This window comes from Lithobates pipiens, unplaced genomic scaffold (genome assembly GCF_037356315.1).
Source record: "Lithobates pipiens isolate NorthernLeopardFrog02 unplaced genomic scaffold, aLitPip1_a1.2 Scaffold_13, whole genome shotgun sequence".
Taxonomy (NCBI): domain Eukaryota; kingdom Metazoa; phylum Chordata; class Amphibia; order Anura; family Ranidae; genus Lithobates; species Lithobates pipiens.
Genome location: NW_027507718.1, coordinates 24,101,090 through 24,245,268, shown reverse-complemented (window position 1 = coordinate 24,245,268; position 144,179 = coordinate 24,101,090). Strand labels below are relative to the sequence as shown.

General features: G+C 44.4%; 3 protein-coding genes across 10 annotated transcripts in view; 1 reads left to right on the top strand and 2 right to left on the bottom strand.

Moving 5' to 3' along the window:
• The window catches only part of CARNMT1 (carnosine N-methyltransferase 1), a gene marked incomplete in the record, with an annotated part of 36,583 nt that extends 25,220 nt beyond the window's left edge, over positions 1–11,363 (bottom strand). Inside the window, 2 exon segments of the mRNA XM_077474925.1 lie at positions 941–1,136; positions 11,022–11,363. Coding sequence (XP_077331051.1) covers positions 941–1,136; positions 11,022–11,242 — 417 coding nt within the window.
• Positions 11,364–30,896: 19,533 nt separating this feature from the next.
• NMRK1 (nicotinamide riboside kinase 1) lies at positions 30,897–65,558 on the bottom strand. 8 transcript variants are annotated; one of them, XM_077474919.1, is made up of 11 exons: positions 65,436–65,558; positions 58,367–58,464; positions 53,213–53,307; positions 47,993–48,046; positions 43,471–43,561; positions 41,859–41,907; positions 39,384–39,549; positions 38,071–38,142; positions 34,809–34,915; positions 33,858–33,926; positions 30,897–32,003 (listed from the first exon to the last, which is right to left on the bottom strand). In XM_077474919.1, exons 4-11 carry the CDS (start codon positions 48,019–48,021, stop codon positions 31,984–31,986), a joined length of 603 nt encoding a protein of 200 aa, XP_077331045.1. In that variant the 5' UTR covers positions 48,022–48,046; positions 53,213–53,307; positions 58,367–58,464; positions 65,436–65,558; the 3' UTR covers positions 30,897–31,983. The 8 variants fall into 8 exon arrangements, with proteins under 8 accessions (XP_077331045.1, XP_077331043.1, XP_077331046.1 ...); XM_077474917.1 differs by having other exon boundaries at positions 58,387–58,464; XM_077474920.1 differs by having other exon boundaries at positions 53,213–53,280; positions 58,387–58,464.
• An 11-nt stretch (positions 65,559–65,569) lies between these two features.
• Positions 65,570–139,307, top strand: OSTF1 (osteoclast stimulating factor 1). The gene is made up of 10 exons (XM_077474915.1): positions 65,570–65,700; positions 83,564–83,610; positions 88,279–88,329; positions 105,806–105,869; positions 107,957–108,010; positions 109,667–109,774; positions 117,295–117,344; positions 133,886–133,964; positions 136,323–136,421; positions 138,781–139,307. Exons 1-10 carry the CDS (start codon positions 65,667–65,669, stop codon positions 138,837–138,839), a joined length of 645 nt encoding a protein of 214 aa, XP_077331041.1. The 5' UTR covers positions 65,570–65,666; the 3' UTR covers positions 138,840–139,307.
• The last annotated feature ends 4,872 nt before the right edge of the window (positions 139,308–144,179 follow it).

The following is a 144,179-nucleotide window of genomic DNA, read 5'->3' as shown; positions in this document are numbered from 1 at the left end:
TATACCGTTGTTTTAGCAGCGCTATGAGGCCGCTAGTGGGGCAGTTTTAACCCCCTCTAGCGGCTAGGGTTAAAACCGGCGGTGCTTTGCAGGCGAGTTTGCAGCGCTGCCCCATTATTTTCAATGGGAAGGGGCGCTTTAGGAGCGGTGAATACACCGCTCCTACATCGCTCCAAAGATGCGGTTTGCGGGACTTTTTTTGACCGCCCTGCAAAAGCCCTTGGGGCATTCACACTGGAGACACAGCAGAGGCTGTTTCAGGGCACTTTAGCGCCTGCAAAGCGCCTCGGTGTGAAAGCAGTCTTAAAATAAGCTTGTTACCACAGTGTCACTTTTACAAAAACTCCCACCTGTAAAAAGGGTTTGTATTCTTCGCTTTCTAGCAGCCTGTGAAGGGAAAAGCTGTAGCTTCTCCGCTCCCCAAGTACTGTAACACCTGCTTAGTTGCTTTGTTAAAGCAGTGTTCCAGCCGCGATTTTTTTTTTTAAACGTCAGCAGCTACAAACACGGATCGAGTGCCGGGGGCCGCCATCTTAAAGGGAAACAGGCAGTGGAGCCTTGCGACTTCACTGCCCGTTTCCTACTGCGCATGCACGAGTCGCGCAGTGCTTTGTGAATGGCCCTATTGATTTCTGGGACAGACACACACATCCCAGAAGACAACGGGGCAGCTCACCGAAGAGTGAAGGAACAGCACTGAGGAATAGGAAAAGGCAGATTATGAAGACTGCCTAGCAACAGGGGTTTCTGGTAAGTAAAACATTTTTTTTCAAATGTTTTTAATTTATCTTTTTGAGAATATTAATGTCATTTTCTTATTTTAGGGTAGACCTCTGCTTTAAAAAAGCAACTGAACTGTGGAAGCTGAGTGCAAAAAAAAAGGTAGAGAACAATTATCACATGCTCAGTCCATTTGTATGACTGCCTATGAAATACTCACATTACTATCATACTCCTTGTTCTCAAACATGCGCGTGCAGTCATTCACAATCATCTGCAGGATCTCCTGATTCTGATCTGCACATCTGCGCAGTCTATCCATGTTAGCGAGGAAATGTGGTATCAATTTTTGTTGATATTTAGGAAGAGACTTGAATTGATTCTCTGCTCGGGTCACACGTTCATAGATGTGCGTTCTGCAGTTAAAACACAAAAGGAACAATAACAAAATGTTATACCTCCAGATAAGCCAATGACAGTCCATGGCACTCGGTGCTGTGTAGAATTTAGGAGATGAATGGGAAGGCAAACCAGACCTACAATCGTTTCATACTGTATGACTGCACTTGATTGATGAGGTGATCTAACTTTGCTTTGACTTTATTTGCTGCACATTTCTGAGTCAGTGACACAAAGTACTAAAGCTAAGGTCAAGTAACTAAAATTTTCAGACGTCTCATGAGAGTAATGCCGCATACACACGATAGGAATTCCAGCCAGAAAAAGACTGATGAGAGCTTTTCATCGGAAGATGCAATCGTGTGTATGCTCCATCGGAATTTAGCTGTCCGAATTTCCGCCAGCCAAAAATTGATAGCATGTTCTCAACTTCCCCGACGGAAAAACTTTCTATCGGTAATTCCGATCGTGTGTATGCAATTCCGACACACCAAAAATCACGCATGCTCAGATTCAACTACGAGACAGAAGCTATTGGCTACTGAACTTCCTTTCTCTAGTCCCGTCGTACGTCACCATGTTATAAACGATCGAAATTTGATGTGACCATGTGTAGGCAAGACAGCTTTTTCCGACAAGAATTCCGTTCGTGTAGAGAGGTAGAGAGATGCATGATGTCATAAGCCTAGGCTTTTTAGCAGACAAGAAGTGGGCTGTATAAGGTCTTTACTGCCAGAACAAAAACATTTTTTACTATCCAAAGTTAAAACAACAAGGGCAGAGGATTTAATAGATGGAAAGATGAAAAAATTACTGAAGTTCCATTTTAAACTGATTTTGTATATAGACCGAAGCTCATTCCTTTGATCTAAAAGAACTGAGAGATGCATTGTTTCTCTTTATCGCTGTTGATAAACAATTGTCGGCTTTTTTCTTCTTTTGACAGCTCTGCACTTTTTAACATGAGGGAAATGTTGTATTAGATCGTGAGGGGGGTTGAATCAAGATCACAATTTAACGATTAATCGTGCAGCTCTACTGTTTGTGTGTCCCTTTAAGGTAGGCGTGGCCACATCTCCCAGTGGAAGAGAGACAGAAAGAAGGGGCAGATTGCTGAAGATGTAACCATTCCTTCTAAACCTCCAAACAGCAAATGGACCATTACTGGGACCTACATGACAGATGAAGTGCCCTGGTTGGAAAAACAAAAAGGAGGGAGGAAAGAAAACCCCTGTGAGACTTACCAGTAACGTTATTTCCATGAATCTTCCAGAACAGCTACTTGAGAGATGATTGGCTCCGCCCTCTACAGGAAACACAAATCAGACATAATTTAAAAGGCCCCTCCCTTTCCTCTGACCCTCAGTTGTTAGAAGATCAAGAAAACCTCCAAAAGGTGCACTTGGCAGAGGAAAAACAGAAACTCACATAAAAACACTACCACCAGGTAAATAAAGGCGTCTAGCGAATATAGAGTAGGGTGGGAATATAGACGCTGTCCTGGAAGATTCATGGAAATACCATTACCGGTAAGTCTAAAGAGGGTTTCCCCCCCCCCTCATCTTCCAGGACAGCTACTTGAGAGGATAAGCAAGAGTCTATACCTTAGGAAGGGACGACACCCTGAAGCACTTTCCTACCAAAGGAGAGGTCCTGGCTGGAGATCATCTGAACTCTATGTTTGACAAACGCATGCGAGGAGGACCAGGCAGCAGCTTTAGAAATTTCTTCCCATGATGCTCCCGCTCTTTCTGCCCATGATGTGGCCATGGATCTCGTTGAACGAGCGCTAATTCTGGAAGGAGGGGTGCGACCTGATGCTTTGTATGCTTCACAAATAGCTTCCCTAATCAATCTCGCAATGGAACTCCTAGACGCTTTGGTCTCCTTCTTGGGGCCACTGAACGGCACTAAGTTGGGAGGATCTCCTAAACCCACTAGACCTTTCAAAATAAAGCAGAAGACATCTTTTCACGTCCAAAAAAACTAAATCTTTCCTCTTCCGCATTCTTGGGAGAGGTACAAAAACTAGGAAGAACTACCTCAGGGGACCTGTAAAAGCTGGAAGAAACTTTGGGTAAATACAAAGGATCGGGCCTAATCGCTACCCTGTCCTCTAAAATCCTCAGAAAGGGGTCTTTACAGGAAAGACTCTAGATCAGAAATCCTCCTCCCTGACATAATAGCCAAAAGGAAGGAAATCTTTAAAGGAACTCAATTTCAGAGAAGCCTCGTGCAAAGGCTCAAATGGAGCCCTAGTCAGAGCATTTAACACCAATGACTGGGATCAGTGAGGAATCTGTAACAGCTCTGGGTGTACGTCTAGATCGGGTTGAAAGGAACCTCCTGATCAAAGGGTTCTCAGCTAGTCTTTTTTATGTAAATAAAAGATAGGGCAGCAACCTGAACCCTAAGGGTGCTGACAGAAAGTCCTTTTTCCACTCCCCTCTGTAAAAAATCCAATATATGGGGAGTAGAAAAATAATCTATTCCTGCCTTCTTTTGCCAGGAAACAAAAAGTTTTTCAAACTTTCTCATGACTGACTTACGGCTGTCCAGGACGGTCTGAATAACCCTCTCTGAGCACCTTTTTAACTGTAGAATGCGCCGCTCAGCCTTCAGTTGTCAAATGAAAGGTTTGAGGATTTGGATGAAACACCAGCCCCTGACAGAGAAGATCCCTCCATTCCGGCAGGGGTGGGTGGTCTATTGAGAGGGCTCTCAGTAAGGAGAACCAACTCCTCCTGGGCCACCAAGGGGTAATCAAAATAACTTCTACTTGGTCCTGAATAATAATAACTCCTAGCGGTAAGAGGGGTAATGGAGGGAAGGCGTAGACCAGAGTGAAATTCCACAGGAAGGAGAGTGCATCTGTCCCTAAGGACTTCGTCTCTCTTTCCAGTGAGAAGAAAGCCGGACGTTTTTTGTCGAGACTGGAAGCAAAAAGATCCACTGTGGGAAGACCCCACTTCAGCATGATCTCCTGGAACGTGCCTTGGTGTAGTTCTCAACTGCTGGTACTGACATTCACCCTGCTCAGATAGTCCACCAGGACATTCTCTGTCCCACTGATGTGCACCGCCCTGATTGAAGCAACATTGTCCTCCGCCCAGGACAGAATCTGCTGGGATAACACTAGAGTATCTGAGCGAGGCCCCCCCGCCTTTTTTTGGGGGTATGCTGCGGTCGTGGCATTGTCCGAGAAAATCAACAGATCTTTTGAATAAATCCTCTCCTCCAGAGCCATTATAGCCTTCCTCAAATTTCAGATAACTGTTAGCTGTGGGAAGCAGCATGCCGCCTCCAGCAACCAGGCTCTCTGAGTGAGCACCAGAGCCTGGCATCTGTGGTAATTTTTATCGGGGCATGTTGCGCCCAGTCCTTCCCTCACTGTAGAATTTCCTACTGCTCCTACCAGGAGAGATTGAGAAAATCCTCTCTTGGAAGCTAAACGAGTTGATCCAAAGAGCTTGTTCTGTGATCCCAATGGCACAGAAGAAAAGCCTGAAGGGGCCTGGAGTGCAATTGGGCCAAAGGCACCCCTGGGAAGTCATCAAACCCAATAACTGCATGATCTGCCGAAGGGAGGCCTGCAGGGGCAGCTTGAAATTCCGCACTTAGGCCGGGTTCACACTATAGCGATGCGGGAACGCCGCGAATCCACGGCGTTTACCTGCATCGCACACCTCCCGTCGGCAGTTCACACTGCCCTATGCGGACTGCTGGGAGTGTCAATGTTATGTTAATGACACCCCCAGATCCGTCGGCATATCGCAGTGCGATCTGCCGACTCGCACAGGAATCGGATCGCATGGTGTGAACCCCCATGCGATCCGATTCTGTTGCGGACCCAAAAAAGGGAATTTCTGAACTTGTGGAGCGGGAGAAAAAACTCCCTCCGTTTCACACATAGTAATCAGATTCACCATGGCTTGCCATCTCTCTTGGTCTCTCAACAGATGGGTAAGAAAAAAATCTCTGGGGAGGGTGGGCTTTTGAATTCCAACCTGTAACCCCTTTATAACATTTGTAGGATAAATGGATTGTTGGAAATCTAATGTCCATTCCTTGATGAAATGGGACAATTTTCCCCCTACCCCCACTCTGGTGTCACTGGGGATTTTTTGGAAGGGAAGCAAAGAGTGACCCCCTTTTTGCTTGTCTTTGTTAAAAGACTACTTCTTCGCCTGTTGCCTATTGGATTTAAAATTTACCGTGTTTTGGAAGCCACGAAAGGGCCTCTTATTCTGGGGTTTATTCCTTTGAGAAGATGGAAACTGCTTACTCTTCTCGGAGGAACGAGCTAGGACTTCCTCTAAGGAAGCACAAAATAAGAACTTGCCCTCAAAAGGGAATATGCCACAAAGTTTATTCTTTGAGGCAAGATCTCCCTCCTAAGATTTTAGCCAGATGGTCCATCTAGTTGAATTAATGAGGGCTGATGTCCTGGCCACAGACCTCACTGAATCTGCAAAAATGCGACAGATTTGTCAATAAGGGGGAGAGATTCCCTGACCTCCTCTATGGGGGTGTCGGAGGAGAGATGGTTATCCAGACATTGAGCCCACCATCCAGATTCCTAGCAACACAAGAGGATGCTATAGCTGACCCTAAAGAAAAGGCAGAGGCATCCCAGGCCTTCCTATCCATCTGATCCTTAAGGACTCCAGAATCCTCAAATGAGAGATACAACTTTTTAGATACTTGTGACATAGGAGCGTCTAACCTAGGACATTTGAAAAACACCTCCTCAAAATGGAACTGAACGGGGAACCTTCTCTTATGCCCTCTAGACTGGAACAACCTACTTTCAGGCTTTTTCGATTCAGAAAGGATCCCGAGTGAGTGATGTACTGGAAAAGACCTAGGTTTACATCCCTGTAGGTCTCTGTAAATCTTATCCTGAACACACTGGGCTTGCTGAGGCATCTCGATCTGTTCAGAAGTATATATTGCCTTTAATAGTTCGCCAATACCTTCAACTGGAAAAAGATGCCTAGTAGAGCTACCAGTATCTTCAACCTTTGACGCAGATTCCTCGTCAGATGCAGATAATGCATTCTCACCCTCTTCCAGGTCAGAAACATCTTGTGAACTAATGGTCTCTGATACTAAGAGATGAAGAGATCTAGCAGAGACTGAAGGTTCCTGAACCACAGTAGCAGATTTTGAAGTGGAAGGACCTAACCCTACTAATCTGTCTGTTAAAAGGACTGAAAAGAAGCAACTACTTTTCATAGAAGCCATCACTCCCTTAACTGAGGAAACAGAACCTGACCCTGAAGGAATACAATTCTCAAAAAAATGTTTTTTATAACCCTCAGGAAGCCTAGCTCTACAGTTCTCACATTTTTTTCTTTACAGGTTTATCAACCTTGGGGTCAGGATTGGACATGGATGCAGCCACAGGTTTAGCTTGAGCGGGTGCTCCATCCACAGGTATATACTCCTCTGACTCCATAGAGAGGATACTAAACCGGCTAGTGAGAGACTGCTAACCGCCTTTGTGCTGCCTATCTAGTCTGCCATGCATCTGGCAGACTGTTTCCCAAAGCAGCAAATCCCCTGCATTGCAACCACGCTGAGCCGATTTAAGACATCAGCATCCGGAAATGCAACACGTAACTTCTGGTTCCGGCGGAGTGCGTCACCGGAAGTGCGACAGACGCCATCTTGGTACACTCAATGCAGGGAAAACCATGAGGATGCTTACATCTCCAAAGATCCAGGCAAACGCCAGATATGTGCAATGGAAATTTCCGCTGCTAAGACCACACAAGGCAAGTAATGCATTCCAAACACAGAGTGCCCTTTTTATTCTACTAAAGTAGAGAAATATCACCGACATGGTCACAACCCATCTGGGTATTACAAAAAAAGGGGGAAATCAGCCAACCAGTTACCAGACCTGAACAAAATAACAAAAGTTACAGTGTGTACTCCTGGAGGGTCTGGAAACACAAAAAAAAAAAAAAAAAAAAAAAAAAAAAAAACTGGGAGGGTCAGAGGAAAGGCAAGGGCCTTTTAAATTATGTCTGATTTGTGTTACCTGTAGAGGGCAGAGCCAATCATCTCTCAAGTAGCTGTCCTGGAAGATGAGGGGGGAAAAAAACAGCCAATTCATGATTATAGTAATATTTGTTAATTATCCTAACGTACATATACATTGTGGCTTATACCGGGATGATGGCTGCAGTTACAGGCCATTCTACCGGCTAATTGGCCGCTGGATTGCTTTAGCAGTCCGCCCCCCCCCCCCATGCCTCTTCAGGTTGTACTTTCCATCAGTGGCGGTGCGTCTATAAAGGGCGCTCTCTAATCACCATAATGTCACTCTCTAATCACCATAGATAGATTCTTGCATTGCATGAATCTATCTATGGTTGCTGCCGACACCCCCTATTCAGGTGCCCGCCCCTTTTCGGTCACCGGGCACCTGAATTACAGCGGTGGGGGTGTTTTTCGGAATCACCTGATTAGAGCTGTAAGCTCTAAGGCTGCATTCACACCTGAGCGTAGCGTTTTCAAGCAGAAAATCGCACGAATTTACCGCAATTTTGCGGCGTTTTTTACTGCAATTCGCTGCGTTTTTTACTGCGATTTTGTGCAGGGCAAAAGGTCACCAATGTTAAAAGAAGAAAAGCGCCCAAATCTGCTCAATTCGAGCGACAAAAAAGGGTCCGGAACTTGTTTGAGCTTCAGGCGTTCGGCTTCAGGCGACATGGAGTGGATATGTGAACCATCTCCATTGAGAATAATAGATTTTTTCCCCTCTTGTAGCTTGAAGCCTGAAGCTACAAAACGCTAAACGCTCAGGTGTGAATGGGGTCTAATAGGCACCCAAAAAAGTGAGAAGCGGGTGCAACGCTGTGCGTTCCTTGTCACTCAGCTCAATGTTAGCAAAGCCGAGGGAATTCGCTTTGCTAACATTGACCCGCCTCTCAGCCAAACAGATGGCCGGGTCTGTTACTGGTCGACTGATTGGCTGAAATGTCAGGCGCTGTGATTGGATGCCTATCAGGCATCCAATCATAGGAGAGGACTGAAGGAGAGGAGGACGAGAGAAGACACATGGAGGGGAGAAGACTCATTGGAAGACAACGCTCGCCGTCACCCGCTGCCCCGCCGAGACAGGGTAAGTGCCCAGCAGATGGCGAGCAGGCAGGGGCGAAGGGGGGATCAAATTTGCAGCATTGGATGGCACAGTGGCAGCATTGGATGTCACAGTGGGAGCATTGGATGTCACAGTGGGAGCATTGGGAGCATTTGATGGCACAGTGACAGCATTTGATGGTTACAGTGGCTGCAACTGAGCAGCACAGTGGCTGCAATTGATTATTTTATATATTTTTTTGAATTTTTTATTTTGCTTGCGCCCCCCCCCCCACCCCAAAAAAATTTTTTGAGCACCAGCCGCCACTGCGTTTCATCGGAGAACCTTGAACTGAAGCCAACGCTTCCGCCAAATTACCATAGAACTTTTTGAGCTTTGGAAGGTCCTCTGGGGTATAGGAAACTGGAAGCAACAGGCATTTTTGTCACTTCCTGTTTCCCTGGATGTAAACCGTGTCATTTTTAAAATGGGAAAGCAGCTGATCACACCCATCTTGCTGTGATCAAATGCTTTTAAAAGGGATATTAAAGTCTTGTTTTTTAGTTTAAAAATAAACATGTAATACTTACCTGCTCAGTGCAGTGGCTCTCCTGGCCCCTCCATCCTGCCAAGTGCCCCACAGCAAGCAGCTTGCTATGGGGGACACCCAAACCCAAGCTAAGGTGCTGCTCTGTGTGTCCCCTCTCTCAACCTTTGACAGCAGCGGGCACCAACAGCACCCGCTGCTGTGTCTCAGCCATTCAGTAGGGAGAGTACTGGACAGCGAGGCTCTCGTGCAACATCACTGGATCTAGATGGGTCTCAGGTAAGTATTAGGGGGGCTGCTGCACACAGAAGGCTTTTTATCTTAAAGTGGATGTAAACTCAATTCATGAAATTTGACCTGGGCACATATATCTGTAGTGTTTCCCTCTCCAAAGCCCTGAGTTCCATGCCTTTCTGCCCTCTGTTATCAGCATGATAACTTCTGACAAATTCTCCGACACAGGAGATAAAAGCAGCTGAAAACTTGTGTTTACATCCACTTTAATGCATAAAATGCATCATTACAAAAAAAAATAAAAAATAAAACACACTACTGCCTTTAGAGCCAGTTTTAAAGAGGAAGAAAACCCTGATGGGTTTACTTCCTCTTTCATTCCCTGCAAAGGTAAAGCATAATGGACTACTATGCATCGCATAATAGTCCATTATGTGTCACTTACCTGACACAGGATCCAGTGAAGTCACCGCTGTCCCCTGTAGTCCAGCGCAGCCATCTTCTTGGTGGGTCTCGCTGCTCCGCTGCTGTCATTTGGCGAAGCCGGGATGACGTCACTCCCGCGCATGCGCACGGGAGCCGACATGCGCGGCATCTTCGTCGCTGACGGTGCCGCGCTCAGTGCGTCTGCGCGTCGCTGTCTACGGCGCATGCGCCTTAGACAGCGGTGCCTGTCTTTCGGCAAATATCTCCTAAACCGTGTAGGTTTAGGAGATATTTCTTGGACCTACAGGTAAGCCTTAATCTAGGCTTACCTGTAGGTCAAAGTGTGTTGTAAGGGTTTACAACCACTTGCTTGCTGGGCACTTAAACCCCCCTCCTAGCTTTTAGCGCTGTCACTCTTTGAATGGCAATTGCGCGGTCATACAACACTACCCAAATTAAATCGGTATCTTTTTTCCCCCCAAATAGAGCTTTCTTTTGGTGGTATTTAATTACCTGTGCGATTTTTATAAATTTTTTTATGAAGAAGACCGAATTAAAAAAAAATTTAATTATTTTGTTTTAAAATTTTATAACGGGTAATTTGTCTGTCATTGATGTATGCTGATGAGGTGGCAGTGATGGGCACTGATGGGTGGCAGTGATGGGAACTGACCATTTACACTGATAAGCAGCACTTCTAGGTGGCCCTGATTGGCACCACTGGTGGGCATTGATAGGTGGCACAATTGAGTGAGGCATAATTGTCTCTTCCTTTTTGGGACCGATGTCCCTTTAAGATAAGCCGTGATCGCTGTCAGCGTGAGGAGAAAAAAAAAGATCACCGAGCTTTTGTTTACATCATGTGATCAGCTGCCATTGGCCCCTTACTCGCCCCAGACCCCTTACTCGGATCGGTGATCACCTGAGTCTCAGTGACTCAGCGAGGGAACGTGCACAGGGGAGGCCTTCATATGAATTCACATCTGCTCTGTGGCCGTCATTCGGCCATAGCACGGATGTCAGGTGGTTAAGGGTAGAGGAGACATCTGGGGTCTATTAGACCCCAAGTCTCTCCTTAAAGAGTACCTGTCACAAGGGATGTTTACATAAATGTTTACACAAAAAAAAAAAAAAAACGTAAACCGGCCCATGGTCCCAAACGCTATGACACCAACAGACAATGCTGGAAAAAAAAAAAGCAGGGTTTTAATTTGGCTTCATTACTTACCTTTCTCGTGCATTGTCTGCAGAATTGCCACCCTCATGAAGAGCCTTGCTTGCTGCGGTTACCTGACATATGTAGTTTCCCCTGCAGGATGCTGTGGTTTCTCCCGCTAACCCCTGTGTCCCATAGCAGTGTGGGGGTAGGTGGGAGAAACCACATCACTCAGCAGGGGATGTGTCATCACAATGGGAAGTGTCAGATAACAATGACCAGAACTCAAATGAGGCCAGTTCATCAGATCAGCCACAGGAAGAGTGGGCAGTGAGGTGATTGCTGCCTGTGTATTATATCACACAGTATATAAATATATGTATGATGTCATAGATTGCCATGAATGGTATATAGAGAGAGCTGGGTGCAGTCTATGGACTCATCACCTATACCAGGAGAAGGCGTTGATGATCTTCCAGAAGTGCTCCTTCTCCAGCCTCTCCTCCTCCTCCGGACTCTGCCTCCTCTTAGTGTACACACTGATCTCCAGCTCCTCGTCCTCCTGCACATCCCCCGGCCGTCTCTCTGCACGGAGCTCCGTGCTCTCCTCACTCCCCTCCCGCTCTTCGTCTCTTCTCCTCCGCCGGCCCCGGCTGCATGCTATCATAGCTCCCCCACCCTCGGTGAATAGCGAACCGCGGGCTGGACCAACTTCAACTCATTCACCGGACAATACATACAACATTGCAGCACGTTGTATGGTATCCGTTCTACAGGGCTCCGGATGTGACGTCAATTCTGAGCAACCCTCCAAAACCCATGAGGTGACATCTTGAGTCCTGGCAATGCCCTTCTCTGGATTCTTACAATGGGCTTAGTTCCTAGCTGCCCATTTGTTCCTCAGTTCTGTACATAGATGCCTGGACAGGAAGTGACAGAAAATCCCTCTCTCTAAGTTTACACATACAATTAGGGGACATGAAAAACAGGCAGTTATACCACAATTTTACTGTCCGCCCTTAGGGCCCATTCACACTACAGCAGTGCGTGTCATTTTTCTGCACCACTAGGGGACATAGAAAACTATTGTTAATACTTCAATGCTGTCTGAAGTGCAGTGCAGTGTGCCGCAATAAAATGCATAATACATAGTTGCCAACAGTCCCGATTTTCCCATGACAATCCCAAATTTGGGACCCTCATCCCGATTTAAGCTTGTCCCGATAATTTTCCTGGGGTTTCCCTTTTGTCCCAGGAATATCGGGAATGTTTTTTGTCTAAAAAAATGCAGCGGCATAGTTGCCAACAGTCCCGATTTTCCCGGGACAATCCCGAATTTGGGACCCTCATCCCGATTTAAGCTTGTCCCGATAATTTTCCAGGGATTTCGCTTTTGTCCCAGGAAAATCGGGAATGTTTTTTGTCTAAAAAAATGCAGCGGCATAGTTGCCAACATTCCCGATTTTCCCAGGACCACAAAAATGGTCGCCGCCACGAGTGTTGTTTCCCCTTGTGTTCACTACAGAGGAGAAGGGCAGCCAATCGGCTTCTCTTTTCTGTCTACAAATAGAAACTTCTATTGTACACTGAAGCCTATTGGCTGTAGGGATCTGCGACCCCTCCCTGCTCTCCACTGAACACAAGGATCTGATCATCTGCCACCACCACCTCCGTCCCTCGTGTCCGACTAAATGTTTTCTTTTTAATGTACATTGCAGAGCCCGCGTGTTGGGGGATGTGTGCCTGTCCCTGTGTAACTGTCAAATTCGGTTGTGACAGGTGATATGCTGGTACATCCACTGTCTGCTCTGACTATACACACTGTGCTGTAATCAATTATTGCTGCATATTGGTTACTGTTTATGCACTTTTTCATTTATTACTGTATCACTGATTTATATCAGTATTGTGCACATGCAATTTATTGCAGGTTGTTGATAGCACAGTTGTATGGTTTATATATATTGCTTTCAAAGTGGTAAAAAATTATATTATTGAATTACTGTTATCTAATCCATTATAGGTTCTGTGATTATTGCACATTTGCACTTTACTTTATCGCGCCCCCTTATCACCATACACCCCCCCCCCCCCCCCACATTACAAAGTTTGTTATTTATAACACTTTAGGGGAGCAGCTTTATTATTATATTTTTCTCTGATCATAGAGCGGTGTCCTTTTTATATTTTACCATCTTCTGGACAGGGCTCTGCTGGGTATTGCTGTGTAGTGTAGTAATCAGTGTCTTGTAGTAGTGTAGTGGTAATCAGTGTAGTGTGTGTTGTAGTAATTAGTGTAGTGGTAATCAGTGTAGTGGGTGGTGTAGTGAATAGTGTAGTGCATGTTGCACCTGATGCAAGGACGGACTCTGCTGGGGAGGCACCTGCTGCAAAGACGGAGTGCTGGGGAGGCACCTGCTGCAAGGACGGACTCTGCTGGCATCTGTTGGCAGGTCACATGCTCAGGGCTTCCACTGATTCTGCATTATGGTGAGTTGAATGATTTCATTTTATATTACAATATAATAATAGAGATAATATGCTTCAATCACACTGACACCATAACAACCATGGTGCCGGGATGATTGAAGTGCTAACATCAGGTGTTTGGAGTATCTTTATCTGCCGATTTGTTAAAAGTTCTGGAATTTTCTTTCTTTTTTTCTTTCTTTCTTTCTTTCTTTTCTCCACGCCTACAAATTAATTCCTACCCCCTAATTATAACAAGGCTCCTCCTACATGCAAAAAAAGTGTCCCAATTTCTTTTTTTGCAATGTTGGCAACTATGATAATATCCCACCTCGCTGCATGGCACCACAAAATAACTAGTGTTGCCACCTCATCCTCTTAAACCCGAACACACATAAATTACCAGTGGTGGCCGGTAGGCCTGTTGTGTTTCAACAGAGAATATTCATTTGCTGTTGTAACACACCTGGGTGGAATCGGAGTGCATTCTCTGCGACCCGAGCACACCTGCTTTTGAAGCCTATTACATCCTCTGGCTCTAATCAGGTGCTTCAAAAAAAAAAAAAACCTGGCCGCTGTAATTCATGAGCCCGGTGTCCTGAAATGGGCCGGACACATGAATAGAGATGCATATAGGGGGTGGCATGGAGAGAGGGGGCTGCACTCGGGCGCCCCTAATGGATGGGCCTCCACTGTAAATTACCCAGGTTCTAAGGCTAAATTAATGCAGATAAGGCACCAAGTGAGTCTGCTCACATAATTTGTAGTAAAAACATCTTTGCCATTCTGAAGCTTCCCTCCAACCACTTGGCATATTATTTTATATTTACTGTGATTCTGTACTTGCCAAATATGCTGCACAAATCTTCCTCCACTAAGTCTGGCTGCATCCATTTTAACTGTGGGCACCTGAAGCTGTTGCCTGTTCACTTTCTGGATTTACACAGACACACAGAGGCACACCTCCAGCTCTGCAGGCCTCATTGGCCCTCTTATGGCTCATCCCCCCTCCCTTCCTGGCAAACTCTCACGAGAGTTAGAGAGAGAGCTGTGCATGATGTCATAAGCCTAGGCTTTTTAACAGACAAGAAGCAGGAAGTGGGCTGTATAAGGTATTTACTGACAGAAAAAAAAATGTTTTATTATCCAAAGTTAAAACAACAAGGGCAGAAGATGTAATAGATGGAAAGTCGAAAAAATGACTGAATCTCCGCTTTAATCAGCCACAGAACCTGTGTAATTCATATGTGTTCGATTTTAAAAGGGATGAGGTGGCAGCCCTACACATAATGCACCACTGTGCTGTGTTGTAACATGAATGAAGTGTCACTTTGTACACTGCAAATAAAGTTCCTAAAAAAATTAAAAAAGGGCACTGTGTGATGCGGTATAACACGCATCACACCGCCCCCTGCTGCACAACACTGCAGCCCAAAACAGACTGTTGCCCGTACACTGAACAGCATTGGTTTAGTGTACAGGCAAGTATGAATGGGCCATTAAAGGGTTTACGTAAAAAAAAAATACAAAAAAAAAATACACATGTTTTTGCAGGTAAAAAAAGGGCATTTATTATGCACATTACAGGAAACTGTAAAGCGTTGCACCAGTGATCAGTAGATGTTAGGTACCTGATAGTAGAGCCCGACTTGTAGGAGAAGACCCCTCTTACAATACTGGTTCAGGAGCCACTGCAATGGGGGCAGTGGTCTCGTGAGCACAGTGGGTAGAAGTGCCTGATGGTAGTTGCAGCGGTCGGCACAGGAACGGTATGGAGATCCTCCAGGGATGGCTGGACTGCAGATGAAAGCAGGCAAGAGCAATCAGCGAGCTGAGTGGCCGGAGATGCAGGAGCAGTGGCTGCTGGAGCTGGATGAGAAGGCCAGGACACAACAACCTAAGGAAGTAGGCAAAAGGCACGGTCAGACAGTCCGGGTCAGCAGGCAATAGGGAGGAGAAACACAGCAGGCAATGGCAGGGTCAGACGGTCCAGGGTGGCAGGAGATCAGGTGGATGAGAGCAGCAGACAACAGCAGAGTCAGTAAGGCAGGCAGGAGTTGGCAACGGTTCACAGCAGAGATAGGCAGAGTCAGGCAGGCCGGGTCGGATTGGAGAAGGTAGAGAAGTCAGACGGAGCCAGTTTGGTAATCAGCAAGACTGGTTCAGGTAACACAGGTACAGAGCTGCAGACAAAACTGCGGCGCATAAGTGTTACTGAGGTACTTTTGAAAGTACCTTGGCTGCAAACAGCGTTGGCGCCCACTTGCACACTAACGCGTACGGATGTGCTAACACACACACGCCCGTTGCGCGGGCACTCCCATTGCGCACGCCCATTGCGCATACTGGTGGGAGAACACTGCTGCACAACTCGGGAAGGGGCACACGTGTGTCCCTGATCAGCACTGGTATGTTCCTGACAGTAGATCACTAGTGCCACGCAGGTCTCCTGCAGATCTGTCAGTATCAGCTTGCTCCTACCTAGTGTGAGGAAGCTGATACATTCTGACAGGAAAAATGAATGACCTCCCACAGCGCGGTGGTAGTTCATTGAAAACTACAAGTTGAAAGTCGCAAAGGCTGACAGACCTTGTCGTTTTCTATTTACAGAATGCTGAAAATGAGTGACGCGGCTAGGTGGGCGTAGTTTAATTGTGGCAGCAAACAAGGGGAGAAGATTCCCAGTCTGCTGTCGCAGTAGGAATCACGGGGACATGGGGGCCGGTGCATTCATAACATGTTACACCGCAAATATGGGTTGTAACATGTTATGAAAGTTGAATTGGCTTGTTTGAGGATTTGCATCATTTAATTTACAGAACATGCCCCAAACTTGAAGATTTTTTTTTAATTGTTGTAGCACTGACCCCCGAAGGAGCTGTTGGTTTTATTGGGCTTACCGTTACCTTCTTTACTGTTTCTCCGTCTAGGGTTTCCTGTGGTAGATGGCCCAAAGAAATGTGGAAACTGACAATGAATCTTCTTTTTGAGTTATTTATTTGAAGTATAAACAGTGTCTCTCAGTTTAGGGTAGAGGGTTAGGATTAAGTTCAGGTACTTTGGACTGCAAAAAATGTCTTTTACAGAAATCCAGAGAATAACCGTTTCACAGTTAGAATTCACAACCCCCGGATAGACCTCTCACTAGGCCTAGCAGCCGGCGGGGTGCTAAGTAAAGTCTCTGCCACAGACTTGAATGTAGAATACTTAAGGAGTAAAGTCTCTGCCACAGACTTGAATGTAACTGAGGGACGTAGACAAATTTAAAGAGCTAGCATACGGTACCAGTATCTCTCAGCCGGTCCGGCGATATCGTATGAGTGTAGATCCATGAAGTGTCCTTCAACTAAGCCTCCAGGCTCCTTCAGAGAAGCCAGCCTTGCACAAGGCCTTCTCCTGAAGAGTGCTTCCCTGGGTGCTTCTCCAGTTGCTGGGCCTCTCCCTTAGACGAGACGGCACCGGACCACCTTTGAATCAATAGGACCCGACTACAATCCTAGAAGGCAGAATCCCATTCTCATCAATAAATGAGATTCTCTCTTCATTGCTGGAAACCTACACGTTTTGTGTGCTACAGTCCAAGTAATTTGTGCAAACCCACACCACCTAGTGGTAAGAGTAATGAAGTGCAGGTCCTTTTAAAACAAGTGCTGTGGCCCGTGGATAACCTTGACACGGAGCTTCCTTTAGCAAAAAACGAACTATCTAACTAGCCCCACAGATCTTGTATTTCAAAAACTCTTTTAAGCAGAGAGAAGAAAAAAACACAGTCTCCACAGTTGTCCTAACAATAGAATCTTGGATCAGGCAAAGTTAGTGTCTTCCCTTTAGCATCCGCTGTAGTGATAAAATAGACAACATTGTCCTTTCCCGGCCGGCAAATAACATCCCTGTCTGAGTAAATGTGTCTCCCAAAGCTCCAATGCTGAAGACACACGATAAGACGCTCGTACATAGCAGGGGAACATCCTTGCTTCCTGAAGAGTTTAGGAAATCTCAAATAGTCCCACATATCACTTGCATACCAATGCTCCCGATTTTCCTCAATTTCTTTCATAATTTCCTTAAGAACGTAGGGGAACTCCAGACCATATTCTGTTGCCACCCGCTTGTTCAACAGATGCTGGGACCGTGCAAGCCTGGTGATTTGCGCACCATAGTAAAGGACATCTTCTTGGGTTCAGGGAAATTTACAATACTTTTGAAAGGCACTGTATAAAGTACAGCTCACATTCGGTGTATTATTTCATGTCAACTAAAGCAATACATTAACATTTTTTTCCAACTTTGGTTCAATGTAGTGTCACTCTTAAGTCTTTATAGCATCTTCTGTTCATTGGAGTATTCCCCCATAGGAAGCCCCATTTTATCTGTGGGTCCCCTTTTCCTAACAGCTTACTGAATCTGTAGCACCACCATTTATTTGAAGTCTCATTCACATTTTAGTGTTGTGTCAGTATTCTGCTTATGTTATATGAAATGTACAATACGTCATATAACAGGGTCCATTTTTGAATAGAATACAGATTACTCTTTTCAGTGAAAGAACTACCATAGCATACCTCTGGGCAGGGGCATTGCTAGGGGGTGGCTATTGGGGCTATAGCCCAGAATCTGGGGCCCATAGCCCCGAGTCTCTTGCTTCAGGGTCTCTGCTTAACCAGTGGCTGTGGCTGCGGCGAGTGGGCAGGCTGTATGAGAGAGGCAGATGGGAGGAGAGAAGTGAGCGGGCGGAGCTGGGCCTCTTCAATGTGGGAGCAAGGTGCTGTAGGGAGCAAAGAGATGACATCATCGCTCACTGCCCACCACACATGAGTGCTCGTCCACCCTCAGCGCGGGCCTCATCAATGTCAGAGGTGCAGCGGGGAGCAGCGAGATGACATCATCTTTTACGTCCCGCCACACATCACAGCTCTTCTGCCTTCTCACTAAATGGACTAGTGCTGCCAGCCTGTCACCAATGCAGCAACAATGCACATTTGGTGCCACTGGCTGGCATAGCAAGTGACAATCCACATCAGTTAGCAAGTGACAACCCACATCTGGTGCCAGGCAATATGGCAAGTGACAATCCACATCAGGTGGCAGGTGACGTGGTAAGTGACAATCTGCAAATTGTGGAAGGTGACGTGGTAAGTGACAATCTGAAAAAGGTGGCAGGTGATGTGGGAAGTGACAATCTGCAAATGGTGGCAAGTGACGTGGCAATCTGCAAATGGTGGCAGGTGAGGTGGCAAGTGACAGTACGCTTCAGGTGGCAGGTGATGTGGCAAGTGACAATCTGCAAATGGTGGCAGATGACGTGGCAATCTGCAAATGGTGGCAGGTAACGTGGCAAGTGACAATCCACATCTAGTGCCAGGTAAAAATCAACATCTAGTGGCAGGTGATGGTGGCAAGTAACAAGCTGCATCTGGTGACAGGCGATGGCGGCAAGTGACACGCTGTATCTGGTGGCAGGAGATGGGGCAAGTGACACACCCAGGGCTCCTACTGATAATACATTATGGTGAGTTGAACTATTTCATTCTATATTACAATGTAATATAGAAACAATGCACTTCAATCACCCTGGAAAAATTGCTTACCACCCCCACCCCCCAGGGCCTGCAAAAAGGTTGGTGGCCGCTGCTGTGGGCTCTAGAGCTAGTGCATTTGCATAGTTTACAATAGTGCAACTAGAAAACGGATGACGGTCTCAAACTGGAGTTTGTTGCATAAATTCTTTATCGCTCTTAAAGGGGGAACGTACAGAAAGCTGCAAAACCCCCTGCACATTTTACTCATAGGGCTTGTACTAGAGCACCTAAAGCGGTAGTAAACCCGCTATTTTTTTATTTTTATTTTTTTACACCTGCAAAGCAAAAGGCATAATGAGCTAGTATGCACCGCATACTAGCTCATTATGAAATACTTACCTTAGAACGAAGCCCCGACATCTGGCCTGATCCACGCCGAGGGAGCCGACATGCTCCCTCGGCGTTTCTTCCGGGTATCGCGGCTCCGGCCCTGTGAGTGGCCGGAGCCGCGATATCGTCACTCCCACACATGCGCACGGGAGATTTCATTCCGGCCGGCCGGACACTGACGGATTTTCAGGCCGAGAATCCCCTTGTGCGCATGTGCCGCTGCAGTCAGCGGCGCATACCGAGGGGAATATCTCCTAAACCGTACAGGTTTAGGAGATATTTTTTTTACCTACAGGTAAGCCTTATTATAGGCTTTCCTGTAGGTAAAAGTACCAAAAATGAGTATACAACCACTTTAAATAATGAATTAAGAGTCTGCTTTCACTACTTTCCTATATGAAGTAGATTATAGTTCTGTGCATTCTTCAAGAAGACATATCATCATAAGGCAGCACTCAGCACTACTGGTTCTGTGTGAACAGTGCAGCTGAGGGGATTCTGTGCCCCTTATTTTGTTTAAAGCGGTATTAAACCCAAAAACAAAAATATATTAAATTGCAGCTCACCAATTTTTAGATATGGTGCCTCTATTGGTTTTCCTTTTTTAGGCTTTTTACTTTATTTTTACTTTGTGATCCAGCCAGTAAGCCTCTTATTTTTCAATTTACTTTACAGACCAAGCTGTCCAGACAAAGTGGCAGTAACAGGTTATGTTTAAGATAACCATTTACCATTGACAGTGCTTACAATGGTCAGCTTTTATTCATTTTTGTAAAAGCTTTATCCAAAAACAAACTGCTTACTGTAACTGCTTATAAACTGTTAGCTGGAGTTTGGCTTCGATTTGTTAGGCAGGCTACAGACAAAATGGTGCGCAGACCCTTCAGCCACAGCACGGATCTAGGGAGAGGTTGCATGACCCTGTGAGTAAAACTTCTGCTAAGCACCAGGGAATACCTGTTGTAATAGGTTTTATGTTTTTGGTTTTGTTCTGATATTTTTTGTTGATGCGTTTCACTTTTGAATTGGCTGATGCTGGCCTTGAGTCAGGACCATCCTTCTTACTCACCGTACTACTGCTGGTATATTGCATTCAGTCCACACAGCGCAGTTGTGCTATTCAGTTTGTGTTGACGTTTCTCAGGAATTTATGTCCACATATGTTCTATTTCTACTGTCCTTTTATGTGACTCCACAACCCACCCATGCTCCAATTGGCTATGTATCTTTTACACGGGCTACTCAGCCTATGGCACCTACAGGAGATACACTGGTTGGTAGACAGCCCAGTGGATGTATGCTGGTTCTCCCCTTCCATGTATTACATAATGCTACTTAAATGTTGGTACCCATAATATCATGGAATGTCAGGGGTGTGAATAGCCCTCTAAAGCACACTAGTGATCGCCACAGGTCTTCAGAAGTTCCACCCAGCTATAGTAAACTTGCAAGAAATCCACCTGATTCTGGAGACGATACTATGCCTATACTAATACTGGACATGCAAGGTGTATCACTTCACTCGCACCTCATACTCTCGGGGTGTCAGTGTTCTGATTCACAAATCTCTAGTGTTCCAGGAATTGGCCTCCCAGGTGGACTGTAGTGCTAGCTTTTGTATATATCCCGCCCTCATCTTCGAGAGATGTTTTGCAAATTCAAATGTCCTACATAGATGACAAACCTGATCTCCTGTTACTGATACTGGGCAATTTTAACTGTTACCTTGATCCTATCCTGGATCGACCCCCCCCCCCCCATTAACTCATCTGGGAGAAACTGGGGGTATGGTTCTGGGTAGATTCTGTTGGAGGTCAGTCTGCTGTGGCGCTTTAAATTTTCTACTACTAAACTCTTCTCATGCTTTTCCAAAACGCATTTATCATTATCCTGCATAGATTTGTGTGGACAATGCTCATGCTTATCCGTATGTCCAAAATTGAATACCTCTCTCGGGGTGTACCCGACCACTCTCCTACTGGCTTCAGGTATTTATATCACATGACTGTATTCACCAGATTAGATTACCAATTTCTTTCATGATCATGCCTCATATGAGGACCCTCTTCAAAAGTGTGAGGCATTCAAAACAGTACTTAGGGGGATATTCATTGCTAAATCCAGGCTATAAAAAATAGATCTTTTGAGTTACTCTCCTGCCTGGAGGATCAGGTTGGACATTTTGAACTCATGTAGCGGCCATAACCCATTGCAGGGCAGCCTTGACTTAATGGGCTTACCGTTTACCTTCTCCTGGCCTGCTCTTCCACGTCTAGGGGTTCCCAGGGTTGATACCCAATGACTTGTACACCGACACAAATAAAGTCCTTTCAAAAGGTTTTATTTTGCAGTAGAACTCTCACAAACACAATCTCTTTGGGAACAGAGGGCACGGGTGAAGAACTCAGGTACCTTGAACTGCAGGTTTAACAAAGTCTCCACCCAGAGAGTAGCCACTCGCAGCTGGGTACTTCAAGGCTGAACAGACCTCTAGCCAGAGATCATGGCAGTCAGCACGTTGACTCAAACATGAACAATCAACCGAAGATAACCAGGAACCTTTTTCCAACTGTACCTGGAACGTTTCCCGCTTCCTTTGAGGTACTGGAAAAGTGTGGACTCGTTAATGTCCGTCCCAACTCACTAACCAGGCACTTCTCAGGATGCCACTTGTCCGCCCTCCTCCGAAGAGTCCCCCCCCTGGTCACTTGCACGAGCTGTGGTGCCTCTCCAAGCTGAGAGCACACCCGGACACTCTGAATCCTCCCTCAGGTACAGTGCCTCGGACCGGCGGGTTCCAAGACTCGGGAACAGAAGGATCCCTACCCCAGACCAGTTGGGTCTAACAGGGGCCACTGACAGGAACATGCTGCGGGATGTCAAACACCCCCTGACCGGGAGCCCTCACGGGGCTACCCCGGTCCTGGAACCAGAACAGACCACATGGGTATCTCGAACAACTCCGGAACCCCAAACACGTGACCCACACCTACTTAAGTACCCCCTCCCAGACTCCTCAGCGGGTCCGGCACTCCCGCTGATTGGCTCCGAGAGGGCCATACCAAAACATCCAAACAAGCCTGTCATGTGCACCTCACCGTTCACATGACCAGGCAGAACATCAATCATGGCCTGGCCAGACTGGTGTTAAGTCTTACCTACACAATTAACCCTCGGTACTGTAAGGTCCTGAGGCAAAAACTAAATTTACAAAGCGTGTGACATTTGATCCCAAATGTCATGCGCTACACACGCATTAACAGTATCTCACAAAAGTGAGTACACCCCTCAGATTTTTGTAAATATTCTGTTATATCTTTTAATGTAACAACACTGAAGAAATTACACTTTTCTACAATGTAAAGTAGTGAGTGTACAGCTTGTATAACCGTGTAAATTTGCTGTCCTCTCAAAATAACTCCATGCACAGCCATTAATGTCTAAACTGCTGGCAACAAAAGTGAGTACACCCCTAAGTGAAAATGTCCAAATTAGGCCCAATTAGCCATTTTCCCTCCCTGATGTCATGTGGCTCCTTAGTGTTACAAGGTCTCAGGTGTGAATGGGGAGTAGGTGTGTTAAATTTGGGGTTATCGCTCTCACTCTCTCATACTGGTCCCTGGAAGTTCAACATGGGACTTCATGGCCAAGAACTCCCTGAGGATCTGAAAAAAAGAATTGTTGCTCTACATAAATATGGCCTAGGCTATAAGAAGATTGCCAAGACCCTGAAACTGAGCTTCAACATGGTGGCCAAGACCATAAAGCGGTTCAACAGGACAGGTTCCACTCAGAACAGGCCTCGTCAGGGTCGACCAAAGAAGTTGAGTTGCACATGCTGAGTGTCACATCCAGAGGTTGTCTTTGGGAAATAGACATATGAGTGCTGCCAGCATTGCTGCAGAGGTTGAAGTGGTGGGGGGGTCAACCTGTCAGTGCTCAGACCATACGCTGCACACTGCATCAAATTGCTCTGCATGGCTGTCATCCCAGAAGGAAGCCTCTTCTAAAGATGATGCAGAAGAAAGCCCGCAAACAGTTTTCTGAAGATAAGCAAACTAAGGACATGGATTACTGGAACCATGTTCTGTGGTCTGATGAGACCAAGATAAACTTATTTGGTTCAGATGGTGTCTAGAATGTTATTTCCTACGTGTGCAAAAGTGTGATTTATAGTAATATGTTGTGAGGTTAAAACCTATTCAGTGGAAATTAGTGATGAACCATGCACCCTGTAAATAAATATACAATAAAGTGCAAAATGTAATCTCAAAAGACAACCACTAGATGTCCCTAGTGGATGAATTATACAAATGTGTTATACAAATTCATAAGGTGCAAATAAATAAATGTGCATTGAGATTGCCACCTAATGTTTCCAGTGAGTGGCAGACAGTCAAGTGCAGTGTCCAAAAAACTCATTCAAATGTATAATAATAATAATAATAATAATAATAATATGCCCAAGAACTTTCATCAAGTGATTGCCAAAGATGCAATGATCTCATGGGTCTAACAATCAAGTGACTGAATTTCTTCTTTAACCAACAACAATCACTCAGCCTACTCACCAGATTTACATGACCCTCATTACAGGAGTCATATACAGCAAGTGGATACTAAATGTTCCTGTTGTCCGTCTCAGTGACTCAGCAATGAAGCCTCCAGGACCACATAGGAAAGACACCCACCGGATCTCCGCAAATCAATGGAGGGATACAGAAAAGTCTCACATGGTGTACGTAGGTCTTTTATTAAAAATAATCGCTAAAAATTCACTTTACAAGTGTACAAATGTTAAAAAAAGAAATGTGCACACGAAACGCGTTAGTTTGGTCAAGCGTAACACGTCACTTCCACCCATAGTGGAACGCAGAACTTCCTTTCTTTTATTTTACATTTGTACACTTGTAAAGTGGATTTTTAGCTATTATTTTTGATAAAAGACCTAAGCACTTCACCATGGGAGACTGTTTCTTTTCTGCATCCCTCCATTGATGTCCAGAGATCCGGTGGGTGTCTTTCCTATGTGGTCCTGGAGTCACTGAGAAGGACAACGGGAACATCTAGTATCCACTTGTTGTATATGACTCCTGTAATGGGGGTCATATAAATCTATTGAGTAGGCTGAGCGATCGGTGTTGGTGGAGGAAGAATTCTCAGAGAACTTTAGGGTCAAAGAAAGCCCAGTTTCTCCCCCCATAAAAAAATATATGTATACATTTTTTACTCATAAGTAATTACAAAGTTATAGACTCGTGAACAGACACATAGCAGAAATGTGAAAATATGGTCTGGTCTTAAACAGATGTGAGAGCCAAAGTGGTTAAAGGTGCTAAACGCTCCCCTGAAGGCGTGGCTCCTTCTGGCCTCCATGTCCAGAGCCTTGGTAGTTCTCCTATTGAAACCGGGTAAGGACCCCTTCGATCCAGGCTCGTACAGGCCGATTTCACTGCTCCAGAGTGATGTAAAACTTTTGGCAAAAGTCCTAGCCCTTAGGCTGAAAGAGGTTATATCGTCGGTCCACTAAGATCAGGCAGGCTTTATGCCTCAAAACCCCACAGCAGTTAATTTGTGAAGACCTTTTGTTAACATGCAGACCCCCGCAAATAACATGAGCAACAGGGCTTGCTATCTCTTGATGGCAATGGCATTTGATAGCGTTAACTGGGAGTATTTATGGTTAGTGCTGACTAAATTACTTTTGGAACTAAATTCATATCATGGGTTTGTCTCCTTTACAGTGCACCCAGTGCCTCTATTAGAGTAATGGATAAGATCTCTTCCCCCATTCACCCTTGGCAGAAGAACAAGGCAGGGCTGCTCCCTGCCCGCTCTACTTTTTGCTCTAGCCATCGAGCCACCAGCAGTCCTTATAAGAGCCAATCCTCTTACAGTATCATTGGTTTTAAATATGGTGACATCCACTAAAAAAACAAGTTATATGCAGATGACATGTTACTGTTACCTGGGAATATGACTGTGTTTTTAAAAGCAGTCCTGTCCACTGTTCTAGAATTCAGCCAATACTCTGGCTTGACTATTAACTGGGCGAAATCTGCACTGCTCCTACTAGATGGTAATGCCTCACAACCAGTTACTCCTACATGTCCCATACCCATTACGGCTAAATTCAAGTAGTTAGGGATATGTTACCTTCTCTGCTCTAGTTTATGGTTAATTGAATATTTCCCCACTGTTAAATAGATTCCGGGAAAAAATAAAAATTTTAAATAAATTGTCACTATCAGTTTCAGGAAAAATTAACCTTATTAAAATTATTCTAATGCCACAGCTCCTTTACCGTTCACACAATTCCCCCCACTGTTGTCCCTCTGAAAACCTTCAGGGTGGTGAACTTTGTTTTTAGAACTCTGTTGTGTGGTTATCACCCGCTGGGAATCAAATTATAACAATTGCAATGGCCTAAGGATGGGGGGGGGGGGGGCATTGCCCATCCCAAACCCTGGCTCTATTATGTATCGGCACAGTTACAGCACTTAATCGGCCCCTCTGCCACTCAACCTGCAAGGGATCATATTTCTTCTAGGACCCAGATTATGCTTGCACACAGAGTTTGTTTCTGAGGGTCTTGAGGTCCTTCCTTTTGCCAATCAAAAAGTCCTACCGTCCTACGGCTTTATTTTAAAAAATATGGAACAAAGTTAAATACCTACAACATTTCACTGGGTACACAAAGTACAACCCAATATGGCGTAATGATAAGTACTCAGAGACAGGCAAGTTAGTACATGGAGCTAGGTGGAAGATATATGGAATACATATGTCAAAGATTCTTAAGGCTGGGTTCTGCTATCATTTGCCTCTCTGCAAGCCCTATGCTCGCTACCTGCACATGTGTATTTCTACTATATACTGCTACGGCGCAGGGTAATATACAGTGGTGTGAAAAAGTGTTTGCCCCCTTCCTCATTTCCTGTTCCTTTGCATGTTTGTCACACTTAAGTGTTTTGGAACATCAAACCAATTTAAACAATAGTCAAGGACAACACAAGTAAACACAAAATGCAATTTGTAAATTAAGGTGTTTATTATTAAAGGTGAAAAAAAATCCAAACCATCATGGCCCTGTGTGAAAAAGTGATTGGCCCCCTTGTTAAAACATACTATAACTGTGGTTGTCCACACCTGAGTTCAATTTCTCTAGCCACACCCAGGCCTGATTATTGCCACACCTGTTCACAATCAAGGCATCACTTAAATAGGAGCTGCTTGACACAGTAAGGTCCACCAGAAGATCCTTAAAAGCTACACATCATGCCGAGACCCAAAGAAATTCAGGAACAATTGAGTAAGAAAGTAATTGAGATCTATCAGTCTGGAAAGGGTTATAAAGCCATTTCCAAAGCTTTGGGAATCCAGCGAACCACAGTGAGAGCCATTATCCACAAATGGCGAAGACATGGAACAGTGGTGAACCTTCCCAGGAGTGGCTGGCCGCCCAAAATTACCCCAAGAGCGTAGCGATGACTCATCCAAGAGGTCACAAAAGACCCCACAACAACGTCCAAGGAACTGCAGGCCTCACTTGCCTCAGTTAAGGTCAGCGTTCATGCCTCCACCATCAGGAAAAGACTGGGCAAAAATGGCCTGCATGGCAGAGTTCCAAGGAGAAAACCACTGCTGAGCAAAAAGAACATCAAAGCTCATCTCAATTTCTCCACAACACATCTTGATGATCCCCAAGACTTTTGGGACAACATTCTGTGGACCGATGAGACAAAAGTGGAACTCTTTGGAAGGTGTGTGTCCAAGTATATCTGGCGTAGAAGGAACACTGCATTTCATAAAAAGAACATTATACCAACAGTAAAATATGGTGGTGGTAGTGTGATGGTCTGGGGCTGTTTTGCTGCTTCAGGACCTGGAAGACTTGCCGTGATAAAAGGAACTATGAATTCTGCTGTCTACCAAGAGATCCTGAAGGAGAATGTCCGACCATCTGTTCGTGTACTCAAGCTGAAATGAACTTGGGTTCTGCACCAGGACAATGATCCTAAACACACCAGCAAGTCCACCACCGAATGGCTGAAGAAAAACAAAATGAAGACTTTGGAGTGGCCTAGCCAAAGTCCTGACCTGAATCCTATTGAGATGTTGTGGTATGACCTTAAAAAGGCCGTTCATGCTCGAAAACCCTCTAATGTAACTGAATTAGGACAATTCTGCAAAGATGAGTGGGCCAAAATTCCTCCAGGATGCTGTAAAAGCCTCATTGCACGTTATCGCAAACGCTTGGTTGCAGTTGTTGCTGCTAAGGGTGGCCCAACCAGTTATTAGGTTTAGGGGGCAATCACTTTTTCACACAGGGCCATGATGGTTTGGATTTTTTTTCACCTTTAATAATAAACACCTTCATTTACAAATTGCATTTTGTGTTTACTTGTGTTGTCCTTGACTATTGTTTAAATTGGTTTGATGTTCCGAAACACTTAAGTGTGACAAACATGCAAAGGAACAGGAAATGAGGAAGGGGGCAAACACTTTTTCACACCACTGTACATGAATGGAGTTCACCTCCCACACCTATCTTTAATCGAATTGAAATGGCTGGTAGCGCTAAAGGCTTAATTTCTCAGTGCTATAATATACTATTGTCAGAATTCCATAAAGGGCACCCCAGTAAGGCGACATCACTCTGGGAGAGGGATTTGGGACCACTGACAAGTGACCAATGGGAGGAGGTGTATCAGGCTGTGGCGACCTGCTCCCTTAATGTGGCCCAGAAGTTGTCTCAACTTTACATTGTGTTGCACTCTCATTATACTCCCCTGCGGCTATATAGGATCGGATATTATCACTGTCACAGAAAAAGACCATGGGGACTTAATCCACCTACTATGGCGATGACCCAAAATTGCATCTCTATTGGAAGCAGGTAGTAGACACGCTAAATACGGTATTTAAAGTGGATGTAAACCCAAACATTTTTTTTTTATGTCATAATGTTCCTTCATTTGAGCCCAGTCTTGCCACAAAGAGTTAATCCATCTCTGAGCAATCATCTTTTATTGTTCAGTGAGATAAATCTTGACAAACAGAGAAAAACTTTGTCAAATCCTCCCCCTTGCTGTGAGTGACAGGTGATTTACATATCTCGTGCACTAGCCTAAGAGACATGCATTATTTTTTTAATTCCCTCCCACTCCTTTCTTCTGCTGCTGTGCCAGAATTGGATGTTCCCCACCTCAGCTTGATATGGCATGCTAAAGTCATGTGGTTACTTTCCTGTCTTTTCTCTGGATGTTAGAGATCATAGCAGAAGTTCAGTGTAAGAAATACATAGGAGAATATGCATATTGGCAAGGGGAGTGTAGAGGTGGGTGGGGAGTCCACTGACATCACGACTCCACCCACCGAGCTCCAGACAACAGACCCACCCACAGAATCTGCAGTTTTTCGGGTCTCATAACAGACAGGTAAAGATACATGCAGGAGGCAAGTATATCCTTATAGATAACCCCTATGGCAGTAGTTTAGAAAGGATGACATTGGGTTTACATCCACTTTAAGGTGACAATTCTGCTGGATACTAAATGTTGTATATACTAAATATATTGGAGGGGGTTGTTGAGGAGGAACATCCTAGGATAGCCTTGAGCAGGGCACTCTTTCATGCACTCAGGCTAATTTTACTAATGTGGAAGTCCGCCGACCCTCCCACGCAAAAGTCTTGGGTATCCTCCAAAGGCAGCGCTTTACTTTTGGAAAGCTACATCTATACACGTATGCAGAGCTCGAGTCCTGCGGGAACGGCGTCCCTGCACTTTTTTCACAGCAGGAACGCTGTTCCCTTTGCAGGACTAGAGCCGCCCAAGCCAGTGGCGTATCTAAGGTATAGCAGCCATGGCAAGTGCTATGAGCGCAAGGGGTGGCAAAAAGCCTCCCTCCACACGAAAAACAAACACCCGTCCTCCCGGACTAATATAGCCCCTGGCACTGGCCAGCCTGCTGGGTCGCGGCGCCAGTGTTCTAACAGATAGCTGGCTATTGGGCTTGGCTTAGGCTGAGGGAGGCTCTGTCAGCAGGGAGTTCCACTGACGCTGACCCTGCCCTGCCCCACCCCAAGTAGTTTGTATGTGCCTCGGAGCACTGAGATCTCCTCTCCTGGACTACAAATATTCCCACCCCTACCGATGTAAGCCCCGTGCCTACCGTGGAAAGCTCCGCCTCCGGACCTCTGAGAGCGGGAGGCGAGCCCGGCTGGCCAGGTAGGTATTTCTGCCTATAGACTCACTGTTACTAAACCCTCCCTGACACTGTTGTTAACCCCCCTATATAGCTGTGCATTGCTGAAAGTTAAAATTTTAAAACCGGCTACTTAGTCATCTCTTGTAGTCGCATTCGCAGTCTAGTCATCTCCTGTAATATGTCGCATTCACAGTCTGGTCATCTCTTGTAGTCGCATTCATAGTCTGGTCATCTCCTGTAGACCTGTAGGAGTGGGCTTGGCATTGAACGCCTGTCTTCTCTTTTGTTTATTAGTCTCATTGGCTCCCCTGTGCATTTATGGGATCCTTTACCATATGTTACAAAATGGCTGATCACACATTGCAGCGCAGATGATACTAAATCTCGTAAAGTTGATAATCTTGCACGACAAGGGCAACGTTATTCCAGTTTGAGGGATATTTTCTAATGGGCTGTGTAACAAAATTTGCATAATAATTTGGAACAGGGTGTATTTGTGTTAGAAATTCCCTGTGAGGGAAAGATCATCACCCATTGTGGTGATTATTCTGTTAGTTTGTCAAGTTAACTTATTTTGTTTTTGTAAACTGGCACTTTACAATAAATGTTGCACTGTATTTTCTGTGAAATATATATGCATATGAGCGTATCATTTTTTTTTTTTGGTGGGGGAGTGGATCTTGGGTGGGAGTTCCCACACTTTTTTCCCACGACTTGACCCCTGCACGCATGGGCTGCCCTGGCATTGCTGGCAAATTCAAAAAAGGGTGGGGAATGTGACTGCATGTGGCTGGATATCCCTGGACTCCAGGCCCCAGGGAACTTATTTATCAGAGAGTATTTAATTGTCCGAATAGACCCTAAAGGATTGTTTTGTGCATAAGACAGCTGTTCTTGGGTGATTGGGCCTCAGTCTACATGGAATGGCTACACTGTCATACCGTCAGCTTAGCACTGGAGTGGAATCTGTTAATATTTGCATATCAATATGTTAATGTTCATGTGAACAATGACACTACCTTTGTTGGTAAAATCAGTCTCTATTGACTTGCAATATCATGGACTGTAAAACTTTGTGTATTTCAATGAACACTTCACTGATTAAAAAATAGCATACAAAGCCATGCAAACAGTGGAAATCAGCATAAGGACCCCACAGTACTTGACTTCATAGCTCTGGAATATAGGCCCCTTTCACACGGACGATCCGTTCAGGTATGCTAGAGGTCTATGGAGCGTCGGATGTCAGCGGTGACAAGTCCGCTGACATCCGACACGCTCCGATCAGGAAAAAGCAATTTTTCCAATCCGTCATCGGATCGGATGACGATGGACACTGCGGTCTGTCGTCACCTGATCTCCCATAGGGGAGAGCAGCACTGCGACAGGTCCGTCCCTGCACAGTGTGCAGAGACGGACCTGTCATCTTCCTGCTCAGCGGACATCGCTCCGGCGATCCCCGCTGAGCAAGCGGATATCCATGGGGCGGATCAGCACTGATCTGCCCCGTGTGAAAGGACCCTAACACATTTGAACAATAGGAGCTGCAAGATCAGACGCTGAAGGCCTCCTGGAATTGCAGTTATACACGATTATACTGGCAATTGTGGCAGCATTGTGACCTGTGCTCCAAATACATGTTGTATTTGCAATACCTGGTAATGCATGTATTGTATGCTATGAGATAATGAAATATATTTGGTTTAAGACACTTTAATAAAGAAAATTGGCTAGTATTTTAATAAAGTGGATTTAATAAATTAAAAATATGACATATTATAATTATCATAAATGTCTTCCATGTTAGTGTTTTAGGCCTCATGCATACTGGACATTTTTTGCAGCTGCTTCTAGGGGCACCAGGCATTTTTTTTCCCCCTGCCTCTAAACTCCCCTGTATGTTAGCCTATGTGTTCATGCACACATAGGCTTTTATCAGCTTTTGGTGGCAGGGGCTTTTAGAGGCAGGTAAAAAAACAAAAAAAACAAAGCTAGTGCGTTCAGGAGTAACAGAGTTTTTGCAAAAAAATAAATAAAACGCATCTAAACACGTCTAGCTTAGTACTTGACCATTCATTCATTTCAATGACCAGAATAAATTATTATTCTGGCCAACTAAATGGATAAACAACTAAGCTCTTGATGTTTGTAAATGTGCCTAAAAGCTAGTAAAAGCTTGAGAATCCACTCATAACATGGCGTTACTTTTGTGAGTGGAAACGGCGCAAATCGCGGGACGCCCTTGCGAGCCCCGCTATTTTGAATGGCACCAAATCACTGCGCGATTTTGCCTCAATTATCGCCCAATGAATCGTGGTAAAAACATGGTACAAATGCACAAACAGAATCGCAGGATGCCTGACGCCCAAAAGAAGAACCTCTTTTGGGCATACCGTGATTCTGTTTGCGTGTTTTTACCACGATTAGTCGGGCGACAATCGCACCTCAATTTGGTCCATTCAAAATAGCGTGGATCACAAGGGTATCCCGCTATTTGCAGCGTTTCTAAATCTTGGACAGAATTGCGGCGATTCTGCCCACAAAACGGAACGTTATGATGTGAATGGAGCCTGAGCACTTTTATCATTTTTATTTTTTGCAAAAACACTGCTGCCAGGAGGAAAGGCTTCTAGGTGAATTTGCAAAATGTCCTGTGTGCACTAGGCCTTAATGTCATACAAAAATATCACACTGGTAAATAACTAGTACTAGTTTATATTTTATATTATTGTTTCTCACTTATGTAACCTAGTCTCACTTGCAAGTTTAAGATAGAATGTGTGCCGTTGTTCAAATTTTCATCTTCCATCTCTTTTTATTAAGCTGCAAGTTGCTGAGCTGCAACAAAAATACAATAAATATGAAATAAATTATTTAACAAAAGTAACAATGACATGTCTGTGAATATACAGTATTTCAATTGAAGCTGGGTGTCAGACCGACTTCTGTGATGTCAGAAGAAGACTGACCTCAGCCCGCTCTCTGCTGAAAATGGGAGAAGTACAGCCAGACGTGCTTTGGCTATACTTCTCCTTTAACATTATCAGGTGAAAGTAAAAGAAAATCCCACATCTTTTGGTTGTCCCCAGAAGAGTAAAAGAGGAGAAATCACCCAATACGGACACTAGTTCTGGTGAGCTCAGGGGCCCAATGGATGCCCTTAAAGCATGAATAACAGTACAGTGCCTGTGCGGAGTAATTTGCCCCCCTGTAACACCTGAAATACCTGGCTGTTCCTGCCTGGCTATACCCTCCCCCCGTTAACTGACCATGGTATATCATGGCTGCTGAGCCCTGACACTGTGGTCAGTTTACGCGCCTCCGTGATCCACAGCCCTGCTCTCTGCTCTCCTGTGTCTATGTCCTCCTCCCCCCTCCCTGCCAGCTCCATCCACTACGATCATACCATCCCCTCTGCTATATAATGCTATATGTCCATGTGCCTGTGTTATATAAAAAAAAATGCAGATTATACTGTATATCAGAGCGGCTCCTGGCTCTCACATGACTTAGGGGCTCTCTCTGGCTGACCTCAGTGGCAGTGCTCGGCCCCGCCCACTAAAGCTGTCAGGTGGGCAGAAGAGAGAGCAGAGGGGTCATAGATGGCAAACAAAATTCACCTTACGCTATACAAAATTAAAAAAAAAAGTTTCATCTATAGTTCTACCGCAATAACAAAATGTTCTGTGATACAAGAAGGTCAATGTAAAATTCACACTTCATTTCCAGTGGTCCACTTGGTAATAAAATAGAAACATTTGGATTGTACCCTAGTAAATCCAGACCTATTAAAAACAGTAGCAGAAATAACGAGCATGCTGCTGAACTAGCAAAACTGGGGACCAATGGAAGTAGCTAAAGAAAATGAGTCAGTGAGGAAAAGCAGATAAAACAAGGAAGGAAACAGCATGTTGAAATGTGCTGTTTTTACCAGTGAAGCTCTGATACAGTGGGGTTTGTTCAATAGACCAGAGACTTGACTAATGTGAAAGTATAACTAAAGGCAAAACTTTTTTTTTTATTTTAGTTTTGGACAGAGTGGAGAGGGATGAGATCACCTGTCAGTTTGTATTGCTGCATGTGCCCCTGTTAAGGAGATTCACCCTCTCTATCTGTCCCGTTTACCATTATAATTGAAAATAAAAGAAAATCCCAAATTTTGGGTTGTCCCCAGAAAAGTAATAGAGGGGAAATCTAGTTCTAGTGACCTGGGGTCCCCAAGTGATCCTCTTAATTTGCAGGGATTTCCCCTTACTTCCAGCTTGGCTATGGGACAGAAAGTGATTGGAAATGAGACACCAGATGGTGAAAAAAATCTGACAGGGGTTATAACCCTCCCTTGCTCTATTCATAATGAAAAAAAAAAAAGATTTGCCTATAGTTCTACTTGAATATACAAAGCACAGTGACCAGTAATAATCAGATTTCAGTTTGCTGTGGTCAGATCCGAACCAGTAAAAATATAAGCAAGTATGTTAGCAGAAGTTGCAGGCGTCCAGGGATATTCTGTGTATATTTTATATATATATATATATATATATATATATATATATATATATATATATATATATATATATATATATATATATATATATATATATATATATATATGAAGTGACTGAATCATCCCAAAATAACCACCAAAACACAAAAAAGTTAAAAAAGAGGAACGTGTTTACAATATTGACTCACCAGCTCGTTTTATATCATTATAAACGAAACATAGAATCTCTTCTTGAGGCTTGGTACCATCTATAAAAACTAATACAAAAACATACAATAAAAGAGTAGAATAAATGATGCTACTAAATCTAAGACTCAAAACGTGAAACGTGAGAAAATGACACTCAGATTCAGTAGTATGTTACGGCTTATTATCAATGTTGGTTCTGTTTTTTGGGGGTTTTTTTGCTGCAGAGTTATTAAAATGTGTATTTACGTAGCTTTTAATGCCTCTCTGAATAGATAGAGCTATTGCTCTCAAAATAAAGTAAACCGATTCTGGAAGCGAACTACACAGTCCAGCCAGTGGTCTGCAAAGGGAGGAAGTATTCTAGCACAAAGGAAACAAAAGATTTAAACTGTATATAAAGCCAAAACTTTTTTTTATTTAGCTGTAGATTAGAGAGTGGTTAAAACCGGTTTCAGGTTTTTATTTCCCTACACTTCCTGTCTCATATACTATATACATCAGGAAGTGAGAAGAAATCTCCCCAAAAGACTGGAATATCCCATCTGGCTTTCTATCTATTCTATTGTTTTTGATTTTACCTCACTTGGTTCTAGTAGCAGCCCAGGTCCTGGTTACTATGATAAATAGAGAAGGTGCATCTCCCTAGGACAGTGATGGCGAACCTTGGCACCCCAGATGTTTTGGAAATACATTTCTCATGATGCTCAGCTACACTGCAGAGTGCATAAGCATCATGGGAAATGTAGCTCCAAAACATCTAGGGTGCCAGGGTTCACCATCACTGCTCTAGGACATAGACAGACATAAAAGCCTGAATGGAGATTTAGCACACACTATCCACAACACACCTAAAAAAAATAATTTGGCATTGCATGTACTTTAAAAAAAACATTTTTATACATGGGGGATTGATATTGTACAAACGTTCTCTTAAAACAGCTACTATGTACCTATATCCCTTTGAACTTTGTCCATTTCTTTCTTGTGCTTTAAGTACATAGGCCACACATAACCATCAAAATATCCTGGAGGATCTGGAGGCTGATAAACCCGTGAACTGTGTAAGGAACAGTTTGTGTGTTATTTTTACAAAAGAGGAAAGCGATGGCAAAAATGTAATAAATTGGTGAGAAAAACAAACTTTTGCCAGTTAGAACATAAACAAAGACATCCAACACTTGGCCATTTTTACCAACCGCCTTTAAAAAGACATTGCCATCATGGTCATATAGGGTAAAGTAGTGGCAAAGGCCCTCCAAGAGTTATGACCTGCTACTCAGTGAGAGTGCTCAGCCCTAGCAACCAATCTCCAGACCCGAGCACTGTGAAATGACTAAGGAAGTGACATTGCTGCTACTCCAAGTCGAGGTCATTATAAAGGGGTTGGAGGGGTCCCTTTGCAGGGACACTGTCACTTTGCCCTGCATGAGCAAGGAGAAAGTGGGGGAGATTTACTAAAACGGGTGCACTCAGAATCTGGTGCAGCTGTGCATGTTAGCCAATCAGCTTCTAACTTCAACTTGTCCAATTAAGCTTTGGAAATAAAACCTTGAAGTTGATTGGCCTCTATGCAGAGTTGCACCAGATTTTGCACTGTCCAGCTTTAGTAAATAACTCCCTCTCTTTAAGATTCTGTCACTGCAGGGATACACAGGAAAAAATAGTTTCCTATGTGTCCCATTCAAACTGCTTAGCGCTTACTGTTAAGGAGTGTGCTGCTTTAAAATGCAGACATGCTGCATTTCATCACAACACACCAGCCCAAATTGCACTGAAATGTCAGGCAGCGCATCGCACCACCCAACACTGCAGTGTATGAAGTGTAAATTTTGTTTAAAAAAAAAAAAAAAGGAAGAGGTGTAGTGCACTGTCACCTACTGGCTTCTTATATCTTGCAGTGATTCCAGCAGTTATATTACAATCTTGACAGGTGGAACCTTTATATATTTTCCCTCCACTAGATGTCACCCTGATGCGCTATTAAAGTGGTTGTATACCCAAATTTTTAACTTTTACCTACAGGAAAGCCTATAATAAGGCTTACCTGTAGGTAAAAAAAATATCTCCTAAACCTGTACGGTTTAGGAGATATTCCCCTCGGTATGTGCCGCTGACTGCAGCGGCGCATGCGCACAAGGGGATTCTCGGCCTGAAAATCCGTCAGTGGCCGGCCGGGAAGAAATCTCCCGCACGCATGCGCGGGAGTGACGATATTGCGGCTCCGGCCACTCACAGCGCCGGAGCCGCGATACCCGGAAGAAACGCAGAGGGAGCATGTCAGCTCCCTTGGCGTGGATCGGGCCAGATGTCGGGGCCTCGTTCTAAGGTAAGTATTTCATAATGAGCTAGTATGCGGTGCATACTAGCTCATTATGCATTTTGCTTTGCAGGTTTAAAAAAAAAAAAAAAAATTGCGGGTTTACTACCGCTTTAAGTGATCAGGTTTTAATACATCTTCTGGAGAAGTGTTTTTGGAAAATATTTTTGAAGTTTTAGGTCCATTTTATAATTGGCCTATTGAAGTGTAAACTGGGTTCTGAGTCTTGGGCTGCCTGTTCCAAATCATCAATATTGGGTAAATAGCATATACTGTAGATATTCTGCAGAGGACCTATGCGCCAATAATATTTGAAATAGTTTTTTTAATATGCTAGTCACATATGATTGATACTTTTGCAGCCTCTGTAACAGCGTTTGCTGTTTAGAATGATCGCATAAGATTATGGCACTTGATTGTGTGCAGGCAACTTGGCTGGTCGAGACTCAGAACAAGGCTCGGTTAATTCCATAATGTATTTAAGATGGTTACGCAGTGCGCCGCCCGTGCCCCAGGACAATGTAATTTGTGATGAAACGCGTAGGGTGGAGCGACGTGCTGATGTCACCATCTCCTGGACGAGTTTGTTTGGTTGTATGCCGGCCGACACACCAAACTTAAGGTGTTTCTTTTACTCATTGCTGTGAGTGTTACTTTTTACATTTAATAAAACCACCAAGGATTTTATACTACGTGGAGCTTTTGATCTCTTTTTGGTGCCTATTATCCAACTTACTGAGTGATACCAGAAGTGTGGAGAAGCCCGGAGAGGAGGAGAAAGGCCCCGGCTGGGTTTTAAGCCATAGGCATACATCGACCCCCTATAAGTGGTCTACAGGAGCTGGTAAGCAGTTTCTACAGCTGGTTGTGGATACACTGCGGTTTTTGGTGATGGACACTGCTATTTTAGAGACTGATTCATTATCACATTGCTTGCGGATAATGCCACACAGATGAATATAATCCATATAGATTCATTTATGGACTTTACATTTATTATATAGCTTGATTCTCATTTTTTTCTTTTTCTATATTACGATGAAGAGAAGAAGCCTGTGGGAGTGGAGAACCAGGTGAGTAAAACTGCTTTACACCCAGTCCCCTAGAAGTAAACCCCACTGCAAAGGAAGATTTGTTCTTTCTTTAAATCGCTTCCTACTCAGGGCCCATTCACACCAGCCACTGTGTTTTAATGGTGCAGTCCAGCAGAATTCACTGCACTGTTCCATTTTTTCTTTAAAGTGGGGTACCCCCTAAAAAAAAAAAATTAAAAGTCAGCAGCTACAAATACTGCAGCTGCTGGCTTTTAATAATCGGACACTTACCTGTCCCGGGTTCCAGCGATGCGGGGGAACGAAGCCCCCCCCTCGCTCCCCGCTCCGCTCGCGGCGCCGTCATGCATACTGTGGGCACCCGGCTGTGGCTTCACAGCCGGGCACCCACTGCGCATGCGCGAGCGGCGCAGGGCGCCGTGATACGCCGTACAGTCACCTGGGACACGTGACAGGTCCCAGGTGAATGTGCGGCGCGAGGGGAAGTGATGTCACCAGCCCGGGCAATGAAGAAGGCAGACTACGAGGGACCCCCTAGCAACCGGTATTTAGAGGTGAGTAAAAAATTTTTTTTTTGCCAATTATTTTTTTTGGATTTTTTTTAAGATTTTTAAGTGGTTTTATTTTTTGGGGGGCAACTCCACTTTAACAAACCTTTACCTTGTTAAATGGTGGGACAGTGCTGGATTAACCACCCATTGCGGTCCCACCACATCTGCTGTGAATCGGCCCTTAAACTATAGCCAGGTATTTAGCATAGAGCAGCGTTCTTCTTTGTGCAACTACTTTAATGTAAACTTTGGCAGAAACATAATTATATGTAACTACTTATGTTCCACATACCTCCTTCGCCTTTTACATTCTTCAAAGGGAACAGTTAGAAAATATCTTCTATCAAATACATTGTCCAAAGGCCTGTAAGATACACTCCATTATTGTATATACATAATCAACAAAGAAATGATGTACCTATTTCTAAATGCAACATCTATCCTATAGCAATGCTTAAAAAATGTAGTCAAATAAAGTTAAAATGTATTTAAACTTTAACACTAATTGTATCTTTTGCCCCCTTTTGGTGTATTAAATATACCAGAAATGGTGTGAGCTGATAACAGCCCAGAGGTAGAAAGCACAGGAAGGTATCAGTTAGCTCTGTTCCCTACTATCTTTGTGAACCACAAGACACCTCCCTCTGTTATGGAGATGAGGGGGAGGTGGTGTTGTAGTCCCAAAACACCCCCTTTCTTAGGCTAGCAATGCTGCTTTGGGAGTCACCCGGGGACAGGAAATGACAAGTTTATCAAGTTAATATAAAAAAAGAACAGTCTGAATAAAGAAAATTAATGTAGCCACATCTAAAGACAGGTAAGCTGCAATACTATACTTTGCTCTTGGGTTTAGATACTCTTTAAGTATTAAGAAAAAATCTAAAAGGCATAAAAAAATCATATTTACTTTTTTTTTGTATAGATCTTTGTATCTTAATATCAGTTGTACACAATAAGCCTTATTCAATAAAACATCATTTTTTTATGTGCTAATTATTAAAGAACAAAAAAAAAATATTGCAGATGGTGCCTGCGTTAGTTTTCTTTAGTTGGTTTGGTGATCTTTCCAGTAAAAACGTTCCTCCCCTAAGGTGGCAGCGCCCACTCACTGTACTGCATTTATAGAGGAACAATGATGTCACCCAGGACAGGACTACAGAACACCCACTTTCCTCAGCTCCATACCATGCACTTTTTTTCATCCCTGTGACACTGCAAAAAGAATCTCAGAAAGGTTCCATCCTACATCTGCATTTACTAAAAATAAGATTTGCTACTGCCTTTGTTACCATTGGAGACATTTCTTATCATGCCCCCTGTCACCAAAACCAGAGGTGAAGGGAAACCTCAGTGGAGATATAAAAGAAAACAAAAATAGAAGTTCTAGCCTTTTCACAATGTCCAAATCTAACAAAAAAAAAAAAAGTTTTGTCTAAAGTTGGCTTGTTAACTGGTATAACATTCTTCTTTTAACTAAAAAATACGCAGTGCTTGTTTACGCGCCTGTGTGTACAGGCACATTGTAAACAATGGCTGCATTTTAGATCAATAAATGTATTGGGCTTTTTCAAGCTGCAGTGTGCAGGAGGCCTATTTCATACTTACTCATAGTGATACAGGAGGAAACCTTCAACTACTAAAAAGTGCACAGTGTTTTCGCATCTTTCTTGCACTATATTTAATTTATCTTCTGAGGAGGCACATTTGTTATGCTGAGATATCCATGACTGAACAGCTGACATCATTTTTTCCATTTCCAAGGCCTCAAGTTCTAGAAGACATATATATATATATACACATTAACGAGCCAATGATTGTATACAAAGACATACAATAAATCTATACTTGAATAAAAGATCAAACATTTATCAATAATACGTTCTTGGAACAGAGTGTTAAAACTGCCACTGAAAACAACCCATTAAATATTAAATGCATACCCATACGGCACTGCTCCAAATCTCTACCCCCCTATATTGATGGACCATTCGGGTGCTGGCTCCTTGCTGCTCATCTGTTTAAAAAAGCAATATTGAAAGATAAGAGATCCACTTCACTGTGAATTCATCTTGGTGCTTTATTTCATAGTCCATAAGAAGGCTGCATGCATATTGTCTCCACCCGAAAAAACACATTCCCATTATGCGTTTCACCCCCCCCAACAGGCTTGCTTACAAGGACAGAGTAGGACTATGAAGTATAAACCAAGAAGAATTTACAGCGGAGTGCGACTCTTATTATTCAATAACCCACTAAACATCTCTTAGTCACTTTTTATGGGATCTATCCTTTGAATTGGGACTACTTGGGTATATGATACTGCTATTTTTTAAAGGCAATTTATTACAGCTGCACACAGGTAATTAAAGTTCACAATATAGTTTCTCTGAAATGTCTATATTGAGATGACAATTTGAGCAAAATATGTATAGTAGAAATAATGGCAACACCTTATCATAGAATGAGACATTTAAGGAATGCGATGACCTGAAAGATGCATTCACATTAAAGTAAGTGAAATAAATCCTCCTACGTAAGTTGTATTTGTTTATCTGCAGTCTTCTCTTATCTACATCTGTTCAAAGTGCTGAATATTTAAAGCTTGTCAGAGAGTTCAGAATAAAGGGGGTGGAGAGCTGAAGTTACACTCTGCAGAGCACAGTGATGAGAGCTCTGGCAGCTGATTGGAGGAAAGGGACACGCCCCCCCTCCACACAGCACAAAGGAATAAAGCTGAGGCTGTCAATCGGCTATAGATTCCTCCAGTCACCTAATTTATCTCTGTGTCAGGAAAACTTATCAGAAATTATTCATGCCAATATCAGAGGAATGAGGCAGCAGACAGAAATGACACTTAGTGCTTGCTCTTAATTAAAGTGTTTTTAAAGTCACTATGTGACTTTACATGTATCCCCTCTGAAGTATGCTGCCATTAACGATAGTGTATGTGTTCTTTTAAATGAAAAGGCTAAATACCCTCACACCGCAGCTGTGTAGTCACCTGATCCCCCTCCGCTCATCTTCCTTGATTTACGGAGAGAACCGGGAAGGGTTGAGATTCCCCTTTGCCGGTCAGCACAGGGGAATCACGTGACTGCACAGCGTCAGTATGGGAAAAGGTATTTAGCCTTTTCATTTAAAAAAGAAAAATACATACACTGTTAATGGCAGCGTACTCTGGAGGGGATACAAGTATATTTGCTGCATATTGCAGCTGAATAACGGCAGGAATTTGGGCTGCTCGCCTGCTGCCAGGGAGTGAGGGGGAGAGACTCTCACAGCAAAGCAGCGGGCTGACAGAGGCATGAAAACTGACCACAGTAATTATGGCTTAGCAGCCATGATTACCGTGGTCAGCACACACAGGGGGACACAGGAACAGGCAGGATAAACCAGGTATATTAAATGACAGGAAGGGAAAAATTACACAGTACAAGCACTGTGCTATGGATCATGCCTTAAAGGAACATTTTTTTTCTTAGGGTTACAACCACTTTAGGACACCAAACTATAGAGGGATACGCTTTATTCATATTTCATGTCTGAGGTTTACAGCCATTTTAAGCTTTGACATTTCTCTCCATTCTGTATTAATACACTATTAGACACTTTTTCACGTAACTATATACCTTAGGGACTGACTTAGGCTAGGGTTACATGGGTAATTTGTGGTAACCACCTCATCTGCAACGCACGGATATCAATGTGCTGCTATTGAGAAGCATATCAATGTAATCCCATGCTTACTGTGGGAAGCTTAACATTTATAACTTTTTTTCCTTCTAATTTCACCTTACAGCAAACTAAAGGAAGAAATCACTAAAATTTCATCCCTTCCCATCATCCCAAACCAATCCTTAGATTGGGCCACAACTTCTTGACTACTGCTTTATTCATGTGCAAAATGAAGAGAGGACAGCACTGTATCCTTTCTACAGTCATCCTTGACTGTAAAAAATCCTCTTGATGGAGAGAAATACAAACACTTTGGCAGGTAAAACAGCTCCCTTATAATGTTTTGATTTGTGCATTGCCTCTAAGTAGCTCTGCCCTAATAATAAGGTGCTATTAAGTGCTTACCATCATATCGCTTGAATCCTCTTTCATTTGTTGCAACTTCTGCATCAGGCTGCATAAAAAGAATATCCCAATAATTGGCATTTCATTGTTTCTTGAAACAAAGGCAGAAACCATATCATATTTGTGTAACAAATACAGGTACAGGTACACACACGGGCCACAAGTCAGGATACAACAGCCAGTTTAAGGGCGAAAAAAATGACCGACATTCTGCCTGTGTGTCGATCTGTCCAACAAAAGCCGGCTTCTGTCAGATGTGCATGCTGGAAAACTAGCAGCCGTTTGACTTACGATCAGCGCTCTCAGCCAATGGTGTCCTCCTGTCAGAACACAACAGTTTAGCGGGGGGAGATTGCTAAACTAACCTCGACCGGAGCTGACAGTTTTATTTTTTCATTCAACCCGTGGGATTGAACAAAAACTAATAGTGTGTACCTGGCTTTAGGCTATACATTATTTTTAAAAAACTGTTTCTGAATGTTGTTTCGATGCTCAAGAACTTCATATCAGTTGCACCAATCAGATCCTGGCAGCCTAATAACCAGGCATTTGTAGTTTTTAAAATCTAGTGGTGGCTCATTCCTAGTCCAGTTATAGCTATGCTAAGTCTAAAATGACCAGTCTCTTATGATGCCTAAATACTAGCCTGCTGCATATTGAAATGTTGTTCTATGGTCAAAATGCAAAATCCAGTATTAATTTCCACATTGTATTTCAATTATTTCTAGCCTTCTCCTATAATGCCCTGTACACACGGTCGGACTTGTGTTGCATTGTCTTGCGTTGTGTTGCACACACACACACTCACACAAAGTTGTCGGAAAATCTGATCGTTCAGAATGAGGTGACGTAAAACACGTACGATGGGACTATAAAGAGGGTAGTAGCCAATAGGTTTCGTCTTATAAATTATTCTGAGCATGTGTGCCACTTTGTGCGTCGGAATTGTCTACACACGATCGGAATTTAAGCGATTGGATTTTGTTGTCGGAAAATTTTAGATCCAGATCTCAAACTTTGTGTGTCGGAAATTCTGACAGAAAAAGTCAGATGAAGCCCACACACAAATCAGAATTTCCGACAACATAATTTGATCGCACATTTTTCCGTCGGAAAGTCCGACCGTGTGTACAGGCCATTATTCTGAATGATCTTGACGTTTTTAAACTTTGTGATTATCCTAATACATTTACTTGAATTCTATGACAGGTATTCACTATGTCCTTTGAGTAGTCACTGCTGTGTCACATATTTCACAGTGTGCCTTCTGAATTACAGAGGTGCTGAGAGGAGTTTCAGGGGGTGGAGTCAGTACAGGAATCACTGCTTGCAGGTAGCAAGGTACCATGGGATATGTAGTCCATCTAAATTGAACGTGAACAGCAGAGGAGAAGCTAAAAAGCATACAGGGAATGCAGGAAGTTGTGGAAAGAGATGGTCAGCAGACAGGCAGAACTCACAACTTGAAAGTATATTGGATTGCGCAATATAACTATTGTTTGTATTATTATCATACAACTGATTTTATAAAATGAAAGTTTATTTGTTGAACATAATACCCCTTTATTATTTCAAAAACACATTCAGTATATCACATCAATCACAGGAATACCTTGAAGTAGTCATCCTGGCTGATTTTGCTGCAGTTAGAAAGGTCTTTCAGAAGTTCATTGGCAAGTGTTGTTTTTCCGCCATTTGTCACTCTGTATAAAAAATTCAACGGCATTTGTTGGCCAGTAATAACAATATATCATACTGTATACTATAAGTGCTCAATGCCAGACAAATGTCAGCAAATAGAATGGAACTGGTTCTATCTATATTACTTACAAACAAATGCACTGCTACAGAACGTTCCATAATTTACTAGTAGCATCTTTTTATTGTAAAAAGAGCTAAATAAATAAAACATAGTGGATTCAAATGGCTTTTCAAAAAAAAATAAAAAATAACCCAGTAAGTATAATGTAGCAAAGAACTGGAGAACAATATTCCTTTGTGTGTATCATAAAGGTTTATATACCTTTCATTTATACTGTACATAATTTGAAATACATTGTTGAAAAGTATTTCAAAAGTACCCATAGTCAAATGATACCTATCATATGATAATGGAAATTTTGACAGGATGAGGTGAAGACAGGTTTGCCTACAAGGTCAAATCTGATCCAGGTAAACTAAACTGTGTACAGTAGCACAATGCACTGTATTGAGGATGGTCTAATAAATGGGTATCGCCATGTCCAGTGGCAATTCCTGTGTGCAGTAGTAATGTTAAGAGATGACATCACAAAGGCCTTTAAATAGATCACAGGGGTGTTGATTTACTAAAACAGGGGAGTTCACAATCTGGGTCAGCTCTGCATTTTTTTTTTAATTGACCAAGCTAAAGTAAGAAGCTGATTGGCTACCATGCAGAGCTGCACCAGATTTTGAATGCTCCAGTTTTAATAAATCAACCCAGTGTGTCGTTAGGGCCACATTAAACTGGGACCAGAACCAGAATCCCCAACTGGTGGTCAGTTGGGGATCAAGTCTCTTGTCATGACCTCTTCTCCCTTCAGATCACTAACAGAATCAGGCCCCTTTCAGACCTATGGATCCGTTTTTACTCCTCCGCTTGCTCAGCGGGAGATCGCTCCGTTGATCCCCGCTGAGTCGGCGGATGACAAGTCCACCTCTGCACTCTGTGCAGGGACGGACCTGTCAGAGCTCCGCTCTCCCCTACGGGGGGATTGGATGATTACGGACCGCCTGTCTGCTTTCATCCGATCTGATAGACAGATGAAAAATAGAGTTTACATCCGTCTGGATTTTGCGGAGCGGATCGGAAGTCATCGGTGACATAAAGATCTTTAGTCGATATTTTTTCATTGTGAAAATTCTTTAAGGTAGGCTTTTTTATAGTTGAGATTTTTTGTTTTTTGATCTTATTGATTTTATATACATATACCTTCTGACCTAGATGGATTATTAGATCTTCCCAAACATCCTATCCCTTTCTATGATGCTGTTTAATGGTCCTGCCTTGCTTTTCCACAGTTTTTAATGATCATTGATCTTTTTAAGGTTGGTACCAGATCAGAGAATGCATTCTGTTTGTTAGCACACAGTCCTATATTAAACTATGTATTCAATTTATTTGTGTTTTTTACATGTATTTACTTTGTATAATTGTTTTGATATACATATTTTTTATTGTAGTGATCAGTCCACACCCACAGTGTTCATTGCAAAAGAATCTCCTGAGGAAGCCTTAACAGGCGAAACATGTAGAGATAACAATTTACACATATAGTGGTATCTGTTACTGATCAATTTATCCTTGTTTATGGATTTTTTTAATTGAATAAAATTTATATTTTTCTATATACATTTCTCCTTTTGTATATGTATACGGTTAAAAAGTCCCAACAAAAATGGATTTTCTGTGTTTTTCTACTTTAAGAGGGATGTGGCGCTTTCAAATTGAGTTTTTCCTTTAGACTTGGTCTATAACTACACTTCTCCTTTGTGATACCTCTGCAAGTAGTGCTAGTATCAGGATGACATACTGTATGTGCCTGATGCTGTGCTTCCAGGAGTTGTGCAATGGGATTCAATAGAACTGGATAGATCAAAAAGGAGGGGAATATAAATTAACGTATAAAAGCATAATCATGAATGAGTGTATATTCAATACAATTCAAATAACTGGTACGATTCATAAAAATGTATATCCATAATTACAACTGGATCGATGTCTATGTTGTGCTGTCCTAACAGGTTTAGAAATCAGTACCTTATTTACATTATAGCAACAAATGTGTGACTAATTACATTATTTCAGTTTCTATTTCTAATCTACACTTGAAACATGAAAATTAATATATGCTAAACTGCTGTTCCACAATACAAATAATGGATAGATCATAGTAGGTGACCTAAATTTGTAATTGACACCAGAGGCATATGAATAGCACAGGGCCTAAGTAGTTGACTGAATTAAACTGATCATCTTTTGTGTTGGGCTTTCAAAGTGATTAGGTGGCAATGCTACAGTGGTCAATGCAATGTCAATATATTTTAATTTTTTTCTATTTTCCAGGCAGAGGCCATCTTTATGGCTTCCAACTTCCTCATGCAACATTTAGGCACAAATCGGCCTATTTCAAGTGGAACTTCACTCTCTCAATCAACATTGACTATTTTTAATCCTTATAAATGCTGCAATTAGTAAATAGATAGGAAGATAGATTATGAATATACAGTATGGATGATGGCCACGAGTGCCACTTGATTAATAGAAGGTAGATTATATTTACTTGTTTTAAACTTTTTATTTTGATTTCCTCAGTTACTTCCTGGTTTCTGGCCTGGGCAATTGATGTCATACATCCCAGGAGTCTTCAGGAGGGGAGGAAAGGAGGAGGGGGTTTTCTCAGTGAAGCACACCCTCCTCCTGCATGCATGCATGCTAAGGGCAGATGGATTACAGGAAGTAAATGTTACATGAATTATCTGCCCTTACGCAAGATGGCCCCAACCAGAAATGCTAGGAGCGTGTGTTTCAAAGTGATTTCTCAGCAAAATAAAGCATGGAGACATGGAGGGATGGGGGAGTTTGCTTTGAATATTAAAAAAAGAATTAAATAGCATTTTCAGTTTGTCGTTCTCAAATGCAGTGCAGTTCCACTTTAAGCGTTTACCTAAACTGTGCTCACAATACATTTTCTATTTGCTGGATAACCATTGTGAGAACTGGTCAGTCTTTCCCTACTTTTCACCAAGAAGAGGTAAGAAAGTAGTAACCACGCATGTGTTGCTTTTTCCCTCTTTGGGCAAATAGTGATCAGTGGCAAGTCATGACAGAACTGAGAATGGGTAGATATTGCCCTATCTGTAGTGTTAAAGGAAGAGGAAGATATCAGTGATATTAAACATTTTATTTGACGTTTAAAGGAATTGCAGATGTTCTTGCCCTTATCTTATACTTCCCAACTGATTTAAGAACCAGCTTGCAAATTAATTGTAGCTTTAACTGTAACACTTTTGGACAGAGGAAATTGCCCCTACTGGGCCCATGGACAGACGTAAAGGCCTACCCACTCTAAACAAAGTCAAAAAGCAAAAAAACACAGCCAACTCATCAACATTCTTATAACAACTGTAACAATATCCTCCAGTATCAGCACCATAATAATTTGCCCTGCCAGCCACACCATAATGTGCCCCAGTATCAAAACCATAATATTATACCACACCATTCACACTATAATAACGTGTCCAATCACTATAATAATATCTTCTGCCAGCAGCAACATAGTACCATATTCCTGCATTATAATAAATTCCCTACCATGAGCACTATAATAATGTCCCCCCGACACCAACATGATCATAAATATTATTTACCGTCTACACTGAAATGATGCCATTGCTCCTCATTGTCAGCACCAAAATAAAATCTCTCACCACTTGCACCATAATTATTTACCCTGAATCCTAATACTTCCCACAATCCATACCAGAAAAATGTTTTCCACCACTAGAACCATAATAAATCTCTTCGACCATTGTAGTAATATCTTTCAGCATCAGCCCTATAATAGCTCACCAGTACCATTACAATAATATCCCCCTGCATCAGTGCAATAAATACAACCCACAACTTCATAATATACCTAGATAGTATAACAATAGTTGCACCATTAGCCTTATAATAACTCAACGCAAAAGCAACTTGAAGCAGCTAAAACCAGCCTAAATTAACTATTTTCGTAACTGAAAGGCAAAGCTAAAAAAAAACTCAAAAGCACCTGAACATATACTGCACTTAACTCACTTTAGGGTCTAATACCTGTGTACAGAAGCTATAATAATCATTCACCCCAACAGCACAGTAATATCCTCCACTACCAGATTCATAATTGCTATTTCCACTTCTTCAGCTTTGGCACCCTAATTAAATCGGCATCTTAATACTATCCCTTGCTACCAGCAGTTCAGTATTTCTCTCCACCATAATAATATACTCCAGAGTAAGGCTGTGCCCAAACTAAAGAAATAAATCATATGCAAAAAAAAAAAACTTTAGCACACGCCATTCAACATAACAAAAGCTTTTCATTCTATGAATAGGAAAACAAACTTACCCACCAATTCCAACAATGAAAGCTTTCATGGCTTGCAGTTCCTTTATCTTCTTTCTGTGATAGAAAGCATAATATGCAAATAAACTCATAAGTATAATTATATATATATATTTATATATTTATTTTTTTGCAAAGGTTGTGCAATTAAACTTCTGCTCCTAATGCCGCATAAACACGATCGAATTGTCCGGCAGACTTAGTCTGGCAAATAATCCACCGGACTTTCTAACGAACAGACTTGGCCACACACGGACACTCTGAAAGTCCGGCGATTTCTAGCGCGATGACGTACAGCATGTACGACGGGACTAGAAAAAGGAAGTTCAATAGCCAGTAGCCAATAGCTTCCTTCTTGTACTTGCTTCCCATCATGCATCATTCTTAGTCCGCCGGACTAGCACACTGACGAACGGATTGTCCGCTCAAAGCCAAGTCCGGGAGACAAATTTTGAGTCAAAACTACTTTCTAAGTCCGCCGGACTTTACGATGAAAAAGTCCGCTAGAGCCCACACGCGATTGAATTGTCCGGCGTAATGCGGTCCGCCGGACAATTCGATCATGTGTACGCGGCATTATTCAAATAATAATTCCTTTTTTTTTTGCTGACTAGCTCATAAGAATGATGGGAAATGTTTGTATTGTTCGTTCTATGTAAAGTCTTTTCAGTTGCAGATGTTTATAAAGTGGAATGGTTGCCATTTTTGTTTACAGTCCAACCTGATACTGAATAATGAATTGCAAGTAGTGGGAAGTGTATGAAAGAGGTTAAAGAAGATGAGCAGCACTAAGATACGAGGGATAAATAAAAAAATAAAAAATGAATAAAATAGTATTTTATGCAAAAAAAAAACCATGACAACTGCTTATGATGTTCCACGTTAAATGTATTCAGGTTAGAGTTTATATCCTACACCGCTGTCTAGTAAGATATACAGTATATGCATAACATACTCTGCGTATACTGTTTTGTCTTTGTGAAATAAATGGCTCTTTGTCCAAATTTGTCCCCACACTGCTTCATTATCTTGCCAACATTCTTGGTTTTAAGACCTCCTGCACACTGGAAGTTATAAAAACACCAGTCGTGTTAGCTGTAGAATGAGTTTTGCAGCATTTTAGCTGTAGCATTTTTCAGCATTTTGTAGCAAAACTATAGTCCCACAAAAGCTTATGGCTCAAAAATGCTGATAAATGATGAATAGCAGCGTTTTTAAGCTTTTATCAGAGTAAAGTCCCATACACTCTATCAGATTTTCTGCTGTTTTTTTCTTTCAGATTTACCAAAACCATATAATATGAGGTCAAACCTTAGGACTTTCAATTTGTATGCAATCAAGCAGGCCCTTCTACTACATGGTTTTGGTAAATCTGAAGGAAAAAAAGAAAGCAGAAAATATGATAATGTGTATGGGACTTTAGAGCGTTTTTGCAGCTGAAAAACCCCTTTAAGCCCTTGTACACACGGTCGAACATTCTGCCAACCAAATCCGTTGGATTTTGTCCAACGGATTTTGTCCGACGGATTGTGTCCGAAACTGTTGCATACACACGGACCAAGTTGTCGGAAAATCAGATCATTCAGAACGTGATGACGTTATTTCGTTACGACGGGACTACGTTCAGGCTAGTAGCCAATAGCTTTGGTGTAGGAATTTGATCTGAGCATGCGTGGCACTTTGTCCGATCGGAATTCTCTACACATGATCGGAGTATGTCCGATCGGCCCAGTTGGTTGGGAAATATTTACAACAAGTTGGAAAATTGGGTCCGACGGATATTCTGACGGAATCAGTCCGATGCATACCACACACAGTCGGATTATCCAACAACACAGTCCGATATGACACATTCCGACGGATTCTCCGACCGTGTGTACAAGGGCTAATGCCGCTTAAACGCAGGGAAATGTTGGATGTGAGCTTGTTGGTGGAAAGTCCAACTGTGTGTATGCTCCATTGAACATTTGTTGTCAGACTTTCCGCCAACAAATGTTGGCTAGCAGGTTCTCAAATTTTCCGCCAACAAAATTTTGTTTTCCGCACTGGCTATTGAACTTCCTTTTTCTTGGCTTGTCGTACGTCTAGTACGTCACTACATTAGGAATTGTTGGCCAACATTTGTGTGACCGTGTATATGCAAGACAAATTTGAGCCAACAACCTTCGAACAAAAATCCACGGTTCTGTTGGCGGAAAGTCCGATCGTGTGTACGGGGCATTAGGCTTCAGGACGTTTGAAAACCTCTTTTGAATGTTGGAAAACGACAGCTAGTAACCGACGGTTAAAAACGTCCGTTTTACAGCTTTTACATAGTGGCGTTTATGAGCGTTTGCGTTTAGAAGAGTTTTTACAAATAACCCTTCCAAATGCCCACAATGCAAGAAAAACAAGTAGTATTAACTATTTCAGCATTTCTGTGAGAGCATTGTGTCCTTGTAGATCGATTTTTTTTTTTTAGTGATAACTATCGATCCTCTATCTCTCTATCCATCCATCTCCATGCATCTCTCTCCCCCCCCTCTCTCTCTCCCTCTCTCCCCCCTCTCTTCTCTCCCCCCCTCCCCCTCTCTCTCCCTCCATCCCCCCCTCTCTCCATGTGGTGAAAATTGTGTTTTTTTTTTTTTTTACATATTTTACATGTTCCACTTTAAAAATGCTTATAAACGCAGGTTACTGCATTTACGCTAGTTTAAAATCGCTTGAAATGGCGGTAAACTACCATCCTAAATGCTTTAAAAAAAAACGCCAGTAAACAACTGCCTCTAAACGACTCAGTGTACATGTACACATAAGATAACATTGAGGAGAGTTCTGCTGAAAAAAATGCCCAACTACTCCTAAACATGAGTTTAGCAGCTGCAGTGTACAAGAGGCCTTAGGGTCCTTTCACACGGGGCGGATCAGTTCTGATCCGCCCCGTGGATGTCCGTTTGCTCAGCGGGGATCACTCCGCCGATCCCCGCTGAGCAGGGAGATGACAGGTCTGTCTCCGCACACTGTGCAGGGACGGACCTGTCACAGCGCCGCTCTCCCCTATGGGAGATCGGATGACGACGGACCGCAGTGCCCGTCGTCATCCGATCCGATCCGCAGACGGATGGAAAAATAGCTTTTTCCTCCGTCACACTTTTTCGGATCGGAGCGGGTCGGATGTCAGCGGACATGTCACCGCTGACATCCGACGCTCCATAGAGCTCTATGGAGCACCCGTTCAGGTCCGCCTGAAAAACTGACAGGCGGGCCTGAACGGGACGTTAGTGTGAAAGGGGCCTTAAAGTATAAGTTAAATTCCATGCATTACTTTTACCCATAGGTAAGCTTATAAGAAGGCTTACTTATAGGTAATGTAAATATCTCCTAAACGTGCACCGTTTAGAAGATATTTACTGTACATGATGCAGCCAGTGACATCACTGGCGCATGCACTCTGAAGGAACGGCTAACCGTGCTGTTTCTTCAGAGGCCCATGCCGTGACTGGTGGCTCCCGTGCAGGAGTGACGTCATCGAACCCGGAAGCAAGATGGGTGAAGATGGAAGTGGCCTTCAGATCTGACATCTCGGCGCAGAAGGGCTTGTTCTTAAGGCAAGTTTAACAAAATGTGCTAGTATGTGATGCATACTAGCACATTATGCCTTTACCTTGCAGGGTAAAAAAAATGCTCAGCGGTCTACAACTGCTTTACTAACCTAAGAACTGTTGCAGCAGCGCCCGCACACCGATGAGAGGGCTGAAATCTTCCCCGGAATTTCTTCCAGGTTCGTAGGCTTTGCTGCTGTGATTGGCCGGAGCCGCAATGACGTCACTCCCACGCATGTGCCGCCGGTCATGGCACAGGGCACTGATGAAATGGCATGATCGGCCGTTCTTGTTCTTGCACATGCGCCAATGACGTTGGCAGCAGAGTATATAGTAAATATCTCCTAAACTGTGCAAGTTTAGGAGATATATACTATACCTACAGGTAAGCCTTATTATAAGCTTACCTGTAGGTACAATTAAACAGACTTTACTTCCTCTTTAAGACCCACTTGTTCTGTTTTTTTTTTCCAGGCAGAAAACGCCCCTGCCAAAAAACTGTTGAAAACCGCCTATGTGTGCATGAACACACAGGATAACATGCTGGAGAGTTTACTGGCTGCAGAAAAAAACATCTGAAGCCAAAAACAGCAGCTATAAAAACGTCCAGCGGTGCATGAGGCCTAAACCTTGCAGGGAGATGGGACAAGGTAACCTTTAAGTGGCTGGCTTCACTGATGGAAAATTACAGATGAATGTTAATGCCAATCTCCACTCTTCCAGAACAGAAGATCTGTTGGAAAATAAAGACCTAAAAACAGACCAACCAAGTTGGTTTATTTTTAACTGCTGTGGATAATGCCATAATGTTTTTTAGAATTTAAAATTTAAAATTTAGAGGTAGAATCATTTTCATGTATCCCTTGTCCACATCTGCAGTATTTTTTTTCCAGCTGTAGTAAACCGCAAAATCAATTGAAATACAATGATGTTCATAGCATTAGAAATACTCTAAAATACGCTAAATTCCAAGCAAATTACTCGACCAAACTAGTATGCAGGCATGTATACAGTATATGAGAAGCAGGCACAGCCATCAAAGTGAAGCACTGGATGGTCCTTAAGCCGGTCACAAATGGATCGAAATTCACCTGCTTCTGCAGGGATCAGGAGAGTTTCAGTTTATGTATGGTAAGGTGATTTTACAGAAGTCAATCTACCAATTAACATCTGTACAACTGCCCTGTCAAACTTTTGCTGCTGGATCAGAGTTGCAGGCTATAGCTGGCAGTACTGATCAGTGTATTCTGACAGCGAGAAAGTCTCCCTGCTGTCAGAATACAATAGCTCAGCGGGGAGAGTTCCCCCATCCACACACTCAGTGTCAGTTTTTTTCACTCAACCCATTGGTATGGGCGGCTTTAGTATTGTAGGAAACTCCTATGATACCTAGCTCCATCTTGTGGATAAAAGCAGTATTTTTCCATTTTAAATCAATGACAAACATTTGACCAGCAGGAAATAGCCTAATAACTCTTCCTTTTTTGTTTTTTTTTTGTTTTGCCCCATTCGCATGGAACAAATGTGCATGCACTTCCACTGGCCGAAATGTTATGCATTTTTTTTTTTTTTAGAAATCCACCTCCAATTGTATCTGTATTTATGCAGTTACACATTTATACTGTATTATGTTTATATTTACCTGTATTTATGTAGTTCCCTTTATATAAATTCAGACAAATGTTCTTCTAAAATTCACCCAAAGTCCCACTACAAAATAATACGACTTGTAATTACCTTGTAAAAAAAATTATGCTGAATTAGACAAAACAAACATATTTTATTTCAATTGCTAACTATTCAAATTTTATTGTATTTCAGTTGCGTCCTAATACTGGTACTCCAATATTGTATGCTAGGGAATTTCACAAATTTTAATGTACAGGCTTTTTAACAATTGCTGAGTCATTAGCGTTACAGATATAATAAAATAAAGGATTGTTAAATCCAGAAGATAACACATTTCATTCCTATTAGCTCCAAGCTATCAAGACTCAAGTGTTGGGACGTTTCACCTCACCTGAAATGAGACGTAACCAGTAAAATACCCAAACCACATGGCTCAGGAAGTACATTCACATTTAAAGCAAAGCCTCTTTCAGAGAATATATATTCTGAAATATTATTATAACCCTGAGATTCGTTATTTGATGTGACTTTTTTATAATTGCTGTTCCATGTTTTAATGCACTTCCAATACAGATTAGTAGATTTTGGGTGGTTGCAGGGGCTCTTTATCAGAGGAGGGGATTTTCTAGCTCTTTAAAAAGTTATTCCATGAAAAGGCTATCATGTCATTGACGGAAAATATTTTTGTTATAACTTTCGCCAGCGACATGTTTCTAGTGACAAAAAACTAAATGATCAATTTGAAATTTTGTCAACAAATGAAAACAAAATGAAAATGTGAGGGCTGCTTACCCACGTGAACAATTCATATGACGGCTAAATCGGTGTCTGTAAATTGTTTAAATCTTAATACTATAAATAATAACATGCTATTACATTTTTACTCCAGGGAGTATATAATGAGTTTGGAAATTGTAGAGAAATGCTTAAATAATGCATTACAATTTAGCTAAAACCATTTGATTTTTGTCAACTGAAATGAAAGAAAAGTAAGAAAAGTAAGACAATGGGTCTCAATGCTCATGCTACTAATAAAATGATGGTTGTTCTGCTTGTTCTTTTCAAGGAGATATCTGCCCATCCATGCCCACCTTCAAATACAATCACGGCAGACCCTGCATATGCAATCTGAAATCATTACTACCCACATGTACACATAACTGCTTGTAAAAAATTTCATAAATCCAGAGTGGTTGGCCAGAACCTTTTGTAGCAGATGGGCGGACGGTGGTTAAAGCCACAGAGTGGACACGGAGGACTAAACTGTCTACTTGCTTAGCCTTGAAAAGGTGTAGGACCTAAGGCCTGATTCACACCTATGCCTTTTTAGTGCTTTTTGCATTTTGCAGATTTTCACTACAGAATGTGTTCCATTGGAAACCATGTTGTATTGACTGTAGTGCAAATCTGTAAAAATGCAAAAAGCATAAAAAATACATAGATGTGAGTCAGGCCTAAGATGGTGCCTGGTTTTCACCAGAGCTCATAGTGGTGGAGATGCTGTGCTGCAGGTGATAGCAAGGTTGCTGCCCACTGACTCACCAGAGAGCAGTTCTGAAGCGCTGGGCTTACTAGACAGCAGGGTACATAGAGAAAAGCCAGAAAACACATGAGTATGCTGGCAGACAAACTGAAGAGCAGAGTGAGTGAGACTCATCAGTGAAGAAAGGCGAATTGCAGATAGGAGTGCATGGAATGACAAATGCAAGATAAAGACAGACGGAAATAAGGCTGGCACACACTGGCTGGAATAAACTGGAAGCAAGGCTGGAGCACACAGAAAAAATCTAGATGAGAGCACAGGTGGGTCCAGGTACTAGCATGTGGACATGGTGCTTGAACAGTGAGAAACTCGCATGCTAGCCCTTTAAAACAGCACCCCCTCTGTGGCTGCCAGAATTCATAGCTGCACGCTGGGAAAGACACAGCACTGGAGCATTGAACAGGTGAGTGTATGAGCTCAAGCTCTGCCAGATTGGATGGAGAGTGTTCGTGAACAGCAATTTTCAAGTCTTGCCACAAATTTTCAATTGGATTTAGGTCTGGACTTTGACTGGGCCATTCTAACACATGCATATGCTTCGATCCAAACCATCCCATTGTAGCTCTTGCTGTATGTTTAGGGTCATTGTCCTGCTGGAAGATGAACCTCTGCCCCAATCTCAAGTCTTTTGTAGACTCCAACAATTTTTCTTCTAATGCCTCATACACACAATCAGAATTCTCGTCGGAAAAAGTTCTGATGGTTTTCCCGACAGAATTCGGCTCAAGCTGTCTTGCCTACACACGGTCACATCAAATTCCGATCGTTTATAACGCAGTGACGTACAACACGTATGACAGGACTAGAAAAAGGAAGTTCAATAGCCAGTAGCCAATAGCTTCTGTCTTGTAGTTGAATCAGAGCATGCGTGATTTTTGGCGTGTCGGAATTGCATACACACTATAGGAATTACCGATAGAAAGTTTTTTGAGTGGGGAAAAAAAAACTGGCAAGCTGGTTGTAAGAAGTTGATCGAGAGAGGTTGTACGGAAGTCTATAGAGAGATTGACTTCTGCACAGCCATCCAAGATTAGGGGCAGGAAACCTTTAGAGATGGAGTTCTACCTGAACAACATGAAAGAGATCAAGGATCACCGGGGTTCGATGCCCTTATTTTTTTTAACCACTTGCTTACTGGGCACCTAAACCCCCCTCCTGCCCAAACCAATTTTCAGCTCTCAGCGCTGACGCACTTTGAATGGCAATTGCGCGGTCATACAATACTATACCCAAATGAAATTTTTATCACTTTTTTCACACAAATAGAGCTTTCTTTTGGTGATATTTAATCACAGCTGGGGTTTTTATTTTTTTTCTAAATAAACAAAAAATTATGGGGAAAAAAAAAAAAAAAATCATATTAATAGTTTGTTTTGCAAACAGGTAATTTTTCTGCTTCATTGATATGCGCTGATGAGGCGGCACTGGTGAGCACTGATAGGCTGCACTGATGGGCACTAATAGGCACAGATAATGTGGCACTGATGAGGACAGATAAGTCGGTACTAATGGGCACAGATAAGGCGACACTGATGGGCGGCACGGATGGGTGGCACTGATACGTGGCACTGTGGGCACTGACAGGTGGCACTGTTGCCTACTGCTAGGTGTCCCTCTCACTGCCGCCAGTGATCGGCTTTTTCTGACATCACATGATCAGCTGTCATTGGCTGACAGCTGATCACATGGTAAGGGGTCGGGATCGAACCCTTACTCCGATCTGTGATCCAGCGAGTCTCATAGACTCGCTGATCACAGAGCGTAGCCTTCAGGGGCCGCGCAGGCCGCTCGTGCATGGGACGACGTCAATAGACATCGTCCCAGCAATGCAGGTCCGTGCTGTAGCAGTCATTCGGCTATAGCGCGGATCTCTAGCGGTCAAAGAAATTAACTAGCAAGGCCTAACTAAACAGTAAGGAAAATGCAGAAACATATAATAAAACAAATGTCACTGTAAAAATATAAACTTAGCCTAACTTAAAAGAGGACAGTGTCAGTAGGGCAGAAGTTGGCATCAAGAGGGCAGTGGTTAGTGTCAGTAAAGCAATGGCTGGTGTCAGTAGTTTTTATTTGTATTATCTTATTTTTTTATTAATTTTTACAATATTATTTTTTAGGAGGCCTGTTGGGGAGCGTTGGTGAAATAACAGGGGTCTAAACAGTCCCCCCAATGTCACTTTTGAGACAGAGAAAGGGACTGAGGACAGATCTCCCCCCAAGTCCTTTTTTTTGCAGCCTCAGCTGGGGATTCAGATTTTACTACCACAACCCATATCCTGGTGCTCTATGCTGGCTCTGGCCCTGTCCACATTAGTGTCCTCTGCCCCCACACACAATGACCTCTGCCCCCCTTCACATCACCCTCTCCACAGTAGTGTCTTCTGGCCCTCTGTACCCCCCCATAGCATAGCAGTGTCCTCTGCCCCACCTTTACATTACCCCCCAGTAGTGTTTTCTGCCCCTCCCCCCAGTAGTGTCCTCTGGCCCTCTGCCCTTATGCCAAAGCCTTCTGCTCCTTCGATATCACCCCCCCACAATTTTCCCTCTGCCTCCCCCCATCCCCACAGCAATGTCCTCTGCTCATTTGACATCTCCCCCCCCCCCCAACACACACACAAAAGTGCTCTCTGCCCCTATCCTCATAGCAATGTCCTCTGCTCGTTTGACACCCCCCCCCCAAAAATAGTGCTCTCTACCCCCCTAGCAATGTCATATGCCCCTTTGACATCCCCCACTCACCCCCATAGCAATGCCCTCTGCCCCCTTTACCTCACCCCCCCCCCACATACAGCAGTGGAAAAAACGCTTACTTCTCCTACCTGTATAGGTATCTATCTGTACACAGGAGGCCACAGACATCTTTCCATAATACAAAGGTGGTGATAGGTTGCTAGGACCACCCGTTATTCTAGCAACCAATCATCTGCCAGTAAACTTCAAAAATTAACTTGGCCAGCTCCAGCCCTCCATTGTCCATCCAGAGCTGTGTAGCCTCCTGCTCTCCTGTGAGGAAGGATGAGCGAGGAGGCTGGGGGAAAGACTGGCGCCCACAGATGGTTCGAAATTCGGCTGGTCCCTGCTGAACTGGCCAAATTTCATCCAGCTATGGCTGGATTAAGTTTTGTACAAATACTGCACTACCAGGGCTAGTTTACACAAATGGTAGCCCAAGTTAATGCTATGTCGCCTCTTCACCGCCTGTTTCACCTCTAAAAACATGCACCATTGCGCCACAACCATGCACATTCCAGTAAACAGATTGCATTCAGCAGGCAATACTGCCCATGGAGCGCAACAGTTGGGATAATTTTTACACCTACCACTCAAAGTGAATATATAGAAAGAAGTAATACAAATGTAATATAACAAACGCTAATAAATGTCATATATAACACAAATATAAATTCCTTATAATATTCCGTATAGAAATGTGTTCAGTGATACTATACACATATGCAGTGGAAAATATTGAGAATAAACATCCAAAAGACTTCTATAGTTGTAAAAGTCCACAATATAGACAAAATCTGTATTTCAAAGATGAAAAGTAAAACGTGATGTCCATCTATAGAGAGATAGCTGTGTATAAGAAAGCCATCACCTCTGAGTGCAGTGCTTGCTCACCTTAAACTAGTCATACTTACAAATCATCCAGAGTCGTGCCTCCGCTTAGACAGATCTTTTACAAGTCATGCTGAGCCTCAAAAAGGGTCCCATGTCACCTGCAGATTAATAATAAAATATGTTTTTATGTTGGTAGGCAAGATTTCAAATTTCCAATAGCCAGCAATCAGAGGTAAGCGTACACTTCCAGACACTAAGGCATGATTCAAACTTATGCGGTTTTAGTGCTTTTTGCATTTTGAAGATTTGCACTGCAGTCCATTTAACATGGTTTTCTATGAAACACGTTCTGTAGTGCAAATCTGCAAAATGCAAAAAGCACTAAAACTGCATAGGTGTGAATCCAGCCTAAATGACCACCAACACTTTATCAGCCATTCCCAACCAGGTTTCTGGAGAACCCTAGGGTTCCGTCAGGAGGTTGCTAAGGTTCCTTCAGCTGTGGTTGATTGTCCCCCATTTGATGGTACCTGCAGAACTCCAGGACCAACACCACTTGGCAAAGCCAGCAGCATGACAACAGTGATCTTTTTAGCTGCCTGTAAGGGTGGCATTCTGACCCCCATTGTAAGGGTTGTGTCCTTCCTATTGATCACCAATGTAAGAGGCATTTTCCCATTGACCCATGATGACTTGGTTTTAGTAAGGGTTCCTCGAGACTTCAAAAATATTTTAAGGCTTCCTCTGTGATTAAAAGGTTAAGAAAGGCTGCTCTAGACTGAATCAAAATGACCCCTTGGGGTACATATACCAATAGCAGAAATCCCATGATGTACAGTGCACCTTCCTATGAGGCCAAGAGCTTGTTATTAAAAAGGATCCAGAAGTCTACCTAGAAATGTATTATATGTTGCATTATTTGCATTTCTTTTTTGTGATATGCAGGCCAGATTTGTGCAAAGGCAACCTGTCTTTCATGGCATCTGTGTCATATACTACGATCAGCCATGACTTTATGACCACTAACAGATAAAGTGAATAACACTGATCTCATTACAATGGCACCTGAAAGTGGGCCAGATAGTTTGGGCAGCAAGTGAACATATTGTTTGTGAAGCTGATATGTTGAAATCTGAACAAATGTAAGGATTTTGGCGACTTTTACAAGCACCAAATTCGAATGGGCAGACATCTGGGTCAGAGCAATCCCAAAACTGCAACTGTTGTGGGATGTTCCCAGTCTGCAGTGGTCAGGACCTGCCAAATGTGGACCAAGAAAGGAAAAACAGTGAAAGGGTCATGGATGGCCAAGGCTCATTGATGCACGTGGGGAGCAATAGCTGGTGTGTGTACTCTGATCCGATATTAGAGCTACTAACTCAAATTACTAAAAAAGTTAAAGCGGTAGTAAAGTCCACTTTGCAACGTTTACCTACAGGTAAGCTTATAATAAAGCCTACCTGCATGTCTCCTAAATATCACAGTTCAGGGGATATCCCAGTGAGCAGGAGCTGGTGACACCAACGCATGCGCTCTGAAGGGACAGCATAGTCTTTAGAGCTCTGTGCCGCAGTCTTGACTCCCATGCACACGTGTGGGAGTGACGTCATCGTAGCTCAGCCATTCAAATGGCCAGAGCCCGCTAACCCAGAAGGAGGACTGGGGGAAGTAATATGGACTGGAGCAAGTCTGTAATAATGTGTTAGTATTCTGAGCATAATAGCACATTATGGCTTTGACATGCAGGAGGTCCTTTTTTTTTGTGTTAAACACTTGACCTCTGGACAATTTACCCCCCTTCATGGCCAGGCCATTTTTTGCACTACGGCACTGCTTTACAGACAATTGTGTGGTTGTGTGACCCTGTACCCAAACAAAACGTATGTTCTTTTTTTCCCCACAAATAGAGCTTTCTTTGGGTGGCATTTGATCAGCACTGACATTTTCTTTTTTTGCGCTGTAAACAAAAAAAAAAGACTGACAATTTTGAGAAAAAACACAATATTTTTTACTTTCTGCTATAAAACATAGCCGATAGAAAAAAATAAAAAAATCAAATTTCTTCATCAATTTAGGTCAATATGTACTCTACATTTTTTTGGTAAAAAAAAAAAAAATCAATAAGCGTATTACGAATGGTTTGTTTGAATTTGGGGCTGGGTTTGGCAAGAAACTCGTCCTCTGCCCAATGCAGGTGCCCGGGAGAAGAAGCATGACCGCCAGGGCCGTCTTTATGGACTTGTTATTCATGTTCACATCTGTGTTGGTGGACTGGTTGGAATGCGAACATCACGGTGCCTGGTGCGACTGGCTCCATGTTGGAATCTTCAGACATGAGGCCTTGCCTATGGCCAGTCCAAACCTGCCCTGCGGGATCTGGGATTGTGCTGTGTGGCTGGGTACACTCTTTTGGCCGGAACCCCACCTGGTATCAACAGTGAATGGGCTGACAAAAGGCCAGGAGCCAGGATACAATTTCTAATTACGATCTATTGCCTGGGATATGTTGAACACTGTCTAGTTTATAAGAGTCCATTCACACAGGGACAACACAACTTCCGGTGAGACTTTGGGAGGCAACTTGGACATGACTTGAGTATGAATCACAGCACGACTTGAGGCAACTTGAAGTTGCCTCCAGGACAGGGAACTTTGCCAGTGGCCAATCACATAATAATCAGCTCTGTGGGAGGGAGGGGTTTGCCTAGAAATTTTTTTTGCTTCCTGGAAAGTTGCTTCAGTTAAGACAGGGGATCAGACTTGGAGGCAACTTCCATTTAAATCAATGAGTACAAGTTGCCTAGAAGTCAGATTGGATTGAAGTAGTACAGGAACCTTTTCTGAAGTCGGAGCGACTTCAGTAATGTACATTAAGACGGTTCTCATTCACTTACATTGATTTTATCATGTTCCACGACTTGAGGCAACTTGGGACGACTTCAAGTCGGATCCAAAGTTGCTCCTGTGTGAATGGACTCTGAGTGCCGGTTCACACAGGGGCGACTCAGATCCGACTTCAAGTCGCCTCAAGTCAACTCAGGCGCACAACATGTAGAAATCAATGTAAGTGAATGAGAGCCGTCTTAATGCACACTACTGAAGTCGCTCCGACTTCAGAAAAGGTTCCTGTATTACTTCAATCCGACTTGTAGGCGACTGGTACCCATTGATTTCAATGGAGGTCGCCTCCAAGTCGGATCTCCGTCTATACGGAGGCGACTCTCAGAGAATTATCAGCTCTCAAAAGGAGTTCCCCCCTGAGAGCTCATTCTCTGATTGGCCACGGCAAGTCGCCTGGCCTGGGGCGACTTAAAGTAGTGTTGTAAGTCGCGTCCAAGTCACGTCAAGTCATGTCACGTCAAGTCACGTCAAGTCACGTCCAAGTTGCCTCCAAAAGTTGTGTTGCCCCTGTGTGAACCGAGGGTCCGTGATCACATTCCCTCTGTTCTCAGCTGCATAAGAGCTGAAGGGAGGATAAACAACAGTCACTGATCTTCCCAGTGAAAGGCTGTGCAGGGGTTGAGTGTCAATCTCATCATTGGTGGAGAACACACTGAGTTCTCAGAACAGCTAGAGAACTGACCACGGTGTGCTCTCAAGCCTAGCATGATCAGTTCGTATTAGGAAATCAGAGGGACTGGCAGGAACACCAGGGACTTAACACAAAGGAAGCAATATAAAGAGTACGAGATACTTTTTCATACAAGTGCACAAACCTTCTGTGTGCAGCAGCCCCCTTAATACTTACCTGAGCCCTCGTTGATCCAGCAATGTTGCAGGAGGGTCTCGGCTGCTCGGCACACTCCCTCTTCATTGGCTGAAACGGCAGTACGGTGCCATTGGCTCCCACTGCTGTCAATCAAAGTCAGTGAGTCAATGAGGAGAGAGGTGGTGGGGCCAAATTGCAGCTCTGTGTCTGAATGGACACATGGAGCTGCAGCTCAGCTTGGTCCCCCCATAGCAAGCTGCTTGCTGTGGGGGTACCCAGCAGGAGGGAGGAGCCAGGAGTGCCAGCGTGGGACCCAAGAAGAGGAGGATCTGGGCTGCTATGTGAAAATCCACTGCAACAGAGCAGGTAAGTATAACATGTTTGTTTTTTTTTAAATGAAAAAAACTGAGACTTTAGTATCACTTTAACCCCTCGTTCACACTGAGCGCGGCTTTAAAATTGTGTGACTTCATCTGAAGCCGCAAAATTTCAAAGCAGCATGTCCAATGCGACTTTGGGTGCGACTTGAAAGACCCCTGTGCGGCTTAACGCACAGATGTCTAGTGAAGTCGCACCTGAAATCGGCAAAAGTAGTGCGGGAACTACATTTGCAAATCAAAAGCGGCACCGCAAAGTCGGCATTGCACTAGAGCTGCACGATTAATCGTCAAGAACTGTTAGCGCAATTTTTTTCCCGTTGCAATCTTGATAAAAGTGTTTCAGGATTCTTGCTATGCAAAGAATTCTCACTGCTCTTCTGAAGCCACAGCCCTCAAAAAAAGGAAGAAGAAAGAAAAAAAAAAAAACGGCCAAGAATCACAATATTCTTTAGCAGTTGAACATTGTAACAATTTGTCAATGTTTCAAGAGACAAAAAAAAACACAAAACACGATATTATCACATATATAAAGACAAGAAATAATCAAAAATGTAACCACTTAAACACTTACACCCCTTTCACACCAGGGCGTTTTGCAGGCGCTATAGCGTTAGAAATAGCGCCTGCAATCCGCCCTAAAGAAGCTGCACCCAAGGGCTTTCACACTACAGCGGTGCGCTGGCAGGACGTCAGAAAAAAGTCCTGCCAGCAGCTTCTTTGGAGCGGTGCAGGAGCGGTGTGTTTACCACTCCTCCACCGCTGCTCCCCATTGAGATCAATGGGGCAGCGCTGTAATACCGCCGGCAAAACGCCGCTATTGCGGCGTATTGCCGGCGGTTTTAACCCTTTCTCGCCCGCCAGCGGGGGGTAAAAGCGCCCCGCTAGTGGCCGAAATGCGCCTAAAAATAGCGGTGTTTTACCGCCGACGCAATGGGCGGTGTGGTGTGAAAGGGGTCTAAATCTTTTTCTGACATTTGTTGGTTTCAAGTTAAAATCATTTTTTTTTTGCTAGAAAATTACTTGGAACAATCATTTTATATATATATTTTCAGTAGACCCTAGAGAATAAAATTGGTGGTTGCAATATTTTATGTCACACTGTATTTGCGCAAAAAAAAAAAAAAACCGAAGCAGTAAAGTTATCCCAATTTTTTTGTATCTATTTTTTTTTTATCTTTTTATTCTAAGCAAAAAAATTGTGATTCTCATTTTGGCCAGAATCAGGCAGCTCTACTTTGCATCATTTGGAATGGTGCCGTTTCCAGCAATAGGCTGTGACTTGTAATGCGATTTGACCTAAATCGCATGGCAAATCGGTTCAGTTTGTGAACTAAGGCTGCTACTGGTGACCATAACATACCTTCAAAAGTCTAGTGGAGTCAATGCCTTGGTAGGTTATGGTGGGTGGCCATGTTATGGCTGATCAGTGTAAATCATCAAGGCACAAATATTAGAAAAAGAACTACATGGGATGTTCTGGACTACAGACAGGACTCACTTGGGCAGCACACATGGAACACAAGCAGATTCACCTATCTCTGGTGACTAAGGATGAGCTCAGGCGTGCTCACATGGTCCACGCGCAGAGCCCGCCAGGAAGTCGGTGCAGCACTGCGCTAATCACAGGCAGCGAGACATTGCCGGATCTCTGCAGCTGCACATCAGGGCAATGTCTCACTGATTGTGATTAGCGATGCGCCGTCTTCCTGGCGAGCTCTGCACATGGACCATGTGAACACTCCTGAGCTCATCCTTACTGGTGACATATGTGCTGCCCAAGTGAGTCCTGTCTGGCCCCTGGGCTCTATGGTATTCACCTGTCTCTGGTGATCTGTGTGCTCATGTGACCCCTGTCTGGCCCCTGTGCTCTATGGTATTCACCTGTCTCTGGTGACCTGTGTGCTGCCCATGTGACCCCTGTCTGGCCCCTGGGCTCTATGGTATTCACCTGTCTCTGGTGACCTGTGTGCTGCCCATGTGACCCCTGTCTGGCCCCTGTGCTCTATGGTATTCACCTGTCTCTGGTGACCTGTGTGCTGCCCATGTGACCCCTGTCTGGCCCCTGGGCTCTATGGTATTCACCTGTCTCTGGTGACCTGTGTGCTGCCCATGTGACCCCTGTCTGGCCCCTGGGCTCTATGGTATTCACCTGTCTCTGGTGACCTGTGTGCTGCCCATGCGACCCCTGTCTGGCCCCTGAGCTCTATGGTATTCACCTGTATCTGGTGACCAATCTGGCCCCTGGGTTCTATGGTAGTCACCTGTCTCTAGTGACCTGTGTGCTGCCCATGTGACGCTTGTCTGGCCCCTGGGCTCTATGGTAGTCACCTGTCTCTGGTGACCCGTCTGGCCCATGTGGTATTCACCTGTCTCTGGTGACCTGTGTGCTGCCCATGTGACCTCTGGTATTCACCTGTCTCTGGTGACCCGTCTGGCCCCTGGGTTCTACGGTATTCACCTGTCTCTGGTGACCTATGTGCTGCCCATGTGACCCCTGTCTGGCCCCTGGGCTCTATGGTAGTCACCTGTCTCTGGTGACCTGTGTGCTGCCCATGTGACCCCTGTCTGGCCCCTGGACTCTATGGTAGTCACCTGTCTCTGGTGACCTGTGTGCTGCCCATGTGACCCCTGTCTGGCCACTGGACTCTATGGTAGTCACCTGTCTCTGGTGACCTGTGTGCTGCCCATGTGACCCCTGTCTGTCCACTGGACTCTATGGTATTCACCTGTCTCTGGTGACCTGTGTGCTGCCCATGTGACCCCTGGGCTCTATGGTAGTCGCCTGTCTCTGGTGACCTGTGTGCTGCCCATGTGACCCATTTGCTCTATGGTAGTCACCTGTCTCTGGTGACCTGTGTGCTGACCATGTGACCCCTGTCTGGCCCCTGGACTCTATGGTATAGTCCTGTACCATTCGGCCCAGGTGCCCACGTACAGTGGTGTAGGCAGTAGTGTACCCTAGAGGCAGGATGTGATGTCAGTCTTGTTATAAAGGGGATACAGCATAGGAAATACGATGTGGAGTGTAGTAGAAGTGTACCTAGTCCCCGGCGGTGGAGAGGTGTGCATGAAGGAAGAGTCGGATGTCATTGCAGTCAGGGGGAGGGTGACATGAGGTGTGTGTGTGCCTGTGGGTGCATGCGTGGATGAGGGAGGTGACAGGCCAGGCCCCTCCCCTTCTTCTACTTCCTCATTCTCAGGACTCGGCTCTGACAGTCTCCTCCATCATCGCCCTGTGTCCGATCGCCGCCGCCTCTCCGCTCCGGTCACCATGTCCAAGCCGCCGCCCAAACCAGTGAAGCCAGGTAAGAGGGGGGAGACCCCGTGCAACCCCCTGCAATGGAAGTTGTGACAGTCCGACCCGCTAATGTCCCCCAGCAGTGCTGCTGATCAGACACTGGCCCGGGAGGAGGAGACCTCTAATGACTTGGGGACTTCCTATGACCACCTCTCCGGAGATCTGACCTGGGCCTTGTATTGTCAGTGAGGGGTCACACCCATCCCATACACCCACTTCTACATACACACCCAGGGATCATACTCAACCAACTTCCCCAATACTCACTGTCATGTCATGTGATGTCTCCCGAAAATGCTGCTTACCTGGCTGATCAGATCAGGCAGCCAGTGTGAGCTCCCAATCTGCCTCCTTGTGGATATTGGTGATCTGGACAGCTTGGAGTCATTGCATGGGAACGACAGCCAGGCGTTTGACATTTTCACAAAGAGTGCTCTTTCAGCAAAAGTTTTTTCACGTTTTCCATGTCCTATAAAGAGAGATCCATGTTCAAATCAATTTTCAGAGGATGCTTGACAGGCAGTAAGGAGGTGTTCTATCAACTTCTAGTTGCCTGATTTAGGCTGGATTCACACCTATGCGTTTTTTTTTTTTGTTGTTTTTTTTTTTTTGTGCATTTTGCAGATTTGCACTAGAGAACGTGTTCCATAGGAAACCTTGTTAAATGGACTGCAGTGCAAATCTGCAAAAAGCACTAAAAAATGCATAGGTGTGTGAATCCAGGCTCCTTCAGATTCTGTAGATGCTGACTTTTTATATTAGGACACTTAACTGTCCCAGGATCCAGCGATGTCTCCACCCGAGCCAATTTTTTAATCGGCTATCGGGTGCTGCCATCTTGACTAAGGGAAACAGGCCAGTTTCCTACTGCCATGTACTTTGTGAATGGGCTGGCTGCTGGGGAAGTAGAATATGGGGGGGGGGGGGCAAACTTCCATCTCACTTCGCTGCTGTGAACTGAGCCAGAAGTGTTAGCGGATACCTGTCAAGACCAGCTACCCTCCAAAAGGTGGCAAATGTGGCAGCAGAGGGGGGGGTGGTGGAGGCAGACAAGCAGATTTTCGCTGTAGCCCTCTAATGCATCACCACTTACCTGCAATCAAATGTTTGTCAGTTGCAGCACAGTTTAATTGAACTCAATGGGCAAGTTTGACAAGCGGTGTCACTTGTCTTACTCTCCACCCCGAGTTAAAAATGCAAAGCATCACGGCTGCAGCCCTGTCTGGCTGTGTTATTAAATCACAGGATGATTGTGATGAATAAAGTGCCGCTTTCTTCTGGCTATTGATGAGCTTGGGCATCCTCTGAACTCATCTCTATCCAATCAAAATCACACTTTTTTTTTTTTTTTCTTTTAGTCCAATCAGTTGCAGGTAGGTCATTCACCCTGTAAACAAAGGGGCAGGTTACTGGTGATGTCAGTACTCTTCTATAGACATATGCCCATGTTTAGTCAATGCCATTACTGCTAAATACCAGCATGTATCCACAAACCCCCATTCACGCGACTTGTAATGCGATTTGACAGGTCACCCTGTTGTCAGCAATAGAACTGTTCAAATTGGTGCAATGCAGACTTTGCGGTGGCGCGCTGATTTTGAAAAAGTAGTTACTGCATTACTTTTGGTGATTTTTGGGTGGAACTTGCATAGACCACTGTGCATGAAGGCGCATAAATGTCAGCCAAGACACACCTAAAGTTGCACTGACATGCTGCTTTGAAATTGTGCAATTTCAAGTGAAGTCACAATTTCAAAGCTGCATTCAGTGTGATACAGGACTAAAAGGGAGCCGACATCACCAGCATCCCACCCCTTTGTTTACAAGGTGAATGACCCAGCCCACAGCTGATTGGAGTGAAGAAAAGCACAATGTTTGATGCTCAGATAGAGGATGTCTGCACTCCTGTCTACCAATGATGAGCTCAGGCAAGTCTAAACCCATCTGAGCTGTCAAAGCCCACAGTAAATCATAGATGGTGGAGGCATACCCCACCCTGAGCTGCATGTATACACACCCCATGCATATGTGCAGCTGCCGGTTTGGGATTGCTCCTGCCGTGTATGATTGTCTGTCGGCTTTGACAACTTCTTGGTGGGATAGCTCAGGCAGGCTTGGACTCGTATTATAACATGCCTGAGTTCATCCCTAATGTCTACACCGAGCCTACCAGTCGCTGCTACTAAGCAGGATGGCGCGGATCTCTCAAGCTGCTACTTTTCTGGCCAGGGCATTGTGGAGAGCCATGGTTGACCTACAGGTATGGTATTTAGATGAAGCTCGATTAGTCTCCACTGCACTGTGATTTGGGGCCACTTGACTGCTCTGTAAATGTTATTATTGGGGCTCTATCACACTCGTCCACATTCAGATCGCTTTTCAGAGGCATCTGACAGGTAATGAGGAGGCATTATATTGCCTGATTTAACCCTATAATGCTGCAGCACCTTGCTACTTGTGCAGCATTGAACTTAATGGTAGGGATGCACTGATACCACTTTTTTAGCAACAAGTAGGAGTACCAATACTTTTTTTTTTTTTAGTACTCACTGATACCAATTACTGATACCTATTTTTGGCATTTAGGGAGCTCAAGATGAGGAATGGGGGGGGGGGGGGGGGTCTCTATCATCTGTCAGCGTGCTGTGTAGTATTACCACCTGGTTGAGACCAAGTGATGAAGGAACACAGCACTCCCAACACTCAGCACTGCTGGCCCCACATCTAGGAGGACCAAACTGTCATCCTATGTCCCTCTCTTCCTCCAGTCCCATGTTCCCCCTCCTCCTGCAGTCAGTACAACACTGGCTGCTGTTCTCCAACTCAAAAGACTAATGAAAATGAACTAAAAACACAAAAAGGGGAGCGCTGTTCCAAAGAAGTAGTAGAAGCAAGGATAAATCCATAGCTGATCAACAATTTATTGTTAAAAAAATCATCATTAGGGTCAGATAAGTGTGTACATGGTAACAATAGGTGCTTGGCGCAAATAAAGGTGGAGATGTGCAGGAGCGTTCAATAACTCGCATCGATGGTAAGGGGCACACTGCTAGGTGGAATGGATGGATGGCTCAGCCCCTGGATCTCCTGAGGGGCCTTGACAAGGGACGGAGCCAATGAAAGCCGGGGAGACCCAGAGGGGACACGCTCACGGGCCCTGGGAGACACGCATAGACTCGGGATGGTAGATGCTGGCGGTAGTGCTCCGCAAAAGATATACAGTGAGGGCACTGGAAAGCTGGAGACAACGCCACCAAAAAAAAAGCCGTTAAGACACAGGATAACTATAATCCAAACTCGGTCCAGGACTACATGTTTCGGGGTTTAACCCCTTCTTCATGTCATGTAGTCCTGGACAGAGTTTCCTCCCAGTTTGGATTACATTTATCCTGTGTCTAATGGCTTTTTTTTTTTCTGGCTACATGGTCTCCAGCTTTCCGGTGCCCTCACTGTGTGTGTGTGTGTGTTTTGCGGAGCACTTCCGCCTGCATCTGCTGTCCCCTCTGAGTCTGTGTGGGTCTCCCCGGCTGTCACCGACTCCGTCCCTTGTCATGACCCTTCAGGTGATCCAGGGGCTAAACTTTCCATCCATTCGACCTGGCAGTGTGCACTTAACATAGATGGTAAATTATTGAATGCTCCTGTACCACTGGTGGCTAACGCCAGCTGTCCCTGGTTTTGGTTACATCTGTCAGCGGGACACCTTCTGACAGATAAATGAGTCATCAGTTGTCAAGGACATGGCAGCCCCGCTCTGACAGTTGCTGCATTCATGCTGTGTATATTTCAGTTGTCAGTGGGAGAATCCAGCTGAAAGAACCGAGCCAGCAGGTATCGGTTTTAAGTATCAGTGCATTTGCACGAGTACTGATAGTCGTGCAAATGCTTAGTATCGGCACCTTTATTGGTGCACTCCTACTTGATGGCCATGGTGCCACTTGTTAAACTCCGCACCTCGTGTTAAAAATTCTGCGCCAATGTGAACAGCCCAATCTGGCTGTTATTTTAAAGTTCAGATGGGTGACTTTTTTTTTTTTTTTTTTTTTTTTTTTTTTACCACCCCCCTGACTGCCTCATTGAAAGGAACCTAATTTTGGACTAACCCTTTAAAAAGACTCTTGAGTATTTTTATGTATACTATCATTTTTAGGCTAGGTTTACACTGATTCCCGCACCTACAACCACTCGCAGTCAAAATGCACTGCGCTTGAAAAATACGTGGGGCTGCCATTCATTCTTAAAGTGGTAGTAAACTCTCATTTACTAGTTTTCATCACGTAAAGGAGTCTGAATTAAATTACATGTTGGTATCGTACTGTTCCAACTTGCGCCCTTTAGTAGAAATCACCCGATGACCTCACCGGCGCATGTGCGTTTTGGCCCCTATTTACGGCATGATCCGTGTGCCATTGGTCTGTTCATCCTGATGCCAAGCCTGTATCGTCAACAGGCAATCTGGCAAGATTGCGGATCCATGCAGACTTTCCAGATATACCAGGTTACTTGCTACGTCTCAGTGCAACATCGGCGCTCAGCATCAGTGGAGTGAATGGGACCACTGCGCATGCGCGAGGTGACTTTGAGGAAAGGATGGAAGTACAGTATACTGCGGGGAGGAAGCAGCAGACATGAGATAAGATAGTGCTGGCTTCAGCTGGGATACAAATAAAAGAAAGAATAAACATAGTAGGGGGATAAATTGAACGTTGATGTGAACTATAGTTGCTTTTTAGTTGCGGATGATTTGTGAGCCTGAGTTTACTACCGCTTTAATGGCACCTCCACGCATCAAAAAATACAGTACGTTTGTAGGAACCGCAGGGAAATTGCATGGTGCAAAAGCAGCCGGGTGTGCACTGCATGGGCACCCACACAGCGTATACTGGGGTTGCCAACCGTTCTTAAATTCAAGGACAGTTTGTAAAATTTTTTTTTTTTTTTTTTTTTTTTACATCTGTCAATGAACATCCATTAAGGATATTGAGACCGATGTAAAAATCCCAGATTTTACAAACTGTTCATGAATTTGGGCTAGGCTCACACTACTGCAGGTATGGGAATTGCAGCTGCCCCCACAGCCTATATGTGCTGCTCTTTTCAGACACACGAGGCTGACAATTGTTCTTAATGGCACACTCCTACATCTAAGAAAACGCAGCACACTTTCTGGTCACAGTACTTTTCCCAGCTTCTGTGGCTCAAAAATGGTGAAGGAAACTTCCTTTCTTTTTTTTTTTCTGAATGAACTGCAGGTGCTGTAGCTCATTCAAATGAATGCACTGTCATGTCCGTGCAAATGCAGGCCGTATATCCACGAGTGTGACCCTAGTGTTGTGGTTCAATACATTTTTATTGCTTATTTTATTCATTTTTTTTTTTTTTTTTTGCCGTAAAGATATCACAGAATTAAAAAAATAAATAAAAAAAAAAAAGTAATGGAATAGTGAAAAATCAAACATGTAAACATTCATGCTATAATAGAATTTTTGAGTGAGATGTATGTTAGCTATGTCAGTAATGTGCGATTGAGTAACGTGTCTGTTTCCAGTTGTGTGTTGGAGAATTTGAAAGTTTGGAGTGTCTTCCTTTCATATCTTGGTACACGTGGTGTACATGCCATCGCAAAAAATGTAAATATTGTGTGGCTGGAAGGCTGAAATTGTTCATGCTGCTCTGTTGTCAGAACAACTTCCAATCGTAGTGCCCACTTCATTAGTAAAAGCTCATGAAACCTATAATGAAGGAACCCATGATGGAGCCTCCTCACTGACACCAATTACTGGGCCTAGACAATACCTGAATAGGTCTGTGTGTAATGACCACATACTGTTGATAAGGAATCTGTGTTTTTCTGTGATACTGAAGCATGATTTTGTGAGGAAGTGTGTCATTCTGTGAGGAACCTGTCACATTACTACTTTGATTTCAGAGCAAAATGGTGAGAATAGATCAATTTTAGGCCTCGTGCACTCTGAATGTTTTTACAGATGCTGTTTTTGGCCTCAGACTTTGTGTGTGTTTGTTTCCCTGCAGTCAGTGAACTCCCCAGAATGTTATCCTATGTATCCATGCACACATAGGCAGCATTTTTTTGGCAGGGGCGTTTTCTGCCTGGAAGAAAAACGCAGAACTAGTGTGGTGTGTGTTTATTTTTTATTTTTTCTAACACAGATAAAAGCTTAAAACGCAGCTATTTGGCGTTTATCAGCATTTTTGAGCCATAAGCTTTTGTGGGAGTATAGTTAAAAATATGCAAAACTCATGCTACAGCTAGCGCTACTGGTGTTTTTTATTTTTTTTTTTATTTTTTTATAGCGCCCATTGTGCACGAGGCCTCACTTTTTACCCAGATTTCCTGATGAAATCCCAGTGTTCTTTTTTTGGTGGCGCTAAAATCTGACCAGCATCTCGTGAGATGTTGCATGAAAATTATCCAGCATAAACCTTAGTGATTGTAAGGGTTCGTGAGGGTTTTTTTTTTTTTTTTTTTTTTTTTATAATTTAAAATACCAAACATATCATACTTATCTCTTATCAGAGTGGCCCCAAACCTGCTCTTCTGGGGTCCCCTGGGTCCTCCCCACATCATATACCCCCCCCCCCCCCCCCGGGAAGCACTTCCTCGAGGGGGTTACCTTGCGGCCGCGCTCCCGAGTCCAGCATTTTGCATCCACAGAAAATAATTCTGGACTCGGGGCTGCCGGCGCCTACGTCTTTGGATTTGATTGACAGCAGTGGGAGCCAATGGCTGTGCTGCTATCAATCTAGCCAATTGGGACACGAGACACCGGCTAGAGCTGGTGTGCTCGTCCCCTGCGCAAGAAAAAGAGGGTTCAGGTAAGTAAAATGGGGGCTCTGCGGTCTTCTGCACTGCAAGAGGTTTTTCACCTCAATGCATAGAATGCACTGAGGTGAAAAACCACAAAGGTTTACAACCCCTTTTAAGGCCACGCTTGCATCATGTGTAGCGAGAACGCACATTCCCGCTCGCAATGTTTTTGTGCAATTGACACGTTTTCACATGTTGTGCATATGGCAGTCCATTTACTTGAATGGACTGCCCTATGCACGCTTGTCGCCACAAAGAAGCTGAAGGGCCTTTTTTTTTTTTTTTTTTTTTTTTTTTTAAACACCTTTTGTGAAAATCGATTATTCGATCAGTGCCATTCAGAACCCAAATGTGCATTGCACATTTTGCCGCAACTTCATTGAGATTCCAAATCGCTAGATGTGAATGGAGCTTAAGGCAGGCCATACAGGGTGCACATTTCTTTCCTGCATCCACATGTTGCAGGAAAAAAAATTTGCTTGATTCTACCATCAACACAGTCAGTGTTGCTCGGGAATACCTCCTGCCAAGCTATTGTATTCTTCTGGTGGGGGAAGCCATCCCCTCCTGGGGAAGACCATGATTATTGCTAGCAACTATAACAACCACTAGTGATAATCGCAAGTAAAATCCAGCAGGCTGGTTGTTCTCAAGTTGTTTGATCGCTCAACTTGGTACATTCAGCCTTTCCATACACAGATCAAATCTCAGCCAGTCCCTGCTAAAACAGCTGAGATTCGAACGTCTACGGCTGGCATAAGGGTGCATTTACACCTGCAAACGCACCCAACGCCAATTACAGCGTGAGAACCCCAGCAGGGGTTTCCCATGATTGGCTGTGGGAGGCAGCCCCATCAAAAGCAATGGGAGGCCGATGCTTCTACGGTCGCTCACATGTAAATGCTCATGCGGCGATCACATGCGGGTAATCAGTCTGTGTCCAGGGCTGCGCCCAAGGTCAATCGCCTGTATGTGATCACTGCATGAGCGGTTACATGCGAGCGACTGCAATTAGCTGTAGAAGCATTAGCCTCCCATTTGCTTTTGATGGTGCTGCCTTCCGGTATTAAACTCAAAAACAAAAATGCAATATATTGCAGCTTACCAGTCCTTAAAGCAGAGTTCCACCCAAAAATGGAACTTCCACTTTTTGGAATGCCCAGCCCCCCCCTTCCCCGTGTCACATTTCACAATGGACATTTTAAACGTGGATTACTATCTGTCAAGTTAAATTGTTCAGGAGAGGTTGTAAAAACGTCCCATGTACATGAAGCCTTAGCTGGAGTTCGGCTTTGTTTTTATTCATTTTGCTGTCAAGTCCATCTAAATCTCCTAGTACATCTAAAACTAGCCTCTCCACAGACTGACAATGCTTCTGTTCAAAGGCATCTCCATTGCTTTTGCATCGAGAGTGGAGACACCTTACGACAGAAAGTGTTACTGGCTGGATCACTCGCCTTCCCCTGGGCGTCTCATTCTATTCTCTTGCGATCTTTTCTCTTCCTCAAACCTCTGCTGGCACTTTCATTTTCTTGTCCTATTCTCTACTGTGGTCATTCCTCTTCTCCTGGCTCCCACTGGCAATCTCCTCCTACTCCCCCTAACTCCCACCTGCAGTCTTATTCTCCTGCTCTCATACTCTTCTCTCCCCACAATCCTTTCTACTCTCCTGACACCCTCTGGTGGTCTTATTTTATGCTCATTCTCTTCTCTCCCATGGTCATTCTTCTTCCTCTGACTCCCTCTGGTGGTCTCATTTTCTTACTCTCATCCTCTTCTCTCCCACAATCGTTCCTTCTCCCCCTGATTCCCTTTGACAGGTTAATTCTCCTACTCCCACCTTCTTCTGTCCCAGTCATTACTCTACTCTTCCCCTGCCTCCAACCGAAAGATTCATTCTCCTATTCCCATCCTTGTCACCCCCCCAACTCCCTCTGGCAGTCTCATTCTCCTACTTTCATCCTCTTCTCTTCCACGGTCATTCCTCCTCTCCTTGACTCCCTCCGGCAGTCTCATTCTCCTACTTTCATCCTCTCCTCTTAAATTTCTGCTGGCATTCTCATTCTTTTCCTCCTCTTATCCTCTTCTCTTCCACAGTCATTCCACCTCTCCCTGACTCCCTCTGGCAGTCTCATTCTCCCACTTTCATCCTCTCCTCTTCTACGGTCACTCCTCTTCCTCAAACGTCTGCTGGCAATCCTATTCTCCTTTTTTATCCTCTTCCCACCCTCGGTCATTCCTCCTCCCTCTTGCAGTCTCATCCTCCTACTTTCATTCTCTCCCGTTCCACGCTTATTCCTTTTCCTCAAACTACTGGCCATCCCATTCTCCTCCTTTTTTATCCTCCTCTCACCTGCAGTCATTCCTCCTCCCCCAACTCCCTCTAGCAGTCTCATTATCCTGCTGGTAATCTTCTTCTCTTTCTTGCATCCTTCTCATTCACAATGCATAATCATAACAGCACTTGTCTCAGGTTTGCTCCTGCCGACCAAGACCAGTGATGTCACTTAGAGCTAATTATATTTTTGCCTACCTGCGTGGTCAGACAGCAGTGGTGGGGTGCGCTGATGACCACCTTAGCTTGGCTTAGACACCACATAGAATACCTGAAAATGCTATATGCACGTTGTCCTCAGGAGGACAGAAGCAGCCCCTGAAAAAGTATGCGAGACAGTAGATGAGGACAAAACCACTGGAATGTACATCTTGTGCACTGTATGCCGTCCTGGAGCAACTGTTTGAGGGTGAATACTTCTTTTGCAGGCTTTCCATTTAAAAATGGTGCCGCCGAGATACGGAGCGGCTATTGTCCGTGTGTGTGTGGTGTTTTTATTTTTTTTATTTTTTTTTTATTTTTTCAAAGGAATAAGAGCAATATTTTCACCCTGGGAGTTGAACAAATGATCCTTGGTGGCTCATGACCAAATCTGCAGGAGCATGATTTTCCAAATTCTATGAACCTGGACACCGGACCAGCCTACTATAATATATTTCATTGCAAACTTTAGGATAAAGTGGTTGTAAAGCTCAGACATGAAATTTTAAACAAAGAATATCCATCTATAATGTGTATTTGTTTCAATCCAGAGCACTAAGACACCTTTCACACTGAGGTGTTTTTCAGGTGCTTTGGGGCTAAAAATATCGCCTGTAAAGAGCCCGAAAAATGCCTCCCCCTGCAGCTGCAGTGTGAAAGCCTGAGGGCTTCGCTGGCAGGACGTTTACATTTTTTTTTTTTTTTTTATAAGTCCTGCAAGCAGCATCTTTGGGGTGGGGAAGGATCGTGTGTGTGTGTGTGTGTGTGTGTGTGTGGCTCCTGCCCATTGAAATGAATGGGCACCGCTGGCGAAGCGCTTGCAAAGCACTTCGGCAGTGGTGCTACATGGGCGCACTTAACCCTTTATTCGGCCGCTAGCTGGGGTTAAAAGCGACCCGCTATCAGCCGAATAGCACCGCTAAAGCGCTGATAAAACTAGCAGTGTTTTACCGTGACAGCAGCCTAAGTGTCATTTCTGACTGCTGTTTTGTTCCTCTGCTATCAGCATGAGTCCCTTCTGACAAGTTTTCCTGACACCAAGAGAAAAAAAAGTGATGGGTGGGAAGCTCTGAGCTCTGCAGAGTGTAAGGCTTCATGCACACGAGACACAGATGCAAACGCTGCTGGACACATGTTGAAACGCGCGTTTTGCCGCGATTTTTACCGCGATTTAGCGGCATTTTACCGCGTTTGCGTCTAGAAGCGTTTAGTTAAGCTAACATCATAGACCCTCCCCAGCTCAAAAATTAACTATTTCAGCAATTTTGTGAGACCAGAGTGAGTAGCAGCAGCTGTGAGAGCTGCAGTGTACTTGTATTTAGCGTGTCACTTGCCACGGCACCTGCCACAAGTTGTGGATTGTCCACTTGCCACATGACTTGCCACATCACCTGCCACGTCACTTGCCATGTCATCTGCCACAAGTTGTGGATTGTCCAACTGCCACGTCACCTGCCACGTCACTTGCCACAAGTTGGGGATTGTCCACTTGCCACATCACCTGCCACGTCACCTGCCACAAGTTGTGGATTGTCCACTTGCCATGTCACTTGCCACAAGTTGGGGATTGTCCACTTGCCACATCACCTGCCACGTCACCTGTCACAAGTTGTGGATTGTCCACTTGCCATGTCACTTGCCACAAGCTGTGGATTGTCCACTTGCCACGTCACCTGCCACGTCACTTGCCACAAGTTTTGGATTGTCCACTTGCCACGTCACTTGCCACAAGATGTGGATTGTCCACTTGTCACATCACCTGCCACGTCACTTGCCACATCACCTGCCACGAGATGTGGATTGTCCACTTGCCACGTCACCTGCCACAAGATTTGGATTGTCCACTTGCCACGTCACTTGCCACATCAGCTGCCACGTCACTTGCCACAAGATGTGGATTGTCCACTTGTCACATCACTTGCCACATCACTTGCCACATCACCTGCCACGTCACCTGCCACAAGTTGTGGATTGTCCACTTGCCATGTCACTTGTCACATCACCTGCCACGTCACTTGCCACGAGATGTGGATTGTCCACTTGCCACGTCACCTGCCACAAGTTTTGGATTGTCCACTTGCCACGTCAGCTGCCACGTCACTTGCCACAAGATGTGGATTGTCCACTTGCCACGTCACTTGCCACAAGTTGTGGATTGTCCACTTGCCACGTCACCTGCCACAAGTTGTGGATTGTCCACTTGCCACGTCACTTGCCACATCACCTGCCACGTCACTTGCCACGAGATTTGGATTGTCCACTTGCCACGTCACTTGCCACGTCACTTGCCACGTCACTTGCCACGTCACCTGCCACGTCACTTGCCACGTCACTTGCCACGTCACCTGCCACGTCACTTGCCACGTCACCTGCCACAAGTTTTGGATTGTCCACTTGCCACGTCACTTGCCACATCACCTGCCACGTCACTTGCCACAAGATGTGGATTGTCCACTTTCCACATCACCTGCCATGCCACCTGCCACAAGTTGTGGATTGTCCACTTGCCACGTCACCAACTACATCACCTGCCACAAGTTGTGGATTGTCCACTTGCCACACCACTTTCCACGTCACCTGCCACGTCACCTGCCACAAGATGTGGATTGTCCACTTGCCACGTCACCAGCCACATCACCTGCCACAAGTTGTGGATTGTCCACTTGCCACATCACTTTCCACGTCGCCTGCCACAAGTTGTGGATTGTCCACTTTCCACGTCACTTGCCACTTCACCTGCCACGTCACTTGCCACAAGTTGTGGATTGTCCACTTGCCATGTCACTTGCCACCTGCCATGTCACTTGCCACAAGTTGTGGATTGTCCACTTGCAATTGCAATTGTTTAAAATATTTTTCTAATGGTTTTTCATCATTTGCAATCATTTTTGAGATTTTTAATGTAAAAAAAAAAGGTCACCTTTAAAAACGCATATAAACGCAAACGCGGCTAAACGCGGTAGCGGCGTTTTACCGCGTTTTGCCGCGTTTTGCGTCTGAAACGTGGAAATTTTTGCTTCTGAACGCATTTTTTTGCTTCTGGAAAAACGAGATTAAACGCAACTGCATAAAAACTGAAAAAAACGAGACTGTGTGCATGGACACATAGGATAACATTGAATGAGTTCAGGGGCAGTTGAAAAAACTGTCCAACTGCATCTGAACGCGCGTTTAACTGCGTCTCGTGTGCATGAGGCCTAACTTCAGCTTTCCGCCCGCTTTTTTTTCTGAATGCTCAGACTAGCTGTAGAAATTCTGGACTTTAAATGGATGTAGAGAGAAGACTGCAGATAGACAGGTACAACTTATTTAGGAGGATTTGTTTCATCTCCGTATATCCGTGCTGAGCCACGGTTCTGTGATTTGCTGTCAGTGGTCACACGATCGGGAACCAGTCCCACTGGCTACTGCTCATTTAGCCTTTGACGGCTCGGTCTCTGCCTTCCCACCGCTGCCTTTGACGGCTTGGTCTCTGCCTTCCCACCGCTGCCTTTGACGGCTCGGGGTCTGCGTCGGGAGTGTGCATATGTGAGCCCACCCTTTTGCTGCCACATATTTTATGCAGGCAGCAACAAGTTAAAGGCCCAGAGATTGGCTTTTTCTTTTGTTCTTTTTATTTGTCACTCTCATGTGGGCTGTGCCTACTGATAACTGGGGGCAATTTCAACCGTGATCTCGCAGTCTCTAACATTTCCTAATTTGAGGAACCTTTTTTCTTCCAGCAGCTTTTTTTTTTATAATGAATTACTGATGTGTAACTGAGTTCCTGTTCCAAATGCTACTTCCTGATTGTACTTAATGATATATACAGAACACTAACAATACTGCTGGTCAGCCTAGTCAATGGAAGATAAAAATATACCTGTGGAACAATCCACTATGTCATGTAATACATGCCTATTTGAAGTACTTTGGCTTGAGCTTGTAATGAATATGGGGTGGAACTGGCCTTGAGTGCAGGAAAGATGTCTCAACACGTTTTATTTCCTGTCATGACTGATTCTTACATAACTTTGTGGGCATAAGTGATCGGTCACATGCATTCATAGAGTTGCACACTAAGGAACATTTCAGCTTCAGTAAAACAATGCTGTATTTACATAGAATGTTGTATTTATTGCACTTATTTTTTGGTTGTAGCAATGGCAAGGACACATTTCAGCTGTATTTCAGTCAGAATGGTCACTCAGCAGTTTTATAATCTTTCAGCCAGATTAGTCCGGGTTTTTATTGTGTTTTGAGTAGGACATTGTATACCTGCCTGTGTGTTGTGGTTTTTTTTTTTTTTTTTGCTTTAGTTTCACATTAAAACCCCATACACACTATCAGTTTTTCTTCCGATATTAATTAATTAATTTTTTCCCTTCAGATTTACCAAAACCATAAAATATGAGGTCAAACCTTAGGAGTTTCAATGTGTATGCAATCAGGCAGGCCCTTGCACTACATGGTTTTTGTGAATCTGAAGGAAAAAATCAGCAGAAAATCCAATAGTGTGTATGGGGCATAAGGGTGTGGCTGTTCTTCTTCAGGTAGTTTCTGAGGAGACATTCTACTAGACCACTCGGGATATGACTAAAGAAGGTGGCAGTTGCAGGACCAGGACCTGGTGGACCCAGCGAAATTCTAAATTGTGTTCAGGCACCCATCACGTTGAAGCACCAATCGAGTTCACAAACGTTTACATATTAGGATGCTCCAGGCTTTGGGACTTCTGGCTGCCCACAGACCTATCATGGAACTTCCACTAGAAGTCCACCTCAAAAACCAACAGGCAGACCTAATCAGAAAGAGGCTGGTTATGGATTAGGTCCTACGTGACATTGAGCACTGCCAAAGCTGTGCCTGTTTTCACATACAGAGAATTTACAAGCAGTTGGAACATCTCTACAACTTGTTAGCAATTGTGTCCTTTTCTCACCAAAAAAGGATATGAACGCTTCTCCATGCATATGCTACATTGTCAAAGCTGGGTGAAACGAGGAGAAATGTTATCAGTCCCCATGTGTGGGACTAAACTGTATCTGAGCACCACAAACTGAAAACACCACTCAAGCCCTGAAAACACACACACACACACACACGGCAAGTGGTTGAAGCAATCTCGCCCATTCATTCATGTGTCCATGCTCCCCCACAGCATTTCTAGCTGCCATCTTGAGTAAGAGCAGATGATTCATGTAGCATTTACTTAGAATCCATCTGCCCTTTCGAGCCGGTTCAACACAATTTCTGAATTCCTGCATGCATGGTTTTTGATGCGTTCCAGGTTTTCACCTCCCTTGGGTGTTTTTTTTTTTTTCCATCTCAGTTGAGAATGTGTGCGTTCTAGGGCGTTTTTGATGCATTTGGCTGTGTTCCAGATGTATTCCCTATACAGAAAAAAAATGCAACATGTTCTACTTTTGTTGACTGCACTAGAATGCACTTCACTGATGTGAAGTAGGGTCATTGGAATCCATGTTAACCACTTCGCGCCAAGGCAAATTCTGACATTTCTCTCCTACATGTAAAACTCCTAAATTTTTTTATTTTTTTTTGCTAGAAAATTACATAGAACCCCCAAACATATATATATATATATATATATATATATATATATATATATATATATATATATATATATATATATATATATATATATATATATATATATATATATATACATACATACATACATACATACATACATACATACATACATACATACATACATACATACATACATACATACATATACACATATACATACATGTATGTTTGTTTGTTTTTTAGCAAAGACCCTAGAGAATACAATGGCGGTCGTTGCAACTTTTTATCTCGCATGGTATTTGCGCTGCAATTTTTCAAACATGTTTTTTTTTTTCAGAAAATAAAAAGGTTTCAAGCTAAAAAAAAAAACCCAGTAAAGTTAGAAAGAGGAGGATACGTAAATAGTAAATTGATACACAACATGTCACGCTTCAAAATTGCACGCGCTCGTGGAATGGCGCCAAACTTTGGTATTTAAAAATCCCCATAGGCGACGCTTTAAATTTTTTTACTGGTTACATATTTTGGGTTACAGAAGAGGTCTAGAGCTAGAATTATTGCTCTCGCTCTAACGTTCGCGGCGATACCTCACATGTGTGGTTTGAACACCGTTTTCATATGTGGGCGGGACTTAGGTATGCGTTCGCTTCTGTGTACGAGCTCACGGGGGCAGGGGCGCTTTACATTTATTTTTTTTAATTTATTTTTTTATTGTTAATTTATTTTATTTTTTTAGTTTGACAAAAAAAAACAAAAAAAAATTGATGACTTTTATTATGTAAACATCCCTTGTATTAGGAATATGGCACGATCGGACATATTTACAGTGAGATATGGGGTCAATAAGACCCCATATCTCACCTCTAGGCTTGGAAGCCTAAAATAAAAAACGATCCTTGCTTCCTAGCCAAATCGGTGCCGTTAATTTGAATACAGAGGCCGGGCGTGACGTCATAACATCGCGCCCGGCCTGCGAACGATCATAGAGACTCAGGGGATGATCTGCTTTGCCGGAAATCTCTATGGTAACTTGTGGGGGCCGGCAGATCCTGTCACCGACTCTCTGATGGAAGCGGTGAGTCGGTACAAGCACCGGAGGGGGGCGTCCCATCCCGCCGCCCGTAAGAACGATCAAGCGGCGGAACAGCTGCTATGATCGTTCTTATGGTGCTGGCTGAAAACGCTGATATCTGAATGATGTCTGTGGCCTCAGGCATCATTCAGATATAACCACCGAAAGCCCATGACGTCATATGACGTAGTATGGGCGCCAAGTGGTTAAACACTGCCCATGCGTTTTTGATGCAGAATAAAATTGCACTGGACTGCATGTGTTGTGAACCAGCCCTTAGGCTAGGCATGCAGGCAGAAGGGTTTGCTTAGCTGAGAAAGCCCCATCTCCCCTCCTGAAGACACCTGGGATGTATGGCATCATTTTGGCCTAGGCCAGAAAACAGGAAGTAACTGAAGAAATGTGGGGAAAAAAAAATAAGGAAATATAATCTACTTTTTCTATCCAATTACTAAGGCTTGTAACGTATGGATTGAAAATAGCTACCGTATATACTCGAGTATAGGCCGACCCGAATATAAGCCGAGGCCCCCAATTTACCCCCCAAAAAACTGGCAAACTTATTGACTCGTGTATAAGCCGAGGGTGAGACATGCCTGTCCATCCCTGTGTGTCCGTCCGTCCCTGTGTGTCCGTCCATCCCTGTGTGTCCGTCCATCCCTGTGTGTGTGTGTGTGTGTGTGTGTGTGTGTCCATCCATCCATCCATCCATCCCTGTGTGTGTGTGTCCATCCATCCATCCATCCATCCCTGTGTGTGTGTGTGTGTCCATCCATCCATCCATCCCTGTGTGTGTGTGTGTCCATCCATCCATCCCTGTGTGTGTGTCTCCATCCATCCATCCATCCCTGTGTGTGTGTCTCCATCCATCCATCCATCCATCCATTCCTGTGTGTGTGTGTCTCCATCCATCCATCCCTGTGTGTGTGTGTGTGTGTGTGTGTGTGTGTGTCTCCATCCATCCATCCATCCCTGTGTGTGTGTGTCTCCATCCATCCATCCCTGTGTGTGTGTGTGTGTGTGTGTGTGTGTGTGTGTGTGTGTCCAGCCTACCTGTGTCCCGAGCCTCCGTCCCGAGCCTCCGTCCCGTGCCTTGCCTCCTTGCCTCCGTCCCGTGCCGTGCCTTGCCTCCTTGCCTCCGTCCCGTGTCGTGCCTTGCCTCCGTCCCGTCCCGTGCCGTGCCTTGCCTTGCCTCCGTCCCGTGCCTTGCCAGGATCGCCGCTCTTCGTCGGCGCCTCGGCGGACATACTACAATTCGAAAGCCGCGCCTCCGCCTCCGCCTGTGATAGGCGGAACACTGAATTTCCCAGCAGCCTGTGTTCCGCCTATCACGGACATCGTCTCATCCTCGTACTACGGACGAGGATGAGACGATGTCCGTGATAGGCGGAACACAGGCTGCTGGGAAATTCAGTGTTCCGCCTATCACAGGCGGAGGCGGAGGCGCGGCTTTCGAATTGTAGTATGTCCGCCGTCTGTCTGCTCGATACGCTGATCGAGCAGTCAGACGGCGATGACTCGAGTATAAGCCGAGGGGGGCACTTTCAGCCTCAAAAAAGAGGCTGAAAATCTCGGCTTATACTCGAGTATATACGGTAATGTTGATTGAGAGAGTTTAGTTTCACTTTGACATATGGATCTTTCTTATTTTGGTGCGTAAAAGGCATATTTTCATATGACATAGTTTTACCATTTTCTCATATATTTCTGATTACACAGCTATAATGTTGTTTGTTTTATTAAATTTTTATTATGAAATTACTTCTAAATAAATACTATTAATAAAGTCTATATCTCAAGTGTAGATGTCAACAGCTGTGTTGTGCACATATTTTTGCAATGCTGTGGAAATTGAGATGTGTATAATAGTAATTCTTACAGTTATGTGTTTTTGTTTTTAGGGCAAGTCAAAGTCTTTCGTGCTATGTACACATTTGAACCAAGAACGGTAATTATATTTATGTCAAAAATCTTGTTTCTACTTTTGTGATGGGAACAGCAAAATCCATATGTAGTTTGTATTGGGGGCAATCCTAGAACTTTGGAATTCATAAAGAGTATCGCAGAGACAGTCTCTCATCCTTGCAGCATATGACACAACTTGTGACACATTAATGCAACTGTCGTTAAGATAAATCTGTGTAGAATTGCCTCAAACAGAATTTTTTTCTTTGACACAATCCTTACATAAGCTGCGCAATTTACTTCAATATGGAAGAGGTCTTAATTGCCTCTACTTCACTTCTTTTTTTTTTTTTTTTTTTTTTTTATAACGACACTTCTTTAAAGTGTGACTAAACCCAGGACCCTGCAATATCTTGTCTCTTACAGTACACAGAACATCAAAATGCAATTATTTTAGTAAATGTAAACTAAATACCTTTTTTCATCTGCGGTTAGAGCAGTCTTGTGACTTCTATCAGTGTCTGGTTTAAGCTTGTAGGAGGGGTTTTCATTCTCCCACAATTGTCCTATAAGAATGAAAAACCCCTGACCCTTTTTCTGGACAGTGCTGATTGGCCCTGTGCTGATTGCATGCACTCTCCCAAGAAGAAAAAAAAAGCTCTCTAGCAATACACACCAAACTGAGCATGTGCAATCTGTCCCCTGGCTCTGTAAATATTTGGAATTACATTGGAGTCCGTGGAAGAAGGGGATGATCAGTGAAGACAGATTGATTTACACAATGCACAGGATTAAGCCTTTAGATTACACAAGAATGCTTTACTGCATATACAGACTGATTTTACAGTTGTGGGTTTAGTAACACTTCAATGAATTTTTCGCAGCCATAGCACCAGAATGTAAAGTGTCGCACGTAAAACCTGCCTGTATTGGTCACAAGTGAGAGAAATAGCAAGAAAACCGCCACGCAGCTTTCATGGATGCAAATGTTTTATTGCGTTCTCTTTAATTGATGTATTTCACTTATTACTATTTTTTCATTTTAAATATCGGTGCTTTCATAGAAACAAGCTTTTTATACCACTCACAAGTAGGGGTGCAGAATTTAATCGCTGCATCGAGATTCGGGTGTCCTCGATGCAGCATCGATGCCACATGGCGTCATCCCAACTTGGAGCACCCCGAGCGTGTCTGTCAAAATAACTTTTGTAACTACTGACAAACAGCCCTATATCACTGTACTGTCTCTGTGCTGACATTTCTCTGGGCTCCCCCGTTTGCACCTTCCAGCACACTAGCAGTTAACACAGTGGAATATGCAAATCGGGGGTGGGGGAAATGTCAGCACAGAACACGTGTCGGAGCCAGTGTAAGTAGAGTACAAACACATTTGTACTCTACATACTGCTGTTACAATACCTGTGTGGTAATAAATGCAGAGTTATAATCAATTAAGTGCCCACCGCTGTATGTGTTTTTTAAAATATATACAGCTTCTTACCTAATTTCTTGGTGTGTGTGACTATATATGCCGCTCATGTGACTGCCAGGTCCGGCCCACCTCTCACATCTCTCCTGACGACATCCCTGCCCGCCTCTCCTCTGATGGCTACAGTTGGTGGGCGGGGCTGAGAACTCCCACTGCTAGTGTGCTGGAAGGTGCAAACGGGGGAGCCCAGAGAAATGTCAGCACAGAGACAATACAGGGATATAGGGCTGTTTGTCTGTTATGGATTCTAATTCCTCCTGACCTCCCAGCAGCCTTGTGTGTGAATTCCTGTACCCTGTAGTGCACTTTTTAAAGTGGCGTTCCACCCGTTTTAATTAATTAAAAGTCAGCAGCTAAAAAAATTTAGCTGCTGACTTTTAATAAACAGATACTCACCTGTCGCACGGTCCATTGATGCGGCTGCACGGAGCCTTGTTCCTCTTCCCCCTCCTATCCTCGGCGCTGTCATATCTACTGTGGGCAGTGACACCCAGCCATGGCGGATTATGGCTTCAGGGCCGGGCGCGCACTGCGCTCTGCCATTGGCCAGCCAATATTCTGGCACCTGTGTTGTGTCCCAGAAGATTGCTGGCAGGGAGGGCCCGCCTAGGAAGAGAGGAGGAGTGACCTAGGCGGCCGGGACAGGAAGTCCCACTAAAGAGAACAAATGTGGCATGTCAGGGTACAAGGAGTGCTTAAAGTGGAAGTTCCACTTTTGGGTGGAGCTCCACTTTTTAAAGGAGTGATGTTATTTTTAATTCAAAGACAAAGTTCCAGTAAATTTTTTGTTTATTAAAAGTCAGCAGCTACAAAAAAAGTGTATATTCGGATGTTTTTTTTTTTTTTTTTTTTTTAATAAAAAGACACTCACATGTCCCACAATCCAGCGATGTAGCCACACAAACCCTCCATTCTCTCCCCTGTCTGTCCATGGCGCTGGCAATAATACTGTGGGCATCTGGCTGTGAGAGCTTGCAGCTTCACAGCTGGGTGCACATTTCTCACTGCGCTGTCCTGCATAGCCGGACAATCTTCTGGGACTTGTGATGTGTCCCAGAAGATTGCAGGGTGGAAGGGCCGCCTAGGTGGCCCAAGCGGAAGTCGGAGCTCGTCAGTAATTGTGATGCATCGCGGAATCGAATAGTTGACCAGATAATGGTAATCGAATCATGAGACCAGTGAAGATGTGCACCCCTACTCAGAAGTGTATATGTGAAAGCTACCTTATTTGTTTGCAATAGATGTACCTAATACTGGTCACTTCATTCTTGGCACAGCTCAGTAATGATGAGTCTGATAAAACCACAGTGTTACTGAGCTCGCTTCCTGACCGATGTGCTGATCATGAGCCTGTTAACAATGTAGGCTCAGCATAGCTGAACATGGCACTGCTGGCCGCTGCACCTGCACCTGCCCCTGTGACAGATGCAGCAGCAAGGCATTGGGGTTTATTTACTAAAACTGGAGTGTGCAAAACCTGGTGCAGCTGTGCATGGTAGCCAATCGGCTTCTAACTTCATCTTATTCATTTAACCACTTGCCTACTCCTGCCCAGGCCAATTTTCAGATTTGAATGACAATTGCCTGGTCATGCAACACTGTACCCAAACCACATGTATCCTTTTTAAGAAAAAATAATCATTTAAAAAATAATTTATTTTTCCTGCAATGATAGGTGCACTAACAGATGGCACTGGTGGGCACTGACAGACAGCACTAATAAGCACTGACAGGCAGCACTCATGGGTACAGATTTTCAGCATTTGTTGGCACTGCCAGGGGTGCACTGGTGATCAGTGTCGTTGTTCTGTTAAAATAGCCAATCCATTATGATCTTCAATTGTGTCACTTCCAGCTACTGTGAACAAGTGGTCTCCAAAAGGTGGCACTTTTTTTTTATTTTTTTTTTTTCCCCACTGACGGCAAAGATGGGGCCTTGTTTACTCCTTCTGGCCGCATTCCGGCCCCCCCCCCCCCCCCCCCCTAAAGTCAAAAGGACAGTAAACTGGCCCTTTGCTTAGAAAGTTTGGAGATCCCTGCTGTAAACCATCAGTAATTGGAGATTTCGATAAATTTGTTATTTTGACACCATACTGGGCAACCGTATACACTCCAGTACACGCTATTATGAGCAGACATTGGTTATCCACTCCAATACAAAATGATTGCCTCCGAGGTGGCAACAATTTTTTATTTTTTTTTCTCATCTGCTGTTCTGCCAAAAATAGTTAAACTTCGTGTACTGGTATTGTATAAAAACAGCAATTCATCGAAATCTCCAATTACTGATGGTTGACAGTAACCAGAGCTGAAGTGATTGGAGAGCTAATAAATTGGCTATTTTGATAGAACCCTGTGATTATCAGTGTAGATGTCCCCTGTGTGGATTTGGCGGTTATCGGCTTCAGCGTTAGAAAAGGACTGTCGATAACTGGCAAATCCTGATTACACTGTGCTTGGACACAGCTGGTCACATGATCATGGGAGGATGTCCATAGACACCCTCTCAGCAATGTGAGAACACGCTGTAGCTGTCTTTTGGCTATAGCAGTCGGGGAGAGGTTAAGCGTTGACAAAAAAAAGAAACCTGATTGGTTTCTATGCACAGCTGCACCAGATTTTTGCACTCTCCAGTTTTAGTAAATCCACTTTAAGATTTTTGCTTAGGAACACGGATTCTGGTCACGTGACAAAGTGACCCCAAAAATAAAAAAATAAAAAGCCATTTTTGTGGCACTTTAAGGTGCTTTGGAAGCGCTGCCCATTCATTTCGATGGACAGGGACGTTTTTTGAAGTGCAATTTGTAGTGCTCCAAAGATGCCGCTTGCAGGACTCCTTCTACCGTCCTGCAAGCGCACCGCCCCAGTGTGAAAGCATCTATTCAAATGAATGGGAGGCAGTTTTCAAGCTCTTTCTTTTTCTTTTTCTTTTTCTTTTTCTTTTAAAAACCCCAGGAGGTTTTAGGCCTTAATGTCTATGCCTATTAGCCCATTATGATAGACTTGCCTGTCAAACAGTGCCCTTCAGCACTCCAACTGGTCATGGGAGCTTCAATCTTCTTTCATTACTGCTAGAGGCAGGGAGAAGCATGACAGAAGAGACCATCGGCCCCAAGCATGGCCTTGCAGACAAATGAAAATATATCATTAGCTGGTTTTCATATGTTAATCCATGTGTTCTAAACTTTTTTTTTTTTTTTTTTTTTACTTTCTGGTTTGCAGCCTGATGAACTGTATTTCGATGAAGGGGATATTCTTTACATTTCAGATATGGTGAGTTTGTAGTTAAAAAGGAACCGCAGTCTGCTCACATAATTTCTAATAAAAACATCTTTGCCATTCTGAAGCTTCCCTGCAACCCCTGTGAATATTTCATATATACTGTGACTCTGTACTTGCCAAGTATGCAGACCCTTTGGGCCTGGTATGCATGTGGAGGGGGACCCCACGCCTAAATATTTAAAAAAAACAGCGTGGAGTTCCCCCTTAAAATCCATACCAGACCCTTATCCAGGCATGCAGCCCAGCAGGCAGGAAAGGGGGGTGGAGTGGGGCCCCCCCGTCCTGAGCCATACCAGGCCACATCCCCTCAACATGGGGGATAAGGGCCTCTTCTCAACAAGGAAGCTTCCCTGGGCTGTGGTTGGTGGGGGCTTATCGGAGTTTGGAACCCAGATCACGCCTATGTATTGGTTACATAGTACCGCTACCCATTATTCACCAAAAAAAGTGGCAAAAAGTAATAAACACGAGACAGTCAATCACACTGCCCACCAGGCCTAAAAATGTAAAAAATTAAAAACGCTCCCGCCTCTTGGGAGGCCTCACGCTGAATGCTTGCTCTGCGCTTTGACATTTCTTATATAGGTAAGGGGCTGGGCCACCTAGCTACATCACCCAGTGGCCCCGCCCCGCCCCACCCCACGCTACATTGCATGTACCAGTCTGTGACATCAGAAGGGGCGGTGCCATCGGGTGATGTAGCTAGTTGGCCTCGCCCCCCCTCACCTATATAATAAATGTCAAAACTCAGAGCAGGCATCCGGCGGGAGGCCTCCCAGAGGCAGAGCGTTTTTTAATTTTTTTTGCTTTCTATTTTTTGGGTCTAGCGGGTGGTGTAATTGACGATAGATTGAAAAGGATTTGTCAAACTGTCTCTTGTGTTAATTACTTTTTGCCATTTTTTTGGTGAATGGGTAGGGGTACTAAGTACCTGATACTCATTCAAATTAGTGGGTGGGATCTGTGGGCCTCCTGATACTCATTCAAATTAGTGGGTGGGATCTGTGGGCCTCCTTGTAAAGGGGAGGGGTTCCAGAGTCCGATGAGCCCCCTGCCCACAGACCCAGACAACCACAGCCCAGGGTTTTTGCGAAGAAGCCCTTGTCCCCCCCAACATCCCCCCCCCCCCAACCTGTTGGGCTGCATCCCCGGTTAAGGGTCTGGTATGTATTTATGTCTTTTTTTTTTTTTTTTTTTTTTCCCATTTTTGTCATGGGGTACCCCTCCAAATCCATAATACTTTTGGGACTGGTGGGGAGGGGGGGGGGGGGGGGCCCAAGCCGTCTATTTATTTTTTTTTTTCCAATAGTTGGGTGCCGGCAGTTGTAACTGAGAGCCAAAAATTTTTTTTTTTTTTTTTTCCTTTTCTTTAAATATGTAATTTTTTTGCTGCAGCGTGTTTTATGCATGCTACAAATGTGCCACTTTACAGGCAAGTTAAGGGTACACCTCAGGCACTATATTTAAAGGAATTTTAAATTTTTATTGTTGCACATTTAAAATCGCTGCTCCTGCAAAAACAATTGTGTAAAATTTTTTATTGATGCATGTCTCCCAGGGCAGTACCCATACTGCTTTTATGGCCAATTACTGGCATATAAGCCTTTAAAATGGGCACTTTTGATTTCTCCTATTCGGCCATGGACTTCAGTGGAGTTCACCATTTTGAGTTGGAACCTTTCCCCTGTTCAGGAGTTCTGCTGCGAACCAAACGGGTGTTCTGCCAATCCTTATATATAGGCAGTTACAGCAAACAGTTTTTCTCTTTTTTGTTCATTGACGGACACAGCTCCTTTAAATCTTGACCGTAGGGTTATCATGCCACCTTCAGGAGAGGACTAGGCAGAACATGTAACACATGTAAAAACAGCAGAACTGCATAGTTCCGCCCAGGGGGCGGTCCCTCTGGCTATAACCCCTCAGCCTGCTTCCTGAAACTGTTTTTTTTATGCCTAGTGAAGAAGGACCTAGGCTCTCTGAAGAGACCATTGGTCCTGGGGGTTTTTATGCAAGATTTTGATCCTGTGATCTTCTATCAACAGCCGGCTGGGTGGCAGGCTGGATAATATAGATCCTTGTAGTCTCCCCAGCCTGGCCATTGCGCATGAGCAGGCCCTAGCTACGCGCTAGGTCAGACACGACATGCCCCTTCTGCTCCAGGGGTGGCCGGTGAGCTATATGCTCCAGGGCACAAATATGCTGTTCGTGTCACAGTATGCCATGGCCAGCAGCCATCCTGTACTGCTCGGGTGATGGGTCTGTTATGGAATGCCTCCAGCTATTCCGACCAGACGGGTATGTACAGCTCTTCCTGCTTCAGCAGGATAGAGCAGTTGGGCATTCTCTGGGAGGTCAATTAGGGGATCTCTTGCTCTCCCTTTCCTCTCTCCCTGCGGGGGATGCTGCATGACTGGGCATGAGGCGCGGAGCGGGTACCTGGGCCAGGGGTCATCCCGGGGGGCTCTGGGCCTTGACAGGGGCTGCGCTGACTGTTTGGGTCTGTTTGTGCTGTGTTTTTTTTCTCTGTCTGCAGTGCCTGTGAGAACTTCTCTGCATGTGCTGGTGCTATTTGCTGGCGGCCGCCACCATTTTCCCTTAGTTTTCTTGCAGAGCATGGCTGTCAGCCATTTTTTAGAGGTCTGGCGGTCATTTTCTTGTAGCCTCAGAGCGGTTTTGCCTCCAGCGCTGGGTCATTTCACCTCAGAACAGCTCGTTTTTTCTCTCTGGGCACATGTGACAAGGCACAGTACACATCAGTCAGCCGCAGCACTCGGTCAGGGTGGTGAGTCCTGCGATGGGGCCCCTCAGTCTGTGAGCAGCTAGGAGGGTGGGATTGCATACCAACTGCGGCAGGCGAGGTGGGTCAGCATGGCTTCAGAAGCTGGCGCTTCTTCCCCAGACATCCCTGTAATTGCAACCGGCTTAGCTGCAAACAATGCAGTTCCTAATGGATGCTTTGTCGGCGGTCCTGGAAACGTTTGTTGCCAGGGGGAGGCGGCATGTGGGCGCAAAGGGGGTAAGAAACATCCCCTGTCCCCCACCCGTCCTCTGGGGAAAGCTATGATTCAGACTCGGGCCCCGCAGTGACTGGCGGCCCCTGTTCTGACGTGCCAGAGGATGCAGACCAGGACCGTTCGGACAGTGAGGATGATTCCGGAAAAGCACAGGAAAAGACGCTAGTTGGAGCACTTATCACCGCTGTGCGGGATACCCTGAAAATACAGGATGCAGCAGGATATTCTGCTAAGGTGTCGGTTCCCTTTGGATCCCATAAACCAGTGATATACAATTAGCGGACCTCCAGCTGTTGCAAAACTACAAGTCCCATCATGCCTCCGCCTCTGGGTGTCATGCTTGTGGCTGTCTGAATCTTTCTATGCCTCATGGGAATTGTAGTTCTGCAACAGCTGGAGGTCTGCTAATTGCATATCCCTGCCATAAACCGACCTGTACACCTAAGGTGTTTCCGTATTTGACTTGTATATAATTTGTAGTCAGAGTCTTCAAGCGGGAAATGCGATACTCCTAAGAACCAAGGCCTGAGGTGTGCCTTGGCCTAGCTGGTCAGTATGCCTGAGAAGAGGGCAAAAAGACACAAAATTTAGGTGAAGAAGGGAAGATAAAGAACCATCACGGATAAAGGTGTGCTCCCGGACGGCAGCAGTACGTATCCAGCAAGTAACTGGAAAGTGTTCGCAATGGCAAAAGAACACATCGACTCCTGACTTGGTGATGAGAAGGAACCCCCTATCGAACCTGTGACACTACCCTAAACCCAACTGAACGTCCCCTGAAAGATTGAATTCAGCCGGATGCCCGCAACACCCAGACCCGAGAATGAACTGCTTGTGAAATGAGAGGATACGAGAGGGGAATGGAACAAGGCCTAGCCCGAGGAAACCCCTGCAAAATACCCCAATGAACACCAGTGAAATAGCCCAGAGACATCCCCCCCCCCAAGAGGGTGAGTGGCAAAAAGACCACTAGCACGAGTGCGAAAAGCTGGAAACCTGATGGATGTGACGGAGTAAGCGGATAAGGCCCATGCACCGTGGCAATAATACTGCCAACCTGGAGAAACCATACCGGACGCAGGACCCAGGTCCCACCAGATACGATCGGGTCATGCTACAGCCTGAACCCAACAACTGGGACAGCATCCTGAACCAAGGAGGGCCAAACTCCCTCCCAGGGAAATAGTCCCCATGGCATGATACAGACATACCCAAGCCCCCCCTACTTGGAACAAGCTGGGGATCGGAAAAGACGACTGGACTGATGTCCCTAAGTGGAACTCCAGGCAATAAGTTCAAACAAGAACAGAGCCAAGAGTGGAATACAAACCATTATGACATCAGCCCAACCTACCCCCCAAGGACCATCACGGGAACGTGGCTTAACAAACACCCTGAGAGAGACTATACATCCCTGGGCAGTAATCAGGGGCCTCAACACAACAGGACATCAACTGAAGGAATTTTTTTTCGACTGCTTCTGACCCAAGGGTGAGCCCAGTGGTGACAAGACATCAGCACCAATCAACTAGCCCCCAACAACGACCGGGCTGAAGGAAGTGATAGCAAGCATGGATGATATCGGTATGGATGCCAAGACGGCCCCAACCTCAAACACAAACTAGCGAAATGACAGACAACCAGACATGAGAACAACAATACCCTCCTGCCTAACTAAGAATGAAATATGAGCAGAAAAGTCAAGACCACTGCGCGTAAAAGAAACCTGACGGATGGACCCCCCCACCCACATGTAAGTGGTAAGTGAGCCCGAGTAACCTGCAGAGCAGAGATGGGTAATTAACTGAAAACTCAGGGCTAGTGTACCCACAGGCAATGGTGGGTAGTCGTATAGATGTGATGAATGAACATGCAACGTATGACGTATGGTATACGGGTGAGAAGATTGTGGACAACAATCAATAAACTAAACCTCAGCCCGTATGGATCTATAGACGTGACAGATCCTGACGTGTGAGCCCTAGCTACCTGACCCAGGTACAAACATGACACAGACACGATGGGACATGACAATCAACAAGGACGAACGACTACCAGAGTATGCCATGAGTGAACAACGCCCCTCTGAGAAACTCTGAGACTGAACACCAAGTCAGAAATACCATGACAGGCATGCTGGCAGCAACACAAAGACAGAAAACGCTGAGACAGAAAACGCTGAGACAGAAACACAACATGCCATGAAGAAAAACCATGACAGAAAATGCTGAAACTTAATGCTGATGCAGCAACGTAGTGACAGAACCAGAAGCAAAACGCAATGACAGCAACAACCAAGACTGAAACGCTGAGGCATAAATGAAATGCCAGAAATGCTATAACAGAAAAACTGAGACAGCGACGCAACAGCAGAATCCTGGCCAGAAATGCAAAGCCTGAAAACGCGCTGAGACTGAATGCAGAGCCAGAAATGCAAAGACAGAAATCCTGGGACAGAACGCCATGACAGAAATCCTGGGACAGAACGCCATGACAGAAATCCTGGGACAGAACGCCATGACAGAAATCCTGGGACAGAACGCCATGACAGAAATCCTGGGACAGAACGCCATGACAGAAATCCTGGGACAGAACGCCATGACAGAAATCCTGGGACAGAACGCCATGACAGAAATCCTGGGACAGAACGCCATGACAGAAATCCTGGGACAGAACGCCATGACAGAAATCCTGGGACAGAACGCCATGACAGAAATCCTGGGACAGAACGCCATGACAGAAATCCTGGGACAGAACGCCATGACAGAAATCCTGGGACAGAACGCCATGACAGAAATGCTAGACTGAGCGCTGTGACAGAAATGTCACGTGGAGCTCAGGCGGGTGGGGAGACCCGTCACGTGGACCTCAGGCGGGTGGGGAGACCCGTCACGTGGAGCTCAGGCGGGTGGGGAGACCCGTCACGTGGAGCTCAGGCGGGTGGGGAGACCCGTCACGTGGAGCTCAGGCGGGTGGGGAGACCCGTCACGTGGAGCTCAGGCGGGTGGGGAGACCCGTCACGTGGAGCTCAGGCGGGTGGGGAGACCCGTCACGTGGAGCTCAGGCGGGTGGGGAGACCCGTCACGTGGAGCTCAGGCGGGTGGGGAGACCCGTCACGTGGAGCTCAGGCGGGGGGGGGAAAGACCAGCCACGTGGAGCTCAGGCGGGGGGGGGGAAAGACCAGCCACGTGGAGCTCAGGAGGGGGGAAAGACCCGCCACGTGGAGCTCAGGAGGGGGGAAAGACCCGCCACGTGGAGCTCAGGAGGGGGGGGGGGGGGAAGACCCGCCACGTGGAGCTCAGGAGGGGGGGGGGGAGACCCACCACGTGAAGCACAGGCGGGGGGGTGACCCACCACGGGGAGCTCCGGGGGGGGGGAGACCCATCACGTGGAACTCGGGGGGGGGGGGGGGGGGCTGTACAGAGTCCTGACCTCAACCCGATAGAACACCTTTGGTATGATTTAGAACAAGAATCTCGAGATTGGACGAGAGTCTCGTGCAACATCAATGCCTGACCTCACAAATGCGCTTCTGGAAGAATGGTCAAACATTTCCACAGACACACTCCTAGTCCTTGTGGACGGCATTCCCAGAAGAGTTGAAGCTGTCATAGCTGCAAAGGGTGGGCCAACTCGATATTGCATCCTACGGATTAAGACGTCATTAAAGTTCATGTGCATGTAAAGGCAGGCGTCCCAATACTTTTGGAAATGTATTGCATGTGGCGGCTGGGCATTAAAGTCAACTTTCTTGCTGCCGCATATACGCTTTATACTGTCGTCAAAAGGTTATGGGATAAAACATGGGGGAAGTGTATGTTTTGCAGAGATGTACTGCTTGCGTTTTTTTTTTTTTTTTGCCCCCACATACACAGGACTTCAATAAGAATAGACCCGGAAGATGGAATGATCTGCAATGCTGTACATTACTACTAGTCATATTATCTTGACTTGCCTCTTGTTAAATATTGGTATTCTTAGCCAGTATGTGAAGACCCACAATCTATATTGAACAGGAAATCCCAATTGGCACACTCACGGTTTCCAATTATATGATAGTTGTAGATGGCCGGACGAAAACGCTTATGCGAGGGGGAAGGGGGAGCCGGCGGTGGCCGACTACCCCCTCCCCCCCCCCCCCCAGGAGAATCGGCGGGTACGCTGCATATGTGAGGGGGAGCCGGCGCGGCCGGATACCTCTCTTCCCCCCCCAGGAGAATCGGCGGGTACCCTGCATATGTGAGGGGGAGCCGGCGTGGCCAAATACCTCCCCCTCCCCCCGCCAGGAGAATCGGCGGGCACCCATCTGATGGTGTGGTGCTGTTGACATCTGATATATCGGGGTGGTGTGCTCTGGACATCTACTTTAATTGATTGACGGCGTCAATCAAAGTCAGTTAGCCAATCAGGTGGTGTGAACCGGCATATAAGAGACCAGGCATTTTGCCTTGTCTTGCAATAAGACTGTATTGGAATAGCTACTCAATGTTGTCCCAACGCATCTGGTATGAAATAATCCTTAATGCATTAAGATTAAAAAAAAAAAAAAAAAAAAAACACTTCTCATTTTAAGACCCCTTTAATGAAATGTCATTCAATAAAGTTAGTTTTAAAAAAAATAAAAAAATAAAAAGTGAACAGTAAAACTTGCCAGGATTGATGCCATGGCACTACGGTTATTCGGAAAAGATTGAGATTGGTTGAGAGCCAAAAAAGGCTCCAATCAGACGAGGCAAAATGGAGGAGAGTATAATAAAATTAATACTTTATTAACAATGAGTCATAATAGACAAGTGAAGTAGAAAAGAGTTAAAAACATACGATTGTAGGCAGCTCAAGGGAAAGGATGTGCACTGTGATGTATAGAAGGGCCCAGGAAAGCAGGTGCGAGGAGGCGCCGGGTGGCTGCACACTGGCCACCCGGAGCCGAGGGGGGATAGCAAGGTGGAGGACGACCGCCCACCCCCCTCCCCCCGGTGGGAAAACCGGGGGGAGGGGCTGACTGCACACAGGAGAGCTGAGGGAGGGGAGAATGTGGGCGAAGGACGGCCGATCACCCCCCTCCCCCTGGCAGAAATACCGAGCGGACTGCCCACTGGAGAGCTGAGGGAGGGGAGAGTGTAGGCGAAGGACGGGCGAATCGGCGGGTGTACAGCATATGTGAGGGGGGAGGGGCGGCGCGGCCGATTACCTCCCCCGCCAGGAGAATCGGCAGGTGCACTGCATAATGTGGGGGGGGAGGGGGAGCCAGCGCGGCCGATTACCTCCCCCTCCCCCCTGCCAGGAGAATCAGCGGGTGCACTGCATATGCGAGGGGGAGCCGGCGCGGCTGATTACCCCCCCTCCCCCCCCCCCCCACGAGGAGAACGGCGGGCGCTCCGTGTCTGTAAGGGGAGCCGGCGGCGGCCGACTACCTCCACCTCCCCTCACCAGGAGGGCTGCAGGCTGTCCCCACGAAGCTGTGGGGAGATATAGAGCAGGAGAGATGGACTGCGGCCAGCCTTCAACAAGTTCGTCTACAAGGAATGATGAAGCCCACAACAGGCCTTTTCAGCCCCAAGAAGAATGGCGGTGCGTTACCCCTTTGAGGAGAGCCTCCTTAAAAAATGGACGGCTTCTCTGGTCGCTGACCCCCCGGTATCCAGGTTGAATAAGTAACCACGATTCCGGTAGAAGGGACTCCTGCATTCAAGGACCCTCCTGACAGGAGAGCCGAGGCGTCTGGAGTACCTGGGCTTACTGCTGGAAGCGAGAGGTTTCTCCCTTCAGACAAACTGCAGACTCTCCGAGCTGTGGTGTAGTTGTTAATGAGCCGCAGGTGATCGCCTCTGCATTTTCTGCATGCGAGTTCTGGGTCTCATGGTAGCCTCCGAGGCGGTACCATATGCCCAATTTCACACCTGAGTCTTGCAGAGGGAGATACTGTTCAAATGGGACAAATCTGCATTATCCCTAGATCGTCAGATTTGGGTGAGCCAGTAAGTCAGGGACTCTCTTCTCTGGTGGCTGAGGTCTCCTGCCCTTCGGTCCGGGAGATCGTTCCTTCCTCTTCATTGGACGGTGATCACAATGGAAGCCAGCTTGACCGGTTGGGGTGGAGTACTGGGGGTACAGTCGATCAAGGGCCTCTGGTCACGGGAGGAATCCCAGTTACCAATCAACGTGCTTGAACTTCGGGCGATCAAGCTATGTCTCTCCACATGGTCAATGAGGCTACAAGGGCGTCCGATCAGGATCGTCAGACAACGCCACGGCGGTGGCATATGTCAATCGTCAAGGAGGAACGAGGAGCTCGGCCGCAGCACAAGAGGTCGCTCACATCCTCCGGTGGGCAGAGTGACATGTGTCGGCCATATACATTCCGGGTGTAGAAAACTGGCAGACGGACTACCTAAGTTCTCAGATGCTGGACCCAAGAGAATGGTCATTCCCCCCCGGAGGTGTTCAGGCTACTTTGCCTGTGGTGGGGCACACCAGATGTGGATCTCTTGGCCTCTCAGCTCAATCAAAAGGTGCAGAGGTTTGTGTCCAGGATAAGAGACCTATGGGCGGACGAATTGGTGGCTCCATGGTAGCAGTACCGGCTGATTTTATGCTTTCCTGCCGCTCAAACTGTTACCTGAGTTTGCATCATTGTTTTGCAAGTCGTCCTATCTGGTTATCCACAAGGATAAGGCGGTGCTTCGTCCGCAACCCTCTTTTCTTCCAAAAGTGGTTCGGCTTTTCATCTCAGTGAGGACATTGTGTTATCATCCCTTTGTCCTAAGCCAACACATCCAAAGGAAGTTGGCCCTACACTCTCTGGATGTGGTCTGGGCTCTAAGGGTATATATCTGCTATGGCTCCCTTCCAGAAGTCAGACTCTCTGTTTCGGTGACGGTCCCGAAGGAAGGTCTGGAGGCCTCGTCGACCACCATTTACTGGTGGATCAGACAGATCGTGATCCAGGCTTACACCTTGAAATGGCAGTTTCCCTCCCTTCCCTGTCACAGCCCATTCCACCAGGGCAATTGAGAGCTCCTGGGCTTTCCGACATCAAGCGTCTGTTTCCCAGGTGTGTAAGGCATCGACTTGGTCGTCCGTTCACACTTTTACAAAATTCTACAAAGTTGATGGAAGCGCATCCTCGGATGCTTGCTTTGCCCGCAAAGTTTTGCAGGCAGCTGTGTAAAAGTTGCAATTTACACTCTTTAACTTTCTTTAAAAAAAAAAAAAAGTTTTGTTGTAAACTCATTTTTTTGATGCATGCGTTGGCTGCAAGTTCTGATGCTGTTGTTTCAGATGGCAACTCCTCAGTTGAGGCGTGCCTCTGGTTGTGCGTGAAGTTTATGGGGTTTGCTGTTTCCACCCCTCGTTTTGACACTGCTTGGGGATGTCCGTACGGTCAAGATTTAAAAGAGCTGTGTCTGTCAATGAACAAAAGAGAAAATAGGATTTCTGTACTCACTGTAAAATCCTCTTTGAAGTTCATTGACAGACACAGCACCCACCCCTCCTATTTTTTACGTTTTACTGCTTGTTGATGTACTGAGCTGCAGGAAGCAGGCTGAGGGGTTATAGCCAGAGGGACCGCCCCCTGGGCAGAACTATGCAGTCCTGCTGTTTTTTACCTGTGTTACATGTTCTGCCTAGTCCTCTCCTGAAGGTGGCGTGATAACCCTATGGTCAAGATTTAAAGGAGCTGTTTCCGTCAATGAACTTCAGAGAAAAGGATTTTACGGTGAGTACAAAAATCCTATATATATATATATATATTTTTTTTTTTTTTTTCCCATTTCAGTTAAAAGTTTTTACATAGATAAAAGCTGATCATTGTAATTGCCCCTGTCAGTAGTAAATGTTTTGAAAAACACCAGAGGTTTTGGGTAGATCACAGGGTAAAAAAAAAGGAATTGCAGCCATCGCATTCAAGAATTGGTACGCTGCAATATAATAAATGTTTGCTTTTGGGTTTAATACCGCTTTAATGGACTAACGCTCCCATTTAGTAAAATTGCATAACATAATAGTTACTTAGCTCCTCACCTACTGCTTTATTGTCCTTGTCTTTCTTGCAGTGTCATTTCCAGGGATGCATTAAAACGATTAAATCAAGATCGCCTTGCTATTTAGTGATTCAGAGTAGGTGTTAATTAAGTATGAAGGATACAAATAATAGTACCGTATATACTCGAGTATAGGCCGACCCGAATATAAGCCGAGGCCCCCAATTTACCCCCAAAAAAACTGGCAAACTTATTGACTCGTGTATAAGCCGAGGGTGAGACATGCCTGTCCATCCCTGTGTGTGTGTCCGTCCATCCCTGTGTGTCCGTCCATCCCTGTGTGTCCGTCCATCCCTGTGTGTCCGTCCATCCCTGTGTGTCCGTCCATCCCTGTGTGTCCGTCCATCCATCCATCCCTGTGTGTGTGTGTGTCCGTCCATCCATCCATCCCTGTGTGTGTGTGTGTGTCCATCCATCCATCCATCCCTGTGTGTGTGTGTGTCTCCATCCATCCATCCATCCATCCCTGTGTGTGTGTGTCTCCATCCATCCATCCATCCCTGTGTGTGTGTGTGTGTCTCCATCCATCCATCCATCCATCCCTGTGTGTGTGTGTATCCATCCATCCATCCCTGTGTGTGTGTGTGTGTGTGTGTGTGTGTGTGTGTGTGTGTGTCTCCATCCATCCATCCATCCGTGTGTGTGTGTGTCTCCATCCGTGTGTGTGTGTGTGTGTGTCCAGCCTACCTGTGTCCCGAGCCTTTGTCCCGAGCCTCCGTCCCGTGTCGTGCCTTGCCTTCGTCCCGTCCCGTCCCGTCCCGTCCTGTCCCGTGCCGTGCCTTGCCTTGCCTCCGTCCCGTGCCCTCTTCGTCGGCGGCCATTGTAAAATTCAAAAGCCGCGCCTCCTCCTTCGCCTGTGATAGGCGGAACACTGAATTTCCCAGCAGGCTGTGTTCTGCCTATCACGGACGTCGTATCATCCTCGTCCGTAGTACGAGGATGAGACGACGCCCGTGATAGGCGGAACACAGGCTGCTGGGAAATTCAGTGTTCCGCCTATCACAGGCGAAGGCGGAGCCGGAGGCGCGGCTTTTGAATCATAGAATGGCCGCTGTCTGTCTGCTCGACACGCTGATCGAGCGGGCAGACAGCGATGACTCGAGTATAAGCCGAGGGGGGCACTTTCAGCCTCAAAAAAGAGGCTGAAAATCTCGGCTTATACTCGAGTATAAGTCCTTAGTTTCAGCGGACAGTTTTACGGAATTTCCGAAAAACCTTGTTCAGCGGACTGTTCGCTGAAACTGTCCGCTGAAAGCCCACACACGAGCGGACTGTCCGCCGAAACACTGTTCAGCGGACAAAGTTGGGCGAACAGTCCCCGCGTGTGTACGCGGCCTCTCTCTGCAGTCCTGTCTTCTCTCTATTTGTTCAAAGTGCTGAATCTTTAGGCCTCATGCACACGGACGTTTTTACAGCTGCTTTTTTGAGCGTTTTTTGCAGCTTAAAAAGGCCTGTCCATGTTAGTCTATGGCTTCATGCCCACCTAGGCGTTTTTGAGCTGCAAATGGCATAGGCGTTTTTAAGCTGTAAAAAAAACCAGGACCAGTGCGTTCCCTGGCGCGGAGCTAGAGCTGTAAAAACGCGAATCGCGGGAAAACACGCACAAACGCGCAACATATGTTCTTTGTTTTCTGAGTGCTATAGCCAAGAGATGTGTTTCTTTAAAAACACTACTAAACGCGCAAAAACGCCAATGCAAAACGCTGTAAAAATCGCGTTTTTAACGCCGATTTTTTCCAGGCGTCGGAGGTAGCTTTGCAGCCAGTTTTTTAAAACGTCCGTGTGCATGAGCACTAAAGCTTGTCTGAGTTCTGTAAAAAGGGGGCAGAGAGTTGAAGTTACACTCTTCAAATCTCAGGGAGGAGAACTCTGACAGCTGATTGGAGAGGAGGGACACACCCCTTTTACACAGCACACAGGAACAGAGCTGAGGCTTTTTCTCTTGGTGTCAGGAAGACTTATCAGAAGTGATTCATGTAGATAGCAGAGGAAGGAAGCAGCAGACAGAAGTGATACTTGGTGCTCTTAATTGAGACAAGTACACACTATAGAGGGATATGCTTTGCTCATGTTTCATGTCTGAGGTTTACAACCATTTTTTAATCACAGGTAGGCATGAGATATGGATGTCTACTAGGCTACAGGTGGTAGTGCACATGGACAACACCAGAATTAAGTATTGCATGAAGAGTTCAAGCTATGTTTTGGCTACTGGAATTCATCCAGTTTATATGAATAGTTAACTTTGTTAGATGTAAGGCCCCTTTCACACGGGCACCATCATTTTAGCCACGTTAAAAACGTATCCATTCTTATGCGTTGCTTTGTCCGTCTTCCGTTCCGTTAATATCCATTTTCATCCGTTAACGTACACATTTACATCCGTTTTTAAATCTGTTTTTGATCTGTTTACAGCAGTTTCTGTGCCTTAAGGAAATTACCCAGAAAGCATTACTCCTCCCATACATATAAACAAAAAAATAATTATTCCTTCAAAAACGGATCTTAACTGATCGGACTTTCCCGGACATTGTTAACGTTAGTTAATATCCGTTTTGATGGATCTGGATGTAGCCTTGTATGTTTAACCACTTTCAGACCGGACCATTTTGCTGGTAAATGACCAGAGGTCTTTTTACACTTTGGCACTGCGCGGCTTTAACTGGTAATTGCGCGGTCATGCAATGTTGTACCCAAACAAAATTTGCGTCCTTTTCTTCCCACAAATAGAGCTTTCTTTTGATGGTATTTGATTGCCTCTGCGATTTTTATTTTTTGCGATATAAACGTAAAAAGACCGCAAATTTTGAAAAAAAATGATATTTTCTACTTTTTGTTATTAGAAAAATCCAATAAACTCAATTTTAGTCATACATTTAGGCCAAAATGTATTCAGCCACATGTCTTTGGTAAAAAAAAAGTCAATAATTGTATATTTATTGGTTTGCGCAAAAGTTGTCACATCTACAAACTAAGGTACGTTTTCTGGAATTTACGCAGCTTTTAGTTTACGACTGCCTATCTCATTTCTTGAGGTGCTAAAATGGCAGGGCAGTACAAAACCCCCCCAAATGACCCCATTTTGGAAAGTAGACCCCCTAAGGAAATTGATAAGAGGCATGTTGAGCCCATTGAATATTTTATTTTTTTGCCTCAAGCGATTGAATAATGACAAAAAAAAAAATTTTTTTTTTTTTTTACACAAAGTTGTCACTAAATGATATATTGCTCACACATGCTATGGGCGTATGTGAAATGACACCCCAAAATAAATTCTGCTGCTTCTCCTGAGTACGGGGATACCACATATGTGGGACTTTTTGGGAGCCTAGCCGCGTACGGGGCCCCGAAAACCAAGCACCGCCTTCAGGCTTTCTAAGGGCGTAAATTTTTGAGTTCACTTCTCACTACCTATTACAGTTTTGAAGGCCATAAAATGCCAAGATGGCACAAAACCCCCACAAATGACCCCATTTTAGAAAGTAGACACCCCAAGCTATTTGCTGAGAGGCATGTTGAGTTCATGGAATATTTTATATTTTGCCACAAGTTGCGGGAAAATTACAAACTTTTTTTTTTTTATTTTTTTTTTAACAAAGTTGTCACTAAATGATATATTGCTCATGCATGCCATGGGCATATGTGAAATGACACCCCAAAATAAATTCTGCTGCTTCTCCTGAGTACGGGGATACCACATATGTGGGACTTTTTGGGAGCCTAGCCGCGTACGGGGCCCCGAAAACCAAGCACCGCCTTCAGGCTTTCTAAGGGCGTAATTTTTTGATTTCACTCCTCACTACCTATTACAGTTTTGAAGGCCATAAAATGCCAAGATGGCACAAAACCCCCACAAATGACCCCATTTTAGAAAGTAGACACCCCAAGCTATTTGCTGAGAGGCATGTTGAGTCCATGGAATATTTTATATTTTGCCACAAGTTGCGGGAAAATTACAAACTTTTTTTTTTTTTTTTTTTTTTTCACAAAGTTGTCACTAAATGATATATTGCTCACGCATGCCATGGGCATATGTGAAATGACACCCCAAAATAAATTCTGCTGCTTCTCCTGAGTATGGGGATACCACATATGTGGGACTTTTTGGGAGCCTAGCCGCGTACGGGGCCCCGAAAACCAAGCACCGCCTTCAGGCTTTCTAAGGGCGTTACAGTTTTGAAGGCCATAAAATGCCAAGATGGCACAAACCCCCCCCAAATGACCCCATTTTGGAAAGTAGACACCCCTAAATTTAGGGGTACACTAGTGAGACTAGGTAATAAATGGCGGGTGCCCTGAAACTATAAAAAAATAACTAACCAACCAGCGTCACCTGTAACAGTTATATGGTGATCACTGGTGAAAGGGTTAACTAGGGGGCAATTAGGGGGCTTTATGCGGTAGTATATGGGGGTCCCTGGCGCTATAAAAAGCTGCAGCGAACCTAAATACCTACCTGCCTAACTAGCGTCACCTGTGACACTAATACAGCGATCAGAAAAACGATCGCTTATTAGGCTGGGTTCACACTGGAGCGATGCGGGAACGCCACGAATGCGCGGCGGGTTCCCGCATCGCATGCCTCCCGGCGGCAGTTCACACTGCCCTATGCGAACTGCTGGGAGTGTCAGTGAAATGTTACTGACACCCCCAGATCAGTTCGCATATCGCAGTGCGATCTGCAAACTCGGATCGCATGGTGTGAACACCCATGCGATCCGATTCTGCTGCGGGCCAAAAAAAGGGTCCCGTGCGAATTTGCGGCGGGTGTGGCGGGTGCGGCGAATGGCTGAACTCGAATCGCACAGAGATCGGATGTGATTTGCACTGCAGTGCGGTGCGAATCACATCCGTTCTCATAAACCGCTGCAATGTGAACCCAGCCTTAGTGACACTGGCGACGGGGGGTGATCACGGGGTTAAACCTTTATTGGGGGGGTTAGGGGGGTACCTTAGAACTAAAGGGGGCTAACCCTAACTGCCCTAACAGTTATTAGTCACAAATGACACCCGCCGGGTGATCAGGGGGTTAAACCTTTATTAGGTAATAAATGGCGGGTGCCCTGAAACTATAAAAAAATAACTAACCAACCAGCGTCACCTGTAACAGTTATATGGTGATCACTGGTGAAAGGGTTAACTAGGGGGCAATCAGGGGGCTTTATGCGGTAGTATATGGGGGTCCCTGGCGCTATAAAAAGCTGCGGCGAACCTAAATACCTACCTGCCTAACTAGCGTCACCTGTGACACTAATACAGCGATCAGAAAAATTATCGCTTATTAGGCTGGGTTCACACTGGAGCGATGCGGAAACGCCGCAAATCCGCGGCGGGTTCCCGCATCGCATGCCTCCCGGCGGCAGTTCATACTGCCCTATGCGAACTGCTGGGAGTGTCAGTGAAATGTTACTGACACCCCCAGATCAGTTCGCATATCGCAGTGCGATCTGCAAACTCGGATCGCATGGTGTGAACACCCATGCGATCCGATTCTGCTGCGGGCCAAAAAAAGGGTCCCGTGCGAATTTGCGGCGGGTGCGGCGGGTGTGGCGGGTGCGGCGAATGGCTGAACTCGAATCGCACAGAGATCGGATGTGATTTGCACTGCAGTGCGGTGCGAATCACATTCGTTCTCATAAACCGCTGCAATGTGAACCCAGCCTTAGTGACACTGGCGACGGGGGGTGATCACGGGGTTAAACCTTTATTGGGGGGGTTAGGGGGGTACATTAGAACTAAAGGGGGCTAACTCTAACTGCCCTAACAGTTATTACAGTCACAAATGACACCAATGCAAAAAAAAAAAAAAAAAAAAAAAAAAATGACATTGGTGTCACTGTGACTGGGGGGCAGGGGTAATTGGGGGGGTGATCGGGGGGTAAAGGGGGGGTGTGAGTGTGCCTGGCATGTTCTACTGTGTGTGTGAGTGTTGGTGCAACTTACTGATCCGCTCTCCTCCGTGTCGGAACGAAAAATACCGACACGGAGGAGAGAATACATCACTTCCTCTCCTGTGTTTACATTACAGGAGAGGAAGTGATGTCACCGGGGATTTCTATTCGTCGGGAGCGATCGCGAGGGGGTGGCCATGAATGAATGGCCGTCCCCTCGTCCGGGATCGCTCCCGAACGAATACCGACCGCCGCAGGCACCGGGCGGGGGCCCGATCGGGCCCCCGACCCGCGGGAGGCAAGGGACGTACATGTATGTCCTTATGCCTGCCCGTGCCATTGTACCGACGTACATCGGCGTGCGGCGGTCGGCAACTGGTTAAAAAAGAACTGATAAAAGCGGAAGCAGAGGTTAACGAATGGTCCGTTTGCCCGTAGGAATGCATTGTTGGCTTTTCTTGCGTTATGTTTGAATCCGTTTGTTCATATTATTGTAAGCAGTTTTCTTTTTTTGCAGAGTGATACAAATTGGTGGAAAGGTACTTGTAAAGGAAAAACAGGACTCGTACCAAGCAATTATGGTAAGCTATTCAACTATTTTACAGATCTGTGTTTCTGAAAGGATGATCTGGTTTTATTGTTCTGCACTAAACCAACTGAATGATTTTGACACTACTGTGGAGCTAAACGCGTAGCCTATGGACCCATGAGATCCCAGTGTTTTGATGCAGGGGGGAACACATGCAGTTTTAGCCCTTTTCCATTGAAACCGCTGCTGTCCCTGCCATTTTACACCTGTAATACTATACCCCTTTACCACTGTTGGTCAGTGGGCAATATTGTACACCTATTTACCCACTTTTGCACTATGGAAGCCAAAGCATCCCTTTTTTGATTTTCATCCTGGTCCTCAACCTCCTATGTATTGGTGGCTATTGGAAAGGATGTCCTCTTAATAGAAGCTCTGCCACATGGACAGTGGTTGTAAACCACTTACATTTCCAGTGGTTGTAAATGGCCGACAAAATTTTGCAAAAATTCATCTAAAGTCCCCCAAAAGCATGTGGGGAAAATGTGTTACGGTCTGAAACCAAGGTTAACCTTTTTTGGCCTAATTCCAAAAGATACGTTTGGCACAAAAACTACACTGCACATCACCAAAAGAATACCATACCCACAGTGAAGCATGGTGGTGACGACATCATGCTTTGGGGCTGTTTTTTCTTCAGCTGGAACCGGGACCTTAGTCAAGGTAGAGGGAATTCTGAACAGTTCAAAATATCAGTCAATATCGGCACAAAACCTTCAGGCTTCTTTTAGAAAGCTGAACATGAAGGGGAACCTCATCTTTCAGCATGCCCATGATCCAAAGCTTACATCCAAATCAACAAAAGAATGGCTTCACTAGAAAAAGATTAAAGTTTTGAAATGGCCCAGCGAGAGCCCAGACCTAAATACGATTTGAAAATGTGTGGGGTGATCTGAAGAGGGCTGTGCACAGAAGATGCCTACACAATCTGACAGATTTGCAGTGTTTTTGCAGAAGAGGGGGCAAATGTTGGCATTTCAGTTTGTTGTTCAACTGAGTTGTATAGGTTACAGGTCACAAAGGTGGGAATTTTTTTTTTTTTTTAAACCATTTATCTTTCTGTGGTGTGTGTGTGTGTGTGTGTGTGTGTGTGTGTGTGTGTGTGTGTGTGTGTTTGTTTTTTTTTTCCCCATCACCTCACAGAGATCTGACATTTTAACAGTGTGTAGACTTTTTATACCTACTCTATATAGAAAGGAACCTGCCTGATTGGAACCTTGGAAGCAATTTGGAGAGGCTCCAAATTCAAATTTGTCTATGCATGATGTTGTCCGGTACTAGCAGAGGAGAACCTTATGGGTTTTTCCTGGGTCAGGATATTATCGGAGCTCTTCTGTATAGCAATCAAAATGTTATCCCCGTCTGGAGGATCTCCTGTTCTCTCTGAGGTCTCTTTCCCATTTTATCATGCACAGGAATTTGCTGTAATTAAGTGGGGAGATGAGCGCTCTTTAAAGAGAGATTAAAGGAGAAGTCCAGCCTGAGCTCATTTGGCTGGGCTTCTCCTATGGGTCAGAGGAGTGCAGTTTGTTTTGCACTCCTGTGACCCATTTTCAGCATAAAGCGGTCTGAAGTCCACTTTCTGCTGACGTCACAGGAATCGGACTGATACCCATCTCGGGCTCTCAGTAAAGCGCTGAGAGACTGAGGTGGCCGCTCCCTGCCTCTCTACAGCCCAGCGCTCCAGTGAGCATGGAGGAGCAGAGAGGAGAGCTGCTGACTGACAGCAGCTCTCTGCTCAGGGAGCTGTGAGAACTGAGCCATCTGTTCGATTGCTCGATTCTCAGTGAAGAGGTGCTGAGAACAGATGTAGCATCGGACTGATGCTGCTGCATTCACCTGGGTAAGTATGATTGGAGGGGGGGAACATACTTCTCTTTTAACCCTGTGAGTGTTAGGTTCTCTAAGCAGCGCCCCTTAAAGTGTGAGAGAAGTATGAACACGTCCAACCTTAAGTTTTATATATATATATATTTTATTTTTTTTTTCTTCCAACATGGTCGTAAACCCTTTACGTAGTTAGGTGTTATAGATCATAGAAATTTAATTGCATTTTTTTTTTTTTTTTTTTTTTTGCAGTTGCTGAACAGGCAGAGTCAATTGATAATCCACTGCATGAAGCTGCTAAACGGGGTATGCATTTTCCATTAATGCGCATTAGCCCAAATCACTTTTTTTTATTTTTTATACACATCTGCTAATTTCGTTTCTCGAGTGGTAAATGGTATTTCCTTCAGTGATTATATCCACTGTACTTTCTAATATTAAACCTTTTAATCATTGTATGATTATAAACATATCTAATCAAATGGAGGCTGACATTTTTAGTTTATATGTAAATTTAATACTCAGTATCTTGTCGGTGAAGATGTGGATGTACATAATTAAAGGGCAAGGGAATACCAAGTTACTTTTGCAGTGTTTGCCGCACTTAAGATATTTTAGATGCCGTCACACGTTTTTATGTGCCTGATCGTTTATATTTTTGTCATTGTGTTAATTGTAGAGATTTGCAAATTAGCCACTAGAAGTATATGAATCCTCCTCATTTGATCTCCTGCTTAACTAATTGGATAAGGTATTGTCTGCATGGGAGATTGTATTGTTTTCACCAACTCGTATATTTGTACCGTGGGACAGAGCTGTAAAGCACAACTGTGATGCTGCAAAGCAGGAAGCAGAGGCTCTGCACAGCTTTATTGAACCCAAAAGCAAACCTTGCATCATTGGAGCTCACCAATTCTTAGCTGTGGTGGCTGTATTCAGATGGGGTAGTCTCCACTGTCAGAATACCTCGAATGTGTGGATGGGGGAATCGGTTTCAATTTTTTTCAGTTCAACTTGCTGGTTGAATGAAATAAAACTGACTGACTCATGTATGGCCAGCCTAACACTACCCTTCCTCATACTGACAATGCTGCAGTCTAAGACCCCTTTCACACTGGGGCCGCGCCCGTGTTAGAGCTAAAGCGCAGCTCATTTTAGTGGCGCTTTACACCTGTTTAAGCGGTGCTTTTCGGCCGCTAGTGTGGTGCTTTTAACCCCAAAGCAAGGGTTAAAAGCGCCCGTATTGTGGCCTGTTTGAAGCGTTTCCCATTCATATCAAGGGGCAGGGCATTTTGAGCTCACTAAATACAGAGCTCCCAAATAGCCCCAGAAATGCTGCTTGCAGGACATTTCCTAATGTCCCACAAGCACACCACCCCAGTGTGAAAAGACACGCTGAAATGAATGGGAGATGGTTTTCAGGCGCTATTTAGAGGCTATTGCTAGCACTAAAACATCTGAAAACCGCCTAAATGTTAAAGGGGTCTTAAGGTATCTTCTTTACTACGTCATCCTGAATGCAGACATCCTAAAGCCCCGTACACACGGAGACCATGGCCGGTAAAAAAAAACAGCCAACATTCAGCCCATGTGCATGTCGGTCTGTCCGACAGAAGCCGGCCATGCGGAAAAACCAGCATCTGACCATCTCTTGATCCCCGCTCTCAGCCAATAGCAGAGATTGCTGATCCGAGTGTTCTGACGGGGGTGGCCACCGCCCTGTCCAAACACAACAACTCTGCAGTGGAGATTGCTGAACTAACCTAGCATGGTTAGTACAGCTGCTCTGACCGGAGCGGTCAGTTTTAATTTTTTGTGCAATCCAGCAAAAAAAACTGTAATGTGTACCCAACTTAAGACGGGAATTACCAGATCACCATGTGAAATGAAGAGAGATAACCTAAAAAAGTATTTCCTTAATATTTTATGTGTGCAGATATCTAATCTTTGATCACATTTTAGGTAACCTGAGTTGGTTGAGAGAGTGCCTGGAAAACAGAGTTGGTGTTAATGGGTTGGATAAAGCTGGAAGCACTGCTCTATACTGGGCATGCCATGGAGGACATAAAGGTTTGGTTTAACTTTCTTTTTATTTTTATTTTTTTATGGCTTAATGTTTAAGTTTGAAATATTACATAGAAGTTTAACTGTTTGCTCACCTTTTATAATGTACATATACGACAGAAGGAAAGCTCTCCTGCCCAAGGGCTCACGTACCTAGTACATGATATACGTGCTGGGGTGGGGAGCGTGCCCCTTCTGTGCTGCGATTGGCTGCACCATGAACCAAAGGGTGCTGGCTGCTGATTGGTCGCTGCCACCCGACGATCGGCTCCGGACATTACCAAAGAGAACCTTGTGTAGGTAAATAAACACAGGGCTCTCTTCTGACAGCAGCAATGTGCTGTTTTTTTTTTTTTCCCCTGCATTCCCCTGCAAAGAAGGAAGCAAAAAGAACAGCGCACACAGTAACTAAGTGTTGGCAACACATTTAACCCCTTGATCGACCTAGATGTTAACACCTTCCCTGCCAGTGTCCATTAGTACAGTGACAGTGCATATTTTTAGCACTGATCACTGTATTGGTGTCATTGGTTCCCCAAAAAAGTGGCAGTTAGGTGTCCGATTTGTCTAATATTGCAGTACCGCTATAAGTCGCTGACCGCCGCCATTACTAGTAAAAATAAATAAATAAATACAAATTCCATAAATATATTCCATAGTTTTTGTAGAGAAAAGAACATTAACGATGAAGTACCCCATAGCCTTATTCAACTTTGCATAGCTAGAGAAACAACATGATGGATAATAGTGGTACCAGAGAGGGATTCTATGCACAAGTTAATTAAGAATACATTTATTGTAACAATTTACACCTAGAGAACACACATGATAAAAACATCCAATTGATTGTAAGGTTAAATACAGTAGTTACAAAAGATATCACAGAGATGGTTGACACATTTCATTTAATAGCTTCAGAATTGATTACTCAGTGATTTGCAACAAAAGAACCTTGTATTAAGAACCTGGAGGAGAAACGCGTGACACTGAGGATAGTTTCATGTCAAACAGGTATAGCGTACACATCTCATGCAAGAAAATATCTACAGGAAAAAAAAAAGAGAAAAAAGAACTATACTTAATTTAGCATACAGACTTACACAAGATCGCTTCACCTACTCCACCTAAAAAAAAAAAAAAAAAAAAAAAAAAAAAAAAAAAAAAAGAATCGATATGCCCATGTCAAAAAAGGAGGAAAGAGGGATGAGTAGGCCCTAGGTGAGAACAATAACCAATATAATATTCCAAAATATTTTCATCCAACAATACCGTATTTATCGGCGTATAACACGCACCCCAGTTTAGGAGGGAATTTTAAAGAAGAAAAAAAAAATTACATTAAAATGCCCATCTACAGCCTTGTCTACCATTGTAGCCTAGCCCAGTGTCCATCTGCAGCCTTGTCCATCATTGTAGCCTTGCCCAGTGTCCATCTGTAGCCTTGCCCAGTGCCTTTGCAGCCTTCGCCCGTCTCTTTGCAGCATTTCCCTGTTTTAAATTTGGCGCCGATGGAGAGGAGCCAGGATACAGAAACCCAAGCATACTTCGGCTTTACTCGGCTCCTTTCGCAGTCCCGCCCACCGCCACTGATTGCGAGAGGAGCGAGTGCCGCTGACGTACAGAAAGCCGAGTGTACTTCGGTTAGACTTGGCTCTGCTCACAGTCAGGGGCGGGACTGCGAGAGGAGACGAGACTAGCCAAAGTTCACTCGGCTTTCTGTATGTCAGTGGCGCTTGCTCCTCTCGTAATCAGTGGCGGTGGGCTGGACTGCGAGAGGAGCCGAGTGTACTTCGGCTTTGTGTATCTCTGCTCCGCTCGCTCGTTTCCTTACAATCAGCAGGAGATCGGCGTATAACACGCACCCACGATTTTCCCCCTGATTTTAGGGGGGAAAAAAAGTGCGTGTTATTTGCCGAGAAATACGGTATACTGTTTGACATGAAACTATCCTCAGTGCAGCCTTGTCAGTGTCCATCTGCAGCCTTGTCCATCATTGCACCCTTGTCAGTGTCATTTGCAGCCTCGTCATGCAGCCTCGTCATGCAGCCTTGTTCATCATTTGCAGCCTTGTCAGTGTCGTATGCAGCTTTGTCATACAGCCTTGTCCATCATTGCACCCTTGTCAGTGTCATTTGCAGCCTTGTCAGTTTCATGTTCAGCTTTGCCGTTTAAAAATGGCGCCGCCGACATACAGAGCCAGATGTCCTGTGTATCTCGGCGGCGCTCGGTAGCTCTCGGCAGGTTTCGCCCGTTCTCGGCAGCTTTCGAAAGCCGCCGAGAGCCGCCCACAGCCTCACAATCGGCAGGGGGATCGCCGTATAACACGCACCTGCAATTTCCCCCTGATTTTAAGGGGGGGGGGGGAAAGTGCGCCGATTTAAATATGGTAACTTGTGTATAAAATCCCTCTCTGGTACCACAATAATCCATCATGTTGGTTCTCTATCTATTCCATAGTTTTTGGACGCTATAACTTTTTTCCGCAAACCAATCCAATCAATATACGCTTATTGGGATATATACACTTATTTTTGTTAAAAAAAAAAAATGGAGCAGAATACATTTTGGGCTAAATTGATCAAGACATTTTTTATTTTATTTATTTCAAATTTTTTTATTTATTTTATTTTTTTTTCAAAAATGTCAGTCAGTCTTTTTGTTTATAGCGCAAAAAAATTAAAAAAACTGCAGAGGTGATGAAATACCACCAAAAGAAAGCTCTATTTGTGGGGGGGGGGAAAGGGCAAACGTTTTATTTGGGTACAACTTGCACGCCCATGCAGTTGTCCGTTAAAATAACGTAGTGCCGTATCGCAAAAAATTGCTTGGGAGGTCAAGAGGTTAAAGCAGATCTCCTTTTTTTTTTTTTTTTTTTTTTTTTTTGGGATGTCTGAATAGTTAGTTTGGACCAAATCTCACTAAGGGATGCAGCGGCATGCTACGATGGGGCAAGGGTGATAATAGACCAGTCACAAGGCGAGATGGCAGCAGTGACTGCTCCTTATTACAGAAAGCTCTAACTCAGAGGTCAATTGCAGGAGTTGTTTCATGGTAGAATGCTGCACAAAAGGCACCAAAATGCAAGTAAGAATACACATGGCTCTTATAATTGGATAATATTTCTTTAGCCCAGAGTTCAGATTTGAGAGAATCAGAGTATTGTATAACTTGTTTGGTACACAGACCAGTCTTGCAGAGACATATAATACAAATGACAAAAGAAAAAAGAAACTTAAAGCTTTCAAAGTCCATAGAATAAGCCATGGTACAATGTACAGTGCCTTGCAAAAGTATTCACCCCCTTGGCTTTTTACCTATTTTTTATTACATTACAGCCTTTAGTTCAATGTTTTTGTTTTGTTTTTAATCTGAATTACATGTGATGGATCAGAACACAATAGTCTAAGTTGGTGAAGTAAAATTACAAAAATGTATACATAAAAATATTTTTCAGAAATAAATAAACTGATAATTGGCATGTGCGTATGTATTCACCCCTTTGTTATGAAGCCCATAAAAAGCTCTGGTGCAACCAATCACCTTCAGAAGTCACATAATTAGTGAAATGATGTCCATCTCTGTGTGCAATCTAAGTGTCACATGATCTGTCATTACTTGTACACACCTTTTTGAAAGACCCCAGAGGCTGCAACACCTAAGCAAGCAAACTCTGCCATGAAGACCAAGGAACTCTCCAAACTAAGTAAGGGACAATGTTGTTGAGAAGTACAAGTCAGGGTTAGGTTATATAAAAAAAAAAATCCAAATCTTTGATGATCCCTAGGAGCACCATCAAATCCATCGTAACCAAATGAAAAGAACATAGCACAACCGCAAACCTGCCAAGAGATGGCCGCACACCAAAACTCACGGACCAGGCAAGGAGGGCATTAATCAGAATCAGAGAGGCAGCACAGAGACTTAAGGTAACCCTGGAGGAGCTGCAGAGTTCCACAGCAGAGATGGTAGTATCTGTACATAGGAGGACAATAAGCTGTACGCTCCATAGAGTTGGGCTTTATGGCAGTGGAGTGGCCAGAAGAAAGCCATTACTTTCAGAAAAAAACTAAATGGCACGATTTGAGTTTGCGAAAAGGCGCGTGGGAAACTCTCAAAATGTATGGAGGAAGGTGCTCTGGTCTGATGAGACTAAAATATAACTTTTGGCCATCAAAGAAAGTGCTATGTCTGGCGCAAATCCAACACATCATATCACCATACCCACAGTGAAACATGGTGGTGGAAGCATCATGCTGTGGGGATGTTTTGTGGCAGTCGGGACTGGGAAACTAGTCAGAGTTGAAGGAAAGATGGATGGTGCTAAATACAGGGATATTCTTGAGCAAAACCTGTATCTCTCTGTGTGAGATTTGAGGCTAGGATGGAGGTTCACCTTCCAGCAGGAAAATGACCCCAAACACACTGCTAAAGCAACACTTGAGTGGTTTAAGGGGAAACATGTAAATGTGTTGGAATGGCCTAGTCAAAGCCCAGACCTTAAGCCAATAGAAAATCTGTGGTCAGACTTAAAGATTACTGTTTACAAGTGCAAACCATCCAACTTGAAGGAGCTGGAGTAGTTTTGCAAGGAGGAATGGGCAAAAAGCGCAATAGTAAGATGTGGCAAGCTCATAGAGACTTATCCAAAGCGACTTGGAGCTGTGATGGCTGCAAAACGTGGCTCTACAAAGTCTTGACTTTAGGGGGTGAATAGTTTTGCACATTGACTTTTTCTATTTTGTTCTATTTGTTTTCTTCACAATAAAAAAATAAAAAAATCTTCAAAGTTGTGGGCATGTTCTGTAAATTGATGCAAATCCTCAAACAATCCATGTTAATTCCAGGTTGTGAGGCAACAAAACACGAAAAATGCCAAGGGGGTGAATACTTTTACAAGGCACTGTAGAAGGGGGTTCGAGCAGGCGGGATTGAATGGGAGTTCCTCTCCCAGCGATCTCGGAGGGGGAGAGAGAGCTAGCCGGATGATCGGAGCATGGGGAGCATCACTGTAACAGCTTTAATTTCAATTGCTGTGTGTTCTCGACACTTGTTGTCTCATACAGCCATGCCTCCTTGTCACGGGACTTTGATACACATCACACATCCCAGATTGGATGGGTGATCTATCAAAGTTCCCTGACCAGGAGGGGGGGGCTGTATGTGGCGGGAACACACGCAATTAAAATGAAAGCTGTTCCAGTGATGTTTCTCTGTGCTCTGATCATCCGGCTGGCAATTCTCTTCCTCTTCCCCTCTTCCCCTGCACGGGCAGGCTGCATTGGTGGGCACGGCTAAAGAAGTTAATATTTATTTCCCATTAGGTCCCATTGCTGATTGGATTTTTCCATGGTATAGTTCTTTTAAACTAGCATGTATTCAAAGAAAATATTTTAATTTTAGTGTATCTAACAGTAGAAAATAGAGGGTAATCTTCATAATCCTGTGTAGTGATTCTTGTTGCTGTTATTGAGTCTAGTTTCACATTTTACTATATGGAAGATTGCATTTCAAATGAACATTTCTGAAATATTAGCATAGTTTAAAATGAAATAAAAGCTAAAGTATGTAAAGGGAAACGAGTCAATCCCCGCATGCTGTCAATAGTATGTATGTAGCCAGGGCGGCTGTTAGAAATCACAGGCACACATACAGGTAATCCTTCCCCTGCCCGACAGTAACTGAGGACATTAATTTTATCAGTCACTTTTTCTGTAACCTCAGCTGCACAGCTGAATGAATAGAAAGTGCTCACAAACTGAAGCATAGTGAACACAGTTTACTATGTTTCAGTGATGAATAGACACTGGATTGATTGGTACCAATCGCTCACTGTGTTCATTCAGAACTGGAAGGGACAAGTAAATTGCATATTTGCTGGCCCCTTCCCCCACTCCCCATACTGAAATATCCTCCTGTATGCCCGCAGCAGCTCCTAGCAGGAGAGGAGGAGGGAAGCTGCTAGCGCTGCGTGGGAAAGGGGCACACAGGGGGGCCTGGACAGCAGATGGAAGGGGTGCTTGTGCTAGAACCAATCCCCCTGCAGTGCAGCTGGAGGGAGGAAGAAGCGAGACACAAGAGGATTGATGTCTGCAATAAGACAGTACAGCTGGACCTCCTACTCAGCAGGTGCCTGGGCCCCCCTTTTGAACTGATGGGGTCTGGGCCCAGTACAGGAAGACTGGCTGTACTGCCTTGGCAGCGGCCCTGTATGTATCCCATGGTATTGGTAGCTGCTGTCTGCAACTAATAGCACAATCTGATAGTCTCCTAAAGCTGAAGTTTTAGTTATGGCTATTTTTGCATAGTTACATTTTGTGCAGCCTGGACCATTTTTACCGGTTTGATTTCTGTGGAAGCTAATAATCCTCTATAGTGGACACTGCTGCTACCGTGATCTCCGCTATTTACCGGGTCCCATCCCAAGCAGCTGCCATGCTGCTTCGCAAACTCAGGGAATCCTTCACTCAGCATGAGCAGCATTCAGAGAACACTTTACATTTTCGAAATGAATGCAAAGCTTCTGTGATTGGAAGAGGTGGAGAGGCAGGGCGGTGATGTCACAATCGCCACCTCCATTCAGAGAATGTGCTCCAGGAGCTAGTGGGGATCACTGTAGTAGTGGTCTTTACTGCAGTGATTTCCAGCTTCCATAGGGATGTCTGGTATGGAATACGCATACTAACATTGAGTAATGCCGCGTACACACGGGCGGACTGTATGGCCTACTTAGTCCGTCGAAACACATTTCAGCGGACAGTCCGCTCGTGTGTGGGCTTCAGCGGACTTTTTCAGCGTGCAGTCTGGCGTACTAAGTATTTCGGATTTTTCGAAATTCTGTCCATCATACTTTGGTTTCAGTGGACAATCCGCTCGTCAGTAGGCTAGTTCGACGGACTAAGAATGGCGCATGCTCAGAAAGGATTTACACGGCGGAATGTTGCATTGCTGTGTATTGGACTTCCTATTTCTAGTCCCGTCGTACGTGCCATACACGTCATCGCGCAAGCTTTCGACGGACTGTTTGTGCATCCGTGTGTGGTCAAGTCCGTTCATTCGAAAGTATGACTGATTGTATGACGGACTAAGTAGGCCATACAGTCCGCCCGTGTGTACGCGGCTTAAGATCCAAGGTGGACCAGTGTAACTATACAAAAATAGATTTTAAATGAAGACGTGGTTGTTTGAGTAATGAGTACACCAGGTATTCCTTGAAGAGACTAGAAATATTCAGAGGGCATTTGGGTGTAACATGTACTTTGGTGTTGCACCGTAATCAGAAAGAGGGCCTTTGAATTATAGGTTATATAAATAATTATCTGTAACTCTGAGGACCCAAAAGGGTTCCCAGACCTTTGGAAATGTTCTGACCCTGTCATTTATAAGCACAGTATGGCCAGCAATTCTGAATTTTAAACGTTGAATTTGCCTGTAAATGTATACAATGGAAGAATCTATTGAGCCAAACTATTAGATCTATAAATATTAGAAGGAACACATTTACAACGTTTTATTTTATTTTATCCTAGATGTTGTGGAAGTCTTACTTGCCCAACCAAATATTGAGCTAAACCAGCAGGTAAGCATATTCATCTATTTTGTTGCTTTTGACTTTCAGACTGTGAGAAAATGATTTTTTTAACTGTAAATGCACATGCAGCATGGGGAAGGTGGTTTTGTCTTTTTTAGGTTTTATAGCCGCAAAGTAGGTCTATTCTTTTAGACAGAGTTATACATATGTGAACAGGTACTCCAGTAATTTATGAGTGATGGATCTTTAAAGCATAGCTGAAATCAGTTTTAACCACTTCCCGACCAGCCGCCGCAGTTTTACTGCGGCAGAATGGCACGGGTGGGCGAAGCGATGTTGTGTTACATCGGGCATGTGGCCGTCTAGGGGGCCCGCGCGACGCTCTGATTCATTTCAGAACCGATCAGTCTCCAGGGCCAGGCCAATGATTTCTGGCCTGGACCTGCTGTTTGGTCTTGACGAATGAAATCCTCCCCTGCCTGTGTAAGTGTAAACACAGATGGGGAAGTGATGTCGTCTCCCCTCATGGAACTCTTTTTTTCGGTTCCAGAGAGAGGACATATCCAAACGTGAGTTGCACCAACACTACACTGACACAGTACACATAGGCACATATTTCACCCCCGACTCCCCCCCCCCCCCCCCCCCCCGTTAACCCCTTCACTCCCTGTCACTGTGTCACCCAATGCAGCGTTCAGATTTTTCTTTGATCCCTGTACTGGTGTCATTTGTGACACTAATCAGCGTTGGGGTACTTGGTAGCCCCAGCTAGGTCTAGAGACGCCCCCAATAAAGGTTTAACCCCTCGATCACCCCCTGTCACCAGTGATCACCGTATTAGTGTCACGGGTGATGCTGGTCGGTTAGGTGTGGTGTGTGTGTGTGTTTTTTTTTTTTTTTTTTTTTTTTTGTATCGCGTCAGGGCATCCGTCGTATATTACCTAATAAAAGGTTTAACCCCTCGCTCACCTGGCGGGTGATATCAGTTAGGTTTTAGTGTCAATTAGGGTCTGTGTCAGATTAGTGCCAGTAGTGCTAACACCCACGCACGCCTCCCTTAGTAGTATAGTGTCTGAACGGATCAATATCTAATTTGATTGGCTCTATACTAACGTCCCCAGTAGTTTAGAGTTGCCAAAAATGCTGTGTTAGTGGGATCAGCCTACCTGCTAGCACCTGCATTTAGCCCCTCCGCCCAGCCCACCCAAGCGCAGTATCAGTCAATCACTGTCACTTAAAAAACGCTTAACTGCAGCATTCGCAGAGTCAGGCCTGGTCCTTGCAAACGCTAACCGTTTTTTTGGTTGCATTGGAAACATTCGCTGACAGTCCGGTCTTCTTCGTCTTCTTCGTCTTCTTCGTCTTCTTCGTCTTCTTCGTCTTCTTCGTCTTCTTCGTCTTCTTCGTCTTCTTCGTCTTCTTCGTCTTCTTCGTCTTCTTCGTCTTCTTCGTCTTCTTCGTCTTCTTCGTCTTCTTCGTCTTCTTCTTCTTCTTCCCCGTTCTGCTGCTGTTGAGTTGCAAGAGCCACAGGGCTCTCCTATGAAGCAGAGAGCCAGTACTAGTGCCACTCATCCTTCTGGTGAACTGGCAAGCACCAGCGGCCTAGTACATCCTGGTCGTATCACGTGGTGACATGGCGAGTCCCATAAATGCAGTTCAAGCTGGACCTAGTACGTTCTCCAAATTTAAGACCTTCCTGGGCCTATCTAAAAATGTGAGTTGCGGTCATATTGATCCACTGACCCAATTCACCATATGCCCGTGTTCTCTGCCTCCATGACCAGGACATGATATGAGCAGATCTGCGGTTCATGCATTTTAATGACAATGAACTTTGTTCTCGGGGTGACCTTGGATACGATCAGCTCTACCAAATTCAGCCCCCCGTAAACCACTTCATCCAGCAGTTTGCAGCCTCGTTTACTCCTGATCAAGTTGTCAGCGTTGAGGAGTCCCTGATTTAAGTTTTCTGGCTGCTTGTCATTCAAACAGTATCTTCCTAGCAAGCGTGCCAGATATGGGGTCAAGATGTATAAGCTCTGTGACAGGGCAACAGGCTATACATCTAGTTTTATGGTTTACGAGGGAAGAGATAGTTGCGTAGAGCCGGAGAACTGCCCAGACTGCATAGGGAGCACTGGTAAGATTGTGTAGGACTTGGTGTTGCCCTTATTCGAAAAGGGGTACCACCTGTATGTGGACAATTTATTACACAAGCGTGCCACTTTTTAGTCACTTGTTTGATCACCAAATTGGCGCATGTGGCACTGTGCGTTCTAATTGCCTGGGCTTACCCCAGCGGCTTGTAGATTCCCTTCTTAGGCTGGGGGAGAGAGCCTGCTTGAGATGTAATAATTTGCTCGCTGTGAAGTGCAGGGATAATAAGAATGTTTTCCCAAGTGTTCTTCCAGGACAGCCCTTGAGAGATGGAGCTCCTCCCATCGACACAGGAAACACATTGCCACAGTTCAAAAGGCGGTCCCTCAGGTCCCTGGTCAGTCATTTGTGTTTCCTCCGTCGGAGGAACATGTTGCCAGGAACCTGGAGGCCCCTCTCAGGGGCTGCCTGAGAACCTGCAAGCCTAAGGGACCGGGTCCTGGTTTATGGCTGCAGTTTGGGTCCATACCTTTTTTTCTTTGGCTCGGGTACCGTCCAGCTGAACCGGAGCAGACCCGTTACCCTCCTCCTTCCAGTGCCGAGGTGGCCAGGGGCAGAATGACGCCGGTTTCCCCCAGGAGTGGTGAGTGGAACCTTCCATCTTCCCTCCTCGTTGCAGGGGGTCGGAGACGCCGAGCGTTCACTTCCGGCGGAACCGCGTCATCACTGCGTGCCGAGACTTCCGGTTCCGGGTCTCTAAGGGTACAAGGAGGAGAGGGAGAGCCAGCGCTGTACCTGTAAAGCCCGACCAGCGTCCAGCTATACCGGATTAGCGGCGGGATTCGGAGCGTCAGAGGGGGACCATGGAGGCTATTCCCCAGGATACTCCGGCGGAGACAGGCACCAGCCAAACCCAGGTAGGCTGCTGGGCATGCTATTACTCTGGTGGAGTGGTGGTGTTTGTAGGCTGGGCCCTGTAGTACCCCACGGTGGCGGTTTACTCACAGTGAGGTTGTTTGTTAGTGGTGATTCTAAGAGGGACATGGTTCTGACGCTAAGAAATCCTTTGTCTTCTTATTTTCAGGCTAAAGAGATGCCAAGGGAAGACAAGACAGGCCGCAAAAAGTGTCCTAATTGTGGGAATAGGTTGTCCTCTGGCTCTAACAAAGCCCTATGCAAGCAATGCATTGCAAGCTTGCTTAAATCTGAGGCAGATTCCCCTTTAGCAAAGTTTTTGGGCTCCTTTAAAGAGGAAATGGCGTCGACCTTTAAGTCCCTCCGGGAGTTAATCACTGACGTGGGATCAGCTGCAGCTGCCTCCACGAGTAAAACAACTATAATCTCATCCTCACCATGCCTTACAACACCCAGCTCAGGGGAGCCCCGTATGGTCAGGGAGCCTAGCCCCACGTTGATTAGCCCCGAATCCTCTGACACTGACTCGGGTCAGGAAGAGGATCAAGCAGCATCTAAAGCCTCAAAATATAGATTATCTCTCGAGGAAGTAGATGAGCTAATGGGGGCTATCTATGATACGCTGGAAATTGAGGAGGAAGAAACTCAGTTATCCAGACATGATCAAATGTATGAGGCTCTGGGGAAAAAGAAAGCAAGGGTTTTTCCTATACATAAGGTGCTTTCTGACCTTGTCCTTAAGGAGTGGTCTGAACCAGACAAGAAGGTTTTCTTTCCTAAATCCCTTAAGAGAAGGTTCCCTTTTGATGAGAGCCCAGAGGCGGTCTGGAATAAAAATCCAAAACTAGACGCCCCTCTGTCCAAAATCTCAAAGCAGGCTGATCTGGCCTTTGAGGATATGGGCCACCTGAAAGATCCCATGGACAGGAGAACAGACATCGTCTTAAAGAGGGCCTGGGATGCCTCTATGGCAGGCTTAAAACCAGCTCTAGCCACTTCCTGTGTAGCTAGAAACCTGGAGTTCTGGTTATCGCAACTACAAGAACACTTAAAGGCAGGCACTCCTAGGGGGGAGCTTTTGAAATCTTTCCCTATGCTTTTTAAGGCCACCAGTTTCATCTCTGACGCCTCCACGGACTCCGTTAAATTTACGGCTAAATCTGCAGCACTTTCAGTGGCAGCAAGGAGGTCAGTATGGATGAAAACCTGGGGGGGAGACACGGCGTCTAAAACCCGCCTGTGCAGCGTCCCTTTTACAGGAGACTTAGTCTTCGGGCCTGAATTAGACTCCGCCTTAGAAAGGACGGCGGACAAAAAGAAAACCTTTCCTGCAAAAAAGAAAAATTTTCAAAGAAAAATTTTTCGTCCCTTTAAGGAACCCTCTAAATCAGAGAAGAGTTCAACCCCCAAAAAACATTGGTCGGGACATAAAGGGAAAGGAAAAGGGGGCATACTGTTTAGCCGCCCCAATCAGGATCCCAAACCCCAGTGACGTCAGGGTTCCTGTGGGAGGAAGATTAAGCAAATTTCTTCCTCAATGGGAAGAGACAACCTCGAACGAGTTTGTCTTAAACATAATAAAAAGGGGTCATGCGCTGGAATTTCACAGCAACCCTCCTTCCAAGTTTCTGGTGACAAAGCTTCCAAGTCACTCAGAAAAGGCCAGGGCCTTACCTTTACTAATAGGGGAAATGGTAGATCAAGAAGTATTGACACCAGTCCCTATTCAGGAACAAGGGGACGGTTTTTACTCGCACATCTTTGTGGTAAGAAAACCGTCAGGGAGATTCAGACTAATTATGAACCTCCGTCCACTGAATCGCTCCATCCGTTACAAGAGATTTCGGATGGAGTCCATTTATTCCATAAAGAATCTCCTGCAGAAAGAGACATTTATGGCAACCCTGGACCTAAGGGATGCTTATCTGCACATTCCAATAAGGGAGGAATGCCAGAAATTCCTTCGGATGGCAGTGCAGATAGACACAAAGGTTTACCACTTTCAGTGCAGAGCACTTCCCTTCGGTCTATCATCCTCTCCGAGAATCTTTACCAAGGTTCTCGGAGAGGCTTTAGTTCCTCTGAGGCTTCAATCAGTCTCAATTATCCCCTACCTAGACGATCTGCTCCTAACAGCCCACTCAGAGAGTCGTCTTTCTCAGGACCTAGAATTGACTCAACTCAGTCTGAGTCGATTAGGGTGGATTGTCAGTCAGGAGAAATCCAAGACAACCCCAACACAGGAGATCCTGTATCTGGGGTACTGGATCAAGTCTGTAGATCAGAAAATTATACTGCCGGAAGAAAAGATTTTGAATCTGTGGCAGAGAATATCTTTTCTTCAATGCAGCCCCAAGTGTACGGTGAGGGAAGTAATGTCGGTCTTAGGTCTTATGACGGCAGCCATTCCAGCCGTACAATGGGCCAGGTTCCATCAAAGAGAACTTCAGGGTTTTCTGTTAGAACAATTAAAAGGCAGAGATCTGGAGGAGGAGGTATCGATCCCCTCAAGGGTAAAACGCTCCCTCTGGTGGTGGAAGGACAGGGAGAACCTAAACAAAGGGGTTCATTGGGTCCTTCCTATCACTTCAACACTAACAACGGATGCGAGCAGTTGGGGCTGGGGAGCCCACCTAGGCTCAAGCTGGGTCCAGGACAAGTGGACCCCGGAGGAGAAATGTTTCTCTTCCAATTGGAAAGAACTAACAGCAATCCTGAGAGCTGTTCTAGCTTTCCACCCCGCAATACAGGGTCACCATCTACAAGTCCGTTCAGACAATACGACGGCTGTAGCATACATAAACAAACAAGGAGGAACCAGAAGTCCTCGTTTGATGTTGGTAGCCAGACGCATTCTCCAGTGGGCAGAAGCCAATCTGGAATCCATTTCTGCAGTTCACCTGAAAGGGGAGCTGAACAACAAGGCGGACTTCTTGAGTCGACAGAGGATTTCGAACCAAGAATGGTCCTTACACCCAGAGGCATTCAATCTCATAACAGCTCACTGGGGAGAACCAGAGGTAGACCTTTTTGCGAGCAAGAAAAATGCAAAGGTTCCCAATTTTTTCTCGCTAAACCCAGGAGATCAACCCCTGGCGGTAGATGCCTTGCAAACTCCATGGACTTTCAGTCTGGCGTATGCATTTCCCCCTCTTCATCTCATTCCGAGGGTCCTAGCAAGATTCCTCAAGGAAAAAACCTGTTTGATTCTAGTAGCACCTTTTTGGCCCAGGAGACCGTGGTTCACAACGTTGCTACAATTGACAGACTGTCCGCCTCTAAGACTTCCCTACAGACAGGACCTCCTGTCGCAGGGACCTCTTTACCATCCGCAGGTCGCCACACTGAAGCTGTCAGCGTGGTTACTGAGGAGGAAATCTTAAGGAGTAAGGGCCTGTCAGACGAGGTAATTGCGACCTTACTACAGAGTCGCAAACCAGTCACGAGAGCTATTTACAAAAAAGTCTGGAAAAAATTCAATAGCTGGCTGAATGGCCGGGACATAAATACGGCTAATATTCTACAGTTTTTACAGGAAGGTGTAAACAAGGGTTTAACCCTAAGTACTATTAAAGTACAGATAGCTGCCTTAAGTGTATACCTAGATGAACGCTTACAGGAAAATCCTTTTGTCGCTAGATTCTGTAAGGCAGTCGCTAGACGCAAGCCAGTCAGAATCACAAAAGTCCCATCCTGGGATTTAGCAGTTGTGCTAAAAGCTTTCTTGGGGTCACCCTTTGAGCCTATCTCAGAGGCCTCCCTAAGGCTTATTACCTTTAAGACAGTTCTCCTGGTGGCAATCACTTCAGCCCGTAGGGTCAGTGAAATCCAAGCACTTTCCATCAGGGAACCATTCCTACAGATCCTAGAAGACAGAGTCATTCTAAAGACAGACCCTGGGTTCTTACCAAAGGTAGCATCTAGCTTCCATAGGTCCCAAGATATTGTCCTCCCTTCATTTTGTCAAAATGCAGCAAATGAGAAAGAGGAACGTTTTCATTTATTGGATGTGAGGAGGTGTATTCTAGAATATCTTAAAATAACAAATCCATTCAGAATCTCAGACTCCCTTTTTGTCCTTTTTTCCGGACAGCGTAGGGGACAGAAAGCTTCAAAAGTAACCATAGCTAGATGGATTAGGCTAGCTATAGCAGAGGGGTATAAGGCCTTGAATAGAGATCCTCCTGAGGGTGTTAAAGCTCACTCAACAAGAGCGTTGTCTGCATCCTGGGCAGAAAGAGCTGGTGCCACCCCGGAGCAGGTATGTAAAGCAGCCACATGGTCAAGCTTTTCCACCTTTACAAGGCATTACCGACTGGACTTAATGTCTAGTCAGGATCAGGCCTTTGGGAGGAAAGTCCTCCAGGCCGTGGTCCCCCCCCTAATCTGGTAAGTACTTGGGGATCCTCTCAAGGGCTGTCCTGGAAGAACACTTGGGAAAACTGGAGTTAGTACTTACCGGTAACTCCTTTTCCGGTGGTCTTCCAGGACAGCACGATCCCACCCTTTATTTGATTGTAGTGATGTACTAATGTTATTACCTGTTATGGTTTTATATGTTTTTCAGTTCCATCCTTCGGTTCTTGGTGAATGACTGACCAGGGACCTGAGGGACCGCCTTTTGAACTGTGGCAATGTGTTTCCTGTGTCGATGGGAGGAGCTCCATCTCTCAAGGGCTGTCCTGGAAGACCACCGGAAAAGGAGTTACCGGTAAGTACTAACTCCAGTTTTTGTTCTGTCCTCCCTTCATGCAGACATGACGGTCCAAATTCCTACAGCGACTGGAGAAACCCCTCTGTGTCCATGAATATAACATTAATATGGGAGGGGTGGACCTCAACAACCAGTTGTTGGCGCCGTACCCAATTGCCTGTAAGGCCAGACGCTGATAGAAAAAGTCTGTATACTTATTCCAATTGGCTCTGCTTGAATGCTTATGTGCTATACAAAGCTGCAGGATGAACTGGATCCTTCCTTAATTTCCAGGAAGAGATCATCGCAGCCCTTCTGTTTCCAGACGGTGCTGTGGCCCAACTTCCCAATCCAAATTCGGTGAGCTGGCTGCATGAGAGGCATTTTCCGCATGTCCTTCCTGGTTCCCCCGACCCAAAGAAATGCCAAAGATTTTGTGTCTGTAGAAAGCGCGGACATAGGCGTGACACCTGCTTTTATTGTCCCTGCTGTCCTAAAACCTGGTCTTTGCATTGGTGACTTTCGAAATGCTACTACCCACTAGTGGAGTATTGGCGTAGGGTACAGCATTGCACAGTCCTAGGCACACGTACACAGGGTCTCAAAAGATGTGATGGCCATTGCATTTTGAGAGACCCTAATCTGGAACGTTTACACTTTATATAAAAGAGCAAAAAATAAAAAAACAGCCAAAAATAGATGTTTTTTTTTTTTTCTTTTCTCTTTACTATTGTTCTCTCTCTTATGTTCGCTCTCCATTGTCCGCTCTTTTCTCTCTTTTATTGTTACTGTATTTTAGAACTGTAAGGTTTTTTATTTTATTTTATTTTTTATGTTTTATTGTATTTGCTTTGAAGGTATGGTATGTCTTGTTGTACTGTTATAATGTAATGTTACTTTGCTTTATTTTTGACCATCATTTGCTTAGCAGGTACGCCATTCAGCTGCAGCACGGGTTTATTTATCTTGACAGCAACAGAGTTTGCTCCCACGATACATAAAGCCGTGACTCCAGCGCTGTAGGAGAGGATTTCACCACCACAGTATAAAAAAAAAAAGGCATATATGCCGAAGCATGGGGGCAGGGGTGGAGGAGCGATTTTCTTCTAACATTAGGGGCGGATTGCCCCCATGCTTCGGCACATATTTTTTTTAGGCACAGATTGCGTTAAAAAATCCAAGTTGTTTTTTTGAGTTAATGTGTTATCGTTCACATAGTTTGCTTTTCAGGTATGCCATTCAGCTGCAGCACTGATTTATTTATCTTGACAGCAACAGCGTTTGCTCTCATGATACGAAAATCAGCTACTCCAGTGCTGTAGGAGGTGATTTCACCACCACAGTTAAAAAAAATGTAAATAAAAGATGGTGCATGTATGCCCATCATTAGAAGTGGGTGGATGAAGGGTGGTGTTCTATTGGTGGGCATAGCCACCGATCAATCTCTTCCTTTATTTTTTTTATTTATTTTTTTCGTTCAGCCCACAGGCTGCTTGAAAAAAATAACATTACAATATATGCCCAAGAAAGACCAGCAACACACTGGTATGTTGCTGGACTTTGAGTGGTTATACCAGAATGATGCCTGCAGGTTTAGGTATCGTCTTGGTATCGTTCTTTTCAGCCAGCTTTCATGTAAAAGCAATTCTAGCATCTAATTGGCCTCTAGACTGCTTTTACATTCAGTTGGAGGGAATGTAACCCCCCCCCCCCCCCCCCCACCATCTTCAATACTTTTCTCTGGCTCTCTTGTCCCAACGGGGGCCCGAGAATGCAGCCGGTGGTTCCACTGACCATAGAGCTGATTGGAGACCAGAACGGCTCAAGTCATCTCTGTGGCCTAAGAAACCGAAAGCTACAGGCATTTCATGACTTGGGTTTCACTAGATATAAACAGCGCCATTGGGAAAGCATTTTATCACACCAATCGATCTTGGTGTGGTCAGATGCTTTGAGGACAGAGGAGACAACTAAGAGGAGACCCCAATTAAAAAAAAAAAAGTACCTGTCACTACCTATTGCTATCATAGGGGATATTTACATTCCCTGAGATAACAATAAAAATGATATAAATAAATAAAAAAAGCACCCCCCCATGCTCACGCGCAAAGGCGTACGCAAGCTTCGGTCTGGTGTCATTTGTAAACAGTAATTGCACCATGCACGTGAGCTATCCCCCCCAAAGGTCAGACCAAGGGCAGTAATTTTAGCAGTAGACCTCCTCCGTAAATCTAAAGTGGTAACCTGTAAAGGATTAAAAAAAATGTACGTAGTTTGTTGCCGCTGCCCTTTTGTGCACATTTTTAAAGTGTGTCGTGTTTTGGTATCCATGTACTCGGCAAAAGATCATCCTTTTTTTTTTTTTTTTTTTTTTTTTTTTTTATTTCATCTAACATTTGTATTTTTAGTGCATTAAAATGAAGAAAAGTTCCCCCCGAAAAAAATTGCATTTGAAAAATCGCTGCGCAAATACTGTGTGAAAAAAAGTTGCAGCACCCACCATTTTAATCTGTAGGGCCTTTGCTTTAAAAAAATTATAATGTTTGGGGGTTCAAAGTAATTTTCTAGCAAAAAAATGGTTTGTTTACATCAGGCATGTCCAAAGTCCGGCCTGCGGGCCAATCGCGGCCTGGTTTTGAATGGCCCGCCTGGCTATCAGGGCTGTCAGATGAGCGATCCCCTGCCCATCTGCACATCGGCACTGTGAGAAGCTCCGTGAGCTTCAAAAGTGAAAGTAAAGTGCAGAGGAGTGTGTTGTGCTCTCTGCTTCCCCCTACAGTGCAGTACCCGGCTGAATGAGGAAGCTGGAAAGGTACTGTACTATGCTACAAGCTAGATTAGTTTTAAAAGTGCTTTATTCATGTGTCTGTTCTGTATGTACTGTCTGTCTATATGTATGTGTGTGTCTGTGTGCGTGCATTTGTCTACATGTGTTTGTGTGTATGTTACGTTTAATCCAGACCCCCCCCCCCATTCCTGTACCATCAGAACTGCTTTTGTAAGGCTTGTGTATGATAGCAGCCAGGACTGCTGCTCCTCTGCAAAGCAATCCATGCACAGATCGCTTTTCAGAGGCATTTGAAAGGCGGTAAAGAGGCATTATGTTGCCTCCTCGCCACCTGTTTTAAGCCCGTAAAATGCAGCATCACTATACCGCAATCCACACAGTTGCGGGGTAGTTGCAGTGCAGGCCCATTCACCCTGGGTATACCTCCCAGCTGCAGCCACATCATGTGTACACCCCTAGCTGCTCCCTCTGCAGCTAAAGGGGGAGAAGTTGGGGGTGGTAAAAACAGCCATGTATTTTTACTGCCCCTCCAACCTGACATGTGAACAAGCCCTTGGTTCACATCTGTGTGGCTGCGTGTAGGGAAGCCCATTCATTCCAATGGGCTTTCCTACCCACAAAAATGTAGGGAAAGAAGTCCCCAATCTTCTTTCTTCTTTTTTTTTTTTTTTTTTTTTTTTTTTTTTTCTTGAACTACAACAAAAGCAACCTACGTTTTGGTACCCCTAAAGAGCAGAGGCAAGAGAATTCTTGCTGAGCAGTGTATTAGTGCTTGAACGAACACGCAGACAGAATTTTAATGGTTCAGTGGTCGGCCCTCGTGCATGTTCACTTCATCAAATCTGGCCCTCTTTGAAAAAAGTTTGGACACCCCTGGTTTACATGGAAAAAAAAGTGTCAGAAAGGGCTTTGTCTTCATGTGGTTAGAGTGGGTGATGTCTGACATAAGCTCCTAATGTTGTGCATAAAATGCCAGGACAGTTCAACCCCTCCCCCCCCCCCCAAATGACCCCTTTTTGCAAAGTAGATACCCCAAGCTATTTTCTGATGGGCAGGTTGCGTCCATGGAATGTTTTATGTTTTGCCACAAATTTCAAGAAAATTACACTTTTTTTGTAAAGTTGTCACTAAATGATATATTGCTCAAACATGCGATGGGCATATGTGAAATTACACCCCAAAATACATTCTGCTACTTCTCCTGAGTACAGGGACATGTGAGACTTTTTGGGAGCCTAGTTGTATATAGGACCCTGACAACCAATCACCTCCTTCAGGATTTCTAAGGGCTTAAAATGGTGATTTCACTCCCTCACTACCTGTTACAGAGGCCCTGAAATGTCCAGAAAACACAAAGCCCCCTCCTCCCCCAAATGACCCCATTGTGGAAAGTAGACACCCCAAGGTATTTGCTGAGAGGCATGTTGAGTATTTTGCAGATCTCGCTTTTTGTCAAAGAGTTTTGGAAATAAAAAAAAAAATAAATAAAAATAAATTAAACTCTGTGACAAAAAGCGAGATCTGCAAAATACTCAACATGCCTCTCAGCAAATACCTTGGGGTGTCTACTTTCCACAATGGGGTCATTTGGGGGGGGGGGGGGGTTTGTGCTATTTTACCATTTCATGGCCTCTGAAACTGATAGGCAGTGAGGAGTGAAATCAAAAATGTACACCCTTAGAAAGCCTGAAGGCGGTGATTGGTTTTTGGGGGCCCCATACGACTGTGAAAAAGTCTCACACATGTAGTATCCTGTGCTCGGGAGAAGCAGCAGCGTGTATTTTGGGGTGTAATTCAGTAGTGACAACTTTGTGAAAAAAAAAAGTTTGTAATTTTCCTGCAACTTGTGACAAAATATTCCATGGACTCAAATGCCTCTCAGCAATTAGCTTGGGGTGTCTACTTTCCAAAATGGGGTCATTTGGGGGAGGGTTGTGCCATCTTGGCATTTTATGGGCTTCAAAAGTGTGATAGGTAGTGAGGAGTGAAATAAAAAATGTATGCCCTGGTTTTCGGGTTCCTGTACACGGCTAGGCTCCCAAAAAGTCTCACACATGAGGTGTCCCCGTACTCAGGAGTAGCAGCAGAATGTATTTTGGGTTGTAATTCCACATATAACCATGACATGTGTGAGCAATATATCATTTAGGGACAACTTTGTGTAATAAAATCACTTGTGACAAAAAGATAAAATATTCAATGGGCTCAACATGCCTCTCAGCAATTTCCTTGGGATACAAATAAAGCCAAGGTTAAATCCAGGGGAAAAATCAAGCTTAACTTACCGACCAGCCCGCAGACAACCAAATAACTTGTCTAACAGTATGAGTTAGAAGCAGGGGTTTAGTCTGCACACGTTTGCAAATGCATGAGTAAGCCACAGAGCCTCATCAAGGCACCCTGGTATCTGTGGTACCTAATACTAACTTATAAGTGTCCCTACAGTGGTGGCACATGCATTCTGATGGATAGGTGAGAGCAGGTGGACTGAAGGGGAGCCATTACTTCTTAAAGGTACAGAGACTCGCTGAATACCCAGTAAATAGCACAATGGCTGCAAAGGTGCCAGTGCGTTGCCTGACCAAAAATCACGACAGTGATACAAAAAAGACACCACTTACTCACATCTATAGCTGGCTATCGCAGTAAAGCCTCATACACACGATAGGACTTTGTACAAACTTTCCCTTGGATTTTTGTACAAAGGGCGTCGGCCCTGAACTTGTATTGCATACACACAGCAGGACTTTTTCAGCCAACTTTCACCAAATCACGTGGTTTTTCTGCTCTTTACCGCCACCTTTGGTCAACTTCTGTATTGTTGTCTGATCTTTTGCATTGGTTCTGAGCATGCCTGTTTGTACTTTGTACAAAAGTCCTCTGGTTTTCTGTACACACGATCAGACTTTGCTCCATCAGACTTTTGTTCCCAGAAAGTTTGTCCGTTCGCACAGCCAACAAAAGTCCGATGAAAACCAAAAAAGTTTGTCCGATGGAGCGTACACACAGTAGGATGTTGCTCCAAACAAGCTAATTTGCATGTTTGTTGTCAAAAAGTCTGATCGTGTGTATGGGCCTTAAGAAGCATTGGAAGGCTAACACGTACAAACAAGGCCAAGGATAAATCCAAGGGAAAAACCAAGGCTAACTTGCTTAATAATCTCCTTGGGGTGTCTACTTTCCAAATTGGGGTCATGGGGGGGGGGGGGGGGGGGGGGGAGTTGTACTGCCCTGCCATTTTAGCACCTCAAGAAATGAGATGGGTAGTCATAAACTAAAAGCTGCGTAAATACCAGAAAATGTACCCTAGTTGGTAGACGCTATAACTTTAACTTTTGCAAACCAATAAATGTACACTTATTGAAAACATTTTTTACCAAAGACATGTGGCTGAATACATTTTGACCAAAATGTATGACTAAAATTGAGTTTGTTGGATTTATTTTTTATAACAAAATGTGAAAAAACTTTTTTGAAAAAAAAAATTTCCATTTTTTATATCACAAAAAATAGAAATCGCAGAGGCTACCAAATACCATCAAAAGAAAGCTCTGTGTGGGGGAAAAAAAGGATGTAAATTTCGTTGGGTACAGCATTTCATGACCACACAATTACCAGTTAAAGCCGCGCAGTGCCAAATTGTAAAAAGTGCTCTGGTCATTGAGCAGTCAAATCCTCTGGGACTGAAGTGTTTAAAGAACAAAATAAAAGCACTGAGAGGTAACTTTTTTTATGACGGGAGAGATTCTGTATGTCTCCTATGTCATGAATGTTTCTCCCTGCCTGCCAACATTTTGATTTTCCAAGTGTACACTGAGCTGTTCATGCTCAGCTCAGTAAACAGACCCATTACAATTTTGTGCCAGGCAGAAGTAACTCCCATGCACATGTGGTTGGAATTCTTTCATTCAGGCCTGGCCAATCAAACCAGCCAAAGACTGAATCCAGAAGATTTGGTGAAGATGGAAGAGCAGTTTACAGTGCACGTCTGCCGTAATGTTCAAATATGCTGAGCATGCATGTACATTATGTCAAAAACTCCTGGGGGTACTTTGCAATTCTACAGCAGTTTAGTTCCACTTTAATGAGCTGGCGTTGTGTCTATGCTTCACATTTAGCTCTAATTACAATTCATGACAGTTGTTCATTAACCACTTCAGCCCCGGAAGAATTTACCCCCTTCCTGACCGGGCCATTTTTTGCAACGTGGCACTTTAACTGACAATTGCACGGTCGTGTTATGCTGTACCCAAAAAAATATACTTTTTTTTTTTTTCCACAAATGGAGCTTTCTTTTGGTGGTAGTTAATCACCTCTGCGGTTTTTGTTTTTTGCGCTATAAACAAAAAGACTTACAATTTTTGAATAATAAAAAATGTAAAAAAAAATCGAATTTCTTCATACAGACTGTTTTGAAAACAAAGCAATATTTTTTACTTTTTGATATAATAAATATCCCTAAAACAACATATTTTTTGGTTAAAAAAAAATGCAATAAGCATATATTGATTGGTTTGTGCAAAAGTTATAGGATCTACAAAATAGGAGATATATTTATGGCATTTTTATTATTTATTTTACTAGGACTGCGACATTGCGGCGGACAGGTCAGACACATTTCACACTATTTTAGGATCAGTGACACTGTATAAATGTCACTGGCAGGGAAGGGGTTAACACTAGGGGCGATTAAGGAGTTAAATGTGTGTCCTAGGGAGTGATTCTAACTGTGGGGGGATGGGGCTGCTTGGGGGAGGAGACTGATTGTTGTTCCTAAAGCAGTAGGAACAGCAGATCGCTCTCATCACCCCTGACAGAACAGAGCTCTATCTGTTTACATTGACAGATCTCTGTTCTCTCCTTCTTGGGAGCAATTGCGTGTAGCCGCCAGCCATGTGCACGGGCATCTACATCATGCTGCGGTTGCACCCTATACTCCTGGAAGCACCCGCTGTACAGCTATGGCGATTTGCGCAGGAGTGCCAATCTGCCGCCGTCAGTTGATGGCGGGCGGTTTGAAGGTGGTTAAAGTGTATGTAAATCCTTACATATACTCAGTGACGTGACTGGCCTCAGGTGATACAGATGAAACAAAGCCTCCTGCATAAGATGTACTTGTTTATCTACAGCTATCTTTCCCCTATATCCATTCAAAGTGTAGAATTTAGACAGAATCTCTGGGCTCTGAAAAGCAGGGGGCGGAGAGCTGAAGTTACATCAGTGAGGAAAGCCTCCCCCCCCCCCCCCCACCTCCTTCGTACAACACACAGGAACAGAGCGGAGGCTGTCCTCCCCATCACCATTTGTTTCTTGGTGTCATCAGAAGTGACTCCTGCTGATAGCAGAGGAACGAGGCAGTGGACAGAAGTGACACTTGATTGAGACAAGTACACACTATAGAGAGATATGCTTTGTTTATATTTCAGGTAAACAACCACTTTAAAGGGATGTTAAAGGTTCTGTTTGTTATTTTAACAAAAAATTTCATTTTTAACCTGCTCTGTGCAGTGGTTTTGCACAGAGTTGCCACAATCCTTATTTTCTCGGGTCCCCCGTCAGCGCTCCTGGCTCCCCTCCCCTCCCCTTGATCAATCCCCCCAATAGCAAACCGTTTGCTATGGGGGCACTGGTGTGTGCTCACTCCTGAGCCGGGCTCTATGCGTCCATAAGATGCATAAAGCCGTGGCTCAGCCCTGACCCCCCCCCCCCCCCCCCCCCCAATTGGTTCACTGGCTGTGATTGACAGCAGTGGGAGCCAATGGCGGCTCAGGTGATTATTAGGGAGGACTATGGGCAGAGTAGAACACAGACATCTACATACATCAAATGCGTAAAGGTAAAAACCTTCAGCCTTTCAACCACTTTAAGATGTGTTCATTTTTTCACTCTGGCCTTATTAACATGCAGTAAGAGGAGTTGATTATGGTTGGGAGGTTCATCCTAAATTACTAGTGTACCGAAAAAGTCTTGGTCAGGTTGTTATACTGAACTAGAAAACACTTTTGTGGCACTCTAGGCAGCTGTAACTAAAATGTACAAAAATATTACAGTAGCTGCGTCTTATAATAATAAGCAATTCTCCTCTTCTTTGTCCAGAATAAGCTTGGAGACACTGCTCTGCATGCTGCTGCATGGAAGGGATACGCTGATATCGTAGAGCTGCTGCTCTTGAAAGGTGAGATTTAGCGTTCCATCATTCATGCAAAGTAATTATCACTTTCCTTTTTTTTTTTTCGATGACAAAAGACCTCAGAAAAGTCGTTTGTTATGACAAACATTCCTATTATAAATTTTGTCATTAAGTAGCATCCATGGGAATTTATCTTTCTTGAAAATTACATTCAGTGGACAAGCCTAGCTCTACAATGTCAACTGATTTATTGCATACATCAGTTATTGTTTAGGTACATTATTTTGCTGCGTTGACTGCTGTTTATTATTTATAGCCTTCTTAAAGAGATGCTAATAAACGTTTTTATCTTTGTCTTTGGTATCACAGCGATTTCTAAGAGACACTGTGATGGAATTACTTTTCCTGGCTACATAAATTTGATCTATATAGGGTGCAATAAAAGTAGTTCCTAGGCCTGTCTGCGGGTTATACATCTCTGCTCTGCTTTTGGTGTGGTCACACTCTGCATCATGTCACCATCAAAAACTGTCTGTCCACCACTCGGGTCTATAACTGTAAACTTTGCTGTTCAGGAAGCCACTGCTTTACTTCCTGGCAGGCTGGGTTTCTGTTGTAATACTTTTGACTGAGCTCAGGCTGTTTGTGTTTCATTGGCGAGATGCACATAGATGTTGATTCTAACGTTCAAGTAAAATAGGTCACCTGGTTTTGTTGAGCCCTAGCCATAATTTTTTATTTTCATGCTTCCTGCTCAAGAGTTTTTTTTCATTTTTATGTTTTCCTTTGTACTCCATGACATAACACAGAAGCATCCCTCTCTTGCAATCAGAAATGTGACTTTTTATCTGTGGGTGCTTTTACATGGGTGTGCTGTGTTCCATTCAGCAGGACACCCATGAACGACTCACCTGCTGGCTTTAAAGAATAACTTGATGTCACTTTTGTGACATCTCTGCCTATTCGGTTTTCTGTCTACATTTAGGCGGCGGACTGTGGCAGACTCATTTTGGATCTATAGGCTGCTGAATGTGAAGAGTGTGCATTTACATCAAGCTACCTCAGATCCCTCAAGATTCCAGTTCCAAACCTGGACAGTCTCTGAGCTAAGTACATAGCCTGCCCATAGTCCTGCATGCAAAGCTTCTGATCAGGTCTGTCCCTCGGGCAGATGTGAAAGAAGCCTTAAGCCCCATACACATTATCAGATTTTCTGCTGATTTTTGTCTTCAGATTTACCAAAACCATGTAGTGCAAGGGCCTGCCTGATTGCATACAAATTGAAACTTTTAAGGTTTGACTTCATATTATATGGTTTTGGTAAATCTGAAGGAAAAAATCAGCAGAAAACTTGATAGTGTGTATGGGGCTTTATAGTTGCTTGCTTCAGAGCTAAAGCTATGGCTGATACAGGTTGCCAGGTCATTTTAAAGGTCTTCAAATCGGCTGAATAATCTTTTAGTTGCTAATGTGTGCCCATAACTGACTGTAGCATCATATCGTGTTTTAAAGTGACATTAAAGGTTCAGATTTTTTTTTTTTTTTAAAACAAAAGAATGACAAACTTCATACATACCTACCTACTCTGTGCAGTGATTTTTGCACAGAGCAGCCCCGATCCTCTTTTTCTCTGGTCTTCACTCTTGAGCAGTGCTGCTCTTGTGTCTGGCTCTATGCGTTCATAAGACACATAGAGCCGTGGCTCGGCCCGCCCCTGCTCTCTGCTCACTGGCTGTGATTGATGGCAGTGGGAGCCCTTGGCGCCCACTGATGTCTAAGGCCAATGAGGAGAGGGTGTGCCGGAACAGCAGTCTCTCGTGCACATCACTGGATCGAGAGGGGGCTCAGATGAGTACTAGGGAGGCTTTGAGGGGAGCAGCACACAGGTTGTTTTTTTTGTTTTTTTGTTTTTTTTTCTACCTTTTATGCATAGAATGCATGAAAGTAAAAAAAAACCTTCAGCCTTTACAACCACTTTAACTCAAGGATGACCTTTTGCTTCCTGGAAATCAGGAGCTGTGCAGTCTGAGAAAGTAAAATTAAAACATAAATCCAGTTTTTAAATGTTCTTGTTTCGAGAATCATTCACTGGCATAATGTTAAAGAATTCAATCGGCAGTTCTACTTACAGGACAATTTCTGCTGTGCTCTCTCCTGCTGGTCCTTTGACATTTCTCAGAGTGAAAAGATAAATCAAGTAGTGGGATAGTGACTCTAACTAAGCCATTACCTTCTGAACAATTTCTACTCTATTTTAAAGTACACTGATTTATTTATGAAGTCTCACTGATATAATTCAGATAATTTTTTTTTTGTTTTTGTGTTTATAAAATCACTTTTTTTTTTTTTTTGTTTCTTTTTCGTCTTTCTGTTAGTAAATTAACATTTACTTCTTCTGATTAGGAGCAAGAACAGATTTAAGGAATAATGAGAAAAAGCTGGCTATGGATATGGCGACGAATGCTCAGTGTGCTTCCCTTCTGAAAAAGAGACAGGCACAAGGTAACACATGACCACTTTGGTTTTAATGCAGGCATATATTTAGATAATGTTGTTATAAAGTATCAAAATATGTTTGCCATCATAAAAGTTTGTCTCCCCGCCAAGTGCTGTAATTTCCCAGTCTGGACGGCTCAATACACAGTACACAATCCACAAGTCCTGATGGCTGCACTCTGTAAATGCACTCCACTTTATTGTATTAATAAAAGCATTCCAATATTTTTATTAATATACAGGATTTATATAGCGCCAACAGTGCTTTACAACATGACGGCAGACAGTACAATTACAATACAACTCAATACAGGAGGAATCGGTGGGCCCTGCTCATTAGAGCTTACTATTTTTAAAAGGAGGGGTCAAGTAATACAAAAGGTGTGGGGGGGGTGAGCTGATGGAGAAAATTAAAAGTACAGTTAGGTAGGGGCAGAATGGGGTTCTCCTGAAGAGAAGGGTTTTCAGGGATCATCTAAATGCAAACAGAGTAGGAGATAGTCAGATTGGGGTAGGGAGTTCCATAGGATAGGAGAGACTCTGGAAAAGTCCTGGAGGCGAGCATGGAAGGAGTTAACAAGTTAAATGGAGAGCAGGAAGTCTTGGGAGGAATGAAGAGAACAATTTGGTTGGTATTTTGAGACAGTTAGTGATGTGGGTCCAGACTTTGCAGATGAGAGGCTGTTACAGCCCCTATGTGAAGCTACTGTTCACAAGTCGCTTCAAAGTGCAGTAGTAGCTCCCAATCCAAATTCACCTTTTATTAACACCGTTACACTAATTTAGACACCCTGTAAAAACATTGGCTACAAAGAAGAAACCAACAAAAATTCAGTTTTGCTATGTGTGGTATTATCCAATCAACACAGCTGGTAGTAAAGAATGAGTAGATGATCAGATAATGTCCTGTGAACAAACTGGTGAATGACTTGTGACTCTACAGTACACTGGGATAAAGTTCACTAGAACAGGTAGGCATGAAAAAGGACACAAAGCCTTTAGTACTCTGTTACTTACCAATATTCAAACTTTGAGGCAGGGTTGAGATTGAGGCTCTCTATGTAGCTGGTTCACACATCTCCGGTGCGATTTGCACAGGAGCCCTGTGTGTCTTTTGGTCTGTTTCAGGTCAGAACTAGGAACAGCCAATCTCTCTATAATCCCCCGACAGAGGATCCACCTTGTTTACACTGTCAGCTCCCTGTTCTGGCTCTGTGGAGCGATCGTGGGTGGCCAGCGGACATTGCAACCGCCAGCCAAACACATTGGCTCCAGCCCCGCGCGCACGCCCACTGTATCTATTACATGAGGCGCCGTACTGGTTAGGCGATTCGTGGTATAGAGCTGCCCTGACGCAGTGTAACTGTGGTGGCTGATCAGCAAGTGGCTCTAAAGGCTCATGGGTTTTTTTGTTTGGGTTTACATCCACTTTAAAAATAAAAAACTATGTCATCCTTTCTAAACTATTGCCATAGAGGTTATCTATAAGGATATACATGCCTCCTGCATGTATCTTTACCTGTCAAATGTCTCCCCTCTGTCTGTTATGAGCCCCGAAAAACTGCAGATTCTGTGGGTGGGTCTGTTGTCTGGAGCTCGGTCGGTGGAGTCGTGATGTCAGTAGACTCCCCGCCCACCTCTACACTCCCCTTGTCAATATGTATTTTCTCCTGTGTATTTCTTACACTGAAGTTCTGCTATGATCTCTAAAATCCAGAGGAAAGTAACCACATAACTTCAGCATGTCCAATTATGCTGAGGTGTGGAACATCCAATTCTGGCAGAACAGCAGAAGAAAGGAGTGGGAGGGAATTAAAAAATAATGCATGTCTCTTAGACTAGAGCACGAGATATGTAAATCAACTGTCACTCACAGCAAGGGGGAGGATTTGACAAAGTTTTTCTCTGTTTGTCAAGATTTATCTCACTGAACAATAAAAGAGGATTGCTCAGTGCTGGATTAACTCTTTGTGGCAAGACTGGGCTCAAATGATAGGAAATCTTATAGTCTACATTATGACATCAAAAAAATAAAAAATGTTCGGGTTTACATTCACTTTAACTTTGGTGCATTCTCTGCATTAGGGTAAAAAAAAACAGATCGGGTAAGTATAACGGGATTTAAAAATTTATTTTTTCTTAATTCTTTCCTTTTAGAATCACTTTATCTTGAGACTTGCGTAGTATGTATTATTTATGATAAAGGGTTCTTTACTGATGTTGTTCTAGATCAAATTTAAAATGATTAGAAGACGCTATTTGCTCTAGACAATACAGTAACTGTTTATTTGTACTGTATTTAATAGCATAATGTATGTAAACAAAAGTTGCTGCTATTGTAACTTCACTATAATCTGTTTCTCAGGAGTCGTACGAACGTCCAGTAATGCAGAAGAATATCTTGACGATGAAGATTCTGATTAGTTCTCAAGTGTAAAAATAAATACAACAGGTTTAGCTGCAAATTTGTCATTCCAGTATGCACCATTTAAACAGGACCTAAACTATGCAACATTGACTGGATATGTTTTATTACTGTACCTACTTTTTTTTTTTTTTTTTTTTTTTTTTCTATTACAATAAAAACAATAGCACATTGTTACTTTTTTTTTTGTATACTGTGCACTTGACTTTTGTTACTACGCCTTGTGTTTTTATTTTTTGTTTTGTTCTTTTTTATTTTTTTTTTATTTTTTTATTTTTTGATTCCTGCGTCTGATTTTTTTATTTTTTTTTTAATTTTTTTTTTTGTTCAAAATTTCCATGTACTTTTTATAAATGACTAAAAGAAAAGGCTAACATTTAATTAAAATGTTTCTACTTGTTTAGACAATCAAATTGGTAATATTTAATTTTTGTTTTGCATATGTAATAAATGTTTCTTAAAATCTGTTTTCATTTATATTTTTATATACACATGAAAAATATATACTACTTGGTCTAAACGTTTTGTACATGTGCCTACCTGGACTTGCCTATATTTATAAAGCGTATTGGTGAATGTTACAAAGGGATGGATGTAGGCATGAAATAGAATAGTGATTGATGGCGCCCACTGATGTCGAAGGCCAATGAGGAGAGGGAGTGCCGGGACAACAGAGTCTCTCGTGCACATCGCTGGTTCGAGAGGGGGCTCAGATGAGAATTAGGGAGGCTTTGGGGGAAGCAGCACACAGAAGGTTTTTTTCTACCTTCATGCATAGAATGCATGAAAGGAAAAAACCTTCAGCCTTTACAAACACTTTAACTCAAGGATTACCTTTTGCTTCCTGGTAATCAGGAGCTGTGCAGTCTGAAAAAGTAAAATTAAAACCTAATCCAGTTTAAATGTTCTTGTTTCGAGTAGCATTCATTGGCATTATGTTAAAGAATTCAAACGGCAGTTCTACTTACAGGACAATTTCTGCTGTGCTCTCTCCTGCTGGCCCTTTGACCAGGAGAATGTTCAGCAAATATTCTGTAAATTTGGACTTTTTGCAAAAGATTGAATGTTCTACAAGTTCAGCACAACTAGTAAACATATGAGGGTAGAAATGGTGCATGGATAATGTCATCTGGACTCATCTTGATCCTAGATTTACTGCTTGGTGAGTTCTTGAAACAAGTTTGTAGGAATAGGTTTTTCAGAATTCTTAAGATTTTTCTTGTATCAGGGTATTGAAGCTAAGGTTCGTGGCCCCAGAGCCTGGATCTTTAAATATACAGAATGCCCACACATTTACTTTAACATAAAGCTTTCTGGAGGGAATAAATGTACCTGTAAATTAATGACTTACAAGGCAGGTCATTTATTGGGGAGTAAATAAAATGCAAGCACTTTGGAGAAAGGAATAGGGCCCCATTGTTGTCGGTGGAAAAATTTGTCAGTGGTATGAATTGTGCCCTTCCATTGATATCAGTTGGAGTATGTTTCCCATCATTGGTGTCAGTGGGAGGAATTGTCCCCCATTGTTGGTGTTGGTGGGAGCTCATTAAACCATGGTTTTGTTCAGTGCATTCTATTCATACAGTTTTTAGGTTCCAACCAGTTTCCATCAAATCATACTCGTCTATCTTACAATACCAATGACCATACAGTAAAATATTGTAAGTTTATGCAGATGCATAGACCTTTTAGAAATTTTTTGTAATCCTTTATCACTTTGTTAGAGTGCACATTGGCATTCTGTGTGGGTTTTTTTTTTTTTTTTTTTCCCTCTGTACCCTCAGCAGCTGGCCCTGAATGCCAGCAGGATCAGCTTGCACTTCTTAAGGAAAGAGACATAATCGATACATATTAAACCCCAAAAGACTCTCACCATCTCTTCTGACATAGCTATGGATGGAGGTGAACCAGACCCTGCTACACTCGGACATCTGTTGCTGCCATTAACACAAGAACTTACCTCAGCTGGGTACTGCTGATAATTAATGCCCATGCATTGGAGTGTTAAGGGGTGTTAAGTATCATGCAAATCGATGGTCCTGACACCACTTATTTTGTTAGGGTGGCACAATAGCAATGGATGTCTCTTCTAGCCATCTGCCAGGCATTACCTTTCCTTACAAACCAGAATGTGTCCCCAGCAAATATTTTTGGTCTATGAACTTCTTGAAGCTCTTATTTTGGCAAGTAGGAAGATATGGAAGAAACAGATGACCTTGTTCATTTTCACTCCAAAATGGTATTCGCATTCTTCCTTTTTTTTTTTTGTTTGTTTTGTTTTTTGTTTTGTTTTTATCACACTGTACTAAGGAAGGCTTTATTTGGAATCAGTTTTTGGTAAGTAAGCAACAACTCAATCCAAGGGCAATGCAACAAATAGGTTGTAATATCATCATTCCTCATCTTAAATTTTAAGCCAATGTACTATGTCTTGGCAATATATAATATTCTAAAGCTAAGAAAGGCACTCATGTACAGAAATACAAATTTATTGCTGATAATTAAGTGATCAATAACAAAAAATTATTATTATTATTATTTTTTTTTATACTACTAAACTGTTATGCCTCGTACACAGGATCAGACTTTCTGACAACAAAACCGTGGATTCCAGTTGGTACTTGATCCTGGGCATGCGTGGACTTTTGTCCGACAGTCTTGTGCACACCTGATCGGAAAGTCCGACAACAAACATTTGAGAACCAGCTAGTCAACATTTGATGGCGGAAAGTCCGACAAATGTTCGATGGAGCAAACGCACGGTCAGATTTTCCGTCAACAAGCTCACATCCAACATTTGTTGTCGGAAAATCCAATCGTGTACAGGGCATTAGGATTAGAAACAGAACCAACACTGCTCTCATTGTCTGACACAAATGCAAGCAAAAATTGGGTAGCTAGTATTACTAAAAATTTGATATCACCGTTGTGGTAAAACTTACCTTCTCTTGTTTGATTTGCTTCCAATAAACATCCTGGCATTGCTTATTGCAGCACAGATGTGTAGAGTTACATGAGATAGCCTTTACATGGTAGCCATTAATTTATCAAGACCAAAGGGAGAAAGGCACCTCTAAGTTTAGAGGTTAAAACAATTTATTGAAAGGTATGACAAGTGGGAAATTATGTGGAGTTGGTATAAGAAAGGCATATCAAGGGTATGTAGATCCCATGTGTGCTGTTAACAGTGACTGTCTTTGGTGTACGCCGGCTGCAGCCATAGCTCTTCTCTTACATAGGGCATGGCGATGTCACTGGACCAGTGCGACGTGCTTCCAAGCATGCATACTATGGATGTAGCAGCAGTCGTGCTCCCTTTCAAGCTTGAATGTTGGATAAGTGGGAGTTTTTGTTCTTGGGCTAGCCTAGGCTGTGTGTGTGTGTGTGTGTGTGTGTGTGTATATATATATATATATATATATATATATATATATAATGCTGTATATATATGCTCCTAGTTTATTTACAACAGGTATCCTGTAGAAAAATAGGGGTGCATTAATGATATACAGTGCCTTGAAAAAGTGATCATACCCCTTGGAATCTTCCACATTTTGCCATGTTATAACCAAAAACGTAAAGCTATTTTATTGGGATTGTATGATAGACCAACACAAAGTGCCACATAATTGTGAAGTGGAAGAAAAATTATAAATGTTTGTCAACATTTTTTTACAAATAAAAATCTGAAAAGTGTAACGTGCATTTGTATTTAGCCCTCCTCTGATACCCTGAACTAAGGCTGGAATCACACCTATGCGTTTTTAGTGCTTTTTGTATTTTTCAGATTTGCACTACAGAATGTGTTCCATAGGAAACCATGGTAAATGGACTGTAGTACCAATCTGCAAAAAGCACTAAAAATGCATAGGTGTGAATCCAGCCTAAAATCCAGCCTTCAAAAGTCACCTAATTAGTAAATAGAATCCACCTGTGTGTAATTTAATCTCGGTATAAATACAGCTCTTCTGTGAAGCTCTCAGATGTTCGAGAACTTTAGTGAACAAAGAGCATCAGGAAGGCCAAGTAACACTCCAGACAGGTCAGGGATAAAGTTATGGAGAAGTTTAAAGCAGGATTAGGTTATAATAAAATAAAAATCCCATGCTTTAAGCATCTTACAGAGCACTGTTCAATCCAGCATTCGGAAAAGAAAAGAGTATGGCACAACTGCAAACCAACCATGGGACATGGTTGGCCTTGCAAGAAGAGCATTAATCAGAAGCAGCCAAGAGGTCCATGGTAACTCTGGAGCAGCTGTAGAGAATCTGTCCACAGGGCAACTATTAGTCGTGCACTCCACAAATCTTGCCTTTATGGAAGAGTGGTAAGAAGAAAGCCGTTGTTGAAAGCAAGCCATAAGATGTCCCAGTTTGCGAAAAGCCGTGTGTGTGTGTGTGTGTGTGTGGGGGGGGTGTTACAGCAAACATGTGGAAGAAGGTGTTCTGGTCAGATGACACCAAAATGGAACTTTCTCTTATATTCATCGACCGACACAGCTCATCTCTGTAGCTAAATGGGTTGTATAGCCTGCCATTAGGAGAAACTAGGCAAAATTGTTACACAATACACAGAACTTTAATCCTGCCCCAGGGGGGCGGGCCCTGTGCTATCAACCCTCCGCCTGCTGCTAGCAGCTTCAGTTTTTATTTTGCCTAGCAAGAAGAATGACCTAGGAAACCCTGCGGGCCTCTTAGTCCATATTTTTACTGCAGTTTTGCTGCTTTTTGCGCAAGATGAGAGATCCTGAGATCTTCTATCAACTGCTGGCTGGGTGACAGGCTGGTTAATGATATCCTAGTCTCCCCAGTCCGGCCATTGAGCGTGAGCAAGCCGCAGCTACAGCTCGGCAGGCCACGACATACCTCATGCTCCAGAGGTGGTCGTGAGCTTCAATGCTCCGGGCTATACATATGACCGTTCTACTGATGTCTGGATCACAGTATACTGAGGCTAACAGCTACCCTGTAACTGCACAGGTGTAGGTCTGTGATGGAATGTCTCCCAGCTCTTCAGGACTGGTAAGTACAGCTCTCCCTGCTTCGGTGGGGGGAGCATCTGGGAATTCCCTGGGGGATAGATTTGGGGGCCACCACACCTCCTTATCTTCTCTCCCAAGTCCCTATCACCCCTCCCTCCCCCTCTGAGGGAGATGTTTGCATGCGCTGTGGGCGGTGTATGTGTGTGTGTGGGTCGCTGTTTCTCACCTGTGGGGGCTCTTGTGCGGCTGCTGTTCAGTCCTGGTCCAGGTCTGGGGGTCCCAAAAAGCAGTTTTGTGGAGGTTGTCTGTCTGTCAGCAGGCAGCTCGTTTTTATTTTTGCTCTGTTCACTGCATGGCG

What these genes read in the sequence shown, in the direction of transcription:
- NMRK1 (XM_077474919.1), bottom strand. Translation starts at nt 48,021, where the DNA reads ATGAAAGCTTTCATTGTTGGAATTGGTGG. An exon ending in AGGATTCAAGCGATATGATG is followed by an intron (nt 39,550 to 41,858) that starts GTAAGCACTTAA and finishes TATGTCTTCTAG; the next exon opens with AACTTGAGGCCTTGGAAATG. An exon ending in TTCCTCCTGTATCACTATGA is followed by an intron (nt 38,143 to 39,383) that starts GTAAGTATGAAA and finishes TGTATCTTACAG; the next exon opens with GCCTTTGGACAATGTATTTG.
- OSTF1 (XM_077474915.1), top strand. Translation starts at nt 65,667, where the DNA reads ATGTCCAAGCCGCCGCCCAAACCAGTGAAGCCAG. An exon ending in TTCTTTACATTTCAGATATG is followed by an intron (nt 88,330 to 105,805) that starts GTGAGTTTGTAG and finishes CTTTTTTTGCAG; the next exon opens with AGTGATACAAATTGGTGGAA. An exon ending in AGAGCTGCTGCTCTTGAAAG is followed by an intron (nt 133,965 to 136,322) that starts GTGAGATTTAGC and finishes TCTTCTGATTAG; the next exon opens with GAGCAAGAACAGATTTAAGG.